Genomic DNA, 111,857 nt, shown 5'->3' on the forward strand with positions numbered 1-111,857 from the left:
ACTTCAGGCTATGTGCCGTTGCTCACACCTATAATCCCAGCACTTTGGGAGGCTAAATTGAGCGGATCACTTGAGGACAGCAGTTTGAGACCACCCTGGCCAACATAGCAAAATGTGTTCTTTACTAAAAATACAAAAAATTGGGCCAGGCGTGGTGGCTTATGTCTGTAATCCCAGCACTTTGGGAGGCTGAGGTGGGTAGTTCATGAGGTCAGGAGTTTGAGAGCCTGGCTAACATGGTGAAACCCTGTCTCTATTAAAAATACAAAAAGTAGCCAGGTGTGGTGGTGCGCACTTATAATCCCAGCTACTTGAGAGGCTGAGGCAGGAGAATTGCTCGACCCAGGGAAGCAGAGGTTGCAGTGAGCTGAGATTGCGCCACTGCACTCCAGCTTGAGCAAAAGAGCAAGACTCTGTCTAAAAAAAAAAAAAAAAAAAATTAGTCGGGCTTAGTGGTGCACACCTATAATCCCAGCTACCAGGAGGCTGAGGCACAAGGATCGCTTGATCCTGGGAGGTGGAGGCAGTGCCACTGCACTCCAGCCTGGGCAACAGAGCAAGATTGGTCTCAAAACAAAACAAAACAAACAAAAACCTCATACAGGATACATTTCAATTACATATTACTTAACAATTACCCTTGCAGACTTATCTCCTTACAAAAAAGAGGCTGCTTCTGCATTTCCCCATTTCTGTCTGTCTCCATCAATTTTTCACATTCAGTAGCTAGCTGTGTTTGTTTAGACTTGCAACGGTTTCTCTGTAAGGTAAAGAATATTTTGATTTTCAGATCACTTCCCCTCTCCTTCATAGTTTTGTAATCTGAATATCAGGGTGTTGTACAAGATAAACTATAAGCTTTCTTTTAGTTTTAAAATTATTTGATTTTATGTATCATAGCCAAATTTCCTCTGCGCGGAAAATACACCAGAAAATCAGCCCAAGTTCAGTGAAATTCAGTTAGTGCCAAATGCCATTCTAAGAAACCTGTAGTTAGCTACACACACACACACACACATCATCATCTATGATTGAGTGAGCTTTAAAGAGCGATCATCTTTCTCCTAACATTCTAGTGTTTTGAAGCTGCTACACGTTATTATGATTTCGAGCTACTTTTTTTTTTAAACCTCCTCCTTTGTGCAAAACAAAACCGAAATTCTTCAAAACGAATTAAATCACCTGTGAGTCTGAATGGAAGCTGGACAAAATTATCTCCTCAAGTTAACGTGGAACCGATTCCCCAAAGAGGTGGAGGTTCTGGGGAGCAAGGCGAGTCAGCGCCAAGCTGATTACGCAGATACCTGTTGGGGACGTCAGTGCTAATGGATATTTTGTAACATTTTTTAAGGACTAACGATGCTTTTTGTGATTCAGGCTTTCATCTGATACCAAGAGCAGAATCTCGTCGGCCTGTGGGTGTTTTTTTTATGAGCCACTGCTTTTAAGCGCTGTTACCTACTGGGCCCAAGCAGGCGGTGGAAAAGGGGAAATAAAGCCATTTGTTCCTTCCTCAAGCTAATTGCTCCAGGGAGCTGTGAGTGTGCTCTATTACCGCTGGGAAAACCGAAATTGCGGAAGCCTGAGGCGTTTCAAAATTGAACGGGAAGGGTTTTTAAACTGCCGCAGGGAGAGGCGTTGGCGACGTGACAGCTGATGACCCCAGGGCTTTTAAAGTCCTCCTCCCCTCTCTGTCCGCTCACAGTCCTTAATCGCCTCTGGGTTCTGGGCTCTGGGCTCTAGCCCCCTCCCCAGATTAACCCATCTGATACCTGCCTCCTGCACTATCCTCCCCGCTACCCAGGCTCGGCTCCAGGGCTCCCGCGCTCCGCCCATCCCCCTCTGGATGCCTCCTCGCTCCCTCTTCTTTTCCTCCCTCCAGTCACTCCTCGCGCCTATCCCTCCCCACTTCCCTTCTTTCCCCTCACCCTTCAGCCCAGCCCACCCAGCTTTCTCCCACTTCCTTTTCCCCCTCAGATTCGCGCTCCCGCTGCAACGTCTCCTCCTCCCTCAGCTCTGGGAGTCGCCAGGCCAGAGGCGCCGCGGACTGGTGCGCGCAGGCGCACTGCGCGGCTGGCGAGCGGGCAGGCCGGGCATCAGCGCAGGCGCGCGCGGCTAGGGCTCGGCTCCGGGGCTGGCGGTCGGACAGTCCGCGGGCTCGCTCAGTCCGGGCTTAGGGCCCCGCGGCGGAGGCGGAGGCAGAGGGGGTGTCGGCAGTGGCGGCGGCACCATGTTACTTCACTCGGTCAACCTCTGCAACTTGGCGTTTTATGTCTTCATGGTCTTCATGGCAACCCTGGGGCTGTGGGATGTCTTCTTCGGCTTCGAGGAGAATAAGTGCAGTATGAGCTACATGTTTGAGTACCCGGAGTATCAGGTAAGGTTCTGCCCTCTCCTTGGCCGGGTGCTCCAAGACTCTGGCCCCTGGTGCCTTTTTCCTTCTGTAGGTTCATCCTGCCTTGGCTCTCGGCGCTTCTCGGGCCGGCTGTCCCGTCCTCGCCTCTGTTTTCTCCGCCCAGGGAGACTCTGCATCCCTTTTCTGCCTCCCTCACCTACGCTTTGTGTCCTTTCTCCATGATGAGGTGTTTGTTAGACGATTTCCCGAGAGCATCCTCGTGGTCGCCCTGGTAGTTACTCTGCTGACCCTCCGCCTCCTCCCCAGCCCCAAATCCTGGGCACAAGCTCTTCTGACTGGCCGGGCCCAGCCCCGGTCACACCCAGAGAGGCAGCCTTAACCCTTCTCCCTAAACCCAAGCTCCATTCCTCTCGCGTTCCTGCCTTAACCCGTGCTCCGGGACCTTCATTTGCTTCCCACGCGCCTAAATTCTTCTCCTCGCGCCCAGTGATTTGCGCGTCAGATTTCGCATTTCTAGAAAGGGACCGAGCGTCTGCAGAGTGTATATTGGCTAGATAGTTCCCAAGGCTGTTTTTGGAGACTCCAGGGTTTTGCCTAAGGGTAAACTGGTGAGTTATGAAATTGGAAACTAGATTCCCTCTTGAAAAGATGTTGCGGATCCTCTTGTTTTGCAGGTTAAGGGACTGTGCCTGTGTGGGCTTGCTTGTGTGTGCGTACCTGCGTTTATCCATGTCTTCCAGCTGCCGAGCCTCATACTAGTTGCATACAAAATCTATTAAATGGTGCTATTTTTTTTTTCTCGCTGGGTTCGGAGTTTAAGAGACACGCGACCCTTCTCTCTCCACCCGCATTGCTTCCATGCCATTTTGAATGTTTTCAATCAGTGGCTTCGTTAGTTCGGCATAGTAGAATCTAGAATTTCATTCATGACTAGATGTAAAAAGAGGCGCAGACAAATTACCCAAGTGTCCTAAGATTTTTTTTCCGAATGATTCTTTTATTTCTAAGTGCATCTCTTAATTACGGACTACTTATTATAATAGTAATTCCCTACCACAAATGTATATGCACTATAATATATATTGTAAAATACATTTTTAGTATACTCTTAAAATCATAGCAGTTTTTTTTAGGGTGAAGGATGTAAGTCCTGATTGCTTCTTTGTACAAGTCATTATGGAGGAAGCCTGTTACTTGATTATTCTGCTATTATTTTGATCTTAAGACTACTTAAGGTTTAAATTGCTGAATAACATTCTCTCGTATGGACAGGATTCTAGTAAATTTAGATTTCATTTGTGTTTAGATCCTTACCTTGGTTTTGCATTTATGATGATAGGAGAGTGGAAACATTTCGTAGGGTTGCTATTGAAGGAGAAGATTTTGACATGTTACTGCTATCTCTGTTCATTTAACTAAGCAGAGCTTTTTAGTTTAGTTTTTTAAAAACTGAAAATAGAGTCATCATAATACCCTCCTTATGTTTGGTTTAATAATTAGGGACCTCCCAATAGATTGAAGTAGGTCACTTTAGTTTTGTACTGCATTGAAGAGTTTGGTTAAAATTATTTTGGAACAGTACAGTACTAATCCCCATTTATTTTTAGATTTCCTACAATTATTGAAGCTATTTTAATATTCACAGAAATAGAAATTGTTCTCCTTAGTGTTGGGAGCAAAGCATATGGATCTCACAGATGCATTTCCTGCCTCATAAAATTGACTGGAAAGAGAAAATTAGTGTAGCTAATGGTGAAGAGCTCTTTGGGTTTTTTGTTGTTGTTGGGTAGTGTAGGTTTAGTTATTTTGATTGAAGTTGCTTTTTTGGGATTTTACACTTCTATCTGCTAATATAGTAATAATCACAGTGACAGAAGTTTTTGATTTTTAGCAGGTTTTATTTTTATGACATAAAAAGCTGTGTTAATTCATGATAGTATTTATATTGTATTCTTAGTCTTTTTATTTTGCATACCAGCTCATGTTATCTTACAGATACAATAAAACCTGCCTATAGAAATGAGTCATTTTGAACATAGTGAGCTTTTTGAATAAATGAGGCCATTCTGTTAAGAACCAAATGACTTCCATGAATAAAAATGTTTTAAAGATATTTTACATATTGTTTACTTTTAATTATATTTTATAGTCATCTCTCTAATTGTTCACAGGTTGATACCCAGATGTGAGATGTCCAAGCCATTGGCTTTTCTTCTCTTTTTGATGCCTTTCTTCTTTTTTATTGCTTATTTGCATCTTCTTTAGCTAGCCAGCAGAAATAGAAAGGTAGTTGAAATGCACTCAATTTTATTCTTCATTTTTTTTTTTTTTTAAAGATGGGCCATAAATTTGAAGCTCTTTGCAAAAATGAAGTTTGGAATTTAAAATTGTTTGATTATCTTTGTTCATCTTCTACCTCTGGTTTTCCCAGAGTCACTTATTCAGAGTTAATTAAACATCGCACGAACCCATATCTCAAACCTGTGAGGCAAAATATACTTTATCCTTTGAAGCTTCTTGCCCTGTTATGACAGCAAGGCAAAACTTTTATTTGTTAGCAAATGCTTTTAGGCAAATTGCAGAATTTTAGAAGAAACATCTGAGTTGTTTTCTCTCATACAGTGATTTGTTTGGCTATCTTCATATGTGTAACCTAACGGTTGCTCTCTGGAAGAAAATGGTGGTATGCGCCTGTCGTCCCAGCTACTCAGGAGGCTGAGGCTGGAGAATCGCTTGAACCCAGAAGGCGGAGGTTGCAGTGAGCCAATATCGTGCCACTGCCCTCCAGGTAGGGTGACAGCAAGACTGTGTCTCACAAAAAAAAGTCATATATTTTGTTATTAAGTGTGTTATTTATTTAGAAAGTCATTTATTGAATGAGCAGTCTTTGCCAGGTATATCTAGATACTTGCTGTAGGTGAAAGGGAATTAGAACTAAATCAGATCTTGTGTCTTTATGTCTTTATAATACAATGGGGGAAATGGACATGTAATTTATAATTATGATATAATGTACTGTTATAATTTCACAATAAGAGAGTATGTACAAAGCTTTTCACAGAAAGGAGAGCCTCCAAGTTTGTCTTGGGTGTTCAAAGGCTTTAGAGAAGATGCAAAGTGAATTGGGCCATAGAGGGTGTATAAAGTACTGAAAGAACATTGCAGGCATAAATAGTGTATGTGAAGGTGGTAATGCACTGGGACATGTTGCATGAACAGTATTTATAATATATTACCATTATATCAAAACTAAAATCTATAAACATATTTGCTTATATATATAAAATATTTCTAGAAGCACACATAAACTGATAACAGGTTGCCTTCTAGGGTAGGTCAACTGGATGGCCGAAGGACCATGGGCAGGAGAGATCCTTTTCAATGTATATCCTTTTGAATCTTGAATTCAAAAACATATTAAAAATACATTTTAAAATATGTCATGTGTAAGTTATAAGAAAGTAGGTAAGGGTGGGACGAGGTGGCTCACACCTGTAATTCTATCAATTTGGGAGGCCAAGCTGGTAGAATTACTTGAGCCCAGGAGTTAAAGACCAGCCTGGATAACATGGTGAAACCCTGTCTCTACTTAAAAAAACAAAAATACAAAAAATCAGTCAAGTGTGATGGCATGGGCCACCTGTAGTCTCAGTTACTCTTAAGGAGGCTGAGATGGAAGGATCACTTGAACCCAGGAAGTCGAAGCTACAGTGAGACAAGATTGCATGCACTGCAGCTTGGGTAACAAGAGTGGGACTCTGTCTCAAAAAAAAAAAAAAAAAAAAAAAAAGTAGGTAAGAATTATTAGAGTTAGATTTTAAAGGACTCTCTCTTAAGCCTTTTGTGTGTGTGTGTGTGTGTGTGTGTGTGTGTGTGTGTGTGTGTGTTAGTAGTGTGAACTATGGATTATAGAAGGGAGACTATGGCAAGGAGAGACAAGTCTGAAAAATTCAGTTGTCCTTAAGGCCTTTTTTTTTTTTAGGAGTCTAGCTCTGTCGCCAGGCTAGAGTACAGTGGCACGATCTTGGCTCACTGCAACCTCCTCCTCCCTGGTTCAAGGGATTCTCCTGCCTCAGCCTTCCAAGTAGCTGGGATTACAGGCATGCACTGCCATGCCCAACTAATTTTTGTATTTTAGTAGAGATGGGGTTTCACCATGTTGGCCAAACTGGTCTCGACCTCCGGACCAGCCTGGCCAACATGATCGAGGTGGGTCTCGATCTATCCACCTCGGCCACCCAAAGTGCTGGGATTACAGGCGTGAGCAACTCTGCCCGGCCGCCCCTAGAACTACTCTTATGGAGGGTGGTGAGCAAAGGGCTGACTGAGAGCTCTTTGAGAGAACTTAAAAACTGTGTATTCATCTTGATCAAAGTCGTTTTTCTTTTTGGTTAGTTATGGAGATCAAACTTTATTTTTCAGTTTAAGTTCACAAATAATGTCATAAAATAGATACTTTAGTTTCTTAAATCAATTTTTTCTAGTACTTGAGAGTTTGTTAAAAATTTTGTCTTTTGAGACAGTTTGTGTAGAGTTAAGAAGAACTCACACTAAACTATAGAGTCAACGAAGGAGGACAGGAGAGGTAGGATTGTGGAGATAATATTTAAATATAAAGGTAATTGATCTTAATATGGAGGAGGTGTTGTTTATTTAAAATAAACTATATAGAGGCCAGGTGCAGTGGCTCATGCCTGTAATCCCAGCACTTTGGGAGGCTAAGGTGGGCAGATCACAAGGTCAGGAGTTCAAGACCATCCTGGCTAACATGGTGAAACTAAAAATACAAAAAAATTAGCTGGGTTTGGTGACTCATGCCTGTAGTCCCAGCTACTTGGGAGGCTGAAGCAGGAGAATTGCTTGAACCCTGGAGGCGGAGACTACAGTGAGCCGAGATCACACTACTGCACTATAGCCTGGGAGACAGTGCGAGACTCTGTCTCCAAAAAAAAAAAAAAAACTAAGCAAAATTATATGGAATAAAAAATTTACATTGGAGTCCTGCTCCCTTAAGTATTTTCCTTTTAAAATCCCTTGACCGTATTCTGTTTTCTTATCAGCACCTTTTTGTATGCCTATGCCTTTTCTGTCAATCTGGTAAATTACCTCTCCTGGGTCTTTCCTACTCCCTTTCAACTTGAACTCTGTCTGGAAATGGAGTTTTGCCATTTGCCTACAACTCCCATCATTCTTACCTCTTCTCTTATTTTTTTGTTCCATCTCCTTTTTCCATCTCCATACTGTTTTTAAAAAACTCTGTATACATTCATATTTTAAAAAATATTCTTTCTCACTATAAAATTGCTTTCACAATAGTATTTTATAAAATATATCAAATATATTTTTTTGCTTCCTTTTCTGTCTCAAGAAAATTAAATATTTCTTTTTAGATATATTTGATAGTTTCCTGTTTTTCTGAGTTTATTTTCAACTAGTCCAAACTTTGTTTAGCTACCGTTCCAGAAGAATAATGGTGTACTAAATTGGGAGGAAATAAGAAACTATTTCTTTGTTCTCTTATAGTTTTCTTTCCTTTTTTTTTTTTTGAGACAGAGTCTCACTCTGTGGCCCAGGCTGAAGTGCAGTGGTCGGATCTTGGCTCACTGCAACCTCCGCCTCCTGGGTTCAAGTGATTATCCTGCCTCAGTCTTCTGAGTAGCTTCGACTATAGGCGTGTGCCACCATGCCCAGCTAACTTTTGTGTTTTTAGTAGAAACAAGGTTTCACCATGGTGATCAGGCTGGTTTTGAACTCCTGACCTCGTGATCCAACTGCCTCAGCCTCCCAAAGTGCTGGGATTACAGGCATGAGCCACCATGCCCAGCCCTGTTTTCTTTTTGTTTCATTTGTACCTAAAGAAGTAAACAATTGTGTCATTTTCAGTTTTGATTATATTCTGTGCACAGTCAGTATTGGGACTAATTTGAATTGAAGTACATGTATTAAATATAAAACAAATAGTGGGGTTATTATTTCTGTATTTTAAGTTTTTGGGGAGATAACTAAGGTTGCTAGTATCTTAATAAGCTTACAGTCTCTGCAGATGTTTCCATGGTGTTATTGGCATAGATTGTTTATGTTAATATCATCAAAGGGATATTTAGGAAGGTGCACAAATGATCAGAATTTTTTGTTTTTGGAACAATGAAGGTTTTCAGCAGTCATTAGTAACATTTACAGGTTTTGAAATTCACTTTGTAGTTAAATTCTTTTATCAAGCACATACCACATGTACAGCACTGCCAGATCTATGTAGACATTACTGTCCAATGTAATTGGTTTCATTCTTAATGGTTTCTGTCCTTTAAAAAAAAAAAAAAAAAAAGGAGCAAAAGGGTGTATGTATACTTTACTACCACTTTTATAGATGTCTACCTTTCCGGATGACATTAAGAGGTAATTTATACTACGCTGAAAAAAATTTAGGTGAGCTACTGACTCAGTAGTTAGGTGAACTGCTGTATTATTGGTATACAATAACATGAATTGCAGAGTATTTTAAGGTTTGCCAACAAACCATGCACCTGCTCCATGAAAACTGAAATAGATACTAATTCACTGGAATGTTTATGGTAAGAAGAGTGTACCTATCTTGACTAAGACATGGCTATAAGGTTCAGATTAATTTGTTAAGCATATTGTAGGCCAAAGCATATTAAATTGAGAAGTCAGAAAGCTACATTGTAAAACAATGTACTTCCTTTTGAAGCTGTAACAACTGAAATGTACAGTTGGGTCTGAGTAAAAGGAGAGACATTTCAAAATAGTTAAAACTGGAAAAAAAGATTTGATGATATAAAGCCTTTATCATTTTGAAGTATAATTGATACTTATCCAATTATGTTAACATGTAACTTGTTGACATATACCAGTGCTTTCTGCCATTGTCAGTGGCCATTTTGAGTAATTTGTATTGGTTAGAAATTCAATTAGTCCTCTTTTACGTTTTCCTGAAGACTTCATGTTTCAAAATTCACACAATTCAAGATCGATTCTCTATATCAATAAACTACAAGTAGAACTTGTTTTGTGTATGAAGTGTAGTTTTAATATCAGTAATATTTTTATATTGTACTATTTCAAATTTGCATAATTCAGAATTGCATATGATGAGGCTGAACTGTTTTAATAAAACTGATTAAAGTGAAACTACATTTTTTTTAATGTAGAAAATAGAACTTCCAAAGAAACTGGCAAAACGCTATCCAGCATATGAGTTATATCTTTATGGAGAAGGATCCTATGCTGAAGAACACAAAATTCTCCCTTTGACGGGTATTCCAGTTCTCTTTCTTCCTGGTAATGCTGGAAGTTATAAACAAGGTAAGTTTCACTGGAAGTAAGTTTTGAAAGCTATAAAATTCAACTCAAAAATTTGAATCATATCCATACTCAGTGAATCAAATAAAGTAAATGAAATGCATGCTGTGTTTGAAGTACTATGTTGGGCTTACAGAGAGACCAAACTATGACATTTTCTGAGAGAATACATGTGAAAAGTACTTAGAAAAATTGAAGACCACTTTGCAAAGAGAGAAATAAAAAGAATAAGATGGAGTGGGATGGGATAAGTAGATGATAAAGGGGGAACCCCTTGGGGAATCAGCAGAGCAAACACATTTATGTTGGAAATGAATGGTAAAGAGAACAGAAGCTTAAGCATTGATTAGGGAAGTAAATCAGTGGCTAATGTTATGCAAAGTAAGAGAGATTCGTTTCCTTCTTTTGGAGTTATTTAAGTTAGAGAGATCTGGAAGTACTGGGAGGAATATAGAAAGGTAAGGTTAGGGAAATTACATGTACAGATTCCAAATTGATGTTGGCTTGGAGATATAGCAGTTATTTCTGGCATAACAGCTAAGTAAACTGGAATTAATTTTGTTTTAAACTAAAACCTGCTTTCTTGTTATTTAATGGATTGGAATTGTTTCAACATGTGCAGTTATTTGTGTTTATTCACCTAGCACGTATCTACAGGTGTCTATCATGAGCCAGGCTGTGTTCTAGATACTAGGGATTCAGAGCATATCAAGACAGATGAAGTCCCTCTCTCATCAAATTTATATGCTTATTGGGAGGACAGTGATCAAACAAATATGTCAATAATGTTAAAGGCTAGAAAGAAAAACAGACTAAGGAGGTAGAATATAAAAGGGTCAGGAGGTGGCTAGTTTAGATGAGGTGGTCAGGAAAGGCCATTATGAGGAGATGACATTTGAGGAGAGGTTTGACTGAGGGAAGCATTGATTAGGGAAGCAAATCAGGAGGCAGGAACATGCTTTGTGCATTCAAGGCTACTGTGACTAGAGAAAGTGAAAAGAGATAAGACTGGAAAAGTAGCCACAGGCCATATCACATACGCTGTGGAAAAGACTTTGAATGAATGGTAAACTGTTGGAGGGCTTTGGGTAAGAAAAATATAATCTGATTTTTAAAATTTATCTTCATATTTGAAATATTACATGCTGAGAAATACATAGAACATAGATATTTTGTTACAAATTATTGTAAATTAAATACCCATGAAACCAAACCTTAGTCTAGAAGTAGATTACCAGCGACCTGGAAACCCCTTATGTGCCCCTTCATGGTTAAAACTCCCTCCTCTCTTTCTTTATATAATTACAATCCTAATGTTAATATAGTAATTTCCTTAACTTTCTTTGTAGTTTTATTTAATATAATCTATTTATTTGAGGCTGTTTTTAAGTTTTGTAATATGAATATAGTCATTCAGTATGTATTCTTTTGTGTCTGGCTTCTTCCACTCAGCATTATCTTTAAAATTCATCCAAGTTCATTTTCCTTATTTTGTATTATTTCTGTTGTATGACTATACCATGGTTTGTCCATTCTGTCTTTGGACAGAATAAATGTTTACATTTATTGGCAATTACAAATAATGAATATTATTCCATATGTGTCCTGAAGATACTGTGTTTCTGTAATATAGATACCTAAGAGTGTAATTCCATGTTATAGGTTATGTGTATCTTTTTAATCTTTACTGACTGTGCTAATTTATATTCTTACAAGCAGTATATTTTACTTTCCTTTGCTCCATGTCCTTTACAACACTGGAATTGTCAGATATTAAATTTTTAAACAATCTGGTAGGTGTGATTTACTTTTAAAAAAAGATCACTCTGGCTTCGCTATGAAGAGACTTTCCTTTGTAGGGCAAGAGTGGAAGCAGGAAAGATACTAAAACATCGTAAGTCATCAGAAAACCATACATAAAAATGAGATACCACTTCATACCTACTAGGATAGTTGTAATAAAAAAGATAGATAACAACAAGTGTTGGTGGAGATGCAGAGAAATTGGAATCCTCATACATTGCTGGTGGAAATGTAAAATGTGCAGCTACTTTGGAAAACTATTTGGCAGTTCCTCAGAATATTGAACACTGAGCTATCATGCAATATTCCACTCCTAGGTATCTACCCAAGAAAAATAAACACGTACCCACACAAAAACTTGTATATAAACATTCATAGCAGCGTATAATAACCAAAAGGTGGAAATAATTTAAATGGCCCTCAGCTGATGAATAGATAAATCAAATGTGGCATAATCATACGATGCAATATTATTCAATAAAAAGGAGGAATGAAGTACTGATACATCCCACAACATGGATGAACCTTGAAAACGTCGTGCTATGTGAAAGAAGCCAGTTCCAAAAGGCCACATATTATACGAGATGTCCAGAATAGGCAAACTTAACAGAGACAGAAAGTAGATCAGTGCTTGTTAGGCCTAGGGGTTGGGAGGAATGAAGAAATGGGGAGTGACTGCCAGTAGGCACAGAGTTTTGTTTTTGAAGTAATTAAAAAATACCTAATGTTAGATTTCAGAGATGGTTATACAATATATACCAGAGATGGTGAATATACTAAAAACCATTTAATTTTACAGTTTATATAGTGAGTTGTATAATATGTGGATTATAATGCATCTGTTGTATATGTTTTCTAAAAATGAAATTGTAAACAGGTATTTTGTTTGCTAAACCATATGCTACAATTTTTATGCCATCTAATATAAGCAGTTTATAATAAAAGTTTTAAAAAGATTTGCAAAACAAGAACAAAAAGAGTGGAAGCAGAGGGACGAGTAAAGAAACTGTTAGAGTAGTTCAGACAAGAGATAATGGTGTTGGATTAGGACAGCAGTGGTGGGAATGGTGAGAAATTTCAACTGGGGATATATTCGGAAGGTACAGCGTGGCAGCACTTACTGATAGATTGGATGTCCTTTTCAGGAGAAAAAGACAAATCAAGTATGGGTTTCTAAACCGAGTGATGAATGGATATTTCTTGTAGGAACCTTCTCATCCTTAAAATCCTCAGTAAGTTTGGCAAAATTTATATGTCTTACTCTTTGAGGAATCCTACTCATTTAGCTATTGTTGCTCCCACCAAAGGAAAAGAAACTAGAATAAGTGATCTACTTGCTTTTTATTTATTTAATTTTAAAAAATATTTAGGGCATACTTACTGCATTCAAGACATACAGTTGCTAGGTTAGTTTGTTCTAAATTGGTACTATTAATGAATTTCATTCTGAAATAGGTGTTTTATATTTGTGATTGCAGAATAAAGTTATTTTTAAAGAAATTCTGAAGAAAGAAGGGATGAAACTTAAAAGTATTGTTTAGGGCGGGGCACAGTAGCTTACACCTGTAATTCCAGCACTTTGGGAGGCCTAGGTAGGTGGATCACCTGAAGTTGGGAGCTCAAACCAGCCTGACCAACACGGAGAAAACCCATGTCTACTAAAAATACAAAAATAGCCAGGCGTGGTGGTGCATGCCTGTAATCCCAGCTACTTGGGAGGCTGAGGCGGGAGAATTGCTTGAACCCAGGAGGCGGAGGTTGCGGTGAGCTGAGATCTCACCATTGCACTCCAGTCTGGGCAACAAAGAGCAAAACTCCATCTCAAAATTTTTAAAAAGGTATTGTTTAATGTGCACTTCACTCTTTTCCTCCGCAGTTCGTTCTATTGGCTCCATTGCACTTAGAAAAGCAGAGGACATTGACTTCAAGTACCACTTTGACTTCTTTAGTGTGAACTTCAATGAAGAACTGGTGGCACTGTATGGTGGAAGCCTTCAGAAGCAGACCAAGTTTGTGCATGAATGTATTAAAACAATTCTCAAACTCTATAAGGTGAGAGATAAGTATGCAAATCAATAGTGGTGCAACCTATCAGCATCTTTTTAAAAAAGGGATTCAGTATACTTTAAATCATATATTGGAAGTTGAAGCAGAGATGGCACAAAGATTTTTTTGTTAGAGTTTTTTGTCTTGGTCTCAGTAATGGTTTTGAAGTTTAAATTTATAAGAAATGTTTCTTATGGTGAATTTAGGAAGAAAAACTTTTTAAAACTATATATATAAATTAAGAGTGTGCTGCCTTACCTAAAAACCATTGGTATAGATTTCTGCCTCTAGCTATGACTAACTGGTACTAAGGTAGACCGCCTGCATTTGTAAACAACTGTAAAACTGGTCAAGATAGCTGAGGCACCTGATTTGAGATGTTGGACAACAGAACAGCAAAGGACTGTGATCCCTGGAAGAAGTGAGCTCCATGATTGCTCTGGTTTTTTGCCTGGAAGCATTTTCCAGACCATGGGGCAACATTGTTATCACTTAGCTAAAGAAAGTAGAGAATTGAAATTGGGGGCTGCTGAAGCAGCTAAATGTGACACAGTATGAGAAAGAAGAAAGTGAGGCAAAGAAAGGGGTTCTAAAAATGCATATTTTTCAATCTTTGAATGCCACGCTACACAGGAAAAGTAGTTATAAAACAGTGGCATGCTAAGGAGGAAGTGGTGGGGTGTGTTCAAGGCATAGTGGTAGTTTAAATCAAGGTGGTGGCAGTTGAAGTGATGAGAAATTAAAGGCTGAGACATTACAGTTTGCTGGCAGATCAGATATGGAAGGACATAGTGAGAGGAAAAGAAGTGTTAAGGATGACCCCAAGTTTTTTGGCTAAACAACTGGAAAGATTGACTGCCATTAACTGAGGTAGGGAAGAATGTAGCAGGGACAGATTTGGAGGAATTAAGAATTTAGTTTTAGACAGATTCAGTTTGAGATGCATATTAGACATTCCATGTATGTTACTGTGCAGGTGGTGTTCAAGGCTAGCGTTCAAGAGAAGGGGTACAGCCTTGAGATAATTACTGGGGGGTTGACAGTGTGTAGATATATTTAAAGCCACTAGACTGGAAGAGATCACTGATGGTTACAACAAAGATATGAAAAAGAATTGATCTAAGGACCAAGGCCTGATTCACTTCAGTTTTAAGAAATGAGGAGAGACAGCTAGGCCTGGTGGCTCATGACTGTAATTCCAGCACTTTCCCAGGCCAAGGCAGGTGGACCACCTGAGGTCAGGCCAGCCTTGACCAGCCTGACCAACATGGAAAAATCCCATTTCTACTAAAAATATGAAAGTAGCCAGGCGTTGTGGCACATGCCTGTAATCCCAGCTACTCAGGAGGCTGAGGCAGGAGCATCACTTGAACCTGGGTGGCAGAGGTTGCAGTGAGGCGAGATCACGCCATTGCATTCCAGCCTGGGCAAGAAGAGTGAAACTCCATCTCAAAAAAAAAAAAAAAAAGAAGAAGAAAAAAGAAATGAGGAGAGATGAGAAGGAAGCAGAACTAGAAACTAAAAAGGAGTAGCCAGTGAGGTAAAGGGAGAACCAGGATAGTTTGTTGTCAAAGAAACTAATGTAAATATTTCAAAGAAGGAAGAAGTGATCAACTGTGTCAAATGCTGCTGATAGGTCAAATAAGATGATTAATAATTGTCTGTTGTAGCCTAGGCAACATAGGGAGACTCTGTATCTACAAAAAAAAAAAAAAAAAAAAAAAAAAAATTAGCTGAATGTGGTGGTGTACACTTGTAGTCCCAGCTACTTGGGAGGCTGAGATAGGAGAATCTGCTTGGAACCTAGGAGATTGGGTCTCCAGTGAGCCCCAATGATCATGCCATTGCACTCCAGCCTGGTGACAGAGTAAGACCCTGTCTCAAAGAAAAAAAAAAAAAAAAAAGAATTAAGAATTGGCTATGGGATTCGTTGGTGATTTGGCAAGGACAGTTTTGGTAGCATGTTGGGGTAAAAGTCTGATTGAAATGGATTTAAGAGTGTGTGGAAGTTGAGAAATTGGAGACAACAAGTACTGTGTATACAACTTGCTTTTTGTTTTGTTTGTTTGTTTTTTGAGACAGGTTCTCACTCTGTCACCAGGCTGGAATGCAGTGGCATGATCTTGGCTCACTGCAACCTCTGCCTCCTGGGTTCAAGTGACTCTCATGCCTCAGCCTCCTGAGTAGCTGTGACTACAGGCACATGCCACCACACCTGGCTAATTTTTGTATTTTTAGGAGAGACTGGGTTTTGCCATGTTAGCCGGACTGGTTTTGAACTCCTGACCTGAAGTGATTCGCCCGCCTCGGCCTCCCAAAGTACTGTGATTACAGGTGTGAGCCACTGTGCCTGGCCTGCAACTTGTTTTTAGAGGTTTGCTGTAAAGAAATGTAGAGAAGTTACTAAGGGGAAAGTGAGAATTAAAAGGGAGTTATTTTTAAGAGAGAATAACAGTATATTTATATACTAATGAAATGATCTAGAGAGAGAAAAGCAATAATGCAAGAAGGATTGCTAGAGTGATGTACTTGAGAATACAAGTATATTAAGAGAGAATAACAGTATATTTATACACTAATGACAGTATATTTATACACTAATTGCTAGAGTGATATACTTGAGAATACAAGTATTTTAAGAGAGAATAACAGTATATTTATACACTAATGAAAATAATCTAGAGAGAGAAAAGCAATAATGCAAGAAGAAGAGAAGGATTGCTAGAGTGATGTACTTCAGAAGGTCAAAGGGGACAGGTTTCAGAGCAGTTATAGGAGTTGGCTTTTGCTAAGATCAGGTCTGTATTTGGCGATCACTAAGGACTCGCTTGATTCCTAAATCAGCATATTATGACATTGCTGAAATACTGTCCACAAGGGAAGCTCATTAGAGACTCAGTGCCCAAGGTTTTTACTGGGGTCATATCACACGGATACTCTCTGCCTAGCACATACCAAAATTCCAGCCTGGAGGACAGCAGGTGTTCAGCATCAAACATGTTGTTTGCACAAACAGTTTAGTCACTCTTATCATTTAGGGAATGGTGGGTATCTCCCCCAAATATAAGGTTCCAGATTCCAGCCAAGAGCCAACCTTGTATCCAGTCCATGCCAAGGACAGCAGTGTCAGGCCTCCTATGTTCACTCGTCTGCACAAGATTCAGTCTACTCATTGAGAAGAGATGGTATGTAGGAAGGATCAGTGTTGGAGATGATGAGCAAAAGTATGGTAATGATACTGAGGAGATTGGTGAAAACAAAAGATCTTTTTGAAAAGCACTTCTCTAAAAAATAAAATATATGTAATTGTCAGTGAATTAGTGTTTGGAATGCTGTTTCACTTTTAAACCCAAATGCACAATAGAGAAATAATTGGATGAGATAAAAGATAACAACATGGGCTGGGCTCAGTGGCTCATGCTAGTAATCCCAGCACTTTGAGAGGCCAAGGTGGGCAGATCATGAGGTCAGGAGTTGAAGACCATCCTGGCTAACACAGTGAAACTCCATCTCTACTAAAAATACAAAAAATCAGCTAGTTTTGGTGGCACACACCTGTAGTCCCAGCTACTTGGGAGGCAGAGGCAGGAGAATTGCTTGAACCCAGGAGGCAGAGGTTGCAGTGAACTGAGATCACACCACTACGCTCCAGCCTGGGTGACAGAGCGAGACTCCATCTCAAAATAATAATAATAATAATAATAAAGATAACATAATAAGGTAGTATATTGCTATCAAAACTGTAATTGTCTTGGCTTTTTTTGGGTAGTATTTTCAGTTTCAAACAAATGATCTGATTTTGTATGTCTTGTAAAACCTAATAATCTGCTATATACCAAATATAATTACTCCTCAGATTACATGTAGTGTAACAACTAGTATAAACATGATTTGCTCAACCAAGTGTTCCCGTTGGCTTAGAAACCCAAGATATACCTATTAAGAATGTTTGACAGAACACAAAATAGTATGTATACACTAATTAAAACTATATGAAAATGTATTTCTGTACCTTGTGATGGGAGGTTGTATAAATAGTTTGATTTTCTTTTTCCTATAAAATTGCTCATATGCAGAGAGAACTATTTAGTATTTTTTAAATGATACTAAGCCTTAATTATGACATGATTTCTTTTAATAGGGTCAAGAATTTGCTCCAAAAAGTGTGGCAATAATTGGTCATTCTATGGGTGGCCTTGTTGCAAGAGCATTGCTTACACTGACGAATTTTAAGCATGATCTGATAAATCTTCTTATTACACAAGCCACACCTCATGTTGCTCCTGTGATGCCATTAGATCGTTTCATTACAGGTGAGTACTGTTACATAAATATTAGCTGACCTCCCTATTGTTGTTTAGGATTAAATAAATAAATCCCTACAGCTATTCCCCTTAGAGTATGCTACAGATTTATCCATGTGTAAAGCAACTCAATTGCAAACCAGCACTTCCAATTCTGAGTGTCTCTCTCTTTATATCTTTGAACTTAGGCTTATAATTGAAACTACTGTTATGTTTTGTGTGTCCATAGCATCTTAACATGGTTGACATGTGTTTTGTAATTCCTAGGCACTAGGGCTTCCATTTAGTTTTTGTTTGTTTGTTTGTTTTTGGGACAGGGAGTCTTGCTCTTTCACCCAGTCTGGAGTGCAGTGGTGTAATCTCAGCTCACTGCAACCTCTGCCTCCCAGGTTTAAGCGATTTTCATGCTTCAACCTTCCAAGTAGCTGGGAATACAGGTGTGTGCCACCATCCCCACTAATTTTTATATTTTTAGTAGAGACAGGGTTTCACCATATTGGCCAGGCTGATCTCAAACTGCTGACCTCAAATGATCTGCCTATTTTGACCTCCCAAAGTGCTGGGATGACAGGTATAAGCCACCATGCCTGGCCACTTTAGTTATTTTTGAGGACAGTACCCTGTCTCTTAAGATGTGTTTAAACTTCCTATGCTTTGTTAACTGTTTTAGGGCTGTATCAAAAATAAGCTTATATTTAAGTAGAATAGTAGCAATGTCTAGTTTTTAAATACATAGGTACATTAACACTTTATTTAATGAGATATAATTCCTAATATTTATTGAATTCATTATAATTTGGGTATTAAAGATTTCATATGATATATTACCACGCTTAATCCTCACTGCAGTCCTGTGAAGTAGGTACCATTATTATCTTCATGTTTATGAGAAAAAGGCCAAGGTAAAGTTCTTGCCCACAGTCATGTGGCAAGAAAGTAGTGAAAGCAATATTTGACCCTCACAAACTTGCTTCTGGCCTTGTGCTCTTAACCTTTGCATGCTGTACTGCCTCTTAATTGAAGTACATTAACATAGGAAATAAAACCCAGATAATACTATAATCTTGCAGGAATTTTGAATGAAAAGTGGAAGTTTGTGATTGATGTCATCTAATCAAATAGTGATAATGTCACAGAATAAGAATTAAATACCAGTTATCTCAACTTGTTAAAAAAAAAAAAAGCCAAACATTATCCTCACTGCTTATAGGAATATTATATGAGTAGAAGAAAGTCTTTAGAAAGAATTCTTCCTGGTTAGTAAATGTATATAGCTTCTTAACTTATTAAAATTTGCATTATCTTAATTTTGATGAAAATTTTGTTTGTAGTTAAGTGAGAAATATTCACCAGTGACTCCACACCAAAGTAGATTGTCTAAAGTGCTCATCTTAACATAACAGCATTGCCAAAGAATCATTTATTTTCTGTTAAGTATCTGGTACAATGGTAATTATTATGAGGCTCAGTTTTTCTTTTAGTACATTTAAAATTTTGCCTGTAGAAGTCTTTTAATGAGTAAACATTTCAATTTTAAAATAATGAAGTTGTTTAAATTTGTTGTAGTCTAATAATCTTAAATGACGTTAGGTTTGGGAAAAAAAATTAAAGGCTAAAAGTCAGTACTTGTCACCGTAATTGAGAACTCTTTATATTATTGCATTTTATATGGTATATGTAGATGAGCCATGTAGATTAAATAAGAATGACTCAAATATATTTTAAAAATTATTTGAGGAATGTACCTTCAATAGGTTTTATTGCTTTGGAGGGTGGCACTGTTTTGTCTCTAAAAGGCTCAGACTGAAAGTGATTCTTAAGGTTAGGATGTCTTTCCTGTAATTAGTAAGTCTTTCCTCTTTATTCTGGGTTTATTCACTTTATTTTACTAGGTCAAAATTAGAATGAAAATTTTAAGGTTTTGAGAGACAGGGGTCCATGTGACCTCTCAAGTAGATTCCCTGTTTATACTTGGTGAAAATACTGCCTTTCAATAGGAGGAAGGAGGCCTTGCACTAGGATCTGCACTTTAGAGGCTCCTGCTGCTCTGCCCTTACCCTTTCCCACAGTGTGAGAAGCATGAAGGCTAAGTAGCTTCCCTGTGTGGAGCCTGCGTCTTTACTTCTACACTGTGATCTAGCTAACCAAGCCTCCAGACTTTTCTTGTCTATATGCCCCAAGCCTGCTTCCAAGACCTGTGTGGGTCTCTTCATTTTCTTTGTTCTGCTGAGGGCAGGTATGTAGAATCCTAAGCTTGAGTTGTGGCCAAGGCATAGCTCTGCAGGAAGTACAGACAGAGCTTGCATGTGCACATGAGGCCCTTGCCATGTGGGATTGAACTGGGATGGGAAGAGAAGCACAGTAAGAGACTAGAGATCTGCTCCACTCTATTCTGCCACCATCCAGTGGCTAACTCTGAGGTGTCTGAGAATTCTTAATTTGAACCTGGCCTTCCAGGTTATTTCAATGATATATTTTTCAAAATAGGCAGGAAAAACTATATTTGATTTAACAGGTTATTAGCTGGATTTTTGATTTTTTAAACTATTTAGACATATGGCATGTGTGCCCCACTGATACTTAGATCCCAGGTTCTCCAGATGTTAAGAGTCAGTCTGCTAGGTGGTAATCTAAGTAAGTACTGCTGGGATCTTTAATGGGGGCAGCTTGCTGTACCCAATGTTTGAAACCCTGAGTGGGATCAAATGCCAGGATAAAAATGCATTAAGTTTTGATAATCAGAAAAAGAATTGAGAAATCCCCTGTCCTAGCCTCTGTTTAGTCTTTGACACTAGAATTTTCTCACCTCAATAGACAAAGTGAAAAATTGTCTGCAGGTTCTTCCCTTTGAACTACTTGTTACACTAAATGGGTTGAACCCTAACCCTGAGGTTTTCCACAGCAGCATAGTCCTAAGACTAATGTCAGTAGTATTTTCCTGATAGATTGTAAGAATTTAAATAGTACTTTGTGGTGGTGGTTGGCCACAGAAGAGACTTACTAAGCCTTTTTAAGCTGGGACACTGCCATCATGGGGAGGGGTCTACAGCTCTTTTTTTTTTTTTTCCTAAAAAAAACCAACACACTGTATTGAGGGTAATTGATATATTAAATACTACACATTTGTAATATATACAGTTTGATGGGTTTGATCATTTGCATATACCATGAAGCCAACACCACAAATGTCTATAACGGTAGCATAGTAAATTCTTATCTTTGGAAGAATATTAGGGTTTTCCCTTTTTGCTATACTGTGTGACTCATGAGTAAGCATCATCCTTGTGTAATGTAGAAAGGTGTTTGCTTATGGATCTGAAGCTAGTAAAATTTGGGTATCTTTTTTAAATTAATGCCTTTAGTAACTCTTAGTATTTGCACTTTGATTTAATGAGGAAGTCGGAATATATGTAAAGATACTGATTTTACTGAAAATAGGGAAATGTGAATAACGCACTCTTTATAGGTGAAATGACTTAAGGAAAAATTCATTTAAATATTAATATTACTGTATAGATATCTTGTTGTTGCAGGGAATGGCTACTATTTTTTAATGTCTCTTTTTTATTCTCTACCAGATTTTTATATGACTGTAAACAACTATTGGATTCTAAATGCTCGACAAATAAATTTAACCACACTTTCTGTAGCTGGAGGATTCCGGGATTACCAAGTTCGTTCAGGATTGACTTTTCTCCCAAAATTAAGCCATCATACCAGTGCCTTATCTGTTGTGGTAATCTTTTTTTTAAGATTCTACTGAAATAGTAATGTAATAAACCCAGTGGAACATGAAAGAAGAAATAATATATAGCTGCGTGGTAATGACTGCTGAGTTAGTGGCGTAGGACTGCTGTATGTGCATGCATGTGTGTGTGTGTGTGTAAGAGACAGAGGGAATGAGAGAGAAAATGAATGAATGAATGAATGAATGAACAAATGAACATGAATGTGTTGGGAGGGCAGAGTTGTGGATGCTTATGTCCATAGGGAGTAAAAAGGATGGCCAGGAACCGTCGCTTACGGCTATAATTCTAGTGCTTTGAGAGGCCAAGACAGGAGGACTGCTTGAGGCCAGGAGTTCAAGACCAGCCTGGGCAACATAGGGAGACCACCCCGCCCCCATCTCTACAAAATACAAAAAAATTTAAAATTAGCCAGGCTAATTTAGGCATGGTGGTGAGTGCCCATAGTCTGAGCTACTCAGGAAGTTGAGGCAGGAGAATCACTTGAGCCCAGGAGTTTGAGGTTACAGTGAGCTGTGATTTTTATCACTGCACCTCAGCCTGATGACAGAACAGGACTAAAAAAAAAAAAAAGTACAAAGGATCTTAGAAATGTGGTAAGAATGACCCTATTATTGAGGAATAATGGTTTCTTGTCCGAAATAAGAGCCTATTCATTGATTAGAGTTGTAACTAGAAGAATGTGTGGATTGGAATCCAGGGCAATCTAGTTATATCTGTGTTACACTATATGTAATCATAGTGGAATTTCAAACATATCACATACTCCTGAATGCTAAATTTGAATGAAAGTTTACCAATTTTATAATAACATGATTAGCTTTGATAGTATAAGTAGAACCCTGATTAATTAATTTGCTACTTCTTCCCTGCTAGGACATCTATCAAGTATTCGGTCTTTAACTGGGATACATAACCTATGTAAAGTGAGTCAAGTTTCCTTTTAGGACTTCTTTCTTGTATATTTAACCTTGAAGTCTTCAGTTAAGATGGTAGCTTCTTAACTCAGCAGACACATCATCTCCAAATGTAACTTACTTTCTAAAGAGAAAATGCATAGAATGTAGTCTGCCTGTTCCTTTTGCTTTTTAGGAGATAACACTAGAAAGTCACTGTTTCATAGTTGGACCTCTTCATAGATACTCCTTTGTTCATCTCACCTATTGTCCTACTTTAGATTACTGTTCATTCATTAAATAGGTATTTACTGAATGCTTGGCTTACATAGGACAAAAATTATTAAGCTACTCTGCTATTACCCACCATTTTCATATACCTAGAGGAATTGGGATATAGCCAGAACAGTTTTGAAATTAGTAAATCTATCAAACCTTGTTATTATAGGTATGAATGTTGTTATTTGGTGTTGAATATTTTGATCAGATATTTGTTGGAAGTCCTCAAAAACTGTATGTCAACTCTTTATAATCAATGGGAACACATGGACACAGGGAGGGGAGCACTACACACTGGGGTCTGTTGGGGGGAAATAGGGGACGGACAGCGGGGGATGGGGAGTTGGGGAGGGATAGCATGGGGAGAAATGCCAGATATAGGTGAAGGGGAGGAAGGCAGCAAATCACACTGCCACGTATGCACCTATGCAACAATCTTGTATGTTCTTCACATGTACCCCAAAACCTAAAATGCAATAAAAAAAAACAAAAACAAAAAAAACACAGATGATTTAGTCATATGAAATTTGATGTAACTTATTTCCTGGAACTTGGCTAGAGCACAATGCTGTATTGATACCACATCCTAAAGCTTATCTTTTTTTTTTTTTTTTCGGAGAGAGGATCTTACTCTGTTGTCCAGGCTGGAGCACAGTAGCACAATCTCGGTTCTCTGCAACCTCTGCCTCCTGGGTTCAAGCAATTCTCCTGCCTCAGCCTGCCAAGTAGTTGGGATTACAGGCATTTGCCACCACACTCCACTAATTTTTGTATTTTTAGTAGAGACAGGGTTTCACCATATTGATCAGGCTGGTCTTGAACTCCTAACCTTGTGATCCGCCCACCTCTGCCTCCCAAAATGCTGGGATTACAGGTGTGAGCCACCAAGCCAGGCCCTAAAGCTTATCTTTTAAAGAACTTTGATCTTTTTAGTTGTGTGGGTGCGGGGGGGGGGTGTGTGTGTGTGTGTGTACTTCTTTATTTTTTCTAATCCATTTGATAATGTGTTGCTTTCAAGTCAGCTTGTTATCTCTGATTTCTGTATCTGATGAAGATATTTTACTTTTGGAACTTTCTCAAAACTGGCCATTGTATACCCTAAGATTTATTTTTTAGCCTCCAGATATTCTACAGCCTTTCATATAGCTACATGTATGTTCACTTTAAAAAATTATTAACAAGTAACAATTTTTGAATGATTATCTCAAGAATAGTTAAATGATGTTTGCATCCACTGGGATGGAAAAATCTTTTAAGTTAGACACCATAATTATATTAAGAGAGTTGACTAAACTGCTAAAATATAGTCCCACACAGGTAATGACACTTAAGCACAATAGAAGTTTACGTTTTATTCTTGTAACTGCCCTAGGTGGGTATTTAGGTTGGTGGATGGTTTTCTAAGAGGTTCCATTCAGGGACTCAGGCTGAGAGTAGGCATTCCATCTTGAATGTTTTACTTTCAGAGTTGCTCTAGTTATCTTCAACCACAGAAAGGAAGAAAGAGCATGAGGCAAATGTCAGGCTTACAAATGGCAAACATCTCTGCTGCTCACATACCATTAGAAAAAACTCAGTCACATATTAAAGCAAGAGAAGCTAAGAGCTGTAGTCTAGCCAAGTGTGCAAGCAAAGAAGAATGGATTTTGGTAGACATTTAGCAGTTTTCAACATAACAATCATGAGCAACTACCTTTTTGATTTGTGTTGGCCTTTCCTTTTTCAACTCTAGCACATATGCATTAATTAAAGTGAATGGAAGTAAACCGGTTTTATATTCTTGGTAATGGTAAATGCTGTCTACCAAGAGTTCTTACTCTACTGACCATTAATGTAATCAAAGAACAACAGTGAATTTAGATTGTCTATTTTTTTTTTTTTGGTGAACTATAAGTAGTAATTTCTAAATATATCAAGTACTTATAAGTTCATCAAGTAAACTGTAGATTCCTCCCACTTCAGAACTTGGAACCCAAAGACACATTATTATTTATAGACTTCAAGGGTTATAGCGATTCCTTCGAAGTTATATATATCTATTTTTTAAGTTCATATATTAAAGAGACATTTTAGGCCTCTGTAAATTATCTTGCATCTACACTATTAGTCTCCTCATTTTGTTTTGACAGTTCTGGTAATGACAGCTCCTTGTCTCTTTGATGGTACATAGAGAGATGCTATGAAAAATAAAATCAGATTTACTTAATGAACACCTAATGTGTGTAAGACGCTATTCACAGAGAGGTCATTATCTGGTGTGAAAAAGAGTCTCTAGTTCTTGGAGGGTGCTGTGCCATGGTTAGGAAGCCTTCTGCAAATACTTACATTTTTTAGGAGCCTTTTGTCAGTATACATCCTAATCAGCTAGGGATTTTTTTTTTTCCAGAATAAATAAGCCTGGACCCCACTTGTGAAAGTCTGATTTGGTAGTTTTGGAATTGTGATCAGGCATATTTGGTTTGAAAAATCTTCTTAGGCCTAGGTATTTCTTAGGTACACCACTGATGAAGAAATAACATCTTAGAATCTATCAAGTGGTAGTTTGGTCAAAATTAAAATTACTAAAATGTCTTTAGTAACTTACATTATGATTTATAAAAGAATGTTAAACCTATCTCTCATTAGAGTAATAAAAAAAGTTAGACATTAAATTTTAGGAAAGAGTCTGTGGTTGCTTTAATAATTTTTAAAGGGTAATTTAAACTTGACTAACCAGGATTGATATTTATAGAAAGAGTTATGTTTTATACAGAAAAATTCTAATATATTTAGATCACCTTTTATAAGAATGTATCATTTAAAAATGTCTAGGTGTCACAATATAGTGAAACTATGTTATGTGTTTCTAAATATTAGCTTATAAGAATTTCAGACTTTTTAGAGAATAACAGATGTGTTTTTTGTAAGTTTGATTATTGTTTTTTCTTTTTTTTTTTTTTTAGAGTTCAGCAGTGCCTAAGACCTGGGTCTCAACAGACCACCTCTCCATTGTGTGGTAAGTTAATACTTATATAACTTATTTTGATGATTTGTCATGGGCCTCTTTTCTCCTCAATGCAGTAATTTAATTGGTTCGTTAACCACTTTTTTTGTTTTTGAGACAGAGTCTCAGTCGGTTGCCCAGGCTGGAGGACAGTCGTGCAGTCTCCACTCACTGCAACCTCTCACCTCCTGGGTTCAAGTGATTCTCATGCCTCAGCCTCCCAAGTAGCTGGGATTACAGGCATGTGCCATCATGCCTAGCTAATTTTTGTGTTTTTAATAGGGGTGAGATTTCATCATTTTGGCCAGGCTGGTCTCAAACTCTTGACCTCAGGTGGTCTGCCCACCTCAGCCTCCCAAAGTGCTGGGATTACAGGTGTGAACCACCACACCTGGCCTGGTATGTTGACTTTCTTAGAACTTCATCCATAAATAAGACTATGGGAGAAATATTAGGAAATTGGAACTCTAATCTTGGTTCTTGTTTCAGTTTAACCAAGGTTCTCTTGTCAACATATAAAATAACCTCCCAAAAACCCAATAGCATTAGTCTCAAATGAAGCTAACATCAAATACCAAAGTTTTTGAGATTTTCCTAGTTGGGTGGAATCAATTACACCTGTGGTAGGAGTTTCTGAGCTTTTGGCCAGTCACCATACTCAGATTTGGTTAATGGAGCAGTGACTATTCTAGGGAGCGGCACATGGAAAACCAAGTAGGAATTAGATTTATCTATATGGGTCAAGAAATAGGCAGACCCTAATATATTTCTCATTGTGTTTCAGCTTAAAGATTCTCTTTTGACTTTCCTTTGGCTGTGCAGACAGTAGTATCTGCTAGAATGACGTGCTTCAGGCATATAGAGATGGGGTAGATAGTACATCTATAGCTAGAGTAGGTGAGGGAATTTAGGGAAAACAGAAGGACCCTGAAAATTCTGGCAAACATTCAAGAAGATTTCATTTGCTTTATTTTTGCTTTAAAGGTTTCATCTTTAAGATATATGCTAAATAAGAATGATTTGTTACATAATTTTTGAGTTTAGAGCACTAAAGGAAACTCAGATGTTCCATTAAACAGTAAAATTGTATAAAAAATATATGTTTTATGAAAGTTTTCTTTGTAACACTTTATTCCTCAGGTGTAAACAATTGCAGTTGACTACAGTTCGAGCATTCTTTGATCTTATTGATGCTGATACTAAACAGGTATGTATTTTTAAACTAAAAATTATTTAAGGGAAAGCTTTTACTTTATCATTTACAACCATGTTGGATTTAGTGTATTTTTTTTTTACCTTGATGAAAATAGAAGCATATACATTGTATCAATTTTAATTATTTCAAAAATGGAAATATCTTTCTTTTTCTCATAATATTTGGACTGCTGTGAATAATTTGTAAAATGCAATGAACATGAAAAAGTGAAAGAACCTTAAATCTTCCCCCAGTTCTTCCCACTGTTTAAAGTTTGACATATAGCTTTTTTTTTTTTTTTTTTTGATGGAGTTTCACTCTGTCACCCGGGCTGGAGGGCAGTGGCGTGATCTTGGCTCACTGCAGCCCCTGCCTCCCAGGTTCAAGCAGTCCTCCCACCTCAGCCTCCTGAGAAGCTGGGACTACATATGCACACCACCAGTATTTTTAATAAAGATGGCATGTCACCAAGTTGGCCAGGCTGGTTTCAAACTCCTGACATTAGGTGATCCACCTGTCTTGGCCTCCCAAAGTGCTGGGATTACAGGCGTGAGCCACTATACCCGGCTTTCTTTTATTTTTTAAATGTAGGGGAAATGCTTCTTACAAACTATTTTATAATTTTTTTGTAATACCTTATAAACATCATTATCTATCTTATGGTGGTTTTTTTTGTTGTTGTTGTTTTTTGATCATTATCTGTCTTATTAGACTTTTTTTCTTTTTGAGAGACAGGTTCTCACTACGTTGTCCAGGCTGTACTCAAAGTCCTGGGCTCAAGTGATTCTCCCACCTCAGCCTCCTGAGTTTATTAAACATTTTTGAACCATGTTTTTTTAAAAGCACTTTAGCTTTCTGATAAGATTAAAATGTGTAATTTATTGGATAACCTAAGCTCACCAGAACTTAAATTATGTACTTCTCTAAGTTTTACCTTCTCTATAATAAGATTTCACAGTGTAAACTCTTCAAACTAGTAATTTTCCAAATTGTTCAATTAGCAGAACAAATGGAAGTCATAGTATCCTTTACAGATTATCACATTCCTCTTTTATCTCTTTCTTGTCTGCTAGCAGATAAATGGTAGCAGGTACCAAGGATTTCAGCAACATTCAGAGAATTATTCCCATTAACTTAAATTTTTTTTCTGTGAGTTGGAAACAGATTGCCATATTCGTCTTCAACAGCCTTTTAAAAACTCAGGTCATCTTGTTACATGGAAATATATTTTGAGAACTGCTCTGGCTTTTTCTTTTGGAGAAAAAAATTCCTTATTTTTTAAGTATAGTCCTTTTCATGGCAATGCATTGCAACCCATATATTTTTGGAGTGTTTCCCCTGAAGGCTCCAATTCTTTGGGAAACTAATATGAGTGACCTCTTTCTCAATAGGTCTCCAGGCAATACTTTTCTTATCTATGAGGAAAGAACCTTTGTCCTGTAGTGTACTCTCTTAGAAGGGTAGGGATTTTTTTCCTTAACTCTTCGGAAAGCTGTATAATCCCTCTTAGAGAGAATCGTATATACTTAGCTCTTTTCTGAAGATCCAGATCATTTTGTGTTTTACCACATTTTAAGCTACAAGATTCGGTGTTAAGTTAGTGTATTTACTGATTTGAATAAGCTTCACCGAGTTGACACTGTGACTTGGTCGGGAACACAAACATTTTTTGGTTTATCAACATTGTTTTAACTGTGAGACCTAGCCTTGGTAAAGCTGCTAAGCCTACTTGAGGGACTGCAACTAGATACAATAATAGAATCAATTAAAGTTGTTTGTACTTGCACTGAGGTTTGGTAAACTTAGGAAAAACCTTATTCCAACTCGTGAAGAACAGGATACCTCAGACAGGTATATTCCTAAAAAAATTGGACGTAAAACTAATTTCAGTAAATAAAATCATGTTTTTCCATTAACTCGTAAGATGAGAAAAGAACTATAGTACTAGTAGATAATAAATTATAATTCTGAATGTATAAATATTTTATGCATTTTAAGGGTAAAATGAGAAATTTTTCATAACCATATTGCTAAGAATCAAAATACTGTTGATGAAACTGAGTTTTGTTTTAAAAACTCACTATGTGTAATTGACTTGACTAAATAGTAGAAAATAAATACTTAAGGTATGATATCTAACTCTCGGGAAGCATATAGTCTAGGAGAAAAGCAGAACATATATATTCAGAGAAACTAAAATGCAAAGCATAATTAGTCCTAAGCATGGTGATAAGGCAGGAATCAGAGTAATTTTTGGTGGTTATTAGCATAAAATTCATAGCTAAAAACTTGTGAGTAGACAGATTGCCTAGAGAATGAGTAAGGTTGGTAGAATCCAGTCTTAATGAAATTAAGTTTTGATAGTTTTGATAATTAAACATTTAATTGATTGCAAACAGATGTGGCCACTTAAGAAAATCACACAGATTTAGTATGCGATTGAGTTCTTCGAAGTAGAGAGTTTACATGAATTAATATAAAAGTTCCACTGGCCTCCACTCTGCTGACACCATATCTAGAGAACCGTGTTCTATTTCATGCATGATATTTTGAGAGGGATGTCAGCAAACTTGAGTTTATCCAGAGGAGGCAATCAGGATGGTGAAGGGACTAAAAGAGTTCTGTGATAAACAGTTGATATGTTTGAAGTTGTTTTATCTGCAGAAGAAATGTTTTATTTGAATGGCGGACATAGCAAGCTTCTAATTTTTGAAGGACTGTCTCCCAATCTGAGATAGCAATGCAATAAGGAATCAGATATTTGCTCTAAAAAGGGTAAAGCATTCTCCTGATAAGAGTTGTTAAAATTGGAACTCACTGCCTTACAAAGTAGCAAATTAAAAATGCTCAAGGAAATGCTGGATGACTTTCAAAGGGATTGGAAAGGTTTAGTATACCTGAATTCTTATTACTTCTTGGCCATTCTCATTCTGTTGTTGAGAAAAGTCACTTACCTGTCAGGACCTCAATTATTAAACTCGAGAGTTGAATAATGGTTGATACCAAATGGATTTTACACCCCAGTACACTTTTTTTAAGGGATGTGCTTGTATAAAGTTGCCAACTTTTTATTGTGCCAGGATATTTAGAAAACAAGTAGAAGGATAGAATAAAAGAGAGTAATTTCTATGGTAGGAAAGTCGGCAATATTATCTGTACTGACCAGTGGCTTCTTTGTTGTGGTATTGGCAGTAGTCTGAATTTGGAAACTGGTGTGTTAGAATCACTAGACCAAAGAATCTCTAAATTTCTCTTCTGGTTCTATACATTTTTATAATGTTTTATTCTTAACTGTAACTTGAGACGCACTATTGCATAATAATGAAAGCATGGACTCTAGAGCCAGAATGCCTGGGTATGAGTCCCAGCCCAGACTTAAAAAGCTGTGTGATCTTGGGCAAATTCCTTAATTTATCTGTGCTTTAGTTTCTTCACATTTAAAATGCAGATAATATCATTATCTTTTAAAGTTTTTGTGGTTGAGTTCATGTACAGTGCTCAGAGCAGTGCCTGGCTCAGAGTAATAAATGTTGGCTGTTGTCATTATTACTGAAGCAATGTTTCATTGAACTATTACAATAGATACAAAATGATTCAGAATGTGTCAATGTTCTTTCTAGATAACTCAAAATTCCAAGAAGAAATTGGCAGTTTTGACTCACCACTTTATAAGACACCCATCAAAACATTTTGAGGAAAATCCAGCTATAATTTCTGACTTAACAGGTTGGTGACAATAACATATTTTAATTTTAAAAGGAGTATTATTAATTTTGGGTAAATTTGTTTGTAGGAGACAAAATCTTCGAAACTGTGATACTTCAAGTTTTAGGGTCCTATTGTATATGTATAATTAATTTCCCTATGATGATGCTGGTGCAATTCTTGGTTAGGAAGGGAAAAAGAGAAGCAACATGTAAGAGGTTGCTTATTAAAATTTTGTCCTGAAAATAACATGACAAATAGAAAAAATTCAATTAAATGACTGTTCTCCTAACAATCACATAAAATAAGTGCCATATTATTCTTGCCTCCTTTCAGTTTCTCAATTATCAGTTATTATTCATTCTTCTTTTGAATGCCAACATATCTTTTGCTGATAAATTTTGTTTTTAAATATAAAGCAAAATAACTTCCTTTGTCTATTAAAATATAAAGCAAATTATACCTGTTATATTTAATTATATGTCTTGTTTGGAAAGTGAAATATTTATTTCCTTTATTTTCTTATTTTGATAATTCCTTAGAGTTAAAGAACACCAAACAGATTTATACTTTATTTGATGTGAATGCTAGTTGGTGATGAGCGTATAGAAAATATATTACTAGATTTTCTGTTTTAATATAGCCAGTGTTCAGGAAACCACTTCTTTATTGTGACTGAGAAGTATTTCATCAGGATTCAAAGAAGAGAGAAACTATATAGTATAAAAACAAAACAAGGCAAATAAATTAATTTCCTTTACCTTAAGGGACATCTATGTGGGTTCCAGTAAAAGTGTCCAAATGGACCTATGTAGCTTACAATGTAAGTATTCCACCAATGGATGGTTTTTTTCGTTTTTTTTCCAGAAATAATTTAGTACTTATCTTTAAAAGTTAAAGACTCTTTTAAAAAAGATAACTGCATGCTATTTTTCCATGATTTAATAATAATTCCTTAAAAAGAATCTAGTCAGTAATCAGTTTTATCATAAATTTATTTTTGCTATTTTCTTTGATTTTCAGTTTGTTTACATCAGGATCCAAACAAGGCCTACACATTGTTATTGATTAATGTCTCTTATTCCTTTTTAATCTGGAAGACTTTCTCTTACCATCACCCTCTCCCTTTTTTTCTTGAAACTTATTTGTTGAAAAAAAAAACAAAAACAAGTCATTTGTCCTCTAGAGTTTCACATTCTTGATTTTACTGATTGCATTCCTATAGTCATTCAACATGTTCCTTTGCCAGTTGTGGTCCTGTGATTTAGTAGTTGGATCTAGCTGCTTTTTCCTATTCAGATTTTTGTTTTGTTTTTGTTTTTGCTAGGCTCTATTTTTGTGATGTTAGCCACTGTTGATGAGGAATGCCTGGAGTTATTTATTGATTTAGGAGGATGCAAAAATGATGATGTTTAATTTTATTATTTATTAACTAGAATAGTACTCTAGTTAACCCTATATACTTAGAGAAAAACTTCTGCTCATCTACTAATCAAAAGTAGAATAAATCATATGAGAAAAGAATGGTAATTGCGTGGATCTTTGGATATTACCTTATATTTACTCATTGTCAGAATGGTGAGTTGACTCACATGCATCCTCTTATCAGTGACCATTAGAGGGTCTCAAAACCATAATCTGGTGCTAGAAATGCTTATAGCTATTGGATTGGCATTTCTAGGCCTTTTCAGTGGCCAGAGCTAAGAACTGCATAAAAGCTTAACTAAAAAGCAAAACAAAAACAAAAAAACACACACACAATAAAACAACAATAAAAAAAAGTTCATTCACACTGATACTTCCAGGACAAACTGAGGACTACAGAGTTTATACCTAATCTTTCTCATGCCCTTCTGTATCTTCCTCCTTCTGCTCCTAGAGTATTGGTTCTCAACAACACCAAGGTGATAGAATTAGAATAATTACTCATTTGCTATATCTGGTTTTTGGAATGATGAAATTAATCTCTCATTATAGCTATATTGAGTGTTTTCCTTCTTTTTTTTAGGAATCTGAGAAGATATATTTTACATTTCCTCTTGAAAATCATAGAAAAATCTACACTCATGTCTATTGTCAGAGCACTATGCTGGTAAGATAATTGGTACATTCTATGTAGATTTAAGAGGTTAAACTATTGTTCATTTTTCAAATTCTACTGATAGACCTAGTTAAATCTAAGTAGTTGAAAAATAATTTCTCTGGAACAGTGTTTTAATTTAAAAGTATTAATCAGAAATTTTCTATCACAGATACTATGCTATTAAATTGTAACTTTGGTTCTACTTTAGATCTTCCACACTGTCTTTCTGCCTTAGTTTTACTCTGTTCATGATGAAGAAATGGAATTCAAAACCCCTTTAATTCTAAGTTTCTATTAGTACTTTAAAGAATAGATGTAAGTAAGCTAAACTATTCTATTCATAAAGTGAATTCTGTTTTTCCATTGGCTTCCATACTAAACTTTGAAGTACTTTTTATACCAAATATTCTCTAAGATAATAGAGTAACTTTTACAATGTTATCTAGATTTACTGTATCAGAATAATGATTTTGATTTTTGTGTTTCTTCTTTTTTTTTTTTTTTTCACTTTCAGCTCAGGCTTTAGATTCATTGTGTTTCTTTTTAATGAGTATTATGTTAGGCACTGTTAAAAAATGTGATATTGTTTAAAAAAGCTGTAGCGTGCATTTATTATGATATTAGGAATGGAAGCCGGGTGCGGTGGCTCACACCTATAATCCTATCACTTTGGAAGACTGAGGTGGGTGTGTTGTTTGAGCTCAGGAGTTTGAAACCAGCCTGGGCAAGGTGATGAAACCCCATCTCTGCAAAAAATACAAAATACTTAGCTGGGCGTGGTGGCACACACCTGTAGTTCCTGCTACTTGTGAGGCCAAGGGAGGAAAAGCGCTTGAACCCAGAGGTTGAGACTGCAGTGAGTTGAGATTATACCACTTGCGCTGTAGCCTGGGTGACAAAGTGAGACCCTGTCTCAAGAAAAAAAAAAAGAAGAAAGTAATGCTTAAATAATACTTCAATAATTTATCTACATTTCTAACTTTCAGGATTTTTTCTTAATTTGGGTTCTTTTTCCTCTATTCTGATTTTTTTTTTTTTTTGGCATGTCTCAAGATTCGTCACTTTATATTTCCTTGTGTTCCTTCTTCTCCCTTTTGTTAAGTTATTTGTATTTATTTAGACCCAAAATCTAGTGCTTTTCTGGAGATGCTGACATCTGATTATATAGTAAAATCTTTTTAAAAAGATGATAGGTGCGTGGGCTGGGTGCTAATGAATACTACATTTTAGTGGAATTGCCAGACTTTTGCATCTCTCAGCCTAAAATCTAGATGGGTTCTTTACCCTGGCAGATTCTGGCCCTGAGAGTAATGGCTTAAAATATCCTTTCTCACTTAATACTGAATTTCAAATCAGAATGTCACTGTTATATTGAGAGAAATGCCTGCCAAAGTGCAAATTATTCATTTGGCTGATGGGAGGATCTTTTTTTCTGTATTTAATGTTCACTGATATTAATTAGCATAAAGTCATGTGGGGAATTTTAAAAATCTTTTTAATTTTTATTTTAGAAGTTTTCAAGCATATATAAAGGCAGAAAGAAAATATTAGAATGAATTTTTTTATAATCTTCACACAGCTTTAACAGTTATCAATACTCTGTCATACATCATTTATTCCTTCCCACTCTTCTTGACTGAAGAATTTTAAAAGTAAATTCTAGGCATTTTATTAGTTCTTCCATAAAGTATGTTTTTCTATAAGGATTTTACATATTACCATAATGCCATTATTTCATCCAACCAAATTAATACTAATTCCTTACTATCATCTGATATTCACTTCATGTTCAGTTTTCCTTGGTTCATTTAAATTTCAAGTTTATTTGAATCAGAATCTAATGTATACATTGCCTCTGGTTCATAGATCTTAAGTCTCTTTTATAATAAATAGCCCCCACCCTTTTCCCCCATTCTGGGTTTAACTGATTGTATTCTCATAGTGTCTTTTAGTATGTATTTCTATCCCCTATATTTTCTATAAACTGATCGTTAGATCTAGAATCTTGATTAGATTCAGATTAATTTTTTATAGTAAGAATGTTTTATAAGTAGAGCTATTTCTTGATATCAGGAAGTACACAATGGCTGGTTTTACTACTTCTAGAGACAAAAATACTGGTGGGCTCTGTGGTGCCAGCATGATCCATCTATTATAAGGTACCCAGTCAATCTTTCACTTAATGATTTTAGCAGCCATTATAGGCATTGTTTTTTACTGTAGACAGAATTTTTTGAGACTACAGATTTTTGATTAGCAGCATTTTCTTTCCTATATACTTTAGGAGTTAGTCAATAATCCCTGAGTAACTTCTAAGGTTTTTGTAACTAGTTAGCCTTTTGACACCTAGGTTATATCAACATGATGTCTTAGGGTGGGCTTGAGTAATACATTATCTATTCAATCCATTGATGAATGAATCAGAATTTCCTGTACACTGAAGTAGTGTGGAATATCAGCAATTTTTATAATGAAGGCTATGTTTGAGGATAGGCCCCCCTTAGTAGCTGTAAAAACCCTTTAAAAAATGGGTTGGATCTTTAGAGGCTGCTAGATTTTCTGTGTCCAGGCTGTGGAGATCTGTTCTGTTGCCTTGCTTCTTTAATGTCATATTATTGTTCTGGGAATTACAGGGAACTGATACAGGACTCATAAAAGTATTTTGCCTGCAGAGAAACACCACATTTTTTTGTTTGTTTCCTATCAGCTTTCTTTTATATAATCCTAAAAAATGTCTTAGCATTTTATTTAAGCTGGATGAGAGCAGAGACTATGTCTGCCTGATTCATCATTTTCCTGAGGGCTTAGCATATAATTCCTTGGCCCTAGAATGGATTTTATAAATATCAGTTGAATAAAAGGATTGATTTCTTGATTGTCCTATCTAGAATTCAAAGGAGGACAAATTTATTTAGCTATCTGACCAGTGCTTCTCATCCTCTTATGTGTTGGTAGGATTTCAGTAGTTAGGTAATTATATCTCAGAACATTGCTCTTACTTCCTTAAAAGTTGCAGTGAAGATCTCAGGTCACACTGCTTTTTAAAGCTCAATACAGAATGTGTTAAAATGTCATAATATCTCTGCAACGTTTCCATCCTGTGCTGATGAATCTAACCAGCTTTATAGTCTGGAGCCCTTGGAATTATGCTTTAGTCCAAACACATTCTTGGTTGTGTAGAAGATATTTGCTGGTCACTTTGGGATGGTATTGGGCGGATCACAAGGTCAGGAAATTGAGACCATCCTGGCCAACATGGTGAAATCCTATCTCTACTAAAAATACAAAAATTAGCTGGGTATGGTGGCACCACTGCACTCCAGCCTGGTGACAGAGAGACTTCATCTCAAAAAAAAAAAAAAAGATGTTATTTGCTGGTAACCAAATGGGAACTCAAATGATAAAGTGAAATGCAGTGTATAAGTTAGTTTCAATTGGTTGGCTATGGATTTTTGTTTGCTTAAAAGTCTACCTCCAGCTTTTCTTTCTTTGTTTAAAAGATGTAGATTACTTTCTATCTAATTAAAATATGGATATTACTGACCTCTTTGAAAGTTTTGGTTCAATAATTAGAAATGCTTAAGTGATATGCTGTAGAGAGATGGCAGGGCATGGTAGCTCACACCTGTAATCCCAGCACTTTGGGAGGCAGAGGCAGGCGAGTCACTTGAGGTCAGGAGTTTGAGACCAGCCTGGCCAACATGGTGAAACCTCATTTCTACTAAAAATACAAAAATTAGCCGCACATGGTGGTGGGTGCCTGTAATCTCAGGAGGCCGAGGCAGGAGAATCACTTGAACCCAGGAGGAGGAGGTTGCAGTGAGCCAAGGTCGCACCACTGTATGACACCTGGGAGACAGAGCAAGACTCCATCTCAAAAAGAAAAAAAAAAAAAAAGAGAGAGAGAGACAGATAGCTGTCAGGGCAGTCTTTCTCATACTCTTGCTCCTGGATAACCACTTACCTATCAATGTTGACATTAGACTTCTTTACTCATCCTTGATTTGTTTGACTTTGAGAACATTTTGGATATGTTTCTCAATAATAAGCTATTATTTATGTTTCACTTGCTCCCAGTCACCCTATCATATAAGTATAAAGTATTGAAGATGGATGCTTGTTTTATATAATTGTTTTCTACAATACTTAGTGTGTTTTGTTTTGTACTGTTAATCAACAGGATACAAATAGTTGGATTTTTGGTTGCATAAACAGCACTTCTATGTGGTAAGTCTTTTGAACCCACTGTTCATTTATCTGAACATAAACAATACTTGGAAATTACACTTTAAGAATAGCTTCATACATTGTTACTATCATTTTGATGCTATATGAAATTATAGTATTGTTTTTAAAATGAATAGTAAAGGAAGTGAATATACTAGTAATTTTTGCAAACATTGAAATTAGGAAAAACATTTTTGTTTCTAAGGGAACTATGTGGACACAGTATATTGGATTGGACTCACTAGACATCTCTACTAGGTGTAGAAATGATTTCTTTTTCCTTTGAATCTTATTTATAATTAATAATACTTCCATATATTTGTCCTTTAATTATATTTTCATATTTATTTCAAAGCCGGCAAGGGGTTGATTTATCATGGAAAGCTGAACTGCTGCCAACAATTAAGGTAAATTATGGCTTCAGAATTTTAATATTCAGGTGAAAAAATACTTGAGTCTATATACATTTTAAAATATTCTTTTTCACTAGCTTATCTTGATATTAAATAAGCTTGAGATTTGCTAACCTACATTTAAAAAATATTTTTCCTAGAAATACATTTGATAGGGCATAATGTGCAATTAGTGTTATTTATATATATTTTTTACTTTCAGAGATAAAAGCTATAAGTTAACAGTCCTCTAAATCTCTGTATGTTATAGCTTCATACCAAAAGAACTGGATGGATTTCTAACATTCAATTTGAGGATATATTTGAATGGCCTGCCTTAAAATATGAGCTGAGTAGTATACTTAGAATTCATTCTGGGAGGAAGGGCCTGCAGTAGGGATGTGGACATCTCAAAAAGATATGATACATGGTCAAACACTTGAATAACTAGTTTATCTAGTACTCCCCAGGGTGATAAGTCACGTCAGGGATTTATTTAATACTTGTTTATGATTTGATTAAGCAACTCTGGTGGATCAGCAAGTTCTTTTATAAAGGGCTTATTTGTGTAGTCTCAAAATCTATTGTTGAAAAAGCAAAATAATTATAAAATTTGATGAAAATATCTGTTCTGATTTCCAAATTGTATTTATTATAACTGTAATGTTATATCAGGATTGATAGTTTTCAGTCTTCAAGTAAATCTGTACTTTAAAAATAAAACACAGTTTCATAATGAATCCTAAACTCATTCATTGACTTGAAAGTGAAATCATCTGGTGGTTCCAGTCATTTCACAGTTAACTCCAATTAAGTTACTTATTTTTGCTCATGAATATTTATAATTATTTGTATATATAGTCAACTCTATACTATACAGAGAGTTAGTAACTTATACTAACAGAGAGGAATGGTGACAAAAGAAATAATTGCAAGTCATATTTCCCTTTGGAATGGTTGCAGTTCTTTTTGTTACCTTGCTAAATCTTATTTGTACATATTCATTCATGCGACCTTGAGTTTATCAAACAAATATGATAGGAAAGTAAATTGACTCATGAACATTTTGAAGGTCTCTCACTGGTACTATCCTGACCAGGATCAAAACAAACAAAAGTATTAGGATATACTTACTGATCAGTTATTTATAAGGTGTAATTAAATATTTCTTCGACTTATTTTTTTATTTCAATAGCTTGAGGGGTATAAATGATTTTTTATTACATGGATGAATTTTATAGATTAATTTGGATATTATATCCAGCCTATAATATAAGGATTAAGAAGAAATAAATTATTAAAGATTCAATAAAATGTATTTTGCTCCTATGCTTTAAAAGGTATTAAATCATAAAATTTTTATATTATTCTTTTAAATCTCCAAAGATTAATCAGTTTCTCCATCAGACACTAGGTCCTCCCTATGTTGTTTGTTCTGCATGTAGGAAATAGCTGGCTGAACAGCAGGAGAACAAGTTATTTCAGCTGCCTACTTTTCATGGCAAATGCTGAAAGAGAGAAGTTAGAAAACAGGAATTATAGCATTCTGCAATGTTACGTGCTCTCAGCTTAAGAGGATAGATTTTTTTTATTGTAATGAAAATCATAATTGTATGTAATGTGTATGAGCCATTTATAAATAGCACACAAAATTATTTTGCTGTGAAATTGAAGGAATGACTAAAGCAAAGAAATTTTGTAGAGTTTATTCATATTAATACCATCTCAAAAAAAATTATGTCAGATGAGAATTATATCACTGTTAGACATTTCTGTGGACTGAACTTTTAATAAATAGATGGGGCCCTCCATCAAAGCATGTATAAATTCAACACTTGGCCATTGTTGAGAAAAAATACTTAAAAACTTTTAGAGTGGATAGTGGCACAGATTACCCAAGTTCTTTCTAATTAATTTGTGTTTCATATTAGCTACCATTTTGGTAGCTAATTTGGGTCTTAGCTCCCTGTAACTGTGGCTTGTATGGCTCTTTTAAGGCTTTTTAATTTACATTAGAACATATGAGTCTGTCACAGGGACTTTGCTAAGTTGGGGCAAAGCCCAGGAGTTTATGTTTAATAAGCATGCCACAGGAATCTGGTCAGGTTGTTAGAAGGTTACTCATTGATGGGACTTTAGCTTGAGCATCTCTGTCCTCCTTGCCTACACTGGTGCTTCTGAAGAAGATTGGGGAAAGCTAAGAGTCTTTAGAAATGTTTTAATGCAAACATATTATTGGAACATATAACTACTCCCACCCCACACATACTTCCAGAACAAAACTTGATTAAAAACTTTATTTGGGTGATTCATCACATAAACAGAACTTAAGACAAAAGCCACATTATTATCTCAATAGATGCAGAAAAGGCTTTTGATAAAACTCAACACCCAATCATGTTAAAAACTCTCACTAGACTAGGTATTGAAGAAACATACCTCAAAGTAATAAAAGCCATCTAATGACAAACCCACAGCCAACATCATACTGAATGGGCAAAAGCTGGAAGCAATCCCCTTGAAAACTAGCACAAGACAACGATGTCCTCTCTCACCAATCCTATTCAACATCGTACTGGAAGACCTGGACAGGGCATTCAGGCAAAAGAAAGGAGTAAAGGGCATCCAAATAGGAAGAGAGGAAGTAAAATTATCTTTGTTTGCAGATAACATGATCCTATATCTAGAAAACTCCACTGTCTCAGCCCAAAAGCTCCTTAAGCTGATAAGCTACTAAAGCAAAGTCTCAGGATATAAAATCAATGTGTAAAAATCACTAACATTCCTATTGACACCAACAACAGTCAAGCCAAGAGCCAAAGCAGGAACGCAGTCCTATCCACAATTGCCAAAAAAAGAATAAAAGACCTAGGAATACAGCTAATCAGAGAGGTGAAAGATCTCTACAAGGAGAATGACAAAACACTGCCCAAATAAATCAGAGATGACATTAACAAATGGATAAACATTCCATGCTCATGGATAGGAAGAATGAATATCATCAAAATGACCATACTGTTGAAAGCAAATTTATAGATTCAATGCTATTCCTATTAAACTACTATGGGCATTTTTCACAGAACTAGAAAAAAAAACTATTTTAAATTTCATATGGAACCAAACAAGAGCCCAGTATAGCCAAGCCAATCCTAAATAAAAAGAACAAAACTGGAGGCATCATACTACTTGACTTCAAACTATACTACAGGGCTGCAGTAAACAAAACAGCATGGTACTGGTACAAAAACAGACACATAGACCAATGGAACAGGATAGAGAACCCAGAAATAAGGCCACACACCTACAACTATCTGATCTTCAACAAATCTGACAAAAACAAGCAATGGGGAAAGGTTTGCCGATTCAATAAATGGTGCTGGGATAACTGCCTAGCCTTATGCAGAACGTTGAAACTGGACTCCTCCTTTTTTTTTTTTTTTTTGTGAGACGGAGTTTCGCTGTTGTTACCCAGGCTGGAGTGCAATGGCGTGATCTAGGCTCACCGCAACCTCCGCCTCCTGGGTTCAAGCAATTCTCCTGCCTCAGCCTCCCAAGTAGCTGGGACTACAGGCACGCACCACCATGCCCAACTAATTTTTGTATTTTTAGTAGAGACGGGGTTTCACCTTGTTGACCAGGATGGTCTCGATCTCTTGACCTCGTGATCCACCCGCCTCGGCCTCCCAAAGTGCTGGGATTATAGGCGTGAGCCACCATGCCCGGCCGAAACTGGACCCCTTCTTTATACTATATACAAAAATTAACTCAAGATGGATTTAAAACTTAAAAGTAAAACCCCAAACTATAAAAACCCTGTAAGACAACCTAGGCAGTACCATTCTGGACATAGGAATGGGCAAAGATTTCATGATGAAGATAACAAAAGCAATTGCAACAAAAGCAAAAATTGACAAATGGGGTCTAATTAAACTAAAGAGCTTCTGCACAGCAGTGGAAACTGTCAACAGAGTGAACAGACAACCTACAGAATAGGAGAAAATTTTTGTAAACTCTGCATCTGACAAGTGTCTAATATCCAGCATCTATAAGGAACTTAAACAAATTTACAAGATAAAAACAACCCATTATAAAGTGGGCAAAAGACATGAACCGACACTTTTCAAAAGACATACATGCAGCCAACAATTATATGGGAAAAAAGCTCAACATTACTAACCATTAGGGAAACGCAAATCAAAACCACGGTGAAATACCATCTCACACCAGTCAGAACGGCTGTTATTAAAAAGTCAGAAAATAGCAGATGCTGGCAAGGTTGCAGAGAAAAAGGAATGCTTACTTGCTCTTGGCAGGAGTGTAAATTAGTTCAACCATTGTGGAAGACAGTGTGACGTTTCCTTAAAGACCTAAAAATAGAAATACCATTTGACCTAGCAATCCCATTACTGGATGTGTACCCAAAGGAATATAAACTATTCTGTTACAAAGACACATGTATGTGTGTGTCCATTGCAGCACTGTTCACGATAGCAAAGACATGGAATCAACCTAAATTCCCATCAGTAGTAGACTGGATAAAGAATGTGTGTTACATATACACCATGAAATACTATGCAGCCATACAAATGAATGAGATCATGTTCTTTGCAGGAACATGGATGGAGCTGGAAGCCATTATCCTTAGCAAACGAATGCAGGAACAGAAAACCAAATACTGCATCTTCTCACTTATAAGTGGGAGCTGAATGATGAGAACACATGGACATGTAGGGGAAACAACACACACTGGGGCCCATTGGAAGGTAGAGAGTGGGGGGAGGAAGAGGATCAGGAAAAATACCTAATGGATAATTAGGCTTAATACCTGGGTGATGAAATAATCTGTACAACAAACCCCCATGACACAAGTTTCCTATGTTACAAACTTGCATATGTACCCCTGAACTTAAAAGTTAAAACCAGTGTTTGATGCCTTGGCTTTCCATTAAAGAGGCAGTCTTCTACCAATTCATTCCTCAAAATATGGACTATAGGATCTGGTCTCAGTTTTGAGAAGTGAATAGTTACTCATTTGGTGAGGTACATTATTTAGACATACTTGTCTTTATCATTTGCTAAATAAATTCCAGGGGATGATATGCAGATATGCCATTAGCCAGCGACTCTTTACTATTTGGGCTAGATCAAAATTGTTTGATATTAAATTGTAACTCTTTCATTATATTTAGCATCCATTCATTCATCAGCTATTGAATGTTTTTTGTTATATACTAACAAAATAAATGTGGAAACAATACTGTGACACTGTATGTAACAACCAAATTATAAAAAGATACCAAATTTGGAAATACTTATAAAAATAATTAAATTTAACATTTAATGTCATTTGTTTTATGTGAAGAGATCCAGGGAATATTTTGGCAGTCCCTATTTAACATAATTATTAGGAATTTGATTTTCAACAGGATTATTGACCTGGAAATGTAAACATGGGCATTTCATGAAGTACCTAACATAAATTGGAAGTCTGCTTTTTAAAATAATTAAGAAATAAGTGTAATTATCTTTCTTTAAACATGTATTAATCTCTATGAAATAAAAATAGTTTATCTTTTTTTTTTTTTTTAGTCTCTGACATTAAGACTTCAAGACTATCCATCTTTGTCTCAACTTGTCGTTTATGTACCATCTGTTCATGGAAGTAAGGTAACGTGGATTAAGATTATTATCAGAATGTTTTGGGGACACATGCTAAATTTTACAGTTCTTTTTGATGAGTTTTTCTGCACAGAGTTTATCTAAAACAGTAGCCAGTTTGATGATCGACCTAAGACTGTTAAATTATTAGGATCATCTACTCCAACTTGAACTAAGCAGAATAAACCCAAGTTTTTTTGTGCCAAGTGAGAACTGGTTCCAGTTTATCAATCAGTCTTTCAAAACCTATGAATTATTAGGCACATAATAATAATTCATAGGTCCAAAACCTATGAATTATTAGGTACCCTTTAAGTACAAGGCTATGTACCAGGAATTATAGGAGGCACACAAATGAAGACATGACTCTGTTTTTTTTTTTTTTTTTTTTTTTTTTTTGTGCGTATGATGGAGTCTCACTCTTTCACCCAGGCTGGAATGCAATGGCACAATCTTGGCTCACTGCAACCTTGCCTCCTAAGTTCAAGTGATTCTCCTGTCTCAGCCTCCTAAGTAGCTGAGACTACAGGCCCATGCTACCATGCCCCAGCTAATGTTTGTATTTTTAGTAGAGATGGAGTTTTGCCATGCTGGCCAGACTGGTCTTGAACTTTTGACCTCAGGTGATCCCCCAACCTCAGCCTCCCAAGTGCTGGGATTATAGGTGTGAGCTACTGCACCTGGCCGACATGACCCTGTTCTTAAATAGCTACATACTGTTGGGAAGGGGGAGAGAAGTGTAACTGGAGCAGAGGGAAGAGTGAAAAAAGAATTACCCAAATGCACATAACACAAATCAGAATATAGCAAGTACATGAAAAGAATGACGTTATAATAAAACGATATTTAAAATGGCTTTAAAGTGGGCATGGTAGCAGGTACCCATAGTCTCAGCTACTTGGGAAGTTGAAGCAGGAGAATTGCTTGAAACCAAGAATTCAAAGCTGTAGTATGCTATGATTATGCCTGTGAATAGCCACTGTACTGCAGCCTGGTCAACATAGTGAGACCTCACCTTTAAAATGAAATGAAACAAAACAAAATGGCCTTAACAGATAGTTAGGATAAGAAAAATGAATATTGTAGACCCATGCTGTCAATACAGGAAGCACTAGCACATGTGGTTATTTCAATTTAAATTAATATAAAATAATTCTGCTCCCTAGTTGTCCTAATCACATTCCAGTTGCTTAATAGTAACATCATTACTAGGAGTTATAATGGACGGCACTGTTTAGACAAAGCAACAGAGCAAAGCGCGAAGTATATTTGAAAAGCAGGGAATAAGTAAATAAGAATTTTGAAAGGATGGCCACCATAGGTAGAATAGTAGTGGAGGAAAAGTCTGGACAATTAGTTCATGGCCATATTATGAAAGTCTTGATTGGAGGATTCAGGACTTCACAGAATTCAGAAGTCAGTAGGAAGCCCTAAGATTTTTCACTATAGTAGTAATAGTATCAGAAATCATTTATTTGGGAAGATTTAATCTCCTTATGGTGTATAATAGATCAGAAACAGAGTAGGCATCTCATAAGAGACTTGTACAGACTAAGCATCCTTAATCCAAAAATCCAAACTCTAAAACTTTTTGACAGGTGAGGATACTCACCTCTGTAATAACGAGGATGTGCCATCTAAAGACTTTTTGAATGCTGACCTGACACCACAATTGGAAAATTCATCCCCTGACCTCATGTGGTGAGGTGTAGTCCAAACAGTCAAAATTTTGTTTCATGTGCAAAGTTATTAAAAATATAAAAATTACCTTGAGACTATGTGTATATTTATGAAACATAAGTGAATTTCATGTTTAGACTTGGATTCCATCCCCAAGATATCTCATTATATTCCAAAATCTGAAAAAAATCAAACACTTCTAGTTCCATGCATTTTGGATAAGGTATCCTCAGCCTGTACTAGGGAAGTGGGAATAGAAAGAAAAGAATGGTGGTTTTGATAGAATTAGTGGGTAAGAAAGAAAATGGAGGTAAAGGGCCCTTTGGACTCCCCTTTTCCTATTTCACCCAGCAAACTCACTCTTCAGGATCCAACCCATGTCCCTTTTCCCTTTTCCACAGTGCCCCAGTAACCTTTTACTTATTCTCATGATACTTTGTTTATAACTTCTTTGAAAAATTTATTATATTGAATTATAATTTATTTATGTCTCAGTTGCCATGACCATATTGTGGTGAACTCTTTAAGAGTAATGAACAGATAGGTTTTATTCTACTTTGCATCCTTACCCTTCTGTGACTACTGCATAAATGCTCAAGAAAATGTTTCTCTCTATTTATTTATTTATTTATTTATTTTGAGATGGAGTCTCGCTCTGTCACCAGGCTGGAGTATAGTGGCGCAATCTCAGCTCACTGCAACCTCCCCCTCTCAGATTCAAGTGATTCTCTTACCTCAGCCTCCCAAGTAGCTGGGACTACAGGCACGCACCACCACGCCCAGCTAATTTTTTTTAGAGACAGAGTTTCACCATGTTTGCCAGGATGGTCTTGGTCTCTTGACCTTGTGATCCACCCACCTCAGTCTCCCAAAGTGCTGAGATTACAGGTGTAAGCCACTGGCACTTGGCCGAAAAAATGTTTCTCGAATGAGAAGGTTGATAAGATTTGTAGCCAAAATAGAGAAATTTAGGAAAAATAAAGAAAGGAAAAGGAGGATGTAGTTGGGAGTCATCTCAATGACTAAATCTCACAAGTACTTTATAATGCATTCATTGTTCTGTTTTGCTTAGCTCAAGTGAGAGGTAATTCAGCATCTTCAATACTAAAAGCTCTCTTTAAGGGTATTTCTGGCAGGTAAGCTGGTTTTGAATGAATCTAACATTTTTCTCAAACTTGGAAAGGCCCTCTCTGGTTATTCCAAGAAATTAATGAGCCTTTCTGCAAATAGACAGTCTTAGCAGCCTAATAAATACGTAATGCATCTTAATGCTCTTTGGAAAGTAACACTGCTGACTCTACTGTTGTACAATCCTGTCTCACTAGAATTATAACTTAAGTCTCTCATAATTTTTGCATGTCTATGTATAGCTCATCATCAGAGTGTAACATATATTCAAATAGTGTAAAACATTTTTGAGTCAACTAGTATCTTAATATATTTTTAGAAATGCAAATATGGAATTATCTGTACTTTTTTGTAACAGAAAATGAAATAATTAAACCCATTAGAAATTTACTTATTTTGGGTTTTTCAGACAGGCCTTTGAATTTTCTCTTTCTTGGGTAGGGTTTTTGTCATTATCCAAAACTAAAGGCACAGACAAATTTTTTAAGCAGTAATAAAAATTCTGTTATTTTAAACTTGTTCAAAGTGATTAAATTGCTTTTAAAAATTGCTTCCCTGTCTGAGATAGACATATCTAAAAGTACTTCGTAAAAATGTAATGAATATTCCTGCTCAATAAATGATTTCTCTAATCTTTTAGCAGCTGTTTTCTAAAATGAAAATATCTGTTCTTTGCCTTGTAAGTAAGGAGGGAGAAATAAAAGCAAAAGTTTTCTCTTTTATTCCCCCAAGTATATGCTATGATCTAATAGCAATTTCCCTTGTCTGTTTTTCACTTTCGAAAACAATCAAAAATCTCCCCAAGAGGCAAACAAAGTAATAGTACTTCAGAAAATCCAAGGTATAGTCATTGGAAAAGCCTAGGATAGACCCCACTAGCTTTCCACTTTTGTAGATAGCAAACTACTTGCTAGCTACAGTTACGCATCAGATTAATTTTTCTTTAGCTTCTATTAGATCTAAATAATATGATTGTATTGTAGAGACTATTTTAATGAAATTCTTCCTTTGCTAGAAACAATTATTGCCGATAAGTGAGAGCAGAGTTTCTTATGCAACTAATTGAAATGTTACCTAAAAAGAAATTTCACTACAAAAAATTATAATAATGCACATGTCACATTGTAGTTTTACATTTTTGGAAAGCATTTCTTTTTCTGGCTTCATACATAGTAAACCTTCTTTCTACTTACTGTAATAACTATTTAACCTAAAATAATGTTCCACCAATAACATTGGCCATCTCTCGATGAATGGCAGTGTTTCTCCAAAAGCCTTTTATAGTCTAATTAGACTATATTTAATAAATACAGGATTTTTAAAAAAGATATATAACAAAACCACATTTTCCTTTTGACTATGAAAGCGTTAAGAGATATAGTATCTAAATTCTTAATTAATCTTAAGTTAACCTAGGCTCTTAATACTTTGATACATCCTTTAATGTCCCTCTTCTGCAAACACCTAAAGCTAACTATAAAAAAACTGCTATGAATCTGTCGTTCTAGGAATGGCCCTCTAATAATTTATTTAGTTAAGCTTGTTTATCAAGTTTTCTCAGCATAGTATCTGTCCTTGAGAAATTCTTGCCACCTAAGTATAGGCAGAATTACAGTGTGATAGATGATACTTTCTCCAAAGCTGAGGTTTGTAGACTTATTTTCCACTCAAACATCAAGTAAAGATATTTTACTATAAATTTAGCTTTGCTTTTTCTAATAAATCCGTGTTTTATATTTCAGTTTGTTGTAGATTGTGAATTCTTTAAAAGAGAAGCAAGATCCATACAGCTTCCTGTAACTCATCTTTTTTCCTTTGGTAAGTACTTTGTTTTTAGAGAGCATAATAATTACTTTTAGTTTTAACAGAGTTGCAGTAAAGCAGAGCTTTGTAACATAAAATATTGAATATTTCAAGTATACTTCTTAGAATAACTATATGATGTGGTTCAGTGGTTTGATTCTTATTTAATACTGGGCTAGCAATCATCTTCTGAGAAGTGAACTTACATAATCACATACATTTTCAGGTAATCATCTGCGTGTATATGTGTGTCTGTTCTTATGTGAAATTTATCCTATTGGCCCTTTTAGTACAATTTTAATACAGAATATAAATTGCTGTGTGTTTAGGAAGGTTTCAAGATTTCTGCAAACACTCTTTTAAACTTTATTTTGAAATAATTTTAGATTTACAGAAAAGTTACAAAAGAGTTCCTGTATATCCTTCACTCACATTTCCCTAAGGTTGACCTTTTATATAAACACAGTACCGTTTTTTCAACTAAGAAAGCATTGGTGCAATACTATTAATTAAACTACAGGTTTTATTTGGTTTTCACCAGTTTTTCCGCAAATGTTCTGCTTCTCCAGGTTCCCACATTGAATTTAGTTGTCATGACTCCTAAGTCTCCCATAATCTGTGACAGTTCCTCAGTCTTTCTTGTCTTTCACAACTTTGAAACCTTTGAAGAATACTGTTTAATTATTTTGTAGCTTGGAGTTGTCTGATATTTTCATTTTTGTGGAGGGAGTAGGGAACAGGGTCTCACAATGTCACTCACGCTGGAGTACAGTGGCATGATCTCAGCTCACTGCAACCTCTGTCTCCTGGGCTCAAGTGATCCTTCCACCTCAGCCTCCTGATTAGCTGGGACTATAGGCATGTGACACCATGCTCAGCTAATTTTTTTGTATTTTTTGTAGAGACAGAGATTCACCATGTTACCCAGGCTGGTCTCAGACTCCTGTATTCAAGAAATCTGCCTGCCTTAGCCTCCCAAAATGCCGGGATTACAAGCGTGAGCCAACACGCCCAGCCTAATACTTTCTTATGATTAGATTGAGGTTATGTGTTTTTGCCAACATACCACAGAAGCAATGAGATTTTCCTACTATATCATATTGAGTATACATGATACTGATATTTCTAATTACTGGTTGTGTTAATTTTCCTTTCTTGGTTAAGGTGGTGCCTGCTAGGTTTCTCTGCTATAATGTTAATTACTTTTTCCTTTTGTAGTTAATAAATAGCTGGGGTGAGATAATTTGAGAGTATGTAAATATCCTGTTTTTCTTTAGAATAACCCACTATTTTTAGCATCCATTGGTTCATCTAGTATTTAGCAAATACCACTCTGGTATTCTACATTTAGTGGAATTCTTCCTGAGATAAAGGAGACCTTTGTCCTTACTATTTATTTATTCATTCATTCAATTTTTATTTATGTCACTCTAGACTCAAGGTTATGTATTTTATTCATTGGGTTATAACCCAGTTCCATCATTATATATATTTTTGCTTAAGTTGTTCTAGCTTTGAATATTGGGAACTCTTTTAGGCTGGTTCCTGTGCTCTTTTGGTATGCCCATCCTTTAAATATGTATTTTTTACATTCCATTTATGAAAAGAAACTGTGTTACTTTGGAAAAACTTTAAAATTTTTATTTCTCCCCATACCCTTTTTTTTGGTACACAAATACTAAGAACAATACAGAAATGACAATTGTGAATCACTCATATCATTTAAGTTAACAAGCTTGTAAAATAAAAGATCTACCAAGAAAGTACACCTTTCTGAAATTGGAATTATATACTTGACTTTTTTAAAGCAGATTGATGTGCTTGGAAGTCATAAAAGTTGTTTTATCTAGAGTTGATTGCAGGGGGATTAGATTTTTGGGAGTTCACTCCATACAGAAGTGAAAACCTGTAAACAAATTTTTAATTATTGGCATTGTTTTAATGTTAAGTTATCAGTATGTTTTTGAAAAATTCTTTGATATTCTACGTAATGCAGTACTTTGAATTCAACAGGATTGTCTTCAAGGAAAGTGGTGATAAATACAAGTGGCCTATACTACAATATAGAGCTTCTGAACTTTGGACAGGTAATTAATCCTGACTACAACAAGAGGAATTTTATTTTACTTTAATGTTTACTTTAACATACAAGTAAACTTTTATTTTTTGTTTTTGTGGTCAAACTCTATTAGATATACCAAGCTTTTAAAATCAACGTGGTAAGCAAGTGCTCAGCAGTTAAAGGTAAATATATTTTCTAAAAAATACGTAGAAAATTGATTGTTATTGCCCTTCTGAAAAAAAAAGAAAGAAAAAAAGAGGTAAAAATATATATATAGAGAGAGAGAAAATAATACTGTCATTTGAAGACTCATTAGGTGTTAACTTGAATTTTCTGTAATACTTATTCTTCCATATGTTTTTATGTTAAGTAAAAGTAAATATATAATAGAAAAGTTGTTTATATTTCCAGGGGATTTGACATAGACCCTTTCTTAACAGTAAAGCATTTTTATCTGTTTCACTTTAAATATCCACATTTTTAAAATGCCATCCATCTTTATGTCTTAAAGTAGTAATTCAGATTTAGTTATTTAATATTTTCCACTTTCTTAGTACTTTCCATCTGCCCTAATATCTATTATAAATCTAATTAAAGCATTATTATTTAGGAATTCTCCATAATTTTTTATCACTTAATATAACCTGTATTGATTTTTTAAATGAAATGGACAATTGTATAATTAGTTAGGTATTATAGTAGCTTATGTAACATTTAGGGTAACATATTGTTAATGATACATTTTTTTAATGTTTTAACAGAAGAAATAACCAGTATCTATAAACTTCATATTCCTTGGTCTTATGAAGATTCACTAACCATTGCACAGTAAGTATTTGAAAGAATTTACTTTAAACTTTGGTGTTTTTGAATAATAGATATTCTGGTTAGTTTATTTCTTTAAATCATGAATTATTAAAATGCCTCAGTAAAATGTGTTTATCCTATATGTAGTGTTGTTCCTATAATTTAATATATAATATTCTTGTTAAATGCTAGAGAACTTAAACTTGACTTACTTGTCAGCTGAACCCCCTTCCACCTTCTCCCAACTCCTGTGTCCTAGAGGGAGCATTCAAACAATTGTGCTATCATTGAAAAAGTGCCCATCCACAATTACGGGTCTAGTACCTAGCTTCCTCTACGTTATTTGATTGTATTGTGCTGAGGATTAACTTAGCCGTGGCTCTTTACCAGCATTTTGTATTTGAGAATTGATTATTTAAGTTATCTCTTCAGGGTTCCATCTTCCACAGAAATTTCTGTGAAACTCCATAGTGCTCAACCAGAAAATGACAACCATGTGGCATTATTAAAAATGTATACATCATCAGACTGCAAGTATGAGGTAAGTTGTATGTTTGCTTAATTTTTAAGATTTAGTTATAGAATAAGCTAGAAACATTCTTTTTATATTAGCTTCAGATATATGGTGGTATAGAAGCCAATAAATATAAAAAATAGGCATTTAAAATATTTTAAATATTCTTCCTTTTTCCTGTTAACACCACCTTAGCATTCCATAGCTGGACCATTTGAAAATGTATCCATCTTAATAAGTAATAGAAGATAAAGCCAAAAAATAAGACTGTAGATTAATCTTCTAAATTTGGAAGCCCCAAGTCCAAAATCTTTATAAATTGAAGAACATCATGAAGTCAGCTGACATGGGCTTACTGCAGTAATTGACATAATACTTATTGGTGTACAGCTCTACTGGTTGTTAGCTTAAGGATCTTCTTTCCTTTTCACTAATTATTTTAAGCTCTGCTAGTCATTAACATGTGTGATTTCATACCTATTGTGTTTATTTTATAATTAAAGTACATCTCTTTGTGTTAAGGGAAATAGAATTGAGAGTAACATTTTATTTACTTATGGATTCATGAATGAAGAGCCCCTAGATTCCCGATTTAAGTGGTTAAAGTACTTATTTCAGTGGTTATGACATCATAGGCTTCTGTGAAATATAAAACCAGCTAAAAGCTCAGCTCTTAAAACCAAGCTTAAATGTTTGGATTCTTTGTTAGAGCTAACTTCTCAAGGGTAAACTAGGATTGATACTGTCAAATTAATAGAATCTGTTCCTCCAGCCAAGTTTCAGTTGAACTTATATTATGAATTAATTTAGATTTCATGGAATTTATTAATGCTTTGATATCTCGCATTCTGTTTCTAACAGTTAAGGGTTTTTCAGGGCCATAGTAGTTTTTAATTTGCATGTTCATATTTATAATATTAAAGGAATATAAAAAATTGTGATAAAAATTTGGTTCCAACTAATGCATGCTCTCAAAATGTCCATGTTTTTCCAAATACTGCATATTTTCGAGAAGTCCATATATTGACAAAATTTAATCATTTTAAGTTTCCCTAAGAAATATTTATCTTCTTTCTAATATCAAATAGGCTTCCTAATTATTAAAAAAAAGTATATTTATGGTAGAGATAGTTAAGGGTGAATTTCTTTTTAAAATATTACTTTGGCTTAAATTCCTTTAGCTGGCATGATCTGGTAATAAGATAGTCTACTTAATTAAATATTTTAGGTAGTAAAGGGGCATAATGGCATTCACTCAACTGTCAAAGAATTAGATATGTGGGAATGTATATTAAACAGTAAAACTACACTTAATACAGTTTACATGGTGGCTCAGAAGATTCCTTAAGATCTTGAATGCCTTTAAGTTTACCACTATGGAAAATGAATTATTATGCTTAGAGATGTGCAGAAGTGCTCAATTTAATAAAATGTAAACTAAAGGAGTTTAGGTGAAACTAACCTTTTTTTAAATAATTGTTTTAAACTAGGTGACAGTTAAGACTTCCTTTTCACAAATACTTGGACAGGTAAGAGAGATTCCTAGCTGGTTGATTATTTACTGTTTTATGAATAAGTAACTGTAAGGAAAGGGTTGTAGACTTTTTCCATAAGGGACTGGATAATCAATAATTTTTTAGCAGACCACATACACTGTCTTTTGCTACTGCCACTGCTGTAGCTGCTTCTGTATTATTCCTTTTTTCTTTTTCATTTTTCTTCCATATTAATAAAATCCAAAAATTTTTCTTGGCCCACAGACCATAGTTGTCCATCCCTGCTTTAAGGTGATGCTTTCATGTTGTTGGATACATCCAAAAAATGAAAGCTGATACTTGATTCTCAAACAAATTAATATTTTTGCCTAAATGAATTCTATATTAAGCCTTTATGGCAGGGCATGATGACTCATGTCTGTAATCCCAGCACTTTGGGAGGCCAAGGCAGGAGGATCGCTTAAGGTCAGCAGTTCAAGACAAGCCTGACCAACATGGTGAAACCCTGTCTCTACTAAAAATACAAAAATTATCCAGGCGTGGTGGTGCATGCCTGTAGTCCTAGCTACTCAAGAGGCTGAGACATGAGAGTTGCTTGAACCTGGGAGGTGGAGGTTACAGTTAGCTGAGATTGCACCACTGCACTCTAGCCTGGGCAACAGAGGGAGACTCCATGTCAAAAAAAAAAAAGAAAAGAAAAGAAAAAAGATTTCATGTTGCTCATACCACGCTATAAATTCATAGTACAATAAAATCCATAGGCTCTGTTGTATAAATGAATGTTTTCAAATAACTTTTTATATTGTGCATGCTCAGTTTGTAAAAGGAAAAATAAATTCTATTAGAGATAAATGTGTTGAATTCATTAATGTTACAAAAAAATAGTGCATAAAGCAATAGAACTATAGATATTACTTAGCATTGCTGTAATTTGCAGAATTGTGCAACCTGGACATAGATAAGTAACAGTTGATTAATTAGGGAAATTATATAGTTTTAAAATTCAGTCAAATTTGTATTATAGCTTTTATTACTTTTACTTTATTTTTTGGTCTTTTGTATTTTGCAATCCAGGCATAGTAGAATTTTGTTTTAACTCTAAGTCATTTAATACTGTAATAATAAAACTCACAAGGCAAAATTAAATTAGAAACATTTGTTATATGCATTATCTCATGTAATCCTCTGAACAATTTGGTGAGAACTAGATTACAATCATTATTACATTATAAGGATGTACATTATAACATTCTAAGTTAATATATAAAAATCCTGTGCTAAATTAGGAAGGGAAGGCTAAAATCTTAGTACAAGTTGGGAAATAGCATCATGGATAATTACAATAAATATTCTAAAATGTTAAGTGACCAATTATTAAATCTCTCTAATTTATACCTTTGTATATTTAGTATGGCCAAAGGGCATGTTACTGTACATAGTGGTTTGGGGTAGGAATATAGCATACTCTTTTATCCATATAATTCCTATGTTTCATAATTCAGTTTAGTAACAAGAAAAGTCAAGTTAGCTTGATATGCTAGAGTTGAGTGTAAGTGTCCACCAAAAGAGGACAGACCTCATATTCTTGTTTTGATGTGGAAATCCTTCAAAAGGCTGAGGATGTACAGGTGTTACAGTATCAGAGGTGGATTCTTTCTAAAATGTCAATTATAAATTTGTGTTATTGAAGCTTAAGCTTAGTTTTGTAATAAAAAAATTTAAAGAAAAAAGAATTTGTATTAATTGAATTAAATTCTCAAATTATTGAAAAGACACAAGATGTTCTTCCTTCATGCTGGTTTAAAAATGTAGCTTGTAGGTAGTTGGAGAGTGAATGAAAGTTGTATATCCTACGTGTTTTAAAAAATAGTACATTTTTTTTTTTTTGAGACAGAGTCTCATTCTGTCACCAGGTGCCAGCTGGAGTGCAGTAGCGCAATCTCAGCTCACTGCAACCTCCGCCTCCTGGGTTCAAACAATTCTCCTGCCTCAGCCTCCCAAGTAGCTGGGACTACAGGCACGGGCAACCATGCCCAGCTAATTTTTGTATTTTTTAGTAGAGATGGGGTTTCACCATGTTGGCCAGGATGGTCTCGATCTCTTGACCTCATGATCCACCTACCTTGGCCTCCCAAAATGCTGGGATTACAGGCGTGAGCCACTGTGCCCGGCCAAAAGAGTACATATTTTAAATGTTGCTTACTCAGTCACAGAAGATTGAAGAAGAGGAATAAAGAGAAACTACTTGAGAGAACCTTCAGCCTTCAATAGATAACTTTTCATAAAGTTATTTTTTTTCTGAAAGAGGAAAATATATTCACATATTCTATAGTCTGCTCTTACGAAAAAGAGGGCAAATCATAAACTGAAAGTTACTTTCGCTGGAGAATTCCATAAACTCAGGTAAATCATTTCTGTGCAGGAATCAAGTCCGGTGTTGCCAGATCTTCAGCTTTTAAGAGAAACTAGAAATGTGAATTTTTAGATGAAGTCTTTTAATTTTTCAATGTTGGCATGTAATTCAAAATTTAAAGAAATACTGTACCAAATACTAAGTATGGCTACAGTTTGACTATGAGACAGGGAGGCCAATTTATGATTGTAGGTTTAGTAGTATCTTATATATCCAGCTGTATCTATATCCCAGTATAACATTTGATACTCATAACAATGATCCTCTATCATGAAAAGAAATTTTATATTCAGAATACTCTGTGTAGGACCTCTTACAAGATTCTAAATGCAGTGAAGGGCATTAAAGGTAACAACAGCTAATGTTTTCCAGTCAGTTTCCATGTACCAGTTACTATTCCAAATGCTTTATGCAAGTGTGAATATATTTAAGCCTTACATCCCTGTGAGGTAAATGCTGTTTGTCTCATTTAGATGAGGGTATATAGAGAGGGAGGGGAAAGTAACGGAGGGGGAACATAACTTGCCTAAGGATACAGAGCTAGTGAGAGGCAAAGCAGGAATCTAAATCCAGGAGTCTTACTCCTGAGCCTGCTATGATGCTTAACTTTCTTTCTATACTCTCAAAAGTGCATGTTTTTACTAACATGTATATTTACAGTATATTATAGTATATTTATTAGCATGTCATATATGATTTGCTATTAGGTAGCAAAATGGCCTTTTTCCCTTTTACTCAGCTTTCCCAACTTTCCATGCAAAGCTGTAAACTATACTTCACAAGTATGGGCTGTACATTATCTAATTTTTTCTCTTCTCTTTTTACCTGGGAATCCATGGAGGAACTTTAGGGAGACCCTGAACTTTCTGAAATTTTTTGCAACTTTTATGTAAGCTTGTACTTCCATAGCTTTCCTCAGGTTGCCAGAGAAGTTTATACATGTTCTAAAAAAAATTCTGTGGAATGGAGAACATGCTTTAAAGTAAATTTCTTTTTAATAATGTAACATTAAAAGAACTTAATGCTTTGTTTTTATTGCACGTGTTTTATAGAGAGCTGATACAATGACTTGAGGCACTATAACATAATGATTATGAACTTAGGCACTGATTTTAAAACCTAGTTCCGTAAAATTTTCAAACACAATGAAGGACATAAAAAGTTAATAAAGCAGTTAATATTTTCTGATAACTTGTCATATATGAGTTAATATTCTGAATGCCTTACACAAATAAACATGTCTACTCCTCATAACTATCTATAAAGTACATGCTATTATTGTTACTATTTACTGATAAAGACATAGGGAGAGCTAAGTAACTTGCCTCTTATATTTTTAATTGTACAAGTTAGTTGGGCTCTCATGCCTGAATTTCTTTGTCTATAAAATAGGGATAAGAGCTATCTCAAAGGATATTGGGAGAAGGACATGGGATAATGCAAATAAGGTATATACTGTCATGACTGCAACGTATTAAATAATCAATGTGTCCTGAAAAGCAGTTTTGTAGCATATGCTACTCAATCATATGTTCTATTATGCCTTTGATGAAAAATTCAGATACATTTTTAGTTTGCTATGTATTTTCAACATTTATTTTACTTAGAATTTTTGATACTTTTACTGGAAATATCTTTGTGGCCAGGTCAGGAAAGGCATAAAAACAACTTTTAAATTTTATGTGAAAGTACATTTATTTCATTAACATGACTATTCAGGAGTTGCCCATTGACTTACTTGTCTTTTAGGTAGTTAGATTTCATGGTGGAGCTCTTCCTGCTTATGTTGTATCTAGTATCCTTCTTGCTTATGGAGGACAATTATATTCTCTTTTCTCAACAGGTAAGAATGCTTCTAATTTTTAAATTACTTTTGTTTTGAATATTAAAGTAGAACAACTATTAGTTCTACATGTATGTTTTTATATATAATTCTATTATATTGTATCAGGAGACATATTTAAGAGAGTTCTTTGAACTCCCTTTTTATTATTTTATGATTATGCCACATAATGGTAGTTACTATTCTGTTCTTGAAAGCTCTTGAAAATAGCATGTAATTTTATGATGAGTCTTCTCTGCATCTTTGTTACTTTTCGCTATCAACCACCAATCCCAAAATAGTTTGAGGAAGCTAGTCCAGAGACCTTCAATTTGTGGTCTGAAGACCTGCAAATTATTAACATTCTGTTAGCTTGTCAGTTTTGTATCAGTGTCATTTTTCAATGGAAAAAATAACTTTGAGTCTAACCAGATTAAGTCATTTTTTAAAATTCACATAGGAATCAAGAAGTATAATTATCTTCATATAATAATTTTGTTAGTATTTATGACTTAAAAAGGGATAAAACATTTAACCATAATACCAAAAAATTAACAGTAATACCCTAATATTATCAAATGCATTTTTTTTTTTAGGCAGAGTTTTGCTCTTGTCGTCCAGGCTGGAGTGCAGTGGTGCGATCTTGGCTCACTACAACCTCTGCCTCCCAGGTTCAAGCAATTCTCCTGCCTCAGCCTTCCAAGCAGCTGGGATTACAGGTGCCTGCCACCATGCCCAGCTAATTTTTGTATTTTTAGTAGTGACGGGGTTTCATGATGTTGGCTAGGCTGGTCTCAAACTCCTGACCTCACGATCTGACTACTTCAGCTTCCCAAGTGCTGGGATTATAGGTGTGAGCCACCATGCTTTGGCTTCAAGTGACTTTTTAAGAAGTATTTTATTTTTAATTTATTTGGTTGATACATAATTGTACCTATTTATGGGGCACGTGTGATATTTTGATACATTTATATAATGTATAAAGGTCAAATCAGGGTAAATTAGGATATCCATCAACTCAAATGCTTATCATTTCTTTGTGTTGGGAACATTCCAAATCTAGCTATTTTAAAATACACAATAGATTATTAATGATAGTCATCCTGGCTGAGTGCAATGGCTCGTTCCTGTAATCCCAACACTTTGGGAGGCTGAGGCAGGTGGATCACCTGAGGTCAGAAGTTTCAGACCACCCTGTCCAATATGGTGAAACCCTGTCGCTACTAAAAATACAAAAAAATTAGGCAGGTGTGGTGGCGGGTGCAGGTAATCCCAGCTACTTGGAAGGCTGAGGCAGGAGAATTGCTTGAACCTGGGAGGTGGAGGTTGCAGTGAGCCGAGATTGCACCACTGGGGCAACAAGAGTGAAACTCCGTCTCAAAAGAAAAAAAAAAAAGTATTAACTATAGTCATCCTACTGTGCTATCAATTCTAGACTTTATTTCTTCTAACTGTACTTTTAAACCTATTAACCATTCTTTCTTCGTCCCTCCACCCCTCTTTACCCTTTCCATCCTCTGGTAACCATCTATTCTCTAGCTCCATGAGATCAACTTTTTAAATTCCCACATATAATGAGAGCAAATAATATTTGTCTTTCTATGCCTGGCTTATCACTTAACATAATATCTGTCAGTTACATCCACGTTGCTGCAGATGACAGAATTTCATTCTTTTTATGTCTAAATAATATTCCATAGTGTATAATATATTACCACTTTTCTCTATCCATTCATTTGTTGATAGACTTTAGGTTGATTCTATATTTTGGCCATCGTGACTAGTGCTACAGTAAACATGGGAATGCAAATATCTCTTCAATATACTGATTTCCTTTCTTCTGGATAATATATACAGCAGTAAGATTGCTGGGTCATATGGCAGATCTATTTGTAGTTCTCTGAAGGACCTCCAGACTCCTTTTTTTTTTTTTTTGAGACAGAGTCTCACTGTGTCACCAGGCGCCAGGCTGGAGTACAGTGACGTGACCTTGGCTCACTGCAACCTCTGCCTCCCGGGTTCAAGCAATTCTTCTGCCTCAGCCTCCCCAGTACCTGGGACTACAGGCGCATGCCACCACGCCCAGCTAATTTTTTTGTATTTTTAGTAGAGATGGGGTTTCACCATGTTGGCCAGGATGATCTCCATCTCTTGACCTCATGTTCCGCCCACCTTGGCCTCCCAAAGTGCTGGGATTACAGGCGTGAGCCACCTCGACTGGCCCAGACTGTTTTTCATAGTGGCTGTACTAGTTGGCATTTGTAGCAGTAGCATGCTAGGTGTTCCCCTTTTTCCGTATCCTCACCGGCACTTGTTATTTTTTGTCCTTTTTTATAACAAGCCATTTTAACTACGGTGAGATAATATCTCATTGTGGTTTTGATGTACATTTTTCTGGTGATTAGTGATACTGCTGAACATTTTTAAAAATTTATCTATTGGTCATTGGCATGTCTTCTTTAGAGAAATGTGTGTTCAGATCTTTTGGCCGCTTTTAAAATTAGGGTATTTGCTTGTTTTGCTGTTGAGTTGAGTTCCTTATAAATATATTCTGGTTATTAATCCCTTAACAGATGGATAGTTTGCAATTTTTTTCCTAGTCTTTGGCTTATCTCTTCACTTTGTTGATTGTTGCCTTTGCTGTGCAGTAGCTTTTTAGCTTGATATAATGCCATTTTGCTTTTATTGCATGTACTTTTGAGGTCTTACCCAAGAAATATTTGCCAGACCAATGTCCTAAAGCATTTCTTCATTATCTTCTTGTAGTAGTTTCGTTTCAGGTTTTAAATTTGTCTTTATTTTGATTTAATTTTTACCATATGGTGAAAGATAGGGATCTAGTTTCTTACTTCTGCCTATAAATTTCCAGTTTTCCCAGCACCATTTATTGAAAAGACTGTCCTTTACCCAATGTATGTTTTGATGTCTTTATTGAAAATTAGTTGACTGTAAATGAGTGGATTAATTTCTGGGTTCTCTATTCTGTTCCATTGATTCATGTATCTGTTTTATGCCAATACTAAACTGTTTTGGTTGCTATAGCTTTGTAGTGTATTTTGAAGTCAGGTAATGTGATCCCTCCAGCTTCTTTCTTTTTGCTCGGGATTGCTTTGGCTATTGGGGTCTTTGTGGTACCATATGATTTTAGGATTGTTTTTTCTATATCAGTGAAGACTGTCATTTGTATTTTGATAGGGATTTCATTGAATCTAGACATTGTTTGAGGTAGTGTAGACAGTTTAACGATGCTAAATCTTTCAATCCATGAACATAGATGGAATTGCTTTCTATTTTTTTTGTGTCTTCTTCAGTTTCTTTCATTGATGTTTTATAGTTTTCACTGTAGAGATCTTTTACTTTGGTTAAATTTATTCACAGATATAATTTAATTGTAAATGGGATCACTCCATTGATTTCCTTTTTTTTGAGACAGTCTCGCTCTGTTCCCCAGGCTGGAGTGCAATGACACAATCTTGGCTCACTGTGAACTCTGGCTTCCAGGTTCAAGTGATTCTCCTGTGTCAGCCTCCTGAGTAGCTGGGATTACAGGCATGCGCCACTACACCCAGCTAATTTTTTTGTATTTCTAGTAGAGATGGGGTTTCACCACGTTGGCCAGGCTGATCTTGAACTCCTGACCTCAAATGATCTGCCTGCCACAGCCTCCCAAAGTGCTGGGATTACAGGCATGAACCACCATGCCTGGCCTCATTATTTGTTATTGGTCTGTTGAGGTTTTCAACTTTTTTCTTGATTCAACCTTGGTAGGCTGGATGTGTCCAAGAGTTTATCCATCTCATCTAGATTTTCAAATTGTTGAGTTAAAGTTGTTTATAATATTCTCTAATGATCATTTGTGTTTCTTTGATATCAATTGTAATATCTCCTTCTTTGTCTCTGATTTTATTTATTTGGGTATTCTCTCTTTTTTTCCTTAGTCTAGCTAAAAGTTTGTAGATGTTGGTTAACTTTTCAAAAAAGCAACGTTTCATTTTGTTGATCATTTTGTTTTTTTTGAAGCTTGTTCATAGCTGACATATTTTTTCAGTCTTAATTTCATTTATTTCTGCTCTGATCTTTATTTTATTCCTTCTACTAATTTTGGGTTTCATTTGTTCTTGCTTTTCTAGGTCCTTGAGATGCATCATTAGGTTTTTATTTGAAGTCTTTTTACTTTTTTGATTTAGGCATATATTGCTATGAACTCTCCTCTTAGAACTTTCTTTGCTATATTCCATAGCTTTTGGTATATTATGTTTCCAATTTTATTTGTCTCAGGGAATATTTTAATTTTTAAAAAATTTCTTCATTAGCCCATTCATTGTTTAGGAGTCAATATTTTAAAAAAATGTTTAAAGGGTTTTCAAAGAAGATCCACACAGTACAGTTAGGTTTTTGTCAACTTAAATAACAAACAGAGAGAGGCTCTCTAAAGGAAAATGATGTTTATTTGGAATAGGGCATTGCAATGGGAATATGTGTGCTACAGTAAACTTATGTATATTCAGGGAGGTAAAGGAAGACAAAGGATATTAAAGGAAAAATAAAAAAGATTACAATTGTTTTGAAATGCTTATTCTTGGCTACCAGGATCAATAACAAGGGCGGTGCCAGTTTGAGGTTGAGCAGGCAGTTGCTGGGCAGATGTCCTCAGAGAAAAGTTTTTTGTATGTGTAAGGTTGAGAGGGTGTTTGTTCAAGCTTGCAGTTTTTGCAGTTTTTTGTGTTAGTTTTATTATCAAGAATACAAGTGTGAGAACTCTCTCTTCATAGCTTTCCGCAGCTCTGTTTGTCAAGGGTTTGTTTTCGTTTTTGTTTTTAACACAAATGACTCCATGTTGATTCTGGCCAGTTTCATATTTTCCTCTTTTGATTAAGATCCTCCTCTGAAAGCATCACTGATCAATCACCCCATTGTTAGATTTTGATATCCCTTGTTGCTGGAATAGACCTGTACCAGGTTGCTGGTCTAATCCCACATTGTAATGATTGGTGACTTGGAGTCAGTGTCATAAGCTTTATAGCCACATTTGGAGCACCTAGGGAGGTTTGAAGGGAGTGGCTCTGAGGCTAAGCCTACCTGGAGTTCATTATTAAGTTCAGTTTTACTTGTCCCATAGTCTTTTGCCATCATTTCAAAGTGCAGTGCCAGCATTATTCTGTTAGGATTTGTATTTCTACAAAAATTTTAACAAGTTAATAGGGGAATGCTAGTGATTTTCGTACATTGATTTTATATCCTGAAACTTTGCTGAAGTCAGTTATCAGCTGAAGGAGCTTTTGAGCTGAGACTATGGGGTTTTCTAGATATAGAATCATGTCATCTGCAAACAGAGATAGTTTGACTTCCTCTCTTTCTATTTGGATGCCCTTTATTTCTGTCTCTTGCCCGATTGCTCTGGCTAGGACTTCAGAAAAGCAGTCCCATTCACAGCTGCCACAAAAAGAATAAAATACCTAGGAATATAGCTAACCAAGAGGTGAAAGATCTCCACAATGAGAATTACAAAACACAGCTCAAATAAATCAGAGAAGACACAAACAAAAACAGAAAGAACGTTTAAAAAGGGAAATACAAAGTAAAATGATCAGTTTGCATAGTAGTTTTGAACCATGAACCTAGGCTTAAACACAACCAGTTGAATATATCAAATAACCATTATCCTTCAAGTAAAAAAAGGTCATTAAGAAGGGTAAGGGTCTCATGATATGAAGTCTTGTTCTGATATCTTGGGAAAAGCTATCTGAAGAGTGAAAGTGTCAACTTCTCATCCTGGTTTGTAGTTTGAATGACTCTGATTATGACATCAGGTGGCTTGGTGAACTTTTTGTATGCCCCATACATCAAACATGATGCTTATTTCTTAAAATGCATCAAGTTTCAGCTTATAGGGCTTTCAGAACAGAGCAGTTCTCATTTTTAGTAATACCATGGAAGAAAGTTGGATTGGAAGAATCTGGAAGAATTCAAGATCTAGTCTAGTGTATCAAGTCTAGTCTATCAAGAACGTGAAAACAATGAACAGAGCTACATTCTAAAAACAGGTGTATTATAGCTTTTCTTTAGAAACATAATTCTTTTCTCTCTACATTGATCACATAGCAATCTCAGATTTAAAAACCTCTTGAGGGCTGGGCATAGTGGCTCATGCCTGTAATCCCAGCACTTTGGGGAGGCTGAGATGGGTTGATCACCTGAGGTCAGGAGTTCAAGACCAGCCTAGCCAACATGGCAAAACCCCATCTCTACTAAAAATACAAAAAATTAGCCAGGCATGGCTAAAACTTGATAAAATTAGCCAGGCATGGTGGTGTATGCCTGTAATCTCAGCCACTCAGAAGGCTGAGGCACGAGAATTGCTTCAACCCAGGAGGTGGAGGTTGCAGTGAACCGAGATCATGCCACTGCACTCCAGCCTGGGCAACAGAGCACGGCTCCATCTTAAAAAACAAACAAACCAGAAACAATAAAAACCTCTTGAAGTTTTTAAGGTCTTAAGGTTCCTAGGTTTGCCATCAGTTGGCATTTTTTATTTACTCACTGTCAGGTTGGGATTAAAGTCAGGTATTCTGTGCATCTTCTCAAATATAACATTTTTTATTAAGCCTTGGTAATATAACTAACATTCAATACAATATTTCCAGTTATATCGTGTTATAAAGAGAGGCCATATTTTTATTGGACTTATGCAAAAAAAATCATACAGCCATAAGAATACTCAAGATAGTTTCCAAATTTTGTAGGAACCAAGTAGAGAGAAAAAGTATGATTCCATCTTTGTTCACAAAAGTATATTTTACCGAATTGATAGCTTAAGAGAGAAATTTTCCTTAAATCTGGAAAGTAAAACATTTAAGTAAAGAACCAACATTTCAAGTAGAAGCCATAAAAACACTATCAGTTGGTCAATCGCATGTAATTCATTTTTCTTCTACTTCATTTTGATTAGTAGTTTCCTGAGCCCATAAGTTTTTTTTATCAGAGTTTTGGATATTTTTATTTAGTTAATTGATCTTAAAGTTTTCAGAAATCTGTGTTTAAGAGTACTTGTGGCTGGGTGCAGTGACTCATGCCTATAATCCCAGCACTGTGGGAGGCCAAGGCAGGCGAATTACGAGGTTAGGAGTTCGAGACCAGACTAGCCAACATGGTGAAACCCCGTCTCTACTAAAAATACAAAAATTAGTCAGGCATGGTTGTGTGTGCCTGTAATCCCAGCTACTCAGGAGGCTGAGGCAGGAGAATTGCTTGAATCCAGAAGGCAGAGGTTGCAGTGAGCCAAGATTGCGCCACTGCACTCCAACCTGGGTGACAGAGCGAGATACCATCTGAAAAAGAAATAGTACTTGTTGGACAGATGTTGTGGCTCACTCTGTAATCCCAATGCTTTGGGAGGCCGAGATAGAAGGATCACTTGAGGCCTGGAGTTTGAGACCAGCCTGGGCAAGATAGGAAGACCCCATTTCTACAAAAAAAAAAAAAAAAAAAAATGTTAAAAAAAAAATTAGCTGGGTATGGTGGTGCATGCCTGCAGTCCTAGCTATTTAGCAGGCTGAGATGGGAGGATCACTTGAGCCCAGGTGTTCAAGGTTGCAATGAGCTGCAATTGTAACACTGCACTCCAGCCTGGGCAACAGAGCGAGACCCTGTCTTTAAAGGAAAAAAAAAGAGGGGGAGGAGAAAGAATTCTTGTTAAAGTTATTTCATGAAAAGCTTGATTGCAATACAGCTGACTGCAAATGCTTTTTGAGAGAAATTTAAGACAGTAACTGTGGATGACAGAAACTTATAATAGTCATGGCTAAAATCTGATGAAAGCCCCCAGTTGATAAGGAAATTTTAGTTATTTCTGTTACATGCAGCATTTTAAGATATCAACTAGAATCATGACTGGCAGCATCATATCAGGACCATCAGATTTTTATCAGTTTTACATAATTTTTGGAATGCTGACATCAATAACATATCCATAGAAATATAACTTTAAAGAAGATTTAACATAGCCAGAATTATGACTGATAACATATTCAATTTCTGTGAATTTATGTAATTTTGTAGCATATCAATAACATGAATATAACTGAAAGAGGATCTAGTGTCACTTATCATTTGACAATGTTTCCATATAATTTACCAAATAAACATAATTGTTTAATATCTCTAGAAGGTGAGAGATATATTCTTGCAGGCTCTTTAGTGGCCCAACTAGAAAATTGGAAAGTTAATTCTAGGTCAAAATGACTTAGACTGGAATTTTCAGCCACATGTGTGGTGGCTTATGCCTGTTCTCCCAGCACTTTAGGGGGCCTAGGAGGGTGAATCACTTGAGCCCAGCAATTCAAGACTATTCTGGGCAACATGGTGAAACCCTGTCTGTACAAAAAATAAAAAATAATTAGCCAGTTGTGGTGGCATACACCTGTAGTCCCAGCCACTTGGGAGTCTGAGAAGGGAGGATCACTTAAGCTTGGAAGGTTGAACCTGCAGTGAGCCATGATTGTGCCATTGCACTCCTCCACCAAAAAAAAAAAAAGAAAAGAAATTTTCATCTTTGGGAAGCTTGCCAAAGATATCAAAAGGTTCAAAACACTTGATCAAAAGAGGATCACAGGTCACTGTGAAATAATAGTAATTAGTTTTTTTGTTTATTATTATACTTTAAGCTCTGGGGTATATGTGCAGAACGTGCAGGTTTGTTACATAGGTATACATGTGCCATGGTGGTTTTGCTGCATCCATCACCCTGTTATCTACATTAGGTATTTCTCCTAATTCTATCTCTTCCCTAGCCCCCCACCCCACGACAGGCCCCAGTATGTGATGTGTCCATGTGTTCTCATTGTTCAAGACTTCAAAAGCAATACAGAAAATTATATGGATGTAAAAATCTTAACCTTTTAAACCTCAGTTTTCCTAAGTAATAAAAAAACAATAAAAATAACACAGGAAATTATCCCTTAAAATGTCAGTACTATGTAATTTCCTGTGTTATCTTTATTAGGTTTTTTATTACCAAAAGGTAAAGAAAAGTCTGTTGCAATGTGACTGCGTCTTCTGCATCTTATTATGGAAAACTCATTTAGATAACCTAGAACTTGAATAAACCTGATGAACAGGGTACTTGAATTTAATCAGATACAGGAAGACTGTGTCTAAGGTTATAAGTGTAAACCCATATTACAGAGGAATATAAACAAGAAAACTAGTATTGGGAGCAGAGGAATACGTGGCTCTTAGATAAAGTAAAAACATTTGACATGGTTTCCTGATTACACAGAACAATTCAGACATATCATGAAAAGCCAAGAATGTAGAATCAAGTTATCCAAGAGGAAAACATTGTTTATCTAGGCTTTCTAGATGAATATTTTCAGCTTTAAATAGAGTTGAAACTGGAGAAAAAAGTTACAGGAGCTGACAAAAAAGGCTGAAAGAGAGGTTATCATCTGAGGCCTTCTCAAAGAGAGGAAGAGCAGATCTCAGGAGGAAATGTGGCAGAAACAGAAACTCTGTACAATGTAGAGGATGTCTATTAATGAAACAGATTTCAGATTTAAAAATCAAAACCTTTTCTAAGTGTAAATATATATTCAAGAAAGCTTTGGTGCTTTTACATAGGTGACCAAATTTTTAGTTTTGCATTAGTATATCTTTAATATTGAAGTTTGATCTTTAGAAAGACACAAATCTCTTTTATAGCTAATTTGATCACATGCAAAATTTTATTTCATGAAGTCACTCTTTATAAACTTTCTTCACGACTTAGACCTTTGATAACATTCTTCACATCTCTCTCTTAATTACTGGTTTCTTTCTATCTTGTTTCTATTTTTTTTCTAGATCTGTATTTTGAAACAACATTTAACATCCAAATTAGACAAAATTATTTGTTCTCAATAAAGAACACATTTTTATGCCTTTCTTATAATTTTTCTCATCAATAATACATTTTTTGATATATTTTGTATAAATTAATTAGAATTGTTCTTATAATTTATATTTTTAATTAGAGATTTAACTCTTAGTAACCTTAAATTTAACAGGTAATTTGAACTGTCACTTATTTTACTATTTAATAGATGAGAACCAGCTGTTTTATTAAAGATTTACTTAAGTCACTGAACCAAAAGACACCTGGGTTAATTAGTATATAATTTATATAAGTACTCATTTATTGAAGCCAATCTGAATAGAATTTCTTAAGGGATTTTTGGCCAACTCTGCCAATACATTTACATATGTGTAAATATACCTGAACATACATAGTCATACTCAAAGGCCTTATAGCTTTCATTTTGGAATTTTAATTATAAAGTAGTAATACAAACTCACTGGTTTATAAACCAAATTTATTTCTGACAAAATTGGGACCTATTCATTTGGCTAAACTTTATTTAACTCCTATATATAATAAAGACTGTGGACCAAAATTTGGGGTAAAGTAGTCTCCATAGTAGTTTGATTTTTTCAAAACCTCTTTCACTGTTTTTTTCCTTTCTTTCTTTTTTTCAGTTTTAGATGAATTTAAGGGTTACGTTTTCAATGTTTAGCTAGGACTGGCAGCAGTTGTTTAAGGAAAACAAAATATCCAAGTGACCTTCAATTTATCTTTTGTTTGTTGGTCTGGTTTCCTTGACTAGTCAGTGTGGGTAGAGAGACATTTTAGCAGGGTTTTCTTCTAGCTTTTTTTTTTTTTTTTTTTTTTTTTGGCTCCTGCATGGCAAAAAAAGCAAAATTTTTATGCCAAACAGAGAAACCTTATATTATTGCTCTGAGCTCAATATTTTGACCTGTTTAACGACAGAGCCTAACCTGTATAAATATTTATCTAGTTCTTTTTTTTTCTCCAAGATTATTTTTCAATTTAACATTCTATCATACTAAGCAACTGTTGGTCAGGCAAACTCAAGTTCGCCTTTCCAAAAGGTGTCTAGGTTACTAGTTACCATGGAACTGCTATTAACTGTTAAATTAATAACTTTAATTTTTAAAGTTATTACCTTAAAGCCCTTTAAGACTTCTAAAAAATCTTGACCAGAATGCCATAAGCAGTGAGTTTTATCTCAACACCGTAGAAAAGTCAGCAGATTTAAAGTAGGCAGAAAAAATTTTTTAAAAAAAGAGCTAGAGAACATGGAATTCTTTGCATATTAACTCTGTAGTTACACAGTGTTTTAATTTGAATAATGGCCATTTGTGCTCTGAATTTTCCTTGATGTAATTTGCTCAGCAGTTTAAAAATGTGTGTGAGAACAGGCCTTAGCCTGTTGGATTCCAATAAAACTGGCATCCCTTAATTAATGTTTGAGAATACCATTCCATTTTTTTCTTAATATATTAAGAGCAAAGAAAATCCTATAAACCTGTTGGAGAATGTCAAGAGGTTGGACCAGCGATTTAGATGATAGTGACCACAATAGTCACTAGTCATATGTCTAATGAGCTGTTCTGCACCCAACATTTAGAATTTTATTTTGCTGTTAGAAGATTTTCATAAACACACAAGGGAAAAGCGCCAGATCATGTACAGACACAGGACCAAATCAAAAGAAACTGAGATAAAAATGTTCACATAAATTTTTACCCAGGATGCAGATCAAGTAAAATATTAAATTAGGCACACAGAAAACCAAAAGTAAATTCCCCAGAAAAGACATGTCTAACAGACAATGTAAATTCCATAGAAAGTAGGGTCCTCAAACCACAAAGACATTTGTCTTTACACCAGGAAAGACTTGCCAGAAAAGACAAAAGGTCTTCTGTCATCCAAGGAGAGATGTTAGGTCCTTTATTTACCAGACACAGAATAAAGTCAAGAGGTTCTACCTTGATTTTAGAGAGTCTTGGCCTGACAAAAGGTGTGCCATAGAAGCAGAGAGCTCCAGGGGCTCGAGTAAGTACTGCACACCAGTTCTCAGTATCATCAACTGTCTGAAAGTAATCCTATTCCATGTCCTACCTCTGGATACTGTTAATGTCAACCTAAATAACAAACAGAGAGAGACTCTCTAAACGAAAATAATGTTTATTTGGGAATAGGTTATTGCAACAGGAATCTACAAGTCATAGTAAATTGTTTGCAAATTCAGGAAAGTAAAGGAAGACAATGGGTGTTAAAGAAAAAATGAGGAGGATTACATAATTGTTTTGAAATAATTATCCTTGGCTACAAGGATCCCTTACAAGGGTGGTGCCAGCCTGAGGTTAGACAAGTAGTTGCTGGGCAGATGTCCTCAGAGAAGTTTTGTTTTGTTTTTTGGTAAGGTTGCAGTGGCTTTTCTGCAGAGTTGTGGTTTTTGCAGTCTTCTGTGATAGTTTTGTTATTAGGTATACAAGCATGAGAACCCTCCCTTCATTCCTGGCTGTATTTGTCAGGATTTTTTTTTTAAACACTGTGACGCCATTTTGATTCTGACAGCTTTCACAGTTTTAACATTGTTTCTTAATCTCTTCTCCATCTCTTTTTCTCCCCTTATAATTTTTAATCTAATAAAACTTTTTTAAAATATACTTTTTCATTTTTTACAAAGTGGATTTTGCTAGTTTGGATTTTGCTGATTCCATTCCCCATGGTGGAGTTGAACATGTTTTTCTATTTTATATAAATTAATAATTAGAGCTATAGGTGTGATCAGATTCAGATTATTTCCCACCCATCCCCACCCCATTCTTGTTTTGCTGTTGCTGCTGCAAGAATAGTTCATAATATGTATACTTCTAATAAGAGACACTTACTCCCTAATTTCCTTCCATGTCATCCTAGTTTGTTTCCTTTTCTTTTTTCCCTTCCTTTCTCTCTCGTCTCTTCTTTTCCTCTTCCTCTTTCCCTCCCTCCCTTCCATTTTTTCTTTCTTCCGTTCGTCTGTCATTCCTTCCTCCTTCCCTCCTTCCTCCCCTCCTTACAACAGCCAATGCTTCATTTTTACCTTTTCATCCTACATGTGGCTAAGGAAGACAGATGATTTCTTAAACTGATGGTCCTTCTTTCCCAAATTAGCAAGGATTTGGGAGAGCAGGGATCCTCTAAGTTTTAAGACATCCCCCAAAAAATTCCTCACTTGTGTTCTCCGTTTTATACCCTGGCACTTGAAGTTTCCTTCCTGTAGTCTGAAGACTTCTTAAAGTGTACAGCCTCATCTCATTCTCCATTCTATTCCTAGTGCCTATGATAATGCCAAACACACAGTAGGCATATTGAGCTGTATCAACTGCGTCAGATAGGTCCTGGCATACTGAATGGAATAACTGAAATTTTAATGGACTATTTCAAAGGCATGTGCAGGGTTAGGAGAAACCAACAAGAAATGACAAGGTGCTAAACCAACAACAGAGCCGTCTGGTACTCAGAGGTACCAGGACAAGAGAGGGAACAAACCTAGAGGGCTATAGGGGTGAACAGCATTCCTGGAGCTATAGCCTTAGGTTCAGGAACACTCTAGCAACTGTCAACTTGTGGCTAAGCAGGATAAAGATGAGAAAATACATGCACACTAACCTTATTTTCTCCTACTCTCCTATCTGCCAATACCTCTAATTCACTGAACTTAACTAGAGGCCAGTCCATAAAAGTCAGCCTTCTAGAATTCAGGAAAAAGTGAGGGATAAAGAATGGATCTGGAAAAGCAGATATAGAAACTGTAGTACAATGGGCAAAGTCTTCCCTGGAGTGTAGCAGTTATTACAGTTTCCCAGGAGGCTAAACTTTGTTTTGTTGGGCTTGAACAGTGATTAAGGGAGGCAGGAGATGGGAGGAAAGAGCTGGGCCCAAATACGTTAAAGCAGTCCATAAATCCCTTCCACTCAAATCTTTCTGCAGCTACTCAGTGCCCTTCAGTGACTTTTATATGACTTCAAGTCTGCCTTTAGTGTTAATTTTAATCTGATTTAACCTATATTCCAGGAAGAGGTAAGCAATATTCAGTTGATCTGCCCCAGACCCAGCCTTTTAATTAAAAGATTATTCTGACATCAACCAGACTTGAGTTTAAATGTCTATCTTGTTTTGAAAGTCTGAAAAAAATAATTTTTTCTTGGTTTCAACTGACTTGATAATTGATTCTCAAACATACAGAATGTATATCTAGGGGATATTTGATGTCGGTTAATCTAGAGGCTTTAAGTATGGGATTATGTCTCCAACCAATTAAAGATATAGTTTTGAACCAAAGATGCTTATGAAAAATCACTTGTGGATTATACCCACTAGAATGACTATAATTTAAAAAGACACAAATAATAACAAGTTTTAATGAGGATATGGAAAACCTGGAACCCTCATACACTGCTGGTGGGAATGTAAAATAGTATCACTACTTTGGGGAGGGATAGCATGGGGAGAAATGCCAGATATGGGTGAGGGGGAGGGAGGCAGCAAATCACACTGCCATGAATGCACCTATGCAACAACTTTGCATGTTTTCCACATGTACCCCAAAACCTAAAATGCAATAAAAAAAAAAAAATAGTATCACTACTATGAAAAATAGTCTGACAGTTCCTCAAATGGTTAAATATGGAGTTACTGTGTAACTCAGCATCTGCATTTTTTTTTTCTTTTTTTTTTTATTGCATTTTAGGTTTTGGGGTACATGTGAATAACATGCAAGGTTGTTGCACAGGTGCACACCTGGCAGTATGATTTGCTGCCTCCCTCCCCTTCACCTATATCTGGCATTTCTCCCCATGCTATCCCTCCCCAACTCCCCACCCCCCCACTATCCCCCCTCCCCCCAACAGACCCCCGTGTATAGTGCTCCCCTCCCTGTGTCCATGTGTTCTCCTTGTTCAACACCCGCCTATGAGTGAGAACATGTGGTGTTTGATTTTGTGTTCTTGTGTCAGTTTGCTGAGAATGATGTTTTCCAGGTTCATCCATGTCCCTACGAAGGATGTGAACTCCTCCTTTTTAATGGCTGCATAGTATTCCATGGTGTATATGTGCCACATTTTTCCTGTCCAGTCTATCATTGATGGGCATTTGGGCTGGTTCCAGGTCTTTGCTATTGTAAACTGTGCTGCAATGAACATTCGTGTGCATGTGTCCTTATAGTAGAACGATTTATAATCCTTTGGATATATGCCCAGTAATGGGATTGCTGGGTCAAATGGAATTTCTATTTCTAGGTCCTTGAGGAATCGCCACACTGTTTTCCACAGTGGTTGAACTAATTTACACTCCCACCAACAGTGTAAAAGTGTTCCTATTTCTCCACATCCTCTCCAGCATCTGTTGTCTCCAGATTTTTTAATGATCGCCATTCTAACTGGCGTGAGATGGTATCTCAATGTAGTTTTGATTTGCATTTCTCTAATGACCATCTAACTGGCGTGAGATGGTATCTCAATGTAGTTTTGATTTGCATTTCTCTAATGACTCATCTAATGATGAGCATTTTTTCATATGTTTGTTGGCCTCATGTATGTCTTCTTTTGTAAAGTATCTGTTCATATCCTTCGCCTATTTTTGAATGGGCTTGTTTGTTTTTTTCTTGTAAATCTTTTTTAGTTCATTGTAAATTCTGGATATCAGCCCTTTGTCAGACGGGTAGGCTGCAAAAATTTTTTCCCATTCTGTTGGTTGCCGATTCACTCTATTGACTGTTTCTTTTGCCGTGCAAAAACTGTGGAGTTTGATTAGGTCCCATTTGTCTATTTTGGCTTTTGTTGCCAATGCTTTTGGTGTTTTGGTCATAAAGTCCTTGCCTACGCCTATGTCCTGAATGGTTTTGCCTAGGTTTCCTTCTAGTGTTTTTATGGTGTTACGTCTTATGTTTAAGTCTTTAATCCATCTGGAGTCAATTTTAGTGTAAGGTGTCAGGAAGGGGTCCAGTTTCTGCTTTCTGCATATGGCTAGCCAGTTTTCCCAACACCACTTATTGAACATGGAATCCTTTCCCCATTGCTTGTTTTTTTCAGGTTTGTCAAAGATCAGGTGGTTGTAGATATGTTGTGTCGCCTCCGACGTCTCTGTTCTGTTCCATTGGTCTATATCTCTGTTTTGGTACCAGTACCATGCTGTTTTGATTACTGTAGCCTTGTAGTAGAGTTTGAAGTCCGGTAGTGTGATGCCTCCTGCTTTGTTCTTTTTGCTTAGAATTGACTTGGCTATGCGGGCTCTCTTTTGGTTCCATATGAAGTTTAAGGTGATTTTTTCCAGTTCTGTGAGGAAGGTCATTGGTAGCTTGATGGGGATAGCGTTGAATCTGTAAATTACTTTGGGCAGTATGGCCATTTTCACGATATTAATTCTTCCTAACCATGAACATGGAATGTTTCTCCATCTGTTTGTGTCCTCTCTTATTTCGTTGAGCAGTGATTTGTAGTTCTCCTTGAAGAGGTCCTTTATGTTCCTTGTTAGTTGTATTCCTAGGTATTTTATTCTCTTTGTAGCAATTGTGAATGGCAGTTCGTTCTTGATTTGGCTCTCTTTAAGTCTGTTATTGGTGTATAGGAATGCTTGTGATTTTTGCACATTGATTTTGTATCCTGAGACTTTGCTGAAGTTGCTTATCAGTTTCAGGAGATTTTGGGCTGAGGTGATAGGGTCTTCTAGATATACAATCATGTCGTCTGCAAATAGAGACAATTTGACTTCCTCCTTTCCTAATTGAATACCCTTTATTTCTTTTTCTTGCCTGATTGCTCTGGCTAGAACTTCCAGTACTATATTGAATAGGAGTGGTGAGAGAGGGCATCCTTGTCTAGTGCCGGATTTCAAAGGGAATGCTTCCAGTTTTTGCCCATTCAGTATGATATTGGCTGTTGGTTTGTCATAAATAGCTTTTATTATTTTGAGATACGTTCCGTCGATACCTAGTTTATTGAGGGTTTTTAGCATAAAGGGCTGTTGAATTTTGTCGAAGGCCTTCTCTGCATCAATTGAGATAATCATGTGGTTTTTGTCTTTGGTTCTGTTTATGTGGTGAATTACATTTATAGACTTGCGTATATTGAACCAGCCTTGCATCCCCGGGATGAATCCTACTTGATCATGGTGGATAAGCTTTTTGATGTGCTGTTGTAATCGGCTTGCCAGTATTTTATTGAAGATTTTTGCATCTATGTTCATCATGGATATTGGCCTGTAGTTTTCTTTTCTTGTTGAGTCTCTGCCGGGTTTTGGTATTAGGATGATGTTGGTCTCATAAAATGATTTGGGAAGGATTCCCTCTTTTTGGATTATTTGGAATAGTTTCAGTAGGAATGGTACCAGTTCCTCTTTGTATGTCTGGTAGAATTCGGCTGTGAGACCATCTGGGCCTGGGCTTTTTTTGGGTGGTAGGCTCTTAATTGCTGCCTCAACTTCAGACCTTGTTATTGGTCTATTCAGGGTTTCGACTTCTTCCTGGTTTAGGCATGGGAGGAGACTCCTGTCCAGGAATTTATCCATTTCTTCCAGGTTTTCTAATTTATGTGCATAGAGTTGTTTGTAATAATCTCTGATGATGGTTTGAATTTCTGTGGCATCTGTGGTGATATCCCCTTTATCATTTTTTATTGCATCTATTTGGTTATTCTCTCTTTTCTTTTTTATTAGTCTGGCTAGTGGTCTGTCTATTTTGTTGATCTTTTCAAAAAACCAGCTCCTGGATTTATTGATTTTTTGTAGGGTTTTTCGTGTCTCTATCTCCTTCATTTCTGCTTTGATCTTAGTTATTTCTTGTCTTCTGCTAGGTTTTGAGTTTTTTTGATCTTGCTCCTCTAGCTCTTTCAATTTTGATGATAGGGTGTCAATTTTAGTTCTCTCCTTTCTTCTCATGTGGGCACTTATTGCTATATATTTTCCTCTAGAGACTGCTTTAAATGTGTCCCAGAGATTCTGGTATGTGGTGTCTTCATTCTCATTGGTTTCGAAGAACATCTTTATTTCTGCCTTCATTTCAGTGTTTATCCAGTCAACATTCAGGAGAAAGTTGTTCAATTTCCATGAGTATGTGCGGTTCTGGGTGGGCTTCTGAATTCTGAGTTCTAACTTGATTGCACTGTGGTCTGAGAGACTGTTTGTTATGGTTTCTGTTCTTTTGCATTTGCTGAGGAGTGATTTACTTCCAATTATGTGGTCAATTTTAGAGTAGGTGTGATGTGGTGCTGAGAAGAATGTATATTCTCTGGATTTGGGCTGGAGAGTTCTGTAAATATCTATTAGGTTTGCTTGTTCCAGGTCTGAGTTCAAGTCCTGGATATCCTTATTAATTTTCTGTCTCGTTGATCTGTCTAATATTGACAACGGTGTGTTGAAGTCTCCCAGTATTAATGTGTGGGAATCTATGTCTCTTTGTAAGTCTTTAAGAACTTGCCTTATGTATCTGGGTGCTCCTGTATTAGGTGCGTATATATTTAGGATCGTTAGCTCTTCTTGTTGTATTGATCCTTTTACCATTATGTAATGTCCTTCTTTGTCTCTTTTGATCTTTGTTGCTTTAAAGTCTATTTTATCAGAGATGAGAATTGCAACTCCTGCTTTTTTTTGCTCTCCATTTGCTTGGTAAATCTTCCTCCATCCCTTTATTTTGAGCCTTTGTGTATCCTTGCATGTGAGGTGAGTTTCCTGGATACAGCACACTGATGGGTTTTGGCTTTTTATCCAATTTGCCAGTCTGTGTCTTTTGATTGGGGCATTTAGTCCATTTACATTTAGGGTTAATATTGTTATGTGTGAGTTTGGTCCTGTCATTTTGATGCTAGCTGGCTGTTTTTCCCATTGGTTGATGCAGATTCTTCATTGTGTTGCTGCTCTTTACCATTTCGTGCGTTTTTGGAGTGGCTGGTGCTGGTTGTTTTTTTCTATGTGTAGTGTCTCCTTCAGGAGCTCTTGTAAAGCTGGTCTGGTGGTGATGAAATCTGTGAGTACTTGCTTGTTCACAAAGGATTTTATTTTTCCTTCACTTATGAAGCTTAGTTTGGCTGGATATGAAATTCTGGGTTGAAAGTTCTTTTCTTTAAGGATGTTGAATATCGGCCCCCACTCTCTTCTGGCCTGTAGGGTTTCTGCTGAGAGATCTGCTGTGAGTCTGATGGGTTTCCCTTTGTGGGTAACCCGACCTTTCTCTCTGGCTGCCCTTAGTATTTTCTCCTTCATTTCAACCCTGGTGAATCTGATGATTATGTGCCTTGGGGTTGCTCTTCTAGAGGAATATCTTTGTGGTGTTCTCTGTATTTCTTGGACTTGAATCTTGGCCTGCCTTGCTAGGTTGGGGAAGTTTCCTGGATAATATCCTGAAGAGTATTTTCCAGCTTGGATGCATTCTCTTCGTCACATTCAGGTACACCTATCAAACGTAGATTAGGTCTTTTCACGTAGTCCCATATTTCTTGTTGACTCTGTTCATTCCTTTTTACCTTGTTTTCTCTAATCTTCCCTTCTCGTTTTATTTCATTGAGTTGATCTTCAACTTCTGATATCCTTTCTTCCGCTTGGTCAATTCTGCTGTTGAAACTTGTACATGCTTCGCGAAGTTCTCGTGTTGTGTTTTTCAGCTCCATCAATTCATTCATATTCCTCTCTAAGTTGTCCATTCTCGTTAGCATTTCGTCAAGTCTTTTTTCAAGGTTCTTAGTTTCTTTGCATTGGGTTAGAACATGTTCTTTTAGCTCACAGAAGTTTCTTATTATCCATTTTCTGAAAGCTGATTCTGTCATTTCATCACACTCATTCTCCGTCCAGTCTTGTTCCCGTGCTGGTGAGGAGTTATGCTGCCTTGTAGGGGGAGAGGTGTTCTGGTTTTGGGTGTTTTCATCCTTTTTGCGCTGGTTTCTTCCCATCTTTGTGGATTTATCCGCCTATTGACTTTGTAGTTGCTGTCTTTCTGATTTTGGTAATTTTAAGTCTGCAGCAGCTGAACTCATAAACCCCCTTTTCTTCTCCCCAGGTGTTCTGGCCCAGGGGTTTAGCACTTTATGTTTTTCAGCTGTGTTGCTACCGTTTTCCCTGCCCACAAGGTGGCAGTCTAGTCACACTCAGCCTGCAGAGGCTTCGCTGAGCTGCTGTGGGCTCCGCCCAGCTTCCGTGTGAGCTTCCCAGCAGTCCTGTGGGTGTAGTTAGAACTGCTTCCGCTATGCTGGCCCGCCCCTGTAGTGACGGAGTCTCTGTAGTGGCGGGTTGTCTTGGTTACGGAAAATTGCCCCGGGAACTGCAGGGTGTTTCCCGATGGAGGACGCCCCTCCCCCACAGAGCTGAACCGTCCCGGGTTCAGCCGTGTTTCTAGAGGGGCCCTCTTTGTCCTGTAATCTCTTGGCTTGCCTCCTTGCCACAGTTCCCCTTGCTGGCCCAGAGGGGACACAGTCTCGTTCACTTTGTTCAAGGAGCCGCTGCTCCCCGCCCCCCGTGCAGGCCGAGCGGCTGCTCCGGTCCAACCAGCGGCGCTGGGAATGCGGGGAGCTTCTCCGCGCAATTAAAATCCGCTGCCCTGTGTGCCGCTGCGTCAGCCGAAGCAGCAGCTCTGAGATTCGTGGCACTCCCTTGCCCGGGGTTCTCCTGGTTTGGCTCCCTGCTTCAGCTCCCCTTTCTGGCTCAGAGGGAACTCTGTCTCTCTCGCTCTGTGCAAGAAGCCACTGCACCCCGCTCTAGGGCGTAGGCTGAGCGGCCACTCCGCTCAAACCAGCTGCGCTGGAGACCCGTGGGGCTTTTCCTCCTGTGAATCTCCTGGTCTGTGGGCAGTAAAAGTCCGTCTGGAAATGCGGCGTCCACTCACCCTCTGTGCCTTCTCTCGGAGCTGCAATCCCGACTTCCTCTTAAGTGGCCATCTTGGATCGATCCTCAGCATCTGCATTTTTAGGAATATAATCAAGAAAAATAAAAGCATATATTCATACAAAAATTTATATACAAATGTTCATAGGAGTATTATTCATAACAGCCAAAAAGCAGAAACAACCCAAGTGTTTGTCAGTTGATGAATGGAAAAATAAAATGTAGTATAGTCATACAATGGAATAAAAGGAATTTGAATAAAAAGCAATTAAATGAAATACTGGTATGTTACAACATGGATGAGTCTTGAAAAAATGCTAAGTGGGAGAGCCTATCACAAAGGACCACATATTATGATTCCATGTATATGAAGTGTTCAGAATAGGCCTATCTGTAGAGAGGGAAAATAGATTAGTGGTTGCCAAGGGGTGAGAATTTGTGGGGTGATAGTTAAAGGAAAACTTTCTTTTGTGGGTTATGAAAATGTTCGAAGACTGTGGTGATGGATGTACAACTCTGAATATACTAAAAACCACTGAATTGTGTATACTTTAATTCGAAGAATTATATGAGAATTGTGTTCAATAGAGCTATTTTATTTTAATCACTTGTGGAGCTTTGTGAAAATACAGCTAGTGAAACCCAGCTTTGACTTCCTGAATTTGTTTTTATAAGTGATTGAATGTGTACTCTAATTTAAGAACTATTGAATTACAGCTATTTTTAACCTTTCAAGAAGAGTCTCTGTGATAGTAATGAAGACCCTTGCTTTCTCTGGCATAAAATATGTTGCTTTTTTAATTTCTTTAATTCAGTCTCCGTAGAGACTTAAACATTGCCAGTGCTGACTATATTTCAAGTCGTCATGGTGGGGTATTGGGAAAAGTTTTCAATTAGCAATAATCGTGCCTCAGATAAACCTCATTGGCTACGATATTGCCACTGTGCACAGCTAATATGTTGCTCTTCTAGAGAAGGTGGGATATAGTATATCTCATACTTAATTACTGTGAATTGCATATAATTTTTTTTTTAAATCACCAGGTTGTTGCCTAGAATATGCTACCATGTTGGATAAAGAAGCCAAACCATACAAAGTTGATCCTTTTGTAATTATCATTAAGTTTCTGTTGGGGTAAGTTTTATTATCTATAATAATGATTTTAATTGTGTTTTACATGTAATATTATATTTGGTTCCATAATGCAATATAAATTTTCATACAGATTTGGTAGTTGTTTCATTAAATGGGATTTTTTTTCTCTTAGGCAAAGGTCTAATAAGTATATCAATGTTTACTTCAATAGTATAATCATTTCAAAAGTAACTATTCACTTTATATATATATCAGTCCATACTTAGACTGCCTTTAATGTTTGCAAATAGGTCCATGATCTGTGAGTCCATGATCTGTGAGTATCCTACATTCAAACATAAATCATTACAGGGTATTGATGAAACAGTACGTCTCTGATCATTTTTAAAAGTATATTTTAGATCTCTCTACCCTAATTAGCATTCCATTCTTAATTTAGTCACATTTTATGTTTTTTGGTTAAGCATCAATATGTAGATCTCTTTTTTCCCTCATTACAACTAACTTGGCTTTCTAAAAAAGAAAAAAAGAACATATTACTTTTTATAAGAATTAATAGAGAGTAGTAAAGCTATATTGAAACTCAGATCTTCAATGATCAGTAGGCTCACTTGGAAAATAAATAACTTGTTCCAGACAAAGAATTAAAAATTTGTTTTTCAGTATAATTATAAATTAAGTATCATGGAACTTTAGAGACTCTCTTGAATGGTCAGACACCTCAAATATTAAGTCCTTAAATTTCAGTTGTTGGGTTTTTTGCTTTTATGTTTTCTTTTCTCCACAGGTATAAATGGTTTAAAGAATTATGGGATGTATTATTGTTACCAGAATTAGATGCCATCGTTTTAACTAGTCAGAGTATGTGTTTCCCCCTGGTATCCTTGATTCTCTTTCTTTTTGGAACGTGTACTGCCTACTGGAGTGGCCTGCTCTCTTCTGTATCTGTGAGACTTCTTTCTTCATTGTGGCTAGCTTTGAAAAGGTAAAGAATGAATGATTAACAGCTTTCTTATTGCTTTAATTAAGCAAAATATATTTATTCTGATAAGAAACCTGAAATTAATTATTTTGACTAAACTATTTTCTAAGGAAAAATATATCACTAGCAAAAGTATGGGTTAGTGTTCAAAGTTAGGTCTGTGAAAGCTAATCATTTATTACAAGTTAAATGCTACCTTTGATTTTAACCTTAGTGTTCAAGAGTTAATAAAAAAATGTTTGGCAAGTTACGCAGATTGTTTTAAACGTCATGGTTGTGAATCTTTCCCAGGAGGGATTGTTTCTCCCATGGTGTTGCTTTTATATGCTGACTTCTATAATGAAACAAGGGGGCAAGAGACTGTAATCCAGATGTTAGGCTCAGATTAGATGAGATGTATAAAAGCTCCAAAAACATTGCCTAGAGTTTTATTATGGGCCCAATGACACAGTTTGAATCTGAAGTTACTGGTAGGCTTTCCTGGTAGATCATCAATTTAGTGCCTACTGCCAGTCCTCCTTACCAGACATGTCATGTGATTTCCTGTCCCAGAGGGGATTATGGTGTGGTGCTTCTTCCTTCACCCTTCTGAGATGCTTCAGATAGCAGTTCTGATAGTAACACCATCAAGGGTCTGAGTAGTCTCTAGGCTTCAAGAAATAGAACATAGCTTCTCCTCCTGTCAAGACTGGAGATGTATGCCACAGGGTGTATAATTAATGGTTATCTTTGGTAACATTTTTTCACCTGTAGAGCAAGTATCAGCTATAGAGTATCAAAATGGTAGACAAGTTATCACAATATATTACAGAACTGAAAATCAAATATTTGAGACCCCTTGCCTTTATTTAAAAAATACCTTACTGTTTGCCTTATGTATTTACATATAAGCGAGAGAGACTGGAAAGGTACTATATTGTTTTCTTCTTATATGTGACTATATAAATATCTGTTAATATGTATTTTAAACTTTATTCTTATAATTCCAGACCCTCTGAACTTCCTAAAGATATCAAGATGATATCACCAGACCTGCCTTTTTTGACAATTGTTTTGATCATAGTTAGTTGGACAACTTGTGGAGCACTTGCCATACTTCTTTCTTATCTTTACTATGTGTTTAAGGTATGTCAAATCAGTAAAGCAAAAATGATTGTTTTGTATTAGGCACATGTAAGATGTACTGTAGGCATCATTAACAAAAATTCTCTAACACTGTAGTAACCTGTTACATAGCAGGCTTGAATGTAAAGATTTTTAAAAACATCTTATTATTTAAATCACATACAACTAACTGGAAAACAGAAATTATTGATCTGAGTTGGGGTTTTTTTGTTGTTGTTAAAAAGGAAAAGGAAAGGGAGAAGATATCATCTGTATCTGCTTGTTTCTTAGTCTTGCAAGTGTTAACTTTTTGTTTTACATTTTATATTATAAAATAGTTTATAGTCACACTCTTTTTGAACGTGGGTAAGAGACGAATGAAAAAGTAAATTTATGTCAGTAGGATCAAGCTATTAATCATGCTGAGATAATGTAAAATGTTACAAATGTTGCTGAAGGATTAGAAGATGGCAATAAAAATAATTAGGCTAATAATTTTACTGAAGAAGTGAAAAACACTTCTGATAAAGCTGACAGCTTTGCAAAAAAAAAAATCTAGGAGGTGATACAGGTGCATTCTCTCCATGTAATTCTTAGGAACAGATGGTTGACATCAGCGTAGATAATGCTTTTTTTCCCCTAAAAAGGAAATTTTTAAAGATGTAAACTAAATACATGCACATCATAGATTATTTTCAGTTTTCCAAAGGAAATTTATATGCTTCTGAAAAATTATTTATGGCTACTTTGATTTATAAATAATAATTTTAGTATTTTTTAAATTAGGTATTTCAAACCACTGACCCACTAAGCAAAGGTTTCTTAAATACTTAAGTAACCCTAATAAATTAAATTTAAAGATTTTTTTTCCAGTTCTTATAAACATTTCACCACTTTATATAATTGAGTTCTGTTTTGCAAAGACTTAGAATATTTAAAATGTATTATATTATTTTACTGTATTGAAGATAATGAAATCTTTGACTTACAAGACACATTAAGTTGCTATAACAAAGCATCATTCAAACATAGGCTTTTACGGGCTATAAAAGGTATATAGCAGTATATCCTGGTCCCACCATACTCCGGAAGTTTTGTTGTTTTGTTTCTGTTTCCATTTGTTTGTTTGTTTGTTTTTTCCCATGATAGCCAGCATGTGTAGTTGTTGTTTTGTATAAGAATGTTTTTAAATGACTTTTCGGTTCACATTTTAAAAATTTCAGATTACAGTGCTTCTCATTTTTAATGCCAAAGATTTTACTTTTTGTTTCAAAATAAGGGTGAAATTAAACAGTGATTTCTTTTTCTTAGATTGTTCATCTGCAAGCCAGCTTAACAACTTTTAAAAATAGCCAGCCTGTGGTAAGTTTTCTTTTCAAAACTCTACATAACTTTAAAATGAAAGAACATGGGGAGATATGAGTTTATCTTTTTTTAAAGTTAGGATTTCATAGTGTTTAAAAGATGCAGTATTATGAATTTAAGTAAAGTGAACTTAATGAATATTTTAAAAGATTTATAAGTTCATCTTTGTCAGTACCTGTGTCATTTTTTACAAGTTATTATCTATTAAATTTTATTTTGAATAGTTACTTAGAGGAATATATATTCTCAGCAGTAGAACTAGCAAGTCAAAAGAATAAAAGTTTTATAACTATTTTAAAGTATTTTTAAGCAAAATAATTTCAAGATTTTATGTTAGTTTGGTAATGGGAAGATGTACTTATTTAAGCTATGTAGTAATGAGTATGATTCTAAATAAAGTATACTTTCATTTAGTTAGTATTTTGGTATTTTTACTTTATTGCTTTATAGAATCCCAAACACTCTAGAAGAAGTGAAAAAAAATCCAATCACCATAAAGACTCCTCAGTACACCATCTTCATTTATCTGCCAATGATGCTGAAGATAGCCTTCGCATGCACAGTACTGTGATTAACTTATTAACATGGATTGTGTTACTCAGCATGCCTTCTCTAATTTATTGGCTAAAGAATCTTAGGTGTGTTTTATTTATATAATTATTGTTTATGTGATTTAAACAATAAATATCCCTAAGCAGAGACTTGCTAGATTCCTAATGGTTCATGAAAATTCCTCAGGAACAGTAAGCTGTATATTACCTGAAGTTAATTAATTTATTTTATTTTATTTTATTTTTTTGAGACAGAGTCTAGCTCTGTCGCCCAGGCTGGAGTGCAGTGGTGCAATCTCAACTCACTGCAACTTCTGCCTCCCGGGTTCAAGCAATTTATTTTTAACACATTCACATTTCCTCTCTTACTGTGTATATATAAACTTTGGGAATATAAACTTTTCAAAAAATCAGCCCAAAAGGGTGAATCGTATTTTTATTCATTGGTCGATGGCTAAATAAAAGGCCAGTTCATCCAAGTAGTAGATGAACCCATACTCAATATAGTTTTCAAAAATAATATAAAGCTTTCAAGTTATCTAAATACTGGGAATTTTTTTAAGGTGGCAGAATCAAAATAAGTTCAAATTAAATCACAGGTTACCAGATTTTAATATCCTTCTTTTGTTCCTTTTTTTAGTCAATATCCAGATTTTTGTTCACAGATTTGCTGTCAGAATTATTTGAGGAACACAATTTTTTTTTTTCTTTTTTTTTGAGACAGAGTCTCGCTCTGTAGCCCAGGCTGGAGTGCAGTGGCATCATCTCGGCTCACTGCAACCTCTGCTTACAGGTCCTGGTTCAAGCAATTCTCCTGCCTCAGCCTCCTGAGTAGCTGGGATTACCGGAGCACACCACCATGCCCAGCTAATTTTTGTATTTTTAGTAGAGACGAGGTTTCACCATGATGGCCAGGCTGGTCTTGAACTCCTGACCTCATGATCTACCCGCCTTGGCCTTTCAAAGTGCTGGGATTACAAGCGTGAGCCACCGTGCCCTGCTGAGGAGCACAAATTTTTGATTCTGAAAGGCTATAGACGTCTTATAGTCAGTGAATGCGAGAAATGAATTGGATTTTTAAAAAGATAAGGGACAATTAACTTTATGAGCCTTCATTTTATCTTTTTTGTTATAAAGTAGCACTCATGTATTTTAAGTAATTTGTTTTTTAAAAAAAACTTTACATGTGCCCTTTTAAACATATACTGCTTATAAAAAGGAAGTGCTTTCATACTGGACATTTTTATTTCCTTTAGTAGTTTCTGATCATAATTCTCTTTATAAAACCATGGATACAAAGATGATATAGAGCAAAAATTACTTATCAGGTATTTCATGAACTGTTTAGAGTTCTCTTATATCCATATTGCTACTGTAATGTTTTTAACAATATTTATTTTATTGACTCTGATAATTTAAAATGATCAGGTCATTGTTGATTTGTGTGTGTGTGTGTTTTTTTGAATATTATAGGTATTATTTTAAACTTAATCCTGATCCATGTAAACCTTTGGCATTTATCCTTATTCCAACTATGGCAATTCTTGGAAATACTTACACCGTTTCAATCAAATCAAGGTACAGTAGTTTAATCTTTCTTTTTGTCATATCTGTTATTTTCCTTTTTCACCCTTTATGTCTAAAGCATACTCTTTATTTCTAATTAATTTGACTATTCCTAAAAGTAAAGCTGTAACAGTATTATGGTTTACATGCAAGTATATTATATTTGCTTTCTTAATTATAGGTTTTACTTGATAACATATAATACAGTATTTTTCTTTATGAAGTTAACCCTTAAAAGACATGATATCTAAGATTTGCTTCCCAAAAGTACAAGAGAAGTGGATGGGGATATAGCTGAAATAAAATTGGCCATGATTTGATAATTTTTGAGGCGGGGTATTGGTTGCATGAAGGTTTATTACACTGTTAGTCTACTTTTGTAGTTTCAAATTTTCCATAATAAAACTTGAGTTTTCATTCACTTGTTTGCCCTGGGAGTCTTTTCAGTTGATTCTGACAGATATTTGCAGATATTCTAGAATCAGGATGACCTGGAGTTTAAATCCTGGCTGTGCCATTTAATAGCGGCGTCTTTAGCCAGATTTCTTAACCCCTCTTATTCTCAGTTTCTCTATTTTCAGAGCAAAAAGGTTATCGTCTTTCCTGATAGTATTTTTCTTTTAAAAATAGTATCTTCTATACTCCTTGTTTTGGGGATTTAAGATGGTTCTTTTTTTGTTTGATTGGTCTTTTTCTCTTATAAGTAGGGTTAAAATAAACATTTCTGTAGCTATGTCTTATTGAACATTATTGATTATTTTTGTTAGGATAAGTTTCTAGAGGTGTAATTACTAAATAAAAGTCTAACTAGTATTTCTCTATTTTTAAAATTAGACTAAATGAAACTGGCTATTTTTTAAATAGAAATATTTTTCTTTTGTAGCCACATATGGTTTGTATTGATCTTTTTAAAAATTATAAATAGGTAAATTTCAAAAAATTCATTTAAAATCACTTGGAATATTTATCTTTCCCAAAACTGTATAAAAGATTGCTATATTCCATTTTGGCTCACAATGTGGTTCACATAAGTGATGTATATTTCTCTGTCTCTTTACAGTAAATTGTTGAAGACTGCTTCACAATTTCCACTTCCTCTGGCTGTTGGTGTGATTGCTTTTGGGTCAACACATTTATATAGGGTTCCATGCTTTGTCTTCATTCCTCTTTTACTCCATGCATTATGCAATTTTATGTAAGATTGGACTTAAGGAATGATGAAGATGATTTATGCATTTAGGGCCAGTGATAAGAGGGAACACACAGATCCATCAGTATGGACAGCAAGATCCTTTGGAGAAGACAAGTCTATTTTTACAATATTGAAAACAGGAAATTAGTTTTTTAATGTTGGAGGGAAGTAGTTGAAGCATGGTTTTGTTTGGTAGTATGGAATCCATGTACGAATCATTTTTGGAAAATGTATGAAGGGATATATGGTGATCACTGTCTCTGATGACTGCTGTGCATATCAAATAGTCTGTTTCATCAACCATACAAGAAGTCTGATCTTAGAGATTTAGTAGATGCAGCATTGTTTATAATCTCACCTCAAGCATTCTGCTCATTTCATCAAACTTTTTTCACAAAAGGAGGCGATTTTGAATTTGCTATAGTTTACCTATTAAGAAATAAGTCTTTGAATAATTGATGAAATGTACAGCTGTTTGGTTTCTCAAAGGTTAAATAGCCACAAAAAGCCTTTGGTTAGTTTTTGGCAACCACCATGAAAAGTGGATCTTGTCTTCTTACACCTATGAAAATAGATCTTTGAATGGTAAGGAGACCTGTTTTCTTGGTAACCATTGCAAGATTGATGGATGGAAACATGATTCAAACTTAAACAAATTTTCTTGCTATTTTTCAAATATGAATTTTATTGTCTATTCTTGGAGAATATCAGGAGACTATTAAAGAGGTCTGTTAAATTGAAAGAAAAAGTGCTCATAGCTATTTGCTTCCTGGATTGGAGCAGTTCAGTTGTTTAGTCTATACCATTGGATTTAATTCATTGCCCCATGGTTGCCAAAAGTGCCTAAGGTAATAATGGATTGTTAAAATAACTAAATTCCAGTGGTTGGAAACTCTAGATTTATGCCATTTTTTCTACTGTGGGAAAAACAACAACAACAACATGATCAAGGTAATGCCACATTTGATGTATAATATTATACTATTAATGCATTAACAGTGGACAACTTGACAACAGTGGACAACTGTTAACGCGTTAATAGCATGAGTATAAACAGTACACCTGAATAAATTGGAGACATTAGCCACTAGGTTTAACAGTGGAATCTTGATTTGCCTAAGTGACTTCTGGGATTACTGTTTGACAAATAAAGGAGTAACATTTTATTTCATTTCAGAATTTACTTCACTTTTAGCTACAAGAGTAGGAAGAAGATAATCCAGCAAGGCAGAAGAGTATATTCTTTGCCTTAGGATAGCATAAACTCAGGCTGAGACATACCTGGCTTATAGAGTTCTTTTAGATGTGTAGACTATAAATGCCCAAAGCCTCTCAACTAAAGATTCCACAAAGCCTCCCATGTAAATTTCCAGTGATTCCACCGTTGCGCTTATGAACACACATCCTTGTTACTACCCATGGATGTCCTCAAGTACCAGTTTCATTTTATCTGCTGTTGCATCTGGATTCCGTTACAGCCTCTCAGCTGTTACTGCCTATGGATGGTTACTTCTACTTCACTGCCTGTAGAGAGTTACCTAATTTCTCTTCTCAATTCTCCCTCAGATTCTGGCTATTTTGGCCTCAGTTGAAGAGGCTCTTGCTATCACCTTTGAGGGTTGTAAGTTAGTTTGATCCCATTGTTGTCTTTTCCAGCTTTGTGCCTCTTGTTCAATATTCATATTTTCACTTACTGAGAACATTAAAGGGAAATGATAAACTCATGGTGGGGATATGGCAGGCATACTAGGTGCTTGTTTGTTTGAGAAAAGTAGTAGAAGGGATAAAACGGGCAAAGTGCTATATGTTTCAGCTGGAGAGGAAAGAGAGCATTTATTAGATTATATACTTGTCCTATGGCATACCACGTATACATTTAAATACGGATACATCTGCCTATGTTTAACTATACTTATAGTCATAAATAACTTTGATACACATTGCATCTTTTATTCTGTCACTTGATATTTTAGTGTATCTCCAGTTACAGATGAAATATGTCCTTTATTTCTGAATTTGGACTTAGTTCCATATACAGAAAGAATGTTAGAAAATTCGTTAATTTGAACCTTCTATTGATAGCCATAAACATTATGTTTATGTGATCTAAAATCTCTGTTTCGTTAGTACTGTTCATTAATGTAACAAGTTTAAGTTTCTCATTTGTCAGTAGTACATTTACCTTTATTTTGAGACAGAGTCTCACTCTTGCCAGGCTGGAGTGCAGTGGTGTGATTTGAGCTCACTGCAACCTCCGCCTCCCAGATTCAAGCGATTTCCCTGCCTCAGCCTCCCGAGTAGCTGGGACTACAGATGCCTGCCACCACAACCCGCTAATTTTTTTTTTTTTTTTTTTTTTTTAAGTAGAGACGGGGTTTCTCCATGTCGGTCAAGCTGGTCTCGAACTCCTGACCTCATGATCCACCTCCTCGGTCTCCCAAAATGCTGGGATTACAAGCGTGAGCATCCGTGCCTGGTCGTACATTTACTTTTTAAAGCAGCAGACTAGGTAAACTAATTCTCACTGAAATGTTTTCATGTGAATGTAGTATTACCAAGTCCTAAGTCTTATTTATGCCAAAAAAATTCATTTTAAGTACTACAAAAAGGATTCTAATTAATCATTTTATAAACAATAGTAGTTTGAGTCTTTAGCCATTATATATGTATATATACAGACACATATGTATACACTTACATTTTGACAGGGTCTTCATTGAGTCCTGATGCACTTTAAAGTAAATAGCTACCAGAGATGTGAAGGTAGGCTCTTTGAAGATTCGCAAAATGGATGTTTTTACTTGAGAAAAGGAAAGTCCTTTGCCTTTAAATTACACAGTTTCCATCATGCTTACAATCTATATATTTGGCTAGTAAAACAGCACTACCCTATTAGCAATGTTAATAAAAATGAAATTATTTATTGGCAGTTATAGATTATCCGATTCAGGAAATTTCTGAGGTCAATTGTTACCGCAGCTGTTAACGGCATTCTAATTTAGCAATTGTTGAGTTGCGAGTAAATTTTGTGCTTATAAAGTAACTCCTAGACCCTATTGTTGATAACCAGATCAAATATAGACAGTACAGGGAAAAACACTGGATAGATTCAGTGTTTCTAAAGTCTGCTTTGGAGTTACTACTGATTGTAATTTGGAACTGATAATAGGTAGAGATTGTTTACACTATTTTTTTCCTGGATCTTTTTTATGCCAGAAATTAAACAGGTTCTGCTTTTTTTTTTCTTAGTTATCACCAGAATGAAAATATTTAAAGTGGTGACTCTAGAAAAGCCATTAGTCCCTGGTTAACATTGATTTTGAGTCTTTTCAATACACATTGATCATGTATTGATTAATCTTTATTTTTTTCATATTTTGGCTAAACAAATTCAGATCTACATAATGGAATACTCTTCTTGAGTGAGCTATACTAATATCTACATGATTATATGGTACGGAAAAAAGAAATAACTGTAATAGGCATAGTAAATGTTGTTGGTTTTCTTGTCACTCATGTGATACACATTTCCACAGTACACACAAAGTTATATAAAGCAGATTATTTGTTTTGTTCATTATTTAGTTCCTATATGATTTTTCTATAGAAACAGAGTCTCATTCTGTCACCCAGGCTGGAGTGCAATGGGGCAGTCATAGCTCACTGCAGCCTTGAAGTCCTTGGCTCATGTGATCCTCCCATCGTAGCCTCCCAGAGCAAGTTAGAACTACAGGTACATGCTACTGTGCCTGACTAATTTTTTTTGTAGAGATGAGGTTTCAGTTTGTTGCCCAGGCTGATCTTGAACTCCTGGTTTCATGTGATCCTTCCACCTCGGCCTCCCAAAGTACTGAGATTTCTGGCATGAGCATTTGGCCTGGTTCCTATACTTTTCTTAATTCTTCAGACTTCTCAAATCTAGCATAGTGCATTCATTTCACCTTGCTGTTTATTAGCACCCTTTGTGGAAGGTGGCCAAGAGAAATAAAAGGTGGTAAAATTCAGTTTTCAGTTTAGTTCTTGAAAGTTCTGGGAAATGGAGGAAACACAAAACTATGAAATAAACTAGGGCTGTTGATTTCTGAACCCCCAAGATAAATCAGTTGGCCCACATTTTCATTTTGGGTATTAGGTCCAAATTAGTATATAGTCTTGCATTATTATTAGGTTTAGTGTGAAACTTTACAGTGCTACATTTGAAGTTTTAGTCCTGGTTATTAAAATCATTTGGGAAAAATGTGTTGAGACTTTCTGTGACTAGGCATTTGTTGATTATTTTTCATGATCGCTTTTTGTTTGCTCATTGTATAGGATTTGTGAACTTGTATATCATAGGAAATAAGAGATTTTGTAAAATTTATTGGGGAAAATCCATTTGGAATGCATGACACTTGCCAGGTTAAGAAAGCAGTAATACTACATTTGTATTATAAAATTAGACCCTGCCAGAAAGCTTCCTTTCCTAGTAAGGTCAATGTAGAAGGGACTTTTAAAACATAGTAAATTGATTAGGAGCCAAAATTTTATCCCAGTTTTTTTGAACTAAGAATGTTTCAAATTATGTAATGAACTTTTATGTGTACACATTACTCATGCATTTTTTCACAATGTGTTTAATAGCCTGAGGAAGTGAGAAAGCTGTGAAACTACTCCCATTCTTTACTTTTAATATGAATAATAGGAAAGAAAAGTCAGGTCAGCAATCCAAATCCAAATGTGTGTACTGTAACTGCTTAAGAATTCACTTTTTTTTGATAAATTGTATAGAGTACAGAAGAACATATGAATTCATTATGTTAATAACTTAGTTTTGACAGCAGAATAAAGTTTGGAAATTGTGAAAATAATCAAGCCGTTTTTCCATTAATAGCGAAAATTCATAACATGTCTTTCAAAAGTTAGGTGATATTCTTAGCCGTCTTAATTGTCCATGGTTGATAATTTTTAAATCAAGTGCAGTACTTTCTGAAAGTGTTTGGTGTGTTTTGCTGCCAAAGCCATCTGTGTTTTGAAATACCAAGTAACCAGTTAATTTCTGAAGACTTTGTATAGGACTTGATATATGAGTCAGTATCTGTCTGTATTCGTTCTGTACATTGTAACTTTGAACACTTATGAAAAACTGTATCTATTGGTGTATTTTGATTAGTGTAGATTTGTTTGCATATTTGCATTCTGATTTTAGTTTAGGAAGTCTAAAAGTAGCCATTTTTGTGAAGTTCATATGCTATTTTGTAATGTCATTTTGGTTTTTAATATTTATATAATAGTAATGTTACTAGTAAAAAATGTTTATAGACAACACATAGAGCTATTAACTGTTCAAAAGCCTACATGATAGGCATATTTTGTATTTCATGTTGCACTTGTTCTGTTTCTTATTGGACTTCTTACATCCCTTTTTTAGGAAAAAAAAAAGAGACACATTTGAATTCTCTTTAGCATAAAGCTGTGCATTAGAAACTGTATGACTATCCATATGGTTAGCAAAATACTCTTTGCCACCAAAGCTAAATGAAACTGTAAAATACCTCTGGATATTTGTGCCAATGAACTTTTCTTAGTATATTGGGATTAAAGCAAAAATAATCTTTTCAGTATGTTTCATCTAAGACTTACAATAAATGTTTGAACCATGAAAACTTACATTTCATACCCTAATTTTTCTTTGAAAATCAAGATTTGTAGCATAGTGTGTTCTATTTTGTGTGATTGCTTGAATGTTTTCTGATTTTATTGGGTAAAAGTTAGCCTGATCTTTCAGCAATTAGTTGAAATAATCATTTGAAGTAATGCTTCAGATTTATAATCATAACGCTTCAGATTTATTTTGTGATGTACATTAATTGTTGTACAAGCCACTTTAGTACAGGTGTCTCATTTATGTAGTTGAAAGTTGGCTGTGGAATTTCTTTTGTTTTTTATATATTTCCATTCAGTCTTTTATATAGTCACATGCTTCACAGGGGAAAATTGTCCACTGGAACCTAACATAGTACAATCTTTTAACATGCATATCTTAAATGAAAATATTATAAAACAAGATATTAATCCTAGAGTGTTAACATAAATATGTTGTACTCATGGAAAAGAGTAGAAAATATGATAGGCTCAGAAACTGCTATTTTTAAAATCTGCATTAAATGCTCTGATTTCTCCCCATAGAAATTCTAAGGAAATTTCAGTTCCTCCTATTATAGTTTTCCGCAAAATTTAATATTACTTACTATTTCTCTGCCCAGTAATGTCGATGCAGTTTGCATAAATAGCCTTGGAAGTAAGGAGGCAGGAGAGAAAGCCAAATATTGAAATCTTTGGCCTTGATTTAGTGACAGTTTATTTTTCTAATGGGGACCACGTTTGTTACTAGTAAAAAGATGATGTACAAGGCCTAAATTCAGTGTACATTGTTCTTTGAAATGAGTTCGTCTTTTGTTAAATAATTTTATTCTAAGTAGGAGATGCCTGTATTTAACATAATCATGCTTTCTACATTATCAAATATGTATTTGTTGGAATACTGGTAGAAATAATCTTCCCCTTCTCTAGTGTGAAGTGGAAAAAACTCCCAGTTTTTAGCGTATGTAAATTAGAAAATTATGTTACATAGTTACATTTTAAAAAATATTAAAATGACTTAATATATTACAAGTGATTGTATTACAGTTTCTTAAACTTATGACTGGCTATAAGTGTAGCAACATACCCATGAGAAACCAGACCAAAATTGAATATATATAATCATCACTGTGACCTTGAACTTATAGTCATTTGGAATAAAACAGAGTGTGCCTTAAAATGATAAAAGAATGCCCTGCAATTTTATAACTGTACATTTTATTATGGGTGGTCTTCTCTAATTGGCCCCAAATCCTCATCTTCGAGGTTGGTGAAATACAAGTTTAAAATAAAAGTTAACTGGTATTTCCTTAAATATTTTCAGAACTATTGCTTAGAGGCCTCCCATAATTTTCAGAGTTCTAATTTTGAATTAAAATAGATTTACACTACATAGATGTAGAAAATTAAGTTTGGCTAAGTTTTCAGAAAAAATATTCTGGGAGGAGGTGGTGGCATTGGTGTTCTGAACTTACTACACATGGGAAAACTAATCTTGAAATGTAATTTTTTGTCTTATTGATGAATAATCTATCAAAGACATGAATTCTTCTCCGACTTGTGCTCATTCCTTCTCAAATTATTGAGGCTTGTACTTGTATATATCAAATAGGGGTAATTTACACAATAATTTTTCAGTAATTAATAAACTCATGTTTATGTAGTATATTTTAAAACATTATTTCCCCTTATATTTCCTTCTCTTTTTTCTTCCTATTTATTTTTAAGGTATCAAGAGAAAATGGGCTTCAGCTTTTAAATAAATGTAGACTTGCATTTTTACTGTGCTTATTTAAAATAATGGATATAATTTATATTAAATTCCATTATTTCATTAAAGGATAATCATAGTCTCTGATAAAAGATGCTCACATTTCTGTGTACTCATAGTTTTATATTTTTCAGTTTCAATTTTGAACATAAACTCAACACATTACTTTCCCATTTTACTTCCACTACCTCCCCGCCAGACAAAAATATAGATTTCTCTAAAAATACATACAAAGAAAATGTTTTTCCTTAAAACATGATCATATTGACATGAAAGTAGTTTGAGCAAGGGTATGAAATGAAATAAAATAAATGGCTCTCGACCTGCATCAATTTTACACTGTAGTTAAAAATATATAGAGGACAACCTATGGGTTATGCTGAGATAGACTCAGTAAGTAATCATTTATTTGCAAATTGATAATTTTTTTCTCATTCATCCAGAAAGTACAGTGCAGCAACAATACTTAAGTGCAAAGGAACCTGTCCTGTAGTATATACTAAAAAGTGATTGCCACCTTGCCAATCGTTCCATTTAAACATGCATGATCTCCAGTACTTTGTGTGATGTATAGTATATTAAATACATTTATGTGTAACTTTTGTGTGTATTTTTATATGGTATAATATTATATTTATGTGGTTGTGACTCACAAAAAGTGCTACTTACTATATTCTGTAGAGTGTGTTGTGAATGTTTTTACCTGTGTTTCAGCATTATGATGTAGATTTAATAGTTGAATATTTGCCTTCAGTCTCCGCTCAGGTATTAACGTGTAGCAATTTTTGGTGCTTTCTTTTTAATCTGTCATAATCTGGTGTTCTGAATGTTCAAAAATAAATTTGGTTGAATAAGCACATGTGGTACAAAGATTGCTTACCAGTTGACATACTTTCCACAATACCATCTTGGTAAAAACTCTTTAAAAAGGATTTATTTACATGCCTAGCATTTTAGAAGTTAGAATGCCTAAGCCTTGGACATGACACATCACAGGTAAACATTGGAAGCAAGACAAGTAAATTACTGTATTTTCCCGCTTTGTATTTTGTAGTTTTCCACATGCATTTGTATGGACATTTCATGGGTTCACATTCTGTTTTAAGGAACTGTAGGTATCTTTCTCCCAGAGATCGTGCTTTTTACTTTTCTTATGCTAACGTGATATATTCCTTATGTGAGAAAATATTTTAAATGGTTCATTTTCAAGGCATGATAAACCTGAGTACTGGCAGCTAGCCTGCAAATGTAACAAACTGCATGGCTTATGCACCTAGAAGGTCACAATAAGTGAAGAGAATGTAGAATAGGGGTCAGCCCATAAAAGGAAATAAAGTTTTGTTACTAGGAAATCGGAACTTAAGTGGGGAAGGGGTTGGGGTATAACCTTATAAGGAGGCTAATGAAACTTAGGCGACATCCGGGAAGATTGTAACCCCGCAGTACTCTACCAGTGAGGAAATGGGGGAAGGACTTGTGTGCTAGGAAATAAATTACCTGTTGTGACTGCCCACCAGGCACCCAATCTTGCAAGACCGTTATTAAAAGTCTCACTTTGGCTGTTCTTCATGCCTCTAAGCCCATTCTTTGGGTTAGGACTGGTAAGCATGTCCCTCACAACCTGGTGGCTTGTCCAGGATCTCTGTGCCTGCATGGAGTGGAACTCCAGCCAAGAGGGGATACACGTCTCGCCCGATTCAGGTGACCCTCTGTCTGGGCATCCTGGCTACCTGCAGAAGCCATAGACAAATCCAAGACTGTTATCCAGGAGGCAGCAGAGGTGACCCAGGGAGAAAAGACGGTACCACAGCAACCAGGCCACCTCATGCACTAGGCAAGGTAGGAAAATGACACTGTGAGTACTGCCTTTGTGGTTGGGCATTTTTGGAGGTCCTGGAGTGTGCGAGAAACCTCCAGTAAGGAGGGTTGAGTATACAGGGGTGTACAAGAAACCTCCAGTAAGTGAGGTTAAGTACACAGGGGAAAACTCAGACACAGAGACTGGCTGAAAATGGGAAACAGGAATTCTAGTCTAGGGAACAAAGGAAAGAGGGAGTCAAAGAGGGACTCACTCTGACATTCCCCCAGATATTTCTTTGGGGAGAATGTTGCAGGTTTGGAGAGACATCCCTCAAATCAGAGACAAGGAAAAGCAAAAGATTATAATAAGTATTGCTGTTTTATCTAGCCCAAAGATCCCATTTGTAAGTCTTCGGTCTTTTGACCAAAGTTTGGCTCAGATGAGGATTGGGTGTGCCAAGCTTTAATTCTCTATGTGAATGATAAAACCCATCCCCACAAGAAGAAATAGGTTGCTCCTTCTGCTAGATTAAGAAATTTGCCCCCATGTTGCCCCTCGAAGAAGAAAGAGAGCCTAGTAAAAAGTCCTTGCCCAGGAAAAAGCTCTGGGACCCGCTATCATGCTTTCCCCTTCATATGCCTCACAAAATAGGGGACAGGAAGATCAAGGGGCAGCAGGAGGGTGAGAGGAAGAAAGACCTGGAGACCATGGGGGAGCCGAACCAACTGCTCTTTTAAATCCTCCTCCGAATTTAAGAAAATAATTAAAACAGTGTAAGAGGGATATTGAGAACTTACCTATCCCTTCCACAGAAGGCATCCAGCATGTTCCCTCTTAGGGAAGTTCCTATGGGACTGGGAAAAATTGGCTTTGTAAATGCTCCTCTTACAATACTGAAGTCAGGAATTTCAAGAAGCAAATGAAACCACTCCTACGAGATCTCCTCCATTTAGCAGACCAGTTTCTGGAATCCAGCTTTTACATCTGGGCTGAAATGTCTGTCATGAATATCCTGTTCACAGGAGAAGTGGGGAATGATTAGGAGCACTGTTCTTTGTGCCTCTAAGTTTATTCTTTGGGTTTGGACACGTGAACATGTTTCTCACACTGAGTGCCTAGTTTCTCAACTTAGTAGGAATGAGAATGATTTAGACATCGTTTGTAAACAGATTTTCAGGTCACTGTAGAAATTTGATCTTTAGGGGAGGGACCTGGAATAATTCTAACAAGTGCCCCAAAAGTAATTCTCAATCAAGTTTGGTGAACATTGCCTTAGTCAATAAAATTAGCTTACTAGGGCTCCTAGAAACAACTAGAAATGCTGCTCTGAGGATTACAATGTGCCAAAAGAAACACTGAATAATTTGAGAGTTTTAGTACAGATTCCCGTTTTATTATAGAACATATGAGAGGAGTAAAATGGGGTATCATATATTTTGAGGGACAAGTACCTTCTAAACTTTTAACCAGCATCACTAAATATATGAACATTTATGAATCATCTACCTGTACTAACGTTGTGTATGGTTTTTGCTGTTGTTATTTTGAGATGGAGTCTCTTTTGCCCAGGCTGGAATAAAGTAGCGGGATCTCCACTCACTGCAACATTTGCCCCTCAGGCTCAAGTGATTCTCCTGCCTCAGCCTCCCAAGTAGCTGGGATTACAGGTGCCCGTCACTATGCCTGGCTATTATTTTGTATTTTTAGTAGAGAAAGTGTTTCACCATGTTGGCCAGGCTGGTCTTGAACTCCTGACCTCAAGTGATCTACCACCTTGGCCTCCCAAAGCATTGTGTACGTTACTAAATATACCCAAAAAAGTACGTTTTTAAGGTTGAGAAATACTTAACTAGAAACTTTAATATTTTATTTGGATACCTAGGGGATTGGATGCCTCTCATTCAAGGTATCCAAATAAAATATTTGGATACCTTGAATGAGACCACATCAATTTGGAATCCACTGAATATACAGCATGAAAACCTCATGGGTCTTCCTCACTAGTTTTTCTCTTTTCTCACTTCCTTCTGGAAAAGAGGATGAAGATGAAGAAAGTGTAAAAAGAGTGTGAAAAGAAATGTGTGCATGTGTGTATGTATATATGTATACATGTGTATATATGTGTATGTATATATGTACACATACATATATACATATACAATTATATACACACATACAACATATATATGTTAATATATGTGTTAATTGCTGCGTAACAAAAGACTACAATTTTAACTCCTTAAAACTTTAACACCCATTTATTTGCTCACAATTCCATGGGTCAGAATTCCAGGCATAGCCCTAGTGGGTTCTCTGCTCAGAGTCTCACACCTCTGAAATCAATGAATTTGACCAGGCTGCTGTCCCATCTGAAGCTCATTCAGTTTGTTGTCAGAATTCACTTTCTTGTGGTCCTAGGGCTGAGGTCCATGTTTTCTGGCTGTCAACCAGGGACTCGAGCTCCAGTGCCATGTCCTACCACATAGCCTTTTGACAGCATGGCAGTTTACTCCTTCAAAACCAGCAAGAGAGTTTCCCATTTTGAATCCCTTCAACTTTCTCTGTTACTGACCTTTAGACCTAGATTTAGAGGGCTCAAGTGAACACCTTAGGTCCACTGACATAATTTCCCTTTGAATTAACTCAAAGTCAACCTTAATTATATCTGCAAAATCATTTTTTGTCATGTAAAGTTAACAATCATATTCACAGAATTTCAGTCAAGAGGAGGGGAGAAATGTATGTACACCAGGGGTGAAAACCTTGGGGGCCATTTTAGAAGTCTGCATACTACACATAACATGGAACTAAGTCTTTTTCCATAATTGCTCTACTTAATATTCCATAGTTTTAACTCAAGGAGCTAATGAATTAAACAAAATGTTTCAGTGAAAGAAAAGTCCCCGATTGAATTTTAAACAGCTCTTAAAAAGAGAATTCTCCCACCCTTAGATTGCTAAGTTGCTTTGCGTGTGTGTGTGTGTGTGTGTGTGTGTGAGAGAGAGAGAGAGAGAGAGAGAGAGAGAGAGAGAGATACAGAAACAGAGAGACGGAGACGGAGACATAGATTCTGATTCATTTAAAAATGGATTTGCTCTGCTTGTTTTGAGAAGTCAGAATTTGGATATAGCCTGAAATTAAGGAAGAGTAGACCAGCTTGCCTTATCAAGTGAGCTGAAGCATTTTGCTGTGCTCAATAGATGTAATTTCATATTGAGTATGAGTCAAAAGTAATGACTAACTCAAAGAAAATTATATAAGGTCAAATTGAGCTTTAAAAAAATGCTTCTAGTAATTTCTTTTGACTATGTTTGGAGAAAGAATTAAGTTAGATGGACTTTCTAATGTGCCTAAATCACAGTATATTGTGTAAATGAAAAGCTTCGGGTTTTGCAGAGCTACATGCTCATTTGAGTATTCATATTTGTAAATCATCCTTCGGTATGGAATAGTTCTGTGAGGTATGTTCATATTAACACATACTCAACAACAAAAAAAAGACAATCACCATGCTTTTTACATTTAATATTTTGCATGTCTCTGATTAAGAAAGAACTTTAGAAGGTTTGGAGAAAAAAAAAGCAGCTAGAATGATCTAGGGATTAGAGTATATTTGACTGAAGTATTAAAGACCTCTTCACTCTGTAACTACATAAGTTCTGTGAGAAGGTGCTTGAAGAAGAAACTTTATGATTCAGTCTCTCTTCATTCCCTGGCTTGCAGGAAATACAGCATTGTACATGGTGGGCAGTATGGAGACTGCTGCCTGAAGAAGGTGGTGTACAGGATTGGGGTGGAGGGGAGAAGAGGGTATTTATTTTCTGTAAAAGATTTTGACCTACTGGAGAAAAAAAGAATTTGTGTTAAGAAAGAAGTAGATTACCCTTTTTAGAAAAAGTTTGTCATATAGTTACCTTTTAGTTAAGAATGTGTAACATTTACTGTATTTTAAATTCTTCTTTCTAACTAGTTTTTTCTCCCAATGTGTTGGGTTTTTTTGTTCTGAATTGTTCTTTTTTTTTTTTTATTTGACAGAATCTCACTCTGTCAACCAGGCTGGGGTGCAGTGGCACGATCATGGCTCACTGCAGCCTTTGCCTCCTGGGCTCAAGTGATCCTCCTACGTCAGCCTCCCGAGTAGCTGGACTTTTAAAATTTTTTGTAGAGAAAGGAGCATTAAACAAAAACTCCTCATTCCCCTCTCTCTTGAGTCCCTGGAAACTATCATTCTCATTTCTATTTCTGTGGTATTAATGTAAAAACCTTTAGTTACATAAATAAATTATAAACCTATAGAATTCCATAAAGGGAAATAAAAAAGTCTGGAAAATCATCTCCAGACTTTTTTATTGCAATCTCTTATTGTTAAAAATGTTTAAATATTCCCCCATAAACATACTACTACAATACTAATATGTAAATAAAAAATTTAGAAGGTCGTGATGAAGATAATATATTTTTAAGTATGCTAATTATGATAGTATCATGATCAACAGATGATATCTCAAGACACAATAACACAATATATTTAGGGCAATAGTGGATGCCATTGATTTTTCAAATAATCTTGGTAATTTTTAATGGTTAGGGGTGACATTACCAGACCTGATTAAATTATAGTTTCCAATTCCTAATGAAGCTGGCAAAGGAGTAGACTCGTCAGTGCTTGTTATTTTCTTTTGTTGGTTTGTGCTTACATTACTGGTATTATATTCAACCTGTGGTTTCTTGGAAGGAGTGTTTTTAAGCTGTTTATTCATTTGTGGTAGTTACATTAGTTAGAACTAAATAATGTAATAAATATTTAATAATATAATACATGAATTATATACTACATCACATTAGTCTTAAAGTGAACAAGCCCATGAACAAATTAGGGGTCCTGTCCTCCTGTATGCTGTAGAATTCTCACTGTTCCCTCAGGGTGTCTCCCACACGTTATGAGCAGCCATCTGTGATAAAGGCTGAATGTGTGACTGCATTAGTGTCAATCCATTTATAAATTGTTGGTAATTTCATTTGTTAGATTAAAAACTTGAAAGTGAATTATGTTTTCCTCCTACATCCCGATATGTTGTCTTGCACACCACTTAGAATATACACACTCTCCTTTGGGGAAACTTAGTTTAGGATATATCTTGTAACCATAACCCTTTGAGATTGTCTCCTCCTCCAACAGCTTTACTTAGATACTATTGACAAGCAAAAAATGTACAGTTTTAAGCTGTACAACGTGTTTTGATATATGTATACAATGTGAGATGATTACCACAATCAAGCTAATTAGCATATCCATCACTTCACACAGTTACCTTGTGTGTGTGTGTGTTGAGAATATTTAAGATCTACTTTCTTAGCAAATTTCAAATGTATAATATAGTAGTATTGACTATAGTCATTCTAACATGTGAGGTGTTATCTCATTGTGGTTTTCATTTGCATTTTCCTGATTATTAGTAATGTTGATCATTTTTTCATATACCTGTTGGCCATGTGTATGTCTTTTTTTGAGAAATATCTACTGAAGTCCTTTACCATTTTTTTTTTTTTTTGAGACACAGTCTCAAAACCCCTCCTGGGTTCAAGCGATTCTCCTGCCTCAGCCTCCCAAGTAGTTGGGACTACAGGCACATGCCACCATGCCCAGCTAATTTTTGTATTTTTAGTAGAGACGAGGTTTCACCATATTGGTCAGAGTTGTCTCAAACTTCTGACCTCAGGTGATCTGCCCACCTCAGCCTCCCAAAGTGGTGGGATTACAGGTGTGAGCCACTATGCCTGGCCCCTTTACCCATTTTTTAATCAGGTTATTTTCTAGCTATTGAGTTGCTTGGATTCCTTATATATTTTGGATATAACTCTGTATCAGATCTATGGTTTGCAAATTTCTTCCATTCCGTAGGTTGTCCCTTTACTTTGTTGATTGTTTCTTTTGCTGTGCAGAAGTGAGGTTGCCTTTATATTTATGTATGGTGAGAAAAAGTGAGGTTTTTAATATCTATGTATACTTACATTATCCTGAAAGCAAAAATGACGTATCCGGAGCAGAACCTGGCTATTATTGCTTAATGACAGCAAAGGGAATGGAGAGTGAGTGTTATGAATCTCCACTGTGTTTTCTCTTTACCTTGTTGCCGAACCTTACAGTTTTAAATTTTAAAATGTTTATTGTTCCAGTGAGACTGTATGGTACAGTAAGGTATTTAAGTACCAATATGACTAGCTGAAAACCTTAATCAGAAATATATGCTGTAATTCAACTTTGAAGAAAAAGAAACAAATCAGAAGAAAACTAAAAAAGAGGTAAGCAGTTTTTTGTTTTTTTGTTGTTTTTTTTTCCATAAAATCTTCCAGACTGTATTTTGGGGTTTGTACACATCCTTTTCATATATACTTTGTCCTTTCAGCAAACTGATGGAGTATCTGTCACACCAAAATCTGTGCCGGACACATTCACATTCAGCTTCTCATTTCATGCGAAAGAAAGAAAGAGAGAGAGAGAAAGAAGGAAGGAAGGAAGGAGGAAGGAAGGAAGGAAGAAGAAAGAAAGAGAGAAACCCTTATGGGGTGGATGATTATCCCCATACTACAAGAAAGGATGTAGGCTCAGAGAAATTAAGCAATTTGCCTGTAGTAGAATTAAGTCAGATTGCCTGTCTAAGAAATAGTGTTCTTGCAATGAAGACCTGCAATATGTAATTATATTCATTCACTTTCTACTCTCTGTCGAAGTCTTTTCTGATCATACTAGTTATTACTCTTACCTTGAAAAAAAATTGTTTCTAATGATCTCTCTGCAACCTTTTTTTTACCCTTTCTACATTTTAGAGATTTCATCCATCTCTATGACTTCAATGTTATATTCTTGGTGGATAAGTCACTAAGTCAGATCTGCTTCCTCAATTCCATATCTAAGTATCTTTGAGTCAATGACAGTACATTTAGCCTCTCTGAGGCTGTATCTTCATGGATAAATTGTAGCTAGTAATAGCCATCTTACAAAATTTAGATGAGGATTAAATGAGATAAGGTTCTCAAGAATGATACGTACTTTCTTTCCAGCTCTCTAAACTCTAGTCTTCATCAGACTAGACAAACTAAGTTTCAAATTATTGTTGAAATTTAACCTAATAATTTATTTCTTTCTTTTGGTTTTCTTGTTTTGTTTTGTTTGAGACAGGATCTCACTTTGTCATACAGGTGGAGTGCAGTGGCACGATCTCGGCTCATTGCCGCCTCTACCTCCCAGGTTCAAGTGATCCTCCTGCCTGAGCCCCACAAATAGCTGGAACTATGGGTATACACCCCAACACCTGGCTAATTTTTGTATTTTTTTGCAGAGGCGGGATTTGGCCATGTTGCCTAGGCTGGTCTTGATCTCCTTAGCTCAAGCCATCCACCTGCCTCAGCCTCCCAAAGTGCTAGGATTACAAGCGTGAGCCACCATGCCTAGCCTCCAACAATTTCTTTCCCTCCCTAATTAGCAACTCTTTATTTTCCAAATTTCTATTAAATACTCCCAATTACACAAGTTTAAAGTCTATTTAATACTTATTTTGGCAACCTCTTACTTGCCTACTACATCTATATAGTTGTTAAGCCTTAGAGAATCTTGCTTTTAGGGTCACCCTTTCTGGCTCCCTCCCTAGTTTAGAACATCATTACTATTATTCCAAATTTTATAGCAGCTTCATAAACGGTCTCCCTTCTTTGCTCACTCACCTCCCTTCTATCCTGAGTTTTATAGTCCCATTAGTCTTTCTTTAAACAGCAGTTAAGTATTACTCTTTTTTTGAAATCTTTTTATCTTTACCCATTTTCTACAGGATACAGTCCAAACTCCTTGACATTTTGACCAACCTACATTTCCAGCCTTCTCACCTACCATTTTCCAAAGCCGTCCATGTCCTACCCACATAAGCCACTGCAGTTAGAGCTCATTTGCAAGAAACAGAAAACCTGGCCAAAAGTTGCTTAAATAATCAAATCTTCAGGTAGAAAGTTTAGGACAGTAAAAGTCCCAAGAAATCATCAAGAACCAGAGCTCCTTCTATCCCCTTGGTTCTCTGTGCTTAATGTGTCCTTTTATAAAAAAATGGTGGCTGCATGATGTTTCCATTCCAGGAGGAAGGAGGGGAAAGGAGCCAAAGGAGTTGGGATTACAGGCGCCCACCGCCATGCCCGGCTAATTTTTGTATTTTTGGTAGAGATGGGGTTTCACCATGTTGGTCAGGGTGGCCTCGAACTTCTGACCTCAGGTGATCCACCCGCCTCAGCCTCCCAAAGTGCTAGGATTACAGGCATGAGCCACTTCGCCTGGCCTCTATGTGCTTCTTTTGCCATCCATGTAACTTTTCTGGTGAAGTGTCTGTTTAGGTATTTTGTTCATTTATAAATTGGAGTTGTTTTCTTGTTGAGTTTGGAAAATTCTTCATATGTTTTAGATACAAACTCTTTATCAGATATGCTTGCTTTTCTCCTACCTGTAAATTGTCTTTCCATTTTTAGTGCTATCTTTTGAAGAACAGTTTTAATTTTTGATGAATTCCAATTTGTCAACTTTTTCTTTTACGGTTTGGACTTTGGGGCTAATTTAAAATTTTAATTTATATTTTAATATCTTCATTGGCATTTTATCTACACCTCTTTATATTATTATTTTAGTGGTTGCTTTACGGATTATATGTAACTTCATGAAAATGGATAACCTCAAGTAATAATTCCTTGGAAAAAGTAGGGCTAACTGAAAAGAGAATTTTTTCAATTAGTTCTGTAAATTTTTGTAAATATGTTAACCTAAATAGTAATTATTAATTAGTAATTATACCGTGCCCAGCCAACAGGTAACATTTTTATCAGAAATCTAGGATGTTGGCCGGGCATGGTGGCTCTCGCCTGTAATCCCAATACTTTGGGAGGCCAAGGCGGGTGGATCACCTGAGGTCAGGAGTTCAAGACCAGCCTAGCCAACATGGTGAAACCCCATCTCTACTACAAATAAAAAATTAGCCCAGCATGGTGGTGTGCACCTGTAATCCCAGCTACTCGGAAGGCTGAGGCAGGAGAATCGCTTGAACCCAGTGGGCAGAGGTTGCAGTGAGCGGAGATCATGCCACTGCACTCCAGCCTGGGCAACAAGAGCAAAACTCGGTCTCAAAAAACAAAAACAAAAGCAAAACAAAACAAAACCTAGGATGTCTCCACTTGCACTTGGGAGTATATTATTGTTAGATTAGGATAAAATCATCTTTGCTGCTGAGATTTCTCGTGTATTTTCCCAGAGCCAGACTTACAGAATGCACTTTTGAAGGGGGAGGATAAACGTTTGCTATGTGTTCTATTTTGTTTAATTGGACAACATTTTATGTACCTAAAGTGCTCCCAGAATGCTAGGAATGAACTATCATTTTGGAAGTGGGGTACTATTTTTGTTTTTGTTCTTTATTAATTTTTTTCTCCTGTTAGAATAAAAGCTCACTGGTTCTGGCTGGGCGCAGTGGCTCACGACTGTAATCCCTCAGACTTTGGGAGTCCGAGGCGGGCAGATCATGAGGTCAGGAGTTCCAGATCATCCTGGCCAACATGGTGAAACCTCGTTCTACTAAAAATACAAAAATTAGCCGGGAGTGGTGGTGCTTGCCTGTAATCCCAGCTACTTATGAGGCTGAGGCAAGAGAATCGCTTGAACAGGGGAGGTGGAGGTTGCAGGAAGCCGAGATCCCACCACTGCCTTCCAGCCTGAGCAACACAGTGAGACTTCATCTCAAAAAAAAAAAAAAAAAAAAAAAAAAAAAAAAAAAAAATAGCCCACTGGTTCTATTTCAGAGCTCACAATTGATGAATAGCACTAAAAGAAAATCATTTGCCCAAGTATGCCCCCAAATAGCCAAAGCATTACTTATCCAAATTGTCCTTTGTTTTTTCTTTTCTCTGAAACTACTCCCTTTGTCATACAAAATATGTACCTGGAAATTTAAGTTATATTTTAAGAATGGCATTTCTTTTAAATACTTATATACCTTTATTAATGGGCTTAAATGTAGTTATTACAAAATTATGTGACTCATGGATAGGGTCTTATCTAGTTTAATATTCTGACATGGACCCTTGTCTCATCCATCCCTTTTGTATCAAAAAGATATTCAATTATAGTTTTACTTACGTTAGATATTTCATTCCAAATCCATTTTGTATTGTGATTTGGATGACAGAAGCAGCTCAACCTTCCTCAAAAGGGAATAAGAAATTTGAATCCAGCTTCGGGATCTACTACAGTTTATTGTGTTTAGTAGAACCTAAAGCAGTTGTGGTGAGTCATGAGTCTTCCTCCATGATTGGCCTGATGTCTCAGCATCATCTCTATTCTTTTCCTTTGGCTGCTGTAACAAATTACCAAGAATTGGATGGCTTAAAACAACAGAAATTTATTTCTCACAGTTCTAGAGGCCAGAAAGCCTGAATTCAGTACCTCTGAGCCAAAATCAAGGTGTGAGCAGGGCTGTGCCACTTCTGGACATCGTATGGAAGGACTTGTTCCCTTCCTCTTGCAGCTTCTGTTGGCTGCTGGCATTCATTGGCTTATGACCACATCATGCCAGCCCTCAAGGCCAGCATTGTCAAATCTCTCTCTGCTCTGTGCTTACATTGCCTTCCCCTCTGTGTATCTGTGAAACCTCCCCCTGCCTCTCTTAAGTAAAGACAAGGGATCAAATTGATTGCATTGAGGGCATACCCAGATAAGTCAGGATAATCTTATCTCAAAAGTCTTAATCACATATATAAAGACCTTTCTTACAAATAAGGTAACATTTACAAGCATTAGGGCTTGATGTCTTTGGGGTGGCATTTTCACCCTGTCATATCTTCTAATGCCTCATACTACTTTGGACCATACAGATCTTAGGAGGCCCAAATCCTCAGAGAGAATTTAAGGTTTAAGTCTGCACTGCCAGGTTCTCTGCAACCCAGGATCATCTCAGAATCCTTCCACAGAATTCTTATTCATGAGTATGTCTTAACCCTAAACTCTTAAGAAAACACATCTAGATTTATACTAAGTGACACGCCAGGAACTCAGTCTTGAAAATTCAACCTCTTTTGTAACCTCCACTTTCAATGCATAAATTGAGAAGAGTATGGTCTATATATATTGGGTTGTGAAAATTAACAATGGTAAATGACAAAGCAGAGGCTCTGACACATAGTACGTATTCAATAAATCATGCTTATTATCTTACATCAGAAGGGCAAGCCATCCTTAAAGTTTGACAGTAAGCCAGAAATCTAAGTAATTTGTTAAAAGGAACAAAGGGAGAGGAGAGGAATCCGAAGGTGCTCTTCATTGATGACTAATGGGAAATACCTCCTATGAAGTATGGGTCTTTAAGCTCCTGAACAGCTTCAGGGCAAGATGCAACAAATAGGGCCAGAAGTTTCCATATCGCTGGAGGTGCCTGGGGGGCTGGACTGCTTGGCTTCTGAAAGGAGGGGAGACCATTGTACTAAGAATAATTATTCTAGATGGTTCTGTCCTTTAACTCCTATAGCAGGCCCATATTGTGATTTGGGGACGATCGTATTGACTATGGGTTTTTCTTATTGATTAGGCTTCCCCATCTGAGTTATCTCAGGACTTGGACAAAACATCTGCCCCACCCCGTCAAATCCAGAACAATTAAAATAGAAAAGTGTGTGTGGTCATGAACACGCCCCGGTTTCCCAAATCTCTGTTGGTTTGTGTGCAAGAGATAGATCAAATATTAATTTACACTTTACTGGTCTATTGACTATTCAAGTAAAATCAACAAATACTGGCCACCTACAATTATCTCTCCCCTCCTTATTAAAATATGATATTATGTAAATCTCTAGTGAATGATAACAAAATAGAAATGTAACAAGGCTGAAATAACATTATAAGAATCTAAGTTCAAATGTTACCTACAGAATTTTTAATTCCATAAACATTTGTGATATAACTACACTGTGCCAGGCATTATATCAAGCTCTGAAGACAAGAGCAAGCTCTGAAGAATCAATGGTAAAAAAAGACATAGTGCCTCCTTCACGGGGCTCACCTTGTGAACCATGAGCCAAGTGGAAATGAATGCAGTCATCTGGATTGTCTTAGTTTGGGCTGTTGTAACAAAGTACCATAGACTGGGTGGCTTATAAACAACAGACATTTATTTCTCACAGTTCTGGAGACTGGAAGTCTATGATCAGGGTGCCAACACAGATTGGGTTCTGGTGAAGCTGTCTTCTGGATTGCAGACTGTCATCTTCTCCCTGTGTCCTTACATGGCAGAAAAAGGGCAAGAGAGTTCTTTGAGGTTTCTTTTAGAAGGGCACTAATCCCATTCATCAGGGCTCTATGCTCACAAACCAATCACTTCCCGGAGGCTCCACCTCCTAGTAGAATCACATCAAGGGTTAGGTTTTCAAAATAGGAATTTGGGGGGTGGGGGAACACAATCATTCGGTCAATTACATTAATTTCACCTGGCAAGAACTGCTGATGTGACGCAGTGTTTTCCTTGTCTCAAAAGAAATATTTGATCAGAGATTTGAAGAACAGAGAGAAGTTATGAGGGCATACAGGGGTTGGAGAAGGTATTCCAAACAGAAGCAACAGCAGTTTCAAAGGCACTCAGGCATAAATGCAATGGTGGTCACTGGAGGTTAAGTGGTTGGAATGGTGGGACTGGGTCATATTGAGAGCCTTTACATCACAGTCAAGAGTTTAGACTGTATTTTTATTTATTTATTTATTGAGACAGAGTCTTGCTCTGTCACCCAGGCTGGAGTGCAGTGGCACAATCTCAGCTCACTGCAACCTCCCACCTCCTGGGTTCAAGTAATTATTCTGCCTCAGCCTCCTGAGTAGCTGGGACAACAGGTGTGTGCCACCATGCCTGGCTGATTTTTGTATTATCAGTAGAGACAGGGTTTCACCAATTAGCCAGGCTGGTCTGGAACTCCTGACCTCGGGATCCACCTGCCTTGGCCTCCCAAAGTGCTGGGATTACAGACGTGAGCCAGTACGTCCGGCCCTAGACTTTATTTCATGGGCATCCAGATACCATGAGAAGGGGATGTGATGCGTGTGAGCTTTACCTCAGCTGTGAGACCTTGTTTGTCTGCCCCCAGGCTCTCTGCTGCAACATCCTCCCTGCCAAAGACCTGTTTGCAAAACTGTAAGAAATGATTCCACCTTCTGTATTTTAGGAAAAATATTTTATTCCTCGAATGACTTTGGAGATATCAGTAGGGCCTGAGATGAGAGAAGGGGTTGGGAACATGGTTCTCAGTTCAGTTTATATCTCAGTTGGTGTGTGAATCTGAATTCACTGTGTTTTTCCCGGCTGGCTTCCACTCAAGCATGATTTTTACCTTCTGTTGACTCTACCCTTCCATCTTAGCTGTATGAGAAATGGCTTGAACTTAGGGCAGGATTTAAAGGGATGCACTGGCTGGCTCTCTATTACTAGCCCAAATCTCAGCATTTGTGTTTTGGAAAGGCTGGTGGCTGTGAGGAAGACAGACCAGGGGTGGGAGACAGGGAGGCTGCTACTGAAGTCGGAAGCTGATCATGAACACCTGATGGAAGCAGCAGCTGTGAGGCCAGGCTGGACTTGAGAGCCAGTGCTCTCTAGGAAGCATGGCCCACCATCCACTCAGCCTGGGGCCTCCTTCCTCTATGGTCTCAGGCTTCTAGAATTGGCTCACACTCTGCCCTTATGAGGTAAAAATGGCTGTAACATATTTTAAACAGAGAAAGATCTTTTATCCTTTTTTAATATACCCCTCTAACATTTTCTTCCAACTTTTATTTTAGATTCACAGGGTACCTATGCTGGTTTGTTACCTATGCTGTATATTGCATGATGCAGAGGTTTGGAATATGAACGATCCCATCATCCAGGTACTGAGCATAGTATCCAACAGTTAGTTTTTCAACCCTGGCCCCCCTCCCTCTCTCCTTCCCTCTAATAGTCCCCAGTTTCTATTACTGCCATCTTAACATTTTTTAAAAAACAAAACCGACGATAGCAAAGAATAAAACAGATTTATCCACGGTGAATAACTACAGAATTCTGACGGTTAACTTTATACTTACACTTGGTCTAGATGCTGCCAAAAGGGACAAATGGTTCACCCTACTGTGGAGGTTTTTAAAAACGTTATGTGTGTTTTTAACCAACATTGTTTGACTCTAAGCCCCTATACCAATGTGGGAGGAAGGAAATTCAACTTCAGTGGTTTCTGGGCCTTCCCTCACCTCCCCTGGGTCTCATAGAATCTGGAAGATTTTTGTGCCCCTAGAATATAAGCGGTGAGCCCCTGCTCTCCTGTCCATCATAGTCATTATGGCTTCCTTGACCCACAGCTCTTTGCTTCTATTCTATGTATCACAAGAGATTTATCTCTCTGCCTCCTTCTCTTTATTCCACCTTCAAACTGAAATCTGCCTGCTGCCACAAAAAAAAGCAGTTACTGCTATGAGCAGAAAGCTGCCCAGCCTGCTCTATTAATCATATGAGCAACCTTTCCCATATTTTTGAAGTCCTCATGATCACTGAAGAAGCACTCTGTAAATAATAATTTTCCTATTCACTTAGGCCAGGGGGAAGAAACAGAAGATTAAATTTTATGTCCCTGTTCATGACACAGCTAAGGAGCTGTAGCAGCTCCATTTTTTTTTTTTTTACCTTAATAGAGACAAGAAGGGTTTGAAAAGGTTATATAGTCCAATAGATGGTTTAAAAATTCCTCCCCACCTTCTTTATTTATTATCCTTTTCCTACATTTAGCCTGTTTGCATTTATATTATATTTCAACTTTTAATTCAGTCAACATGTATTTGTTGGATTTCTTTTATGTGTGTGGTCCTATGCTGAGTAGTCTATTTACCTCTCAAATTCCACTGAGAAATGCCAGCAAAGAACTTCATTCAGATGCCTCTCAGTGCAGAAGCACCTTTTTGCCTGCTACCACACCCTTTTGTCCCTACTACTACTTTTACAAATGCTCTACTTAATGAAGAGGCCAAATGGGATAATTTGGGCCAGAAACTAATGATTTGAGAACGTGAAATATTATGGGTTTTTTTTTCTCTCTCTTGATAGACCAAATAATTAGTGCTGTGTTGATACATTTTGAAGGAAATGTCATAATCAACCTTATCAATAGTACCTTCTGCTCTTTAAAAAAGAAATTTAAAATTAAGAAACTGACCAGGCATGGTGGCTGATGCCTGACATCTCAGGAGTTTGGGAGGCTCAGGCAGGAGGATAACTTTGAGGCCAGGAGTTTGAGACAAGCCTGGGCAACATAGTGAGATGTGGTTCTACAAAAAAATGGAAAAAAAAAAAAAAAAAAAAAAAGTCAGCCATGGTGGTGTGTGCCTATAGTCCTGGGTACTCAGGAGGCTAGGGTGGAAGGATCACTTGAGCCTAGGAGGTGGAGGCTTCAGCGAGCTATGATTGTACCACTGCACTCCAGCCTAGGTGACACAGTGCGACCCTGTCTCTCAAAAAAAGAAACAAAGGGGCCGGGTGCGGTGACTCACACCTGTAATCCTAGCACTTTGGGAGGCCGAGGCAGGTGGATCACAAGGTCCAGAGATCAAGACCATCCTGGCCAACATGGTGAAACCCTGTCTCTACTAAAATTACAAAAATTAGCCAGGCGTTTGGCACAAGCTTGTAGTCCCAGCTACTCGGGAGGCTGAGGCAGAAGAATCACTTGAACCTGGGAGGCGGAGGTTGCAGTGAGCCAAGACTTCACCACTGTGCTCCAGCCTGTCGACAGAGCAAGACTCTGTCTCAAAAAAGAAAGAAAGAAAGAAAGAAAGAAACAAAGGAATTAATTTTTTTAACTTAAACATACAATTCTACGTTCTATTAATCATCAGGGAAACTCCAGTGCTAATGAACAAGACTATAGAATGTATGTTACCTTTGGCCCATTGGTTCCTTTGAGAAACCCTAAATATTTCATAAAAATTTAAGAAGGTCTTAAAAGAGAGAACAAATGAGCTGTGTTTTAATACAAATGGAACTATAAATTGCTCATAGATAAATGGCTATGAAAATCTGTTCTAATATATTCAGCCAGTATTTCCTATTTTAAAAGTGCTGCATATTGGGCTCAACACTTGGCACCGGGATGTGAGGGTGAGCACTGTCTAAGGAGTTTATAGTGTCATAACTTTTTGCTATAATCTCAGTAAAAATTTAATATTTCAATATTATTAGATGCTTAAACTTTAAAGTCCTGGGGTTTTAAAGAGAGTGATGTAATGAAATTCCAGGGTGTTCATTTACTCACCTAACCACTGACATTTAAACAGTCTCTCTCACCTTTTGACAACTATAACACCTTTCCTTGACTCTGCTTCCCACTCTAGTAACTGCCTTCTTTCTTTTCACGTCTGTGTTTCCCGGAGCTTGCTATACTCACTCTTTTTCCTCTCCATCCACTCCCTTCTAATCTTTCTACCAGAACAGCTCGAATGCTCCACAGCCCTCATTCTATCCAACGTGTCCCTTCTTGAAACACTTTATTCTCTTGCTTCCATACTTTGCTAGTTTTCCCTCACCTCCAGGGTCTCTTTTGTAGATTCCTGCATGTGGCTGTTACATGTTAAAATTTCTCAAAGCTCAAGTTTGTGACCCCCCTTTTTTCTCATACTTTAACCTTTACTGAGGTAATCTCATTCACTTCTATGCCAACAACTCCCAAATTTACATTTCCTTCCCAGATTTCTCCTTTGAGCTCCAGATCAGCGTATCCGATTGCATTCTCTCCATCCCCATGAGGAAATCTCAAAGGCTCCTCTAACTCAACACATTCCAAATGAAATCAGGATCTTCACTCCTCCATGCCTAGGTTTGATATCTCGGTGAATGGTACTGTAACCCATTTATTTGCATAACCCACAGACCCAGCAACTGGTTTTGAAACTCACATCTCCTTCGCCTCCCACCCCATAGTATCCAGTATATTAACAATCCCTTATAAATCTCTCTCAGATCTACCTACAACTCTGCATGTGTGCAAACCCTGCCCTAATCCAAGTTAACATCCTTTCCTGCCTGGGCAACTGTGTAGCCAGCTAACTGGCTTTGTGCAGCCCTCTTTTCTAGCTCAGTCTGTCTTCCCCATTACAACCAGAATAATCTTTTAAAAATGCAAGTATGATCAAGCTGCTTAGATGCCTAAAACCCTTTAATCAGCATTACTTGTAGCTGAAAGATCATAATCTGACTACCTCTCCAGCCCCATCTTGCATCAGGCTCCCCACTTGCTCCCTCTACACCTGGCGTAATTTCAGTTCCTTTAATGTGCCCCATTCCTAGCACAGCTGTTCACCTTGTTTGACACACTTCTCCCTCTGTC

The 111,857-nt window shown here is 36.4% G+C and overlaps 1 protein-coding gene and 1 non-coding gene across 3 annotated transcripts; one reads left to right on the top strand and one right to left on the bottom strand.

Annotated features, from left to right (window-relative positions):
- Positions 1-2,156: 2,156 nt before the first annotated feature.
- Positions 2,157-93,510, top strand: PGAP1 (post-GPI attachment to proteins inositol deacylase 1). Of its 2 annotated transcripts, XM_021667782.2 has the most exons (27): positions 2,157-2,377; positions 9,526-9,679; positions 13,356-13,531; positions 17,667-17,838; positions 21,408-21,565; positions 25,693-25,745; positions 26,874-26,940; positions 30,549-30,654; positions 31,401-31,456; positions 32,642-32,725; positions 36,897-36,943; positions 37,299-37,350; positions 42,925-43,002; positions 47,544-47,619; positions 49,618-49,691; positions 49,797-49,848; positions 50,428-50,494; positions 50,906-51,014; positions 52,478-52,516; positions 56,646-56,739; positions 78,452-78,542; positions 79,291-79,488; positions 80,475-80,610; positions 81,901-81,951; positions 82,405-82,592; positions 83,979-84,083; positions 85,132-93,510. In XM_021667782.2, the coding sequence occupies exons 1-27, from the start codon at positions 2,231-2,233 to the stop codon at positions 85,268-85,270; spliced, it is 2,769 nt and encodes a 922-aa protein (XP_021523457.1). In that variant the 5' UTR covers positions 2,157-2,230; the 3' UTR covers positions 85,271-93,510. The 2 variants fall into 2 exon arrangements, with proteins under 2 accessions (XP_021523457.1, XP_064229285.1); XM_064373215.1 differs by lacking the exon at positions 31,401-31,456.
- Positions 78,223-78,361, bottom strand: LOC135273786 (U4 spliceosomal RNA). Its single transcript, XR_010341589.1, has one exon. It is a non-coding gene; the product is annotated as a U4 spliceosomal RNA (small nuclear RNA).
- Positions 93,511-111,857: the final 18,347 nt, after the last annotated feature.

This window comes from Aotus nancymaae, unplaced genomic scaffold (genome assembly GCF_030222135.1).
Source record: "Aotus nancymaae isolate 86718 unplaced genomic scaffold, 86718_ANA_hifiasm-v0.15.2.pri h1tg000008l, whole genome shotgun sequence".
Taxonomy (NCBI): domain Eukaryota; kingdom Metazoa; phylum Chordata; class Mammalia; order Primates; family Aotidae; genus Aotus; species Aotus nancymaae.

Excerpts from the sequence above, each read along its gene's own strand:
- PGAP1 (XM_021667782.2), top strand. The coding sequence starts at position 2,231 with ATGTTACTTCACTCGGTCAACCTCTGCAACTTGGCGTTTTATGTCTTC. Across the intron at positions 17,839-21,407 it reads ATTAGATCGTTTCATTACAG|ATTTTTATATGACTGTAAAC; the intron begins GTGAGTACTGTT and ends ATTCTCTACCAG. Across the intron at positions 30,655-31,400 it reads TATAATTTCTGACTTAACAG|GGACATCTATGTGGGTTCCA; the intron begins GTTGGTGACAAT and ends CTTTACCTTAAG.